General features: G+C 40.1%; 3 protein-coding genes across 5 annotated transcripts; 1 reads left to right on the plus strand and 2 right to left on the minus strand.

The window, feature by feature from the left end:
- Positions 1 to 19,877: 19,877 nt before the first annotated feature.
- Positions 19,878 to 67,292, minus strand: SCD1 (stomatal cytokinesis defective / SCD1 protein (SCD1)). 3 transcript variants are annotated; one of them, XM_028242095.2, is made up of 32 exons: positions 66,877 to 67,292; positions 57,937 to 58,030; positions 51,384 to 51,585; positions 48,434 to 48,575; positions 48,209 to 48,309; positions 46,652 to 46,715; positions 46,303 to 46,416; positions 43,979 to 44,199; positions 43,173 to 43,227; positions 42,997 to 43,080; positions 42,119 to 42,314; positions 41,885 to 41,990; positions 41,676 to 41,739; positions 41,533 to 41,577; positions 39,114 to 39,189; positions 38,901 to 38,974; positions 38,772 to 38,822; positions 38,217 to 38,374; positions 30,996 to 31,043; positions 28,523 to 28,580; positions 28,262 to 28,345; positions 26,425 to 26,686; positions 26,130 to 26,326; positions 25,868 to 25,932; positions 25,591 to 25,714; positions 24,274 to 24,455; positions 24,069 to 24,140; positions 23,819 to 23,979; positions 23,646 to 23,687; positions 22,142 to 22,350; positions 21,141 to 21,246; positions 19,878 to 20,210 (listed from the first exon to the last, which is right to left on the minus strand). In XM_028242095.2, the coding sequence occupies exons 1-31, from the start codon at positions 67,048 to 67,050 to the stop codon at positions 21,151 to 21,153; spliced, it is 3,621 nt and encodes a 1,206-aa protein (XP_028097896.1). In that variant the 5' UTR covers positions 67,051 to 67,292; the 3' UTR covers positions 19,878 to 20,210; positions 21,141 to 21,150. The 3 variants fall into 3 exon arrangements, with proteins under 3 accessions (XP_028097896.1, XP_082765499.1, XP_082765500.1); XM_082909373.1 differs by lacking the exon at positions 19,878 to 20,210 and having other exon boundaries at positions 20,885 to 21,246; positions 51,388 to 51,585; positions 66,877 to 67,289; XM_082909374.1 differs by lacking the exon at positions 19,878 to 20,210 and having other exon boundaries at positions 20,885 to 21,246; positions 51,367 to 51,585; positions 66,877 to 67,146.
- Positions 67,293 to 89,854: 22,562 nt separating this feature from the next.
- Positions 89,855 to 90,703, minus strand: LOC145813294 (uncharacterized). The gene has a single exon (XM_082908585.1). The coding sequence runs from the start codon at positions 90,701 to 90,703 to the stop codon at positions 89,855 to 89,857; it is 849 nt and encodes a 282-aa protein (XP_082764711.1).
- An 11,374-nt stretch (positions 90,704 to 102,077) lies between these two features.
- LOC145813295 (uncharacterized) lies at positions 102,078 to 104,195 on the plus strand. Its single transcript, XM_082908586.1, has 5 exons — positions 102,078 to 102,410; positions 102,520 to 103,302; positions 103,400 to 103,495; positions 103,563 to 103,670; positions 104,142 to 104,195. Exons 1-5 carry the CDS (start codon positions 102,078 to 102,080, stop codon positions 104,193 to 104,195), a joined length of 1,374 nt encoding a protein of 457 aa, XP_082764712.1.
- Positions 104,196 to 144,179: the final 39,984 nt, after the last annotated feature.

Here is a 144,179-nt window from a genome sequence, read left to right on the forward strand (position 1 = left end):
GGGAATGGAAAAGTGTCGCCGGAATCTGGAAATACGACCCTCAGAAAGGAGGTCTTTCAAGTGTTTAGCCATTTTCGCGGGGATTTAAGGTTCCGCCGAAATCAAAATGACAAACAGAAAATAGAATTGCAAAGAAGAGAGAAGAAGACTTACGAGGAGTAAACGGGGCAAGGATAGACGGAGAAGAGTTGTAGAAAATGCGAGTCAAAGAAGCAATACCCGCTGGCGGTCCAAGAGTCTCGAATACTCGACGAAATGTGCACTCGAAAGGACTGAAATTTCAAATCGCAATAAATGCGAGATGCACGAATGAGACGGGAAAGTGTAATGATGACCGAAAATAGGTGCGCATTCTGACATCTGTATCGGGGTACGCGAAGCCGCCTGACCTATTTTGACTTTTCCAATTCAAGACCAAACACGCCGATTAACTACCGTCAATGGGGAGTTCGGGGGGCAATTGTGGGAGCCGAATAATGGCAAAATCAGAAGGTGCGTACCTTAGAAGACTGATATTAATTGGTTGTATCCTACGAGAATGAGAAGCCGAATATAATATATGTGCCGAATAAGGGTAGATCCTTAGAGCCGAATAATAGAAAGGATAAAGATAAAAAACGTAGGCCCTGGCCCCGAGGATCAAAAGGAACAGGTATAAATACAGGAACAATAGATTGAGAAAGGTATGTAACAATCACTTTTTGCTTAACTTAGAAGACAAGCTATTTTGAGTACAAGAACTGACTTGTCCGTCGGAGTGTTAATTCCGGCACCCCCGACCGGAGTGTTTGTGTCTTTTCAGGTGACTAGCTGAGGATCACTAGCGTCTCCTAGGATCTGAAGAGTATTTTCAAAACCACTTCTCCACAGTATTTACATCTGAATGTAGTATATTGAATTAAACCATCGCCAACTAGATGGAAGAATACAATCATCAAAATGCCATGCATAATTTTTTTATTTTATTTTATTTTTTAGAAGAAATTACCAATCAGTACTAATCTTCAAAAATTATAATACATTAATAAAAAAATTATAATTATAATTATTAATATTTATAATATTTATCCCCTTTTGATGATTTTATTTCCTAACTCCACTGAGAAGTTATTTTACCCTTATTTTTTGGCACGTTTGTGCTTTTCTACAAGGATGATGAACAACAATATATGAAACATGGTGGAACTAAAAAAGCAATTGGTTGTTATGTATGTATGTATGTTTTAAAGAAAATTTCAGTATATGTTTAGAAAAATATTTTTAAATTAATAATAAATTTTGTAAATATTAAAAAATAAAATTATAATTTTCTTCATGACTATGTAATTAATTTTTAAAAATTCTACTAACATAGTAATTTTTCCTATGTTTTCAGCAATTATGACAGTGTGCTTCCCATGCTTAACGTTCGGGCAGATCGCAGAAATCGTTGACAATGCCACACCTGTAAGTCCAAATATTTGCTTATCATGTAGATATAGTGTTTTTCCATACTTAAATGGAACATTACGAGGACTTAATTTTTTCTAAGAGAATTACATTAATATGTATTTTTTTAATTACATATAAAGTTTTACACAAATTTAAATTTAACTTAAATTATACTAATTTTATCTATTTTATATGAATTTTATTTGATAAATATTTCTTTTTTTTATTATTTATATTTTTTTATGGTAAATTGAGATAATCCACAAACTCTATACTAATTTTGCATTTCATGTTTTTCTTCTTAATTCTTTTAAGGGTATTAAGATTTTTTTTAATGCTAAATTACTTTTTTTTTCTTCTTATTTTCCCATGTATTATTTTATACCCAAAATCAATTTTATATTATGGATTTATCGTTTAAATCCATAATATAGTGATTCTATATATGGAATTATATTTCATTTCTTACATTATTTTATAAAATCACAATAACAATACTCTTGAGCAACCTTTAAATTTGAATTTACTGATTGAGTTACTTTTTTAGTTATTGAACAGTAAGTTCTTTTATGTTTTAACATAATATTACAAATGATTAATCACTTCATACGCTGAGATGTATTTATCGTTTGGATATTTTCATTATTTTTTCTTTTTGGATTTAGATGTTGTTACGTAATTCTTTCTTGGTTAGTCGTTGTTAAATTTCTTTTATATACCTAATATTTTAATTTAATTAAAAGTGTTTATTTTACAATCTTATAATTATATATATATATATATATCATATAAAATCATTATATGATAATCCAACTACAACATATTTATATTTATTAAGTTTTATATAATTTCTATTTCTACATAATTTTATTTTCCAAATGAATATAAAAGAAAATTAAATAGTTAGAACTATTTTTAATTTTATATTTCTAATTCTTTTTCTAATTTAACTATTATTTTTAATATCAAAATGAATATTTATTTTACTATTTTATAATTTAATATATATCATACAAAATTATTATATGATAATTATACTTTTATAAACAATAGAACCAAAATTATTAAAGTACACAAATAATTTAACTAAAATTAATATATATATATATATATAAATATTCAAGTAACAATTTTATAGAATGATAGTGCAAATATTATCAAAATAAATAATAAAAATCATACTTTAATTTCAATTTTAAATTTAAACTTAAATTATTCTTTTATAACACACATTATACAATTAAATATTTTTTTTAAAAAAATAACATGCATATTGCACGGATGAATCACTAGTTCAACATAATAATAATTATCATATTATATATATATATATATATATATTCAAGGGGAATTCTTTGTAGCCCACTCTCTGGTTGTTGAGGTTCGTAAGGTTTATTATAGGCCTCACTTTAACTTTGAATATTTAATTTTGCAATTTTTTTTTTTGTTTTTTTTGTGAATATTAATTATGAAAAAAAATTAATAGTTATAGTCACATACTTTTATTATTTTGTCACATAAAAATTGATGATTTATATATGTGGAAATTAAAATTATCCCACATATATTAATCGAGAAATCAACGAAATGATGAGTCACACCGCTTCAAATATGTAAAAGAATAAATAGTTAGTGCCTCCTGATTAGTGGTTGCTGGCCGGAGGATATTTGACGATCAAGTTAGATACCATGTATCTAAATGAAACTAAACAAGCAAAAAAGAATGGTTTTGGTATACCTCCCTGGAGTTGAAAATTACATCCATTTATATAGGTTAATATGCCACCAAATTTATCCAATGAAAATAAGCTACATGTATAGCTCAAAACTCATCCGATGCATATATATCAAAGCAACATAAATCATAAGTAAATTCTTATTCCATGTAAGCATCTAGTGACCCCACTTTACATGGATTAATTTTTATCTCTCCGCAATATAATTGTGAAAATAGGTTATATATTTTTTTCGAAGACAAATATGATAAAATCATGTTATTATAATCATCAGATTAATCTAATTTCTTTTTTTTTTTTTAAATGATCTATACATATTATTTAACAGAATAAATAATTTAGATCATTAGAATAAGACCCGTAATAAGTGCCATAAGCGTAACGCCCTCAAAATAATACGCATAAACCCAACATTCATGATATACATAGACAAGAGAATAAAATATATTTCCATTCATCAGAGTATTCTTACAAAAAGTAATACATGTTGACAACAAAAGTAAATGCCCTGTAGGCTTATAACTTTCCAAGTCAACACTTGGTTTCAACAAAATAAGAGTTTTAACTCTTTACACAAAAGCCCTTGGCTTGAATTTACATGTATCACCAAAAATAACAGAATAAACAAAAGTGTCTTCAACTCCCAGAACCTTCCAAGCTATGTCCTTGGAGGTGACATAACACCTGAACCTGAAAATGATATCTCATATAGGGTGAGCCAACGTCCAGTAGAGATATGCTAAACATAATATGAGCAATAACTAAAACACAGGCATTTGATAAATGTTTAACTCGTATAAACAAACATATATCTCTTTCCATTTTATCATCCAAACCAATTCATAGATATGGTTCCTTATTCAGCCAAACAGTTCATGATGAGCCTACAACTCATACTAACGATACTTCAATGATTCAATTTCAGATGAGACTATAACTCACATAGTTAACACATCAACACTTCCATTTCAAATGAGATTACAACTCAAATCATCATCATTCCAATACTTCAATCATCTACGTTATACAAACGTAATTCAAATTTCGGGACTTTCACCCTAGACACTCCGGCCAACTTAGTTATCGCTGGAGTCCATCCCCTATCTCCTCCCAAATCCGGTTTAGGAGTCCATCCCCCATATCCTTCCAAATCGTGGAGTACATCTCCTATCTCCTTCCAAACCGTGGAGTACATCTCTTATCTCCTCCTAAACCGTGGAGTACATCCCCTATCTCCTCCCAAATCCTAGAGTACATCCCCTATCTTCTCCGAAACAACATACATATACAATGTATTTAAACACTTATCATATACAATGACCAAGCAAATCACATATTCAATGTGTTATTCCTTCTGTCATATTCAATGATATACTCAATTGATTAGTTATAATTCACCTAATCATCATGCAGTGTCTACAACAATCAAGACTATCCTCCACCGATAGCCCAAAACATTTATTTATCGACAGGTAATAAATTATCAACAGATAAATTATTCACAATGTCAAAGGTGAGTGATTAATAAATCCAACTCCGCCATTAAATCTCATAATTACCCAATTTCATTATTTCCAACTCAATTTCATGTTTTCATAACTTTTCCAAATTAATTATACAAATTAATTTATAACAACAAATTAGGGCTTTTCTCCCCCTTTTTCTCAACATTGACCCAAAGGTCCAAATATCATCAATAACCTCATTTTAAGACCCAAAATACACATGTATCGGTCAAAAGAACAAAACCCATCTTTATGCATTTTGAAACCCTAACAACCAAAATTACCCAAATTAAACATTTAATCAAAATGACTACAAGTTTATGTCAAAGACCATAAATATGAGTAGTAATCCCTACCTCAAATTTCGAAGCTCAAAGGAGATGATGAAGAAATTCGAAGATGCTCCAAACCCAAAGATTTTCAGATCAAAATGTAGCCCACACCAAGCTCCACACTTTTTACAAAGGGACTAGGGTGGAAGATCACTAAAACTAGGTGATTTCGAAGAGAGAAGGTATATTCTAGAGAGATGAGCTCTCAAATGAGGTCTTTGAAAAGTTAGAGAGAAAGAGAAAGTTGAAAAAGTGATCCAAAAAGCTACATCTCGGGCGGATATAATATACAGTCCGTTCAAGCGTGGAACGCCCCGCTCGAGCGTCAGACACAGACTCACGCTCGAGCGTCAAAAGCGCCGCTCGAGCGTCGAATGCACACTTCCAGAAGTTCTGCAGACGAAGGTCCTTGCTCGAGCGTAAAAGTGGACGCTCGAGCGTCCGATGACCTGCAGGGAAAAATATTGAGAGATGAATAATCCCGCTCGAGCGTCAAACTCTCCGCTCGAGCGGAGGAACAAAAGCAAAGGGCCCGCTCGAGCGTCAAAAGCCCTGCTCGAGCGTGAAGGCCAAAATCTGGGTATCAACTCTTGGTTTCCAAACACAACCAACCTGTTTCAAACCTGCCCAACACAACCCAATACTCAAATACAAAGAGTAAATGATGGAAATGAGAATAAGACAACAACCAACATCCATGGACCCGAGTCCGGAATACAATAAACCAAGAAGGGAAAACCGGGATCGCTATAACCTCCCCCCCTTAAAGAATTTCGTCCCCGAAATTAGATAAATAAGTTTCAAAAACATGATTTCTCAATTCTCAACACATTATAACTCAACTTTCATTAACTTGACCCAATACCGGTCATCCCATCTCTTTTCAACAGGCAATTTACAATATTTTTTCAATATGCATTATTTACATGCTTCTCTTTGAAATTCAATAATTCCCAATGCCATATTCCATCATTCCATAACCTATTCAATGCTAATGATACATTTGCATTTCTATAACGCATTCAACATATACAATGTTAAATTAAATTTCCATCTTCAAGGCATTTTCAACAATACTTCCATAAATCAAAACATTTACAATGTTTTACAATTCAAAACATATACAATGTTTTTAGATTTCATCAAGACATAAAATTTCCAATACATGTTTAAACATTAACAAACAAGTCCAAGTACTTCTCACGGACCTCCAACTCACGTTCCCAAGTGGCTTCCTCTACTCCGTGATGTTTCCACAAAACTTTGATCACGGGTATCGTCTTGCCTCGTAAGACTTGATCTCGCCGATCCAAGACCCGCACTGGTCTCTCCTCATACAAGGCATCCTCATCTACCTCTAAGTCGGTCCAATCCAATACATGTGACGGATCCGGATCGTACTTCCGAAGCATACTAACTGAAACACGTCATGCACTCCGGATAACTGCGGCGGTAAAGCTAAACAGTATGCAACCTCCCTAATCCGCTCAAGGATCTCAAAGGGACCAATAAATCGAGAGGACAACTTTTCACTCTTTCCAAACCTCATCAAACCCCGCCTAGGTGATATTTTCAAAGAGACGTGATCACCTACCTCAAATGCCAACGGCCTCCTCCTACGGTCAGCATAGCTCTTTTGGCGACTCTGGGCTGTAACAAGCCTCTTACGGATAAGTTTAACTTTCTCCGTCGTTTCCTGCACCAACTCCGGGGCCAACAAAGGTGCATCACCCACCTCGGCCCAACACACTGGAGACCTACACGGTCGGTCATACAAGGCCTCAAACGGTACCATGCCAATACTCGATTGGAAACTATTATTGTAGGCAAACTCCACCAAGGGTAAGTGCCTCTCCTACGACCCACTAAAGTCAAGGACACAGCCTCAAAGCATATTGTAGACGTCCCCGAACGCCCCGGGAGGGATGAGTCCTGTTCCGTTCTGTTCATATTGGGCTCACTACTGCTTAGGACTCTCAAATTGTCACGGTTCTCAATCTGAACCAAAGAGTCCAAATCCGGCAAATCGTTTTGAGAAAACTGATTTTTGAAAGAAGTGCCAAACATGGACTGCTTTGCCAGATACAGAGTCGCCACCTACATATTTTATTTTGGGGAAATTTAGGAAACCCTGACTCGTTTGCCTAAGGCCACGTGTCCGTCATCACCAAAGTTGCCTCGGCTCGGGAACTTGGGTACGATTGGGGAAGGTCACTTCGTGAGCACCCCCGCTCGCCCGATCAAAGATCGGCCTCTACTAACCATGATATCTATTTTTGAAAACATTATGCGTTCTTATGCCGGTTATTAGCCTAGATTTACTATGTGATGCGCACAGCATACAAGTATAGACTGGATCGTCTGAATTGGAACAAAACATTTCATGTTTATTTTTGAAAGTGTTTTGATGGTGCTACCCGCAAGTAGGCTAAGACGTGGATTTGCCACCCTCGGGTGGGCTTAGGAAAACATGATTTTGCCACTATCTAGTGGGCTTAAAACTCACAGTCAATGCATTTATTTCAATTCAAATAATCCAACCTTCACCCACAGGCATTCAGGCAGATATATCACATAAGCAATTAGCCTCATGGTAAGCATGCTATCATGGCAGTCACTCACACGCATGCAAGGATGCTAAAGCATAAAACTTACCAAGTACTCCAAGCCAAAACAGAAGCTAATTAGAAATCCATGCATGATCCTAATTATACAGAAATGCCTAATGCGACACATGCAAAAGTGCAACTATAGCAGGCTCGGCTATTCTAGACATGGCATCTGAAATGCTACAGCTAACATGTATTCAACTTGGAATTGAAAATACAATGCAGTTAGTATGATGCGCCAAGCTCGGTGCATGCAAGACAGATGAATGAATGCAAACATGCTGTCATACTGTATGCTAATTGAAACATGCCATAATCTAACCATCATAAGCGGGTAAATAAAAGGGAGAAAGACGTGGGGTTGGAAGACATACATCACACACACGCACACTTATTATAGTTGTGCCCTCGCGCAGAGGGTCCGAATAAGTAATATACAGTCCCAAATGAATAATTAAAGTCCAAATATGTACAAAACCCTAATTAATTAACAAATTAAATTAGGAAAGCAATAAATTGGCATGCAAGCCAGGGACTGCCTCAAATCTGCTCCGGATGATGAATGATGCATGCTCCGGTTGCCTTTGTCAGAAAATCCCTTGTGATGCCCTGGTTTGTCTCTGTTTGCAATTACTCTTAGAATGCGTGCCAAGCTCTGGAAGGCTGCCGATTTCTGATTTGCTGCAACAGAGAGCAACAAAGGGGCATGGCAAAGTATTTTCACATATGTATGCATGACTACTCTTCGGGGAGTGTAGTCCTCGATCCTCATGCCACCAATCACGCATCTCGATGCATGATGGCCGAGGAGTCGAATTGCACGACTCAATATGAAATGAATGCATATATAAACACGACAAGACCTAAACTCCATCATGGATAATCCGGAGTGTCGGTGATTGGGAATTGAGACACGTTCCGTCACTCGAAGTACGAAACGTCCCTCGTTTCCCGTGCTTGGGCTAACTCCTATCCCAAGCACAATGCAATATGCATGACATGCATGAATGTAACTAATATACAACCTAGCATGCACAATGCTATGAGATGGCATACACAATGCACGATGTAACAAGGCATACACAATGCTCTAACATACAACCTAGCATACGCAATGCTATGAATCGAAATGGCATACACAATGCATAATGGACTTACACCAACATGAGTGGACCTCAGCCACACTCACATCAGTAGCCATGAGATAAAAATGAGACACTCGAAATGCGTGCATACATGTACACAAACCGAGGACCGATCCTAAGGCACAAATGCCACTCTAACAAGGCATGGAATATGGCATACAAACATGCAAGTTTCAACACTGAAATGTGATGCAAAATGATCCCGGAACATGGAAACATGGCTCCCGATGTATGGAATGGCCCCGAAACACAAAACTAGGCATACGCATTGGCCTATAGCTATACAAAACATGCATTATTTTATCATGAAGCATGAAGACAGATGCAAGAAAGTCCCAAAACATGCATATTTCCAGTTTATAACAAGCCTCAAAAATGAATGCAAATAGGGCTAATCTATCACGCAAAAATGGCCCTAAAATAGAGATTAAACACAAAGGGACAGCAGTTGGATCCAAATGGCAAAGAGCCCTCAACAAAGTTGGAGAGGGGCTCAAGAAAAGGCACTTTACAGTTTACATCAAGCCACAAAAATAATCACAAATAAGGCCAAACTATCATGCAAGAAAAGGCCTAAAATAGGGATAAAGAGACAAGTGGCAGCTTCTGTTCTCAAACAAAGGAGATCCCTTCAACAATATTGAAGAGGGGCTTAAAACAAGATATTTCACAATTTATGGTAAAGTCCAAAACAGCTCAAAATAGGCCTAAAATACTATGCAAAAATTGGCCTAAAAGAGAGATAAAAAAGCAAGTGATAGTAGGAGGCCTCAAACAGAGGAGAGCCCTTCAACAATGTTGAAGAGGGGCTCAAAAAAAGTTATTTTACAGTTTATGGAAAAGTCCAAAACAACTCAAAAATAGGCCTAAAATACTATGCAAAAATAAGGCCTAAAAGAGAGATAAAGAAGCAAGTGATAGCTGCTGGCCTCAAACAGAGAAATACCCTTAATAAAACATGAAAAGGGGCTCAAAATATGATTATTTACAGTTTGGGTCGGAGCCCAAAAATGCAAGCAAGTATGGCTTAGATACAAAGCAAAAAAAAGACTAGAAAAGAGAAGAAAATGACTCACCCTTGTAGAACCAAACTTCAGCAGCTTTTGAACCAAGGAAAGGTGCTCCTAAACTCTGAAAAACAGCCTCAATTTGCTGGAAGTGGAGTGTGGGTTGATAGGCTATGAGTTGGTGTATAAATGGTGTAGGAGCAAGGGTATTTTGAGGCTTGGAGTAGAGAGAGAGGGGGGTTGAATGCAAGAGCCTTAAAACAATTTTTGTAACCCCTAAAAATGCAGCTGAGGGGCTGGTTATATAGGCAAAGGAATGAAGGAAAAGGGGGGGAAAATCAAATTCAAGTTTCCCCCCCAAAAGACCCCCCCTCGGATACATTATCTGGGGGGAAACAGAGGGTGCAGCTGGAAGGAACAAGGTGTAGGGGTCATGGCCGGCCAGGTTCAGAAGGCTCAGGTGGCCGGCCGGCCACCTCCCCTGGTCGGCCGACCAGGGGTCAAAAGGGTCAATCACAATTACTGGTTGGCCTACCTAGAAAGGTGGCCTCCCATGTGTGCACAACACAACTATGTGGTTGAAACCCAGAAAAAGTGAACCAGGAGAGAGAAAATACCATTTTTTAGAGGGGGTCAAAAGGGGCAGGAACAATTACTGGTCAGCCACCAAATATTGGTGGCTTTCCAGGTGTGTACAACACAAATATGGGGTTTAGGGTTCAAGAAAGTGGCCCTAGGGTGGTCAACATTGGCTTTCAAGTAAGGAAAACGGGCGTCGGAGAGCAATGAAGAAATAAAACTGGTTTTTTGGAACAATTTCTGGCCTCCCACCCTCCTACAAGCTTCTTAACTATGAAAATAAGGTCTCCACCAAAAATGAACCAAAACGGATGCAAAACGGAGGTTTGGGGGACCGAAACACGCGGCCCGAGGCCTCGAAAATAGGCTGTTAAGCACCGGAGGTGGCGTTTGACCACGAAGTTGGTCTCTCGGGCCACAGTGTCCCCCAAAAGGGAGTGAATAAGGTGTGTACCAAAAACCGGAGCAAACGGAGATGGTTAGGCAGTCCCGAACCGAGGCACACGGCCGTCGGCTCCAAAAAATTGAAAACCGGGCTCCAAACGGGAAAAATGGCCTACGACCACGAAATGTAGCCTACGGCCACTGAGAGATGATCTACGGGACCTCTCCCTCCCTTCGGGAAGAGAAAACAGAGAAAACAGAGCCTGGTTCGTAAACCGAGGCAAGGCACGAAAGAGTCCGAAAGTCCGGAGGCAAGGCTTGCAGCTGGGACTTTGAAACTTCTGAACGAGCGCAATATGAAATATCACCAAGCGCTCAACTGGTGACATCTGAGTCTTAAGGTCGGTCAAAAATGGGGTGTCTACACATATCCTCAAGGATCTGAATAGTACGCTGGGACTGCCCGTCCGTCTGAGGATGATAAGCTATGCTAAAGGTCAACCTAGTACCCAAGGCATTTGCAGTGCCCAAGGCATTCTGCAAACTCTGCGATAACCTAGCAGTAAAACGTGGATCTCTATCTGAGACAATCGACACTGGGACTCCGTGCAACCTCACTATGTCCCGAATATACAAGTTGGCAAGATGATCTACCAAATCTCTCACGCGCATGGGAATAAAGTGCACCGACTTAGTTAACCGGTCTACAACCACCCAAATATCATCCCTACCCCGCTGAGTCCTCGGAAGACTTACAACGAAGTCCATCGTGACATGCTCCCACTTCCATTCGGCAATAGGCAAGGGTTGCAACAAACCCACTGGCCTCTGATGCTCAGCCTTCACTTGCTGACAAGTAAGGCACTTAGACACAAACACTGCCACATCTTTCTTCATACCCCGCCACCAAAACTGACGACCCAAATCACGATACATCTTAGTGCCTCCCGGATGCACCGCAAGGCAGGAATAGTGAAACTCTCGGAGTACTTCCTCTCGGCAAGACTCCAGCACAATCAAGCGGTCTCGGTACCTCACATTCAGGTCGGGATACACAGTCAAACCTTTCTCAACCTTCCCACTGGAGATCTTCTCCCGGAGGGATTCTACCTCGAGGTCACTTCTCTGTGCCTCTAACACTCAGTTCACAAGTGTGGGCTGCACAACTACATAAAAAAAGGCCGCACACTCAACAGATTCACCTAGAAGCAAATCAAACTCGCCAAGTGCACCCAACATCTCCTATTCCCGGATGGCTATACAAGCTACATCACTAATGGATTTCCCCACAACATTGGCCTTTCCCGGTGATAGTGCAACTCAAAGTCATAATCCTCAATGAACTTCATCCATCTTCTCTGCCTCAGATTCAAGTCTTTCTGTGTAAACAGATACTTTAGACTCTTATGATCCGAGAACACCTCGAATCTCTCACCATACAGGTAATGCCTCCAAATCTTCAAGGCAAAAATTACGGCTGCTAACTCTAGATCATGTGTAGGATAATTCTTCTCATGTATTTTCAATTGATGTGAGCCATAAGCTACCACTTTCCCTTCTTGCATCCATACACAACCCAAACCTTCTCGTGAGGCATCACAATAGAAAGTATAACCCAGACCCCTTTCCGGAATAATCAAAACTGGAGTGGTGGTAAGTCTAACTTTAAGCTCTTGGAACGACTTTTCACAAGTCTCACTCCACACAAATTTGACCCATTTCTGCGTCAACCTAGTCAACGGCGAAGCTAGTATGGAGAAATCTTTCACAAACCTATGGTAATAACCGGCCAATCCCAGAAAACTACGGATCTCAAAAACACTCTTAGGCTGTGCCCAATCCCGCACTGCATCTACCTTGGATGTATCAATAGACACCCCTTTCTCGGAGACTACATGGCCTAAGAATTTAACCCCTCTTAGCCAGAACTCACACTTCCCGAACTTAGCATATAGCTTATGGGCTCTAACCAACTCAAGCACCACTCTCAAGTGTTCCTCGTGCTCCTCCTCCGAAGGTGAATAAATCAGAATGTCGTCCACGAAAACGACCACAAATCGATCTAAGAATTCCCGAAAAATCCGATTCATCAAGTCCATAAACACTGCCGGTGCATTGGTGAGCCCAAAAGGCATCACCAGAAACTCATAATGGCCATATCGCGTATGGAATGCCGTCTTCGGAATATCTTTCTCTCTGACCCTCAACTGATGGTAACCCGATCTCAAGTCTATCTTAGAGAAACAACGGGACCCTTTCAACTGGTCAAACAGATCATCTATTCGAGGCATAGGGTACTTGCTCTTAACCATAGCCCGATTCAACTTCCGGTAATCAATACAAAGTCTCAAAGCCCCATCTTTCTTTTTAGCAAAGAGGGTTGGTGCTCTCCATGATGAAGTACTCGGGCGGACAAAACCCTTATCTAGCAACTCCTAGAGTTGGATCTTCAACTCACTCAATTCGGCTAGGGCAAAATGATACGGTGCCATAGAAATTGGTGCCGTGCCAGACACTAAGTCAATAGAGAACTCAATCTCTCGATGAGGTGGCAAACTAACAAAATCCTAGGGAAAGACATCCGAGTACTCGCAGACCACTCTTGGCAGCTCGGCCTGGGTCTCACTCCACTCACTATTCATACAACTAGTGAGAAGACAACTAAGCTCACCCCACCCTCGCGGATCATACACTGGTGGCAAAACACTACCAACCCGATCTCCCAAGAAATGGAAACAATCCCTGCTCAAGGTACACACAGTAACCCTCTAGCAGTAGCAATCAATAACAGCTCGGTATGACGATAACCAATCCATACCCAAAATCACATCAAAACCCGACATAGCCATTACAACAAAAGAAAATGGAAGCCGGCGGTCGGTGACCTCTATATCACAACCTCTACACCCCTGTTTTAAAATCAACTCATTCCCAACAGGTGATACAACACAAATAGAAGAAACTAACTGTGCCAACTCCAACCCCAAAACAGATGCAAATGCAGCAGATATAATTGAATGGGATGCACCCGTATCAATCAACACATTAGCAACTGAGTTGCAAAACAAAAAGGTACCTCTCACAACAGATGGAGCCGGTACTAGATCCTGCGCGGTAACAGCATACGCACGCCCTGAAGGCCCCTGATCCTGATCTACCTGCTCACCTCTCGAAGCAAAAGACTGCTGCACAAACTGAGACGATGAGGCCCCCTGATTAGCCCTCGAGGCCTGAACTGACTGAGCTGGCTGAAAACTCTGCCTCGACCCAGATGCACCAGATGTGTCGCCCAACTGCCGACAAAACCTCTTCAGGTACCCCGCCTGACCACACTGGTAACAAGAGAGCGGCTGGCCTCTGCCCTGACTCTGGCTCTGAGGACGAGCCGAAGATGAAGCTGCTCTCTGCCCTCTTCCCTTCTGCGGGCAAGCTGGAGACTTGTGGCCCAGCTGACCACACTCGTAATAGGTAAAAGTCTCCCCGATTGCCCCTCCCAGAGCTTGAACTCGGCACTGGAAAGATGGATCTCGCAAACGCACCCTGGGACTGCTAAGGTTTAGAACCCCTCTGCCTTCTACCATCCCCCTGGCCATCCTGACTCCTCTTGGAGCCCCTCATCCTCTCCTCCTCCTCATGCATAATAATCTCAAGATGGGCCGCAGCATCTACAAGGTGCCCATACTCCCGAGTCATGGACCCTGCAACCCTAGTCTTGAGCCCGTGCCTCAACTTCTTCTCGAACTCAAGACAACGGCGTTCTTCAAACGCCACTAGCTCAGGTGCGAACCTAGACAAGCTGGTAAATGCGGCCTCAAACTCGGCCACTGGTGTATTCAGCTGCTTGAGCTAACAAAACTGATCCCTCAATTTCTCCATAACAGTAGGAGGCAAAAACTTCTCCTAGAAGGCATCAACGAAAGCCTCCCAAGTCCCACAAATACGGCCCCGAACAAACTTCCACCATTGACCGGCGTCTCCCTTTAGCTGGAAAGACGCCAAGGTCACCCTCAAGGCTCCGTCTTCGATGCCTAGCATCTCAAACGTCTTCATCATTTGCTCAAGCCACTCATCAGCCTTAAGTGGCTCTTTCGGATCCCTTAGAAACTCATCCAGATTAGACCGAAAAAACTCACTCTTCAGAAAGAAAGGCCCCGCCTCAGCTATATGGGCCTAGGCTTGATTCTCAGCCCTGAGAATGCCCATAGATTCCCTCAATGCTCCTGCCATCTCGTGGGCTAAGGCGCCCATGGCCTGCTGACCTACTGGCTCGGCCACATTGGTTTGACCAACACCCTCCTGCTGCACCGGAATTGCATCCGGTATAGGCATCTCTTGCCTCCTAGGCCTACCTCGCCTACCACCACGTCCTCGTCCTGACATCCTAATAAAGGTAACGATATTAGAACATTCACAAATGTGCCGAAGCTATATCACTCACGTCCTAATGCAATGGACAACAGTAATTCACTCTACGTAAGCACATAATCACATAAGCACTTATGAATTTCATTTCCGGATAATGACAGTCTCGAGGCGTTGCTAGAGTTCCAGTTAGAAACGACAGTGATCAAGTGCCTTTCCAATAGGACTTCTAGAAACCCAAAGATCCAATCAACATCCTAGAAACTAAATTCCATACCCAAATAGTCACGTAAACATGTTATCAAATAAACACATAACATTACATCTAAGTCTCTAACAAGCGAGACAAACCCATTGTGGTACTAACCACTTCCCACGTACCCAAGTATTCAAACCCGGTACGCTCTAATACCAAGTTGTAACCCCCTCAAAATAATACACATAAACCCAACATTCATGATATACATAGACAAGAGAATAAAATATATTTCCATTCATCAGAGTATTCTTACAAAAAGTAATACATGTTGACAACAAAAGTAAATGCCCTGTAGGCTTACAACTTTCCAAGTCAACACTTGGTTTCAACATAATAAGAGTTTTAACTCTTTACACAAAAGCCTTTGGCTTGAATTTACATGTATCACCAAAAATAACAGAATAAACAAAAGTGTCTTCAACTCCCAGAACCTTCCAAGCTATGTCCTTGGAGGTGACATAACACTTGAACCTGAAAATGATATCTCATATAGGGTGAGCCAACGTCCAGTAGAGATATGCTAAACATAATATGAGCAATAACTAAAACATAGGCATTTGATAAATGTTTAACTTGTATAAAAAAACATATATCTCTTTCCATTATATCATCCAAACCAATTCATAGATATGGTTCCTTATTCAGCCAAATAGTTCATGATGAGCCTACAACTCATACTAACGATACTTCAATGATTCAATTTCAGATGAGACTATAACTCACATAGTTAACACATCAACACTTCCATTTCAAATGAGATTACAACTCAAATCATCATCATTCCAATACTTCAATCATCTATGTTATACAAACGTAATTCAAATTTCGGGACTTTCACCCTGGACACTCCGGCAAACTTAGTTCTCACTGGAGTCCATCCCCTATCTCCTCCCAAATCCGGTTTAGGAGTCCATCCCCCATCTCCTTCCAAACCGTAGAGTACATCCCTTATCTCCTCCCAAATCGTGGAGTGCATCCCCTATCTCCTCCCAAATCTTGGAGTACATCCCCTATCTTCTCCCAAACAACATACATATACAATGTATTTAAACACTTATCATATACAATGATCAAGCAAATCACATATTCAATGTGTTATTCCTTCCGTCATATTCAATGACATACTCAATTGATTAGTTATAATTCACCTAGTCATCATACAATGTCTACAACAATCAAGACTATCCTCCACCGATAGCCCAAAACATTTATTTCTAAACAGGTAATAAATTATCAATAGATAAATTATTCACAATGTCAAATGTGAGTGATTAATAAATCCAACTCCACCATTAAATCTCATAATTACCCAATTTCATTATTTCCAATTCAATTTCATGTTTTCATAACTTTCCCAAATTAATTATACAAATTATTTCATAACAACAAATTAGGGCTTTTCTCTCCATTTTTCTCAACATTGACCCAAAGGTCCAAATATCATCAATAACCTCATTTTAAGACCCAAAATACACATGTATGGGTCAAAAGAACAAAACCCATCTTTATGCATTTTGAAACCCTAGCACCCAAAATTGCCCAAATTAAACATTTAATCAAAATGACTACAAGTTTATGTCAAAGACCATAAATATGAGTAGTAATCCCTACCTCAAATTTCGGAGCTCAAAGGAGATGATGAAGAAATTTGAAGGTGCTCCAAACCCAAAGATTTTCGGATCAAAATGTAGCCCACACCAAGCTCCACACTTTTTACAAAGGGACTAGGGTGGAAGATCACTAAAACTAGATGATTTTGAAGAGAGAATGTAAATTCTAGAGAGAGGAGCTCTCAAATGAGGTCTTTGAAAAGTTAGAGAGAGAGAGAGAGAGAAAAAGTCGAAAAAGTGATCCAAAAAGCTACATCTCGAACTGATATAATATACAATCCGCTCAAGCGTGGAACGCCCCGCTCGGGCGTCAGACACACCGCTCGAGCGTCGAATGCACACTTCCAGAAGTTCTGCAGACGAAAGTCCTCGCTTGAGCGTGAAAGTGGATGCTCGAGCGTCTGATGACCTGCAGGGAAAAATACTGAGAGATGAATAATCCCGCTCGAGCGTTAAACTCCCCGCTCGAGCGGAGGAACAAAAGCAAAGGGCCTGCTCAAGTGTGAAAAGCCCCGCTCGAGTGTGAAGGCCAAAATCTGGGCATCAACTCTTGGTTTCCAAACACAACCGACCTGTTTCAAACCTGCCCAATACAACCCAAGATTCAAATATAAAGAGTAAAGGATGGAAACGAGAATAAGACAACAACTAACATCCACGGACCCAAGTTCGGAATACAATAAACCAAGAAGGGAAAACCAAAATCGCTATAATAAGTCTGAACAATGCCCTCCAATCCTCCTTATTATTTATAGGGTTAAATATATCATGGGGCTATATGCACTTTTTGTTTCATTTTAATTTTTAATAGTAATTGTGTTAATTTATTAGTTATCAATTTATTCAATTTGTGTTTAAATTGTTCTAATACAAATTCCAAAAAAAAAAAAAAAAAAACACCCCTTGTTTTCATTATAAAGTTTGAAGAATGAATCATTTAAATTCAAATTGGATAAGGATGAGTAGGAATCAAATTAATATAATTAAAAAATCAAGATGACTCATACTTTAATCCATATAAAAGAGAGATTTTTTTTTTAATCGATTATAGTCAATTGTTAATTATTAAAAAAAGAGATAATTGATATGAGAAAAATGAAGAATAGTATATTATATACATATATTTTAAAATTTTCATATAATTATATTACGTGAATAAAAAAATATGTGCGAAATAAAAAATATTTCCAAAATTTTAATCTTTTTTTTTTGTCTAATAATGGGGTACAATAATTTTTGATAATCCGAATTTTTATGGCCTGAGTAGTTCGAATGTCTCAAAACGACGTCGTTTTGGGGATAAAAAGACGTCACCTTGATATTTTGAGACATTCGAATCATACAAATTCAAACTACTAAACATTTTTTAATAGAGTATTATTGTTGTTGTTTGTAAATTGTATGTTTGTGTAAATATAGCATGTGCGACAAGTGGGATGTTGTATGGATTAATTGCTTGCGTCATCGGAATGCCACGTCTGATATCATGCGGCTACCGGAGTAAGCTGAGAAGCCGATATGGGCTGGTGGAGTCGCCGGCTCCGGACTGGATAACTCACTTCTTCTGTGAGCATTGTGCTCTTTGTCAAGAATATAGGGAGCTTCAGCATAGGGGTTTGGACCCTTCTATTGGTAAGTCATATATATATATATATATATATATGTATATTTATAATTAATTTTTAAAAATCAGAAAATAAAAAATTTACATATTCTCATAAATTTTAATTTGTCCCTTATTTTTTAAAATTTGAAGTAAAAATATGTTGGTGAAACTTTTTCACAACCATTAATAATAAATCGTTTCATTATAACCATATAATGGAGAGGTTATCTTAGTGAACATATTTGGTAATCTTGTTTGACCCGAAATTTGATACAAAAAATTTGTTTGAGCTCATTAAGCGAAATAAAATTGCTAGAGACAATGAAAAATGTATCACAAAAACAACTCGAAACTATTGCCAAACGACTAAAAAGCTTCTAAATATAGGATAAACTATCAATAGGTCCTAATAGTTGGACTTAATTTCTATCAAGTCCTATTAAAAATAAGTCTTGGCAAAATTGTCGCTAAAAATAATTTTTTTGTGACAATTTTTTTTATATATGTCACTAACAATTGACAATTAGTGACTTTTTTTGTCATGATTTTTATAAATTATCGCTAAAACTTATAATTGATGACATTTTTTTATGACAATTTTTTCTTATGGAACCTATTAGACAATAAATTCACTTATTAAAACCTACACGTACGTACCCCTTAAATATATTGTTGTATGTAACATTGTTGTAAGATTGTTGTAAGAGAAATTATACCCATAAAACATGACAAGAAAACTACCATGAAATTGAAATTGTGTTCAATCAAGAGATTTAAAAGATATATTGTGGAATTTATACACATACATTGATATTTTAAAATAAAATTCTAAATATATGGTATTGCTTTTTCATTTTCTTTTTATAGAATGAATGATACTAATAAGCAAAAAGTTTGAGTTGAATATTATGTTTTGTTTTTATAGCATGGCTTGGAAACGTGGCTAGGCAGCAACAGCAACAGCAGCAGCAGCAGGTTGCAATGGTGGCACCAATGAACCAAACCATGATGGGTTGATCACAAAATTTGATTGAATTGAAAAAGTTGTGCCTTTTTTTCTCATTTGTAATTTATAATTTCCACTTGTGTGTTCTTATATATACATGTGTTTTTTTTTTTTTTTATTTATCGAAGAGGCGCATAAATATGACATAATCTCTATTATGCTAGTATTTAGACTGAGGTGAGGATGTTGGCATCTCACATCGGTTATGGATGATACTCATGATGGATTTATAAGAAGTTGCGTGACATCTCTATTGAGGAGGTGCTTTTTTATTTAGAAATCAAACGAACAAACTTCTAATTTGAGTTAGATCGAATCGGACAATACTAGTATTATATTTTAATGTTGGAAAAGAATTACGTACTTTGATCATATTAAAATATTAAATTCATAAAAAAATAAATAAAATAAATTTATGAAGAAAAAAAATTGTTTCTTTTTTCTTTCCTTTTCTCTTTAACTATTGGAAGTTGCCAAACACCAAAAAACCAATTGTGTGGGTAAGGCGCACGGTCACGGGTTCGATTCTCCACTGGGTGAGTGCTTACAGTAGTTTGAAAGGGGTACACAGCTTCCTCCGGGCTACTTACCCCGCAGGATTAGTCCTGACTTCCCAAAAAACTAGAAGGTTGGGAATACCTGCGTTATCAAAAAAATAAATAAATAAGAGTCAAACAAAGAATACAAAGAAAAACTAGATCTGGAGATAAACAACCACAAAAAACACCAAATGAAACTGGATTCATCAACTGGAGTCATCTGATTGAGCAAGCATGTGAAAGCCACCATCAGAAAACTGGCCATGGTTAAAAATCAATATTTTCATAAATGGGGTTTATTTTCGTCAAACTAATTTTTTTTCCTTTCTTCTTGTTTTTTAACAAAATCTAAAAATTCAACCAAAAACGGCGAATGAGCCCCTAGTATATAAATAGAGGAACAAGCCCCTAGTATATAAAGCGCAGATGAAAGTCCAGTGCAGGTACAAAAGGCAAGATCGCACAAAAAAAAAAAAAAAAAAAAAAAAAAAACTACGGAATCAGAATCCAAACTCGGAATTTTACCCAGAAAATTTATATATGGCCTAGATTTAATTCTCGGGTGGTGGCACCTCCATCTAAAATAATCTCAACCACAGCTTATATTTTCTGGTAAAAATTTTTGGGTTGGCAAAATAAAGAGAGAACCTTATTAGCTTTCCGGCTAAAGAATGTAAACAAAATAATAATAATAATAATAACAACAATAATCCAAAAATGATCAAATTTGGTCCGGTGACAAGCAGATCGACAAGCAAAACAATAGCTCCAGTATCAAGAAAATTTAAAACATTTTTGTTTTGCTCTATTTCCTTAGCAACCGAACAAACCATAATGTTAGGGCAACAATTTGAGTCAAAATCGCAGTGTAGCTTGAGTTTACAACCATAACAACTTTAATGGAAATGAAAGTAAACACAAAAAAATAGAGAGGCCAAACTGCATTCTTCTGATACATTATGGTTTGATATAGAACACGCTATTTGACATGATACAAGATTACAACACCCCAAATACACATAGTACACACCGAGAAAAATTTAGATGTTGATGGTGGCATCCCACAACCTAAGCAGCCCATTACGACCACCGCTACAAATCCTTTTCCTTTCAAGGTCCGAAGCCACACATCGTACCTGAAAGCCATTGAAAAAAACCCATTTATATACACAGAAAAACAACCAACAAATCCTCATAGTTCTTTGTCTCATCACCACTGCAAAGTACGCACAATGTGCAAGCAAATTTTTTATGATTTATAAGAAAATTCGATGGCATTTCCTGTTATATGTGGATAGATCATAAGGTTATATTTTTGATATATTGCAAGTGTAAATGAACAATATGTTATTAAACTATGCAAATTGTTGAGCCTCGGATTATAATTCTATAAGTTGTAGATAATTACAAAGAAATTAGATGGCATTTCTTATGGTTTTATTTTGGAAGCAGTGTAAATAGAGATTTTAAACTAGAGGCTTGACTAATACATGTGAAACCATCCTGACTGAGGGTTTCATACAACTTAAATTAAGATTATCTATTCTTTGAATTGTTGTGTGTTCCCAATGATCAAATCTGGAACAATTATGTATATAGTGAAAGTGTATGCAGATTATGGGTGAGAGTGGGGAGAGAAAGTTGTGTAGTGGATAGCAGCTATTGATTTAGTGATTTTACTTTTTGGTCCTTACAGTAACTGTTAGGCAAGATAAATATTCGGGGAAAATATAATATTGTTGTGGGTTTTTAAAATTTTGTAACAAAATTGTTCAGACCAAGAAAGTTGTGTGTTTTATATAATAGCATAAATGTATGTATATGAGACAGCATATGAGATTGTTCAGGAGGGCTATATTCAAGTTCATATAGGAAAATTATTCATCATGAGCGAAAACATAGAAAATATAGAAAGGATAAGGCAAAAACTAAATTCCGTGGTCAGCTTAGGTGAGAGATGCAATAATGATTATGAAAATTAAGTTGTCTATTGCAGAGTTTTCAATAGCATAAAGAAAATGCATGAAGTACCACTGCAACTGTTTTCTGGGGTGTTCTGTAGAGTTGCCACCCAGCCATCTTTGATCCTGTGTTAGACGCACCACCAAATCTCTCTTGTGGCCGATTGAATAGAGACATTGAATTATCGGCTGCTCCGATACCTAACCAGTGTTCGCCGGCATTGATAGATAATACAGAACCAGTGTGGATAGTTACATTCTTCACACATCTTATACCTCCTGCATAAATAAAAAAGAAGGTTTAGCCACTTTGCAGACCGATTCCACCCTAAAAAAAAAGGGCATCACCCTCATTCCAAGTAGTCAAAATGATGAGACAGTAATCAGTTAATCACTGACAGAATATATTTGTTTAGTTTTGAAACTCACAAACTGTTTTTGATTTTTTTTTTCCTTTGGTGAACTTTTTTCATATTTTAGTCAAATTTTTTACTATTTAAATGCACCTTAAAAGTAAAATTTTAGGCGCATCTAAAAAGTCAAATTTTTAGTCATTTTATTTTTTAAAAACATTTTTGGAGCATCTAGATCAAGTGCATCTAAAAAGTTTAAAAAAAAAGACTAAAATATGAAAAAAATTCACCAAAGACAAAAAATACGAAAAACAAAAATTCAAAAACTAAACTGGATCTGCAATTCAAATCTTATAAAAGCATCCTGTAATTATGCCCAACACAGCATTCATATCACTTGGTAGTGATTTGGTGACATTCCAAGGTCCTCATATCATGAGCAATAACAGTAAAGAGCCATTTATCAACATAATAAGTTAACCAAAGAAAAAATAAAACAAGCTTCACAACGGATGACAATTTTATAAGTAGAGAGGGTTTCAACCTTCAGCCAACTCAGACTACATGTACCAAACCAAAAGTAAGCATAGAAACCATATTAGAAGTTTCTTGAGTCGTTAAGAAGAAAATTTTCAAAATTGTTTGATCTCATGTGAAAGTAAAAAGATAACGAAAATAAAAATGGGAAAAAACACCCCCGAACCATTATAAAGTCTCAGCTTAGAAAGTGGGAAATAATTCCAAAAATCCACAAAAAAGCATCACTGAACATCAGTTAAAGTTGATGCACACTTAAAAGGTCTGGAAAGTTTTAAAAATATATTTTTATGATGTAATAGCAATATTTGAATCTACAGGAGTTTCTTTGATATAAGATTCATCCATAAGAGAATTCACAAAGTAAGAAACGGATCATCCATTAAGAAGCAATTCAAATTACTCGCATTCTAATAACTCTTTGGTATTCATTATAAAACTTGTACAGGACATTCACTTTATTTCTAAAGTGAATTGTTTTGTTAAAATATTGAATGGTAAATCGTCTCAAATCATGAATCGTAACATTCACTTGATTTCTTTGGATTTCTGAGAAGGAACAAAGGGGTATGCTACGCTGATCTGTCCAACATTTTGAGGCATATAATACAGAATTGTGAATATTCTACATAGATCCAACAAGTTTTCTATATATAACAGTTCAAAGATCTTAGTGGCTCTTACCCTCCTCATTTTCCCAAAACCGGATCAAACCATCAGTTGAACCTGAAAAGATGCAATCAGATTTTAGAAACCAATCCTCCTATTTCATAGGATGGCCCTTACCAAAATGAAGTTTCTAAGCTGCAAGAAACATTAACAGACACAATGCAGAAATAAAACAGCAGAGATCCAACCTGTTATTATTCCTTTGTCTGACACTGAGTAATCAACAGACATAATTGAACCAGCATGGCAAGCTAGAACAGCATCACATGTTCCTCGAGAAACAGACCACATTCGTGCCGTCCAATCATCACTGCCAGTAATTAATGTGTCTCCAACCATTCTGATTGACCTGCATATTAACATAAAATCTCCTGAATTTCTAGTGGCCGTAATTACAAAACAAGGAACAAAAAGCATTTCCATGCTCATTTAGCTCACCGGATCCATTTTGTGTGGCCTAAAAGCTTGTGCATCTGCCTGCCAGCACGGATGTCCCAAATATTTGCAACCCTTCAAGTGATAGCATTCTTAGGTTAGGCTCTTGACTAATAAGTTTACAATGTACAGCAGCCATCATGACAAAAAGTTTCAATTCATAAGTGCATCTACACCACTGTAAAATTAGAATTTGAAATTCACATACGCATCTCGACCAGCAGCAGCTAATATTCCTGTGGAGTCATCATATTCTATGCAAAGAACAGCATTTGAGCAACGACCAACAGTTGCGACACAAGTGTCTGTTCTTACATCCCACATTTTCACAGTTCCATCATGAGCAGAAGTAAGGACACGTTCCCCTGATAGCATGCGTACACAGCTGACCTACAAGCATAAATGACAGGAATTATGCTCCATTGGGTCATTTTGTTACAATAGTTATCGCCAAAATTTGCACTCCTTAAAAAAGTGGAGGCATTAGGTTTAATTTGTTTCAGGGATAAAATGGGCAGGATTGAACTAAATATCCCTTATCCATATCGGATATATATATATATATATATAATCAACAACAAAGTAAATTGTATTGAGGAAATGCCAAGGGGACTATTTACAATGCCAAAAAAGTAAACGAAAGAAAACAAACAAAAACAGTAAAAAGATATATCCAAACCTCTAATACATTCAAAGACCTAAAGTGCCAATTCCACAAAAGGAGCTTTCTCAGCTTTCATATCATTCTTCATTTCTCACCACCAACTTTACCAATAGTGGCCAGAGACTTCTCCTTAATCTGCTTCCTAAACTCTTCCATAAAAATGAAATATGCATTAACATGCTTCTTTGGTTTCACTACTACTTTATAATGTGATTGCGCAAAGCTACCCATCCCACAGCCTGTACTAACTCCTCTTCTTTCCTGTCAAAAGGCCAAGAACCCCCAACATTGCCTTCAACCCTATCCTTGCCATTTCTTACCTTTTCCATTTACCATAAATGGAGCTATCTCATTCTCAGTCATAGAATTTCATTTCTTCCCCTAGCCTAGATAACTTTAACCATTGGAATTTGTTCAGATGCTTCTCTTTGTACTGCTCTCTATACTCCTCCATGCACACAACGAAGGCACCTCCTTTGTACTGCTCTCTAAAACAAGGTAACCAAATGCATTAACATTTGGTACTGTAAAGTGATGGTGAGAACCACATCAAGTCTCCCACACGGTGATTTTCACACGTCTCCAAAGAAACTGGAAAATGCTAGGATAAAAGGGCAAGCTCACAGTGAGCATCACAGGACACCCTCCTTTCCCTTCAGGTTGATGGGATACCGTATTTTTGGTACACTAAAATAGATAAAAGTTGTGGTTTTTTCTTTGCCTATTTCACAGGGTTTGGATTTTGATAGATCCCGTGTAAAATATTAGGTTATCTTTCTTTTCTATGCCCATCACAAGGCACCTTTGTAGTTTAACATAATCACGTCAATCTTAGCAAAATTTGTGTTGATAAATGAAAACCTGTGCATCATGGCCCGTCAGCTCTTCTAGAAGCTGAGTAGTTTGCTTATCCCATACTATCACAGACTGATCATCAGATCCTGATACCACCTTCCCTCGGTCCGAACTTACTGCTCGGACAGTTCTGCAAATTGAATAAAACAAAAAAATTTATTTTCAAAGGTGCATTAATTGAAAATCACAGAAGAAACAGTCACTTCGAAAAGGAATTAGAATAACTTCTATAAGTTAAAACAGAAAAAGCAAAAAGATTAAAGAATACAAATTGCAGAAATACCCTGTATGTCCTTTCAAAGTTGCCTTAAGTTCAGAACCACGAAGACTAGGATCCCATATCTTTACCTGTAACATTACAGCAAAAAGGCAAAAACCATCATTGCTTTAGAGAAAAAAAAAGAAGAAAAAAAAATATAACGAAAGAAAAATTGGAGAGTTAGCCACTTGCCCTTGCCAAAAATAACACCAGTTCAAGGTCTCATGTTCATGATTCTCGCAAAATGAAAAGCTTAAAAGAAAAAGTAAGAACTAAGAACGATTACCGAGCAGTCAGTGCTTCCACTGATAAAGAAACCTGCATCTTCACGGTCACCCACCAAATCCCACACCTCTCTTCTTGTTACACAATGTAGAGCAGTGACAGCACCAGTATGACCTCTAAGTAGGCGGACATTGGTTTGTATTTTCTTTTGTCCAGCAGTTGAATCTTGTTTGCGAGGAGTCCCATTCTCATTTGCAGCTGTACTTGAAAAATGAGGCAGCATGTGAGGTCATATAAGCTTAATTGCACAGAGAAATTGGAATGCAAATGCATTGAGTACCAAAAAATATAAACACCTAAATTTCCACTATCTGAAGTCCATTTGCGAACACGACTGAAAGAGTTTGCTCTTAGTGATGTATCCCTGGTAAACATGCTCTGGACCCAGCTCCTTCCCACACCAGAAGCTTCAGCAGGTTGCTGATTGTCATTGTTGGCATCTTGTGGATGCGGGGAGGGCAAACCATAGGGTGAAACAGAATGCACCTTTATGGAATAGATTCCCCAGTAACAACTATATAGTTGCTGGATATGTGACAGGAATCCCCTGATTTTTATCTACAATGAACCGAAGGATGAACAGTATCGGCAGGAATTTCATAATCTCAAGCACAATATTACAATTTTCAAGATTAACATCTAATCAAGATGCTTAGAAAAAATAAAAATAAAAAGACACATAACCAAATAGTTGAGGATATCATGCATAAATAATAGCTTATTGAACCTATGTACTGACTGCAAACCCATCACCTCTCTGCCCCATCCAAAAATAAATACACAAATAAAAAAATAAACATAAAAAAGAGAAAAGAAAACAACAGCCAGAGAGTCACAGGCTTGTGTATAGATAAATAGCAGCCTGAAAAAAAATAGAGAATTTTAGTTTCTTTTCCCAACAGTGGAAGTATGTCCACAAACTCAAATGTCCAGACCTATGTTATTTGGAACATAGATCATTTGAGTATGGGGAACAGGACGGAAACGTGGTACACCACATGCTCTATAGGAAGTTGTGTTGTGTTGGTTAAGCTACTTGCCACAATGCTCATTTTGACAATTATGTCCAAGGGAGGGAAGGAAGGAAGAAGGTCAGAGAGATTTCCAATTCTTATTAATGCCTTCTCAAGCTGGCCCTGTTTATTAAATGCGCAGACACTCTTCTTGTTGTTTCACATTCCTCAGCCTTACTTCGGATATATGTCCTTTGCCAGGCAGTTGGTCTCTTTCCCACAGGATGAGTACTCTACTGTACAAATATGCTGGTCAGAGGTAAAAGGTTTGGAAAATGGAGGTTTATCAAAGCTCTAGCATGAGGTTAAAATTACATGATGAAGGTTGTTGTCTTTGCAGCTGTGGCTATGTAGCCAAGGTTGCAACCTCAACATATTCATGGATGAACCACTTGTGAAGACCACTTTGAGCAAGGAAATGCTAAACCTATTCCTCATCACCTTCATTCAAATCTCAAATTTGAGTTGACATGGCTCGCCTAGCTACTACCCAACTTGAGGAGAAGTTTCTTTTAGTGGGGGAGTATTGATATGGTAGAATAAACACATTAAGGGGTGGTTTGAGATGTTCTAAATAAGTGCACTTTTTGACTTTTTATTAAAAAAAAAAATGTGTAGAAAAGTAAAGAAGGTGATTAGAAAAGTAGAGAGGAGATGTTGATAGATGTTGATTGATGTGATCCAAATAAGTGTATGTCGGTAAAAGAAGTGCACTTTTATAGTTTATCCCAAACACCTACTAAGTTTATGTTAAGTGCCCGATTAGTTGTAACCTATAAATAGGTAATATAACCTCAATTGTTTTTAATTTTTATTTGAAGAATACAAAATTGATTAAGCTAAGTGCCTTGGTTCTCTCTCTAACCCTTAATTGGGGATATTGTTCTCTCTTGATTTAAAATTTGATTGCAACTTTTGTTTGCGTTGGTGAATTGCCTGGAAATTGGTAAGACCATGAATTAAAGGTATTGACTGTTTTGAAGACTATGATTATTTGTGAACAGCATGACATTTTGACTTATGGGAATGACTCTTGTATCTAACCTCTCCCGAAACCCAGGCCACCTAAAGATAGATGAATAAACAAATAAGAACCCCATAAACACATCAATTAACTTACAATTTGCTTGTATCCAATGTTGTTCTTCTCCGCAATTGTTTCAATGGTATACCAAGCATCAGTGTCAGGAAGTCCCAATCCAGCCTTGACAACAATAGTAAACACAAGTTCAATAATCAGAAGTAGAGGGTTGTAAAAGGAGGTTGAAGGGAAAGTACTAAAGAAAGAAAGAACATATATATATATATATGAAAGGAAAGAACAAGGAGGATGAAAGAAAAGGAACCTAAAACTAAATATTAAATAAAATAAAAATACTACCATGTGTGATGCCATTATAATTAGCTGTGTTGTCACCAACATTGCATAGTTGGCTGACCTGACATAAGAACAAATGTCAACAATCATATTTAATAATGAGCCGAATAGATATGCTTTTCACAAATAGAGTTGCATCTATAGTGCTACTTTCTGGGTTTACAGGTTATTTTACCCACTCTACGAATCAAAACTCGGCCAGCTACTTACCAATGAGTTTGGAGGATTGCTTGCATAGAAGGGGAGAGCAGGGAGGGAGGGAGAGAGGTGCTAATATTTCATCAAAAGGTGAGGCTGTTGCACCAGAGGAGGATATTTTGACAAAAGAAAAAAATTCAAAAATGCTAAAGGAACTATCACATAAAATAATTCTGAGGCAAGATTTTAATTGTGGCAAGGAAAGCCAAGTGACTTCTTTTGTTTTGTTCAATGAACTATATGTGGAGCAATTAGGCATATAATTTCAACTATACAAAGAATATATAAAATCTTATGACTTTTACAGGATACTCATCAAGGTTTTCAATAACTTTTTTCTTTCCTAAAAAAAAAATTCATTGCTCCTTAACATAACCGCTTCCGGCACCCACCATACCATGCATGCTTCGGGGCTCGAGTGACATCCGCTCCCTCCTTAGTTTGCGGGATTGTTCTTGCCCACGTGCTATCGATAGTCCTTACTTTCTTCCTTCCTAAGGTCAGTCTTAGATAGGGTTATCTAATCTTTGAATCAAGAAGCGCATCTTCAAGTTCCTCAGCAAGAAAGGTTTCAATGGGGCATTTTTTTTTTTTTAATAAAAAAAATACATATAAATATATAATAATACATTGTTCTCACTTGTCACGAACAGCTGCAAGTTTGTCATTTCCTTTTTTTTCTCTCCAAAAGCATAGTCAGTCAAGTGTGAGAAAGAAATCTAAAAGCAGTAACTTTTTTGGTAATTTTTTCTCAAGTACTCGAATTAGTGTTGAAAGGAGACACCAAGGGGTGCAACTCGTCTACAAGAGAAAAGGAAACGGACAAATATATGCTAAAAGCCTATTTAAAGGTCCCTACAAATTCCAAAATTGAATCGAGGACGGGTTAACCACCCCGAAAAACCAACTATACAGTACAGACAAAAAAAACTCTTGAACCTCAAAATTGATTATTCTCTACCCTAAGCATCCTTTTATTCCTTTATCCCCACAGAAGCCACAAGATTGCCAAAGGGAGAAAACACCAAGCCCTTTGCCTCCTCCTTCCTAACATGAGGACCTTAACAAGAACAAAGAAGTTCCCCCATGTCTAGAGAACACCCAATCCACTCCAAACAAGAAAAGAGTCAAGGACTATAACTCCTGAGCCACCTCGCAATGAATGATAAGATGACACGCATTCTCCTCATCGTGTTTGCATATACAATACCAATTGGCATGCACTTGCCTCCTCAAATAATCAATTGCAAGTATCTTGCCATGAACCGCACACCAAGCAAAAACATAATCACCTTAGACAGGGCCTCAGTACCCTACACCTCTTTCCACAGGATGTAAAACCCTCTAAAGCCCTTAAGGGTTTTACAAAATGACTTCACATTAAAATGTCCAGAAGAGGACCTCATCCATCAAACTGCATCACCTCAATCACCAATGTGAACAACATATAATGATGTAAGTGTGCGAGGAGATAACCAACTCCTCCAACTCCCAATCATTCAACTCTAACACATGGTCACCATCCCTCCTCAAATACCTCCAACTTCTCCTCCCCATACCAATGATGAGCTCAAAACCTCAATTGGTCCCCACAAACTGCCTTGACAAGTGGAGGAATTCCACCAAATCCACCTACTGCAAATACCTTTCCATAACCCACACCATAAGGCAGCAAAACCTCCTCAGTAGTTCGGCCCCCCCGGCACCCCCATATTTTCATTTCACCACCCTCCACTGATACCTCTCCAATTCGCTAGCAAAACTCCACAACGATTTCCCAAGCAAAGCTTGATTAAAGATGGAAAGACTATGAATCCCAAAGCCCCTTCCCTAATCTGAAAGCATATGGTATCCCAATCAGTCAAATGGTATTTAAATGGTGTCCCAATCTCATGGTTCTCTTTCAGAATATGAAGCACAAAAAAATAATTTGGTAATGTTGGTCAGCAACCTTAGTAAAAAACAATCAATCCAAAACATCCCTATCCATGCACACAGTATACAACTACTATACTCAGGGTTCCATTAGGCCATTTTTGGCAAGAGTCAACCCAAGTTCCTAGAACAGAAGAAAAATAGAAGCATGGTTGAAGTCAACATTCAGTGCAATCAACCATAAGAAACATGCCATCAAATGATGGAAGTAAGTAGCACCAAAAAGAAACGGGGGACAAATTCGGTATCCTATGATGTGAGAAAACTGTGTACAGAAATTTCAGTGATGTAAATTAAGCTTCTTATAATATATATATATATATATATATATCAAACTTCTTACTTGCTTGATGAGCGATCCATCAGATAGTCAAAATATCCTTCCCAAAACCTGCAATGGAGGTCACACAAAAATGGGTAGAAACTTAGTCAACTCTGATTCTCAACTAATCAGCCCCTTGGTCTGTAATAAAATCCAGCCGAAACTAGGTATACAAGTGTAAGAAATAATGTATAGAGAAAGAGAGAATAAATTGTATGTATTATTATTGATTGATATATTGATACAAGATTGATAAATTACAATTCCTATACAATCTATATATAGAAGAAAATGTGGTAGTAGGTGTAGTGGAGGTGATAGTGGGTTAGGTGAAGTGGAGTGTGTGGTGAAGTGGAGGTAGGTGAAGTGGAGTGTGTAGTGGAGTAGGTGAAGGTAAAGATGGGAAATTCTAACAGCCCCCCGCAAACTCAAGGAGGAGAGAAACTAACCAACTTGAGTTTGGAGAGAGTAACAAAACAAGAAAAATACATAAAAATAAAAAAGGATAGGAGACACTGTATGGTCGTGTCAGACCGTTGGTGAAGACACTGAATGGTGGTGTCATAACGTTGTAGAGGACACTGTATGGGGGTGTCATAACGTTGTAGAGGACACTGTATGGGGGTGTCATAACGTTTGTAGAGGACACGGTATGGTGGTGTCATAATGGTGTAGAGGACACTGGATGGCGGTGTCAGACCGCTGTAGAAGACAGTTTATGGGGTCATGTCGGACCGTTGTAGAAGACAGTTTATGGGGTCATGTCGGACCGTTGTAGCAGACACTGTTGTGACAGTTGTTGTGACAGTTTACGGAGTCTTGCTGGACCCTTGTAGAAACTAACCGAAATCAATGTCGGGACAGTTTACAGAGTCTTGTCGGACCCATGAAGGAGCTAACCGGAATCAATGTCGGGACAGTTTACAGAGTCTTGTCGGACCCATGAAGGAGCTAACCGGAATCAATGTCGGGACAGTTTACAGAGTCTTGTCGGACCCATGAAGGAGCTAACCGGAATCAATGTCGGGACAGTTTACAGAGTCTTGTCGGACCCTTGTAGAAACTAACCGGAATCTATGTCGGGACAGTTTACAGAGTCTTGTCGGACCCTTGTAGAAACTAACCGGAATCTATGTCGGGACAGTTTACAGAGTCTTGTCGGACCCTTAAAAAGTCGCACACTCAAAAGGTGTGCCCAATTTTGTCAAAAGGCGTGCCATAAAAAGGCGTGCCCAATTCATCAAAAGGCGTGCCGGACATGATGGCGAGGCACGTGGGCGCCTTGGTTTGCGTGCCCGTTTTGTCGTCTAGTGGCAAGAGGCGCGCGATGCGCGGATCGACCCTGGCTATTTAACCAAGGTTGAGGCAGAGGCTGTGCAAACCAGTTTGAAACCTCTGAATTTTGGCAGTCTGAAACACTCTGTAAACCCTGCACTGAAACACTTAGCAACCCAAAACATGGCCTCTTCTTCCCGTCCAGCTACCCAGAACCTGCTCACGCTCTTTGTAGAAATTTAATGTATAAAGAGAAATGATTGTATTATTGATTGATGTATATTGATATCTATTACAATGATTCATGATTCCTATATATAGAAGAGGGTGAGTGTGTAGTAGGTAAGGAGTAGGTGAAGTGGAGGTGGTAGTGGTGTAGTGGGTTAGGTTTAGTGGAGTAGGTTTAAGTGGGTGAAGTAGGTGGAGAGTAGGTGGATTTTAACAGCCCCCCGCAAACTCAAGGAGGATAGAAACTAACCAACTTGAGTTTGAAAAGAGGAACAAAACAAGAAAATACATAAAAATAAAAGAGGATAGGAGACACTGTATGGTCGTGTCAGACCATTGGTTAAGACACTGGATGGTGGTGTCATAACGTTGTAGAGGACACTGTATGGGGGTGTCATTGTAGAGGACACTGTAGGGTGGTGTCATAACGGTGTAGAAGACAGTTTATGGGGTCATGTCGGACCGTTGTAGCAGACAATGTTCTGACAGTTGTTGTGACAGTTTACTGAGTCTTGCTGGACCCTTGTAGAAACTAACCGGAATCAATGTCGGGACAGTTTACAGAGTCTTGTCGGACCCATAAAGGAGCTAACCGGAATCAATGTCGGGACAGTTTACAGAGTCTTGTCGGACCCTTAAAAAGTCGCACCCTCAAAAGGTGTGCCCAATCTTTCAAAAGGCGTGCCATCAAAAGGCGAGCCCAAGTCATAAAAAGATGTGCCGGACATGTTGGCGAGGCACGTGAGTGCCTTGACTGGCGCGCCCGTTTGTCGTCTGGCGTCAAGTGGCGCGCGATACGCGTGGCTGCCTCGCTATTTAACCAAGGTTGATGCTGAGGCTGAGGCAGACAAAAAACAACTTGCGAAGAAAAACTTCTGAAAAACTCTTCGTTGTGCTGAGAGAGAGAGTCTGTAACACTCTGTTGCGAGAGATATTCTGTAACACTCTGTTGCCCAGAAAAATGGCCTCTTCGTCCCGCCCTCTGCTTACTCTCTTTCCCGACCTCAACGAGTCCACAAGAGAGATAACTGGTGCGGTGTCCCGTGAACCTCAACCAAACACTGCCGGTTTTGCGCCGGTGAACTTTCCGATGCGGTCGGTGGAGCAAAAAATGGCTGTGCAGTCGGATGTGGAGGCCAATCAGTATACTTTGAAGTCATGTGTGGAAACCATGACTGCGGTGACAAACTTGTCGAATCGGCTGCAGAGTAGGGCAAATGAGGTGCAGCAGTTAAACTCCCAGCTGGATCTGCTCCAACGCATGTATAAGGATGCGCGAGCAGAGATAAGCGTGCTAAGGGCAGAAAACAAGGAGCTGAAGCGGAAGGCCACCGTGATGTTTCGATTTGGAGGGCCGCCATATGCTGTAGTGGAGGAGCAGGGAGGAGGCAACTTGCTTGGTGGTCTAGGAAGCACGGAGGCAACACCGGCAAGGACCACCCAGGACGGAGGCAAGAAGAAAAGACCGGCGGTTGAGTAGAGAAGAAAAATCCCACTGTGGGTGTGGTAGTTTTGTTTTTGTTTGTGTGGGGTTTTTTTTTTTTTTTTTTTTTTTGATGTAAAAGTGTGATCGGGGTTGATCCCCTGATATGAATAAAATGACAAGGTTGTGGAATGTTGTTGGTGTTATTTTGTGGTGTTGTTTTGTTTAATAAGAAAAATAAAATAAAAGAAAATAATGGATAAAGAAAATAGAGAAAAATATTTGTGGATGGGTGATAAGAAAAACAGCAGTGTGATTTTTTTTTTTTTTTTTTTGGTGGAATATAAAATAAATAATAATAAGAGAATGGAAAACGGGTGATGCTTACTAACAAGGGATAGGGAAAATATATTATAATAAAAAATATATATATATTAAAATAAAAGAAAAGGGTGAAAGAACGTGGATGAAATAAATTAAGAGAAATGAGAGATATGATTAAAGTGGGTTTGAAAGTGGGAAAAGATGAGAGAGAGGGAGATAGAGTGGGTGCATGATGATGATGTTGGGTCCATGGAGAGAGAGAGAGAGGGATGTCCAAGAAGCTTGTGCTTTTGACAGTTACACATTACCCAAGCTGTATGTGAAGATGCATGTTACTGTCTTACACTTCTGCAGGCTTGGTATTCTTTGTGGGGCACTTGCAACACGTGACATTGAAAATTGTATTCGAAAATGATGACATCTCCAACATGAAACGTCTTGGAAGCAGTCCAGGCCTTGTAATCAATATTCCCAATGATGGTTCAACCAGCGGAGTCCCCAACCTTGTACACTGCTGCCATTGAAACCTTCAAGCCAGCAAACATGGCTACCAACAACAGAGCCACAGCTCTACACCCCACACCCAAATCCATGGCTAAGAGAGAGAGAGCAAATCGGGAAAAAAACAGCAGTGACGAGCAGAAAAGCAGCGCCAGAAACGCCAACGACGACGACGAGTAAGAGTACAACCACGGATATGTGAGAGGCGAGGTGAACGGCGATCGAGGCTAGACGATGATGCGGGTGCCGCCGCCGACATAGCGGAGGAGGGGTGTAAGAAAATGTTGAAGAAGTCAAGGTATGTGTAGAAAATAAGCGGAATAGGTTGAGGTCCGGCGGGCGGCCAAGGCGAGGTTGCCGCCCGCCGGTGAAGCGAGAAATACTAAGGTCTTAACCTTGCTCTGATACCATGTAGAAATTTAATGTATAAAGAGAAATGATTGTATTATTGATTGATGTATATTGATATCTATTACAATGATTCATGATTCCTATATATAGAAGAGGGTGAGTGTGTAGTAGGTAAGGAGTAGGTGAAGTGGAGGTGGTAGTGGTGTAGTGGGTTAGGTTTAGTGGAGTAGGTTTAAGTGGGTGAAGTAGGTGGAGAGTAGGTGGATTTTAACACTCTTTCCAGAACTGAACGAGCCCACAAGAGAAATAACTGGTGCGGTGGCCAGTGAACCTCAACCAAACACCTCTGGTTTTGCTCCATTGAACTTTCCGATGCGGTCGGTGGAGCAAAAAATGGCGGTGCAAACTGATATTGAGGCCAATCAGTATACTCTGAAGGCATGTGTGGAAAGCATGACGGCGGTCACAAATTTGTCGAACCGGCTGCAGAGTAGGACAAATGAGGTGCAGCATTTAAACTCCCAGCTGGCTCTGCTCCAACGCATGTATAAGGATGCGCGAGCAGAGATAAGTGTGCTTAAGGCAGAAAATAAGGAGCTGAAGCGGAAGGCCAGTTTTATGTTCCGATTTGGAGGGCCGCCATATGCTGCAGTGGAGGAGCAGGGAGTAGTGATCATGCCCAGTGGAGTGGGAAACACGGAGACAACACCGGCAAGGGCCGCCCAAGACGGTGGCAAGAAGAAAAGACCGGCAGAATAGGCGAGAAGAAAAATCCCACTGTTCCGATTTGTGTTGGTTGTGTTTTGTTTTGTTTTGTGTTTTTTTATTTTTATTTTTTTTTATTTTTATTTTTTTTTATGGTGTAAAATGCTGATCGGGGTTGATCCCCGGCATGAAGAAATGACAAGTTTGTAAAATGTTTTTTTTTTTTTTTTTTTTTTTTTGTTTTTTGTTTTTGTTTTGGGAGTGTTTTGTTGAAAAAATAAAAATAAAATGAAAGAAAACAAGGGAGAAAGAAAATAGATAAAAAATATTTATAGATGGATTATATGAAAAACATCAGTGCGATTGTTTCAAAATAAAGTGGGGTATTTAAAAAATAGGAAAAGTGACTTGGAAAAAATAAATAAAAATAAGTGATTTTTGAAATCAAATGGAGGAGAGAGAGGGACAAACCCATGTGATAAAGTGGAGAGAGAGTCGGTGAGTGGGGTGCAAAAGGTGAAGGAGAAATGATGGATTGAAAATGGTTTGGGTCAAAAGTGGACACTGTTAGTGGGGAACATGAGTGCATTGATTATTTGATATAATAATAATAATAATAAAAATAAAAAGTTAGAACAGTTGGAGAGAATGAGTGGAGTATGGTAAGGGTTTCATCCAAAGCCAAAATTCCTGCAGCGAATCACTTCGCAAATCTTAGCATGAGCTTTTTCTCTTTCCAGGCTTATTCATGAATTTCCTGGTGATTTCAAGAGCCTCTGGTGGCATTGTGGCAGAGAACACCCCAACCTGGATTTTGGGTGGCAGCAACTGAGAACACCCCAACCTGGATTTTGGGTGGCAGCAACTGGAAAATATCATAGATCTGATTTTTAAAAACCTCGTGACAGCATTTCATCAGTTTCATCCAAGACAAACATTTTGATGTAAACAGGGCGAAGTGATTGTCTCCGCAACATGTCAAACACACGACCAGGAGTACCAACAACAACATGAACCCCACTGGAGAGAATGCGCTGATCTTCGCGCACACTAGTCCCTCCAACACAAGCATGAACCTTCACACTTTGCTGGGCAAGTTCAAGAGTGGGTGGAAGAACCAAAGCTTGGCACTCAACCAAGCTATAATCTAGCTGCTGCAGAATTCCAGAGCAGAATGTTGCAGTGTTTCCAGTTCCAGACTATCTCGTCATATGAGGTGAAGAATTCTTCTCCATCAGCCTCACACATGACTACAGTTGCACAAATCTTTGTTGATTTTATCAGCGGAATAGGTTGAGGTCCGGCGGGCGGCTAAGGTGAGGTTGCCGCCCGCCGGGGAAGCGAAAATACTAGGTTTTAAACCAGCTCTGATACCATGTAAGAAATAATGTATAGAGAAAGAGAGAATAAATTGTATGTATTATTATTGATTGATATATTGATACAAGATTGATAAATTACAATTCCTATACAATCTATATATAGAAGAAAATGTGGTAGTAGGTGTAGTGGAGGTGATAGTGGGTTAGGTGAAGTGGAGTGTGTGGTGAAGTGGAGGTAGGTGAAGAGGAGTGTGTAGTGGAGTAGGTGAAGGTAAAGATGGGAAATTCTAACAACAAGAAACATAAAGACACATACGCACATGAGTGCATGCATGCAAAAGAGTAAAAAAGCACAAAAGTAGTAGTGACAACTAGGGGTGTGCATAATACCGCCGAAACCGCTGAAACCGCCAAAACCGCATCGAACCGCACCGCCAAGGCAAATTCGTTATTATTTGTCAATCGAACCGCCGGTTTTTGGTAAGAAAAATGGCAAATTCTAGTGACACTTTCATCAATCCGCCGGTTTCTATTTTTCTTCCAAACCGCACCGACCCGCACCGCTATTAAATCATGTTTTATAGGATTCTAAAAATTCTTTTTTACTTAAGTTTGCTTGTTGTTCTATACCTTAGAACATAGTATTACATTACTACTCGAGGGGAATTTTATGTATTGTATTTAATTATTGTAGCTTCCACAGATGCTTGTAATGAACTGATGGCATAGTCGTTGATATTATCATGTTGTTGCTACACTTGCTGCATCAGAAGAAACCTTCGTAAGATGCTTAACATCATGATATCTCTCGTCTTTTTTTTACTCTTTGATTTAAGTTTTGTAATTTGAATTATATTTTTTATAAACCGCCAATCCGCCCGAACCGCCAAGGCAAATCCGTCATTATTTGCCAACTGAACCGCCGGTTTTTGATAAGGAAAATGGCAAATTCTAGTGACACTTTTATCAATCCGCCACCCGCCATACGGTTTCTATTTTTCTCTCAAACCGCACCGACCCGCACCGCGCACACCCCTAGTGACAACAACAATAATAATAAATAAATAATGTTACCACAAGGAAAGCTACAAAGAATGAATTAAAAACACCCACCGCAACTCCTCCCAGATGGAAAGGGAACGAAGATGGCGTTGAACATAGTCTGAAACATTATTAGTGTCCTTCTTATACATTTCCCCAGACACTTCAAGTGCATCTCTGACAGTTTCCATGTCATTCCGAGAGGTAGCACGACTGATAGCTGTTTTGAGCTGAGATTGAATATATTGAAATACAATAGTGAGAAAGACAATCTCAGCTCAAATATGAAAAAGAAAGACAAACCACCTTTACAGTCAACAATTACAGAAAGAGAAGAAGTTCCATTTGGTGAACCAGACAAGAGTCAGATGAAAAGAAAAAGCCTATCTCATCTTGGTGAAACATTTATATAATTTTTCGTATGAATATAATTACTTACATTAGATAAAAGAAGCGATGTAAAATTGTAAATGATTTCAATTAGGAAGAAGTTCAAAGTAGATGAATAACAAGAAGAAAACAAAATGACTCAAGACTATTTTATACTTTTGCCTTCAAACTTTCAAGAAATAGTGATAATCCTCATCATGAGTAATAAAAAAAACATCAACAAGAAAAAAGTATTACCAATTCTTTCACAGCAATAAACTGCTCCTCAGTCAATTGACAGATCCACCCCTGAGACAGAGTATAAAGTAAGTTTAGTGAAGTGAGCACAAACATTAAAAAAAATAAATGCTTCTTTGAGCTACATACTGTATGTATGTGCTCCCTTATGCATTCAACAAAGCCACTTCCACCAATCCCCTCTGCATCAGACTCAATCAAAGCTGCAAAGCCAATATATATTGATAGTCAATTTGCAAAGACTTTTTGCACATTCAAGAAAACTGTACTTTTATCAATCGCATAAACAATTTCCCTCAAAGCATCTCAGTAAAGGAGGGTGGACCCCTCTTCAAAGCATACCAAGAATTGTTCCATATTCAAAGGATGAAAGAGGATCATCAGTTGTTCCCAATTTCAATAGACGCAACCATAGACCCTGTTCAATAAAGCAACCAGCAAACTTTGAATTATTAATGCCAATAAGATAGGAAATTAAACCAATCGAGAAGTTTCGGCATTGGCAACACAGGTATTACCCACCCAGAACCTTTTTTCCAGAAGATAAATGAAACAAGAAAAAGCATCTGGGTTTCAATAATAATTAGAGTAATCCTTCGAAAATAATAAAAAGAAAAATCATTAAAGCATAATAGATTGTATTACTTGCCATAATCCATTTCCAACCCCACACAAAAAAATATAATAATAATAATTCGCTAAAAGAAACAACTCCTGAAGGGAAAATAATTAAAAAAACAAATGTAGGAACATATTTTCTGAAAATAATTCCTGATCCCAACTAGAGGAGAGCAAAATTGGAGGAGAAGAACATCCTCCAATAATCATGAGGAAGTGAATAAAAAAGGAAGGGAAAAGTCAATAAATTACAAGCTAACTTTTTTTTCACAAATCAAAGATCCAAACACAACATCAAGCTTTACAAAAATTCTCAAAATCCAACTCCATTGAATTGAAGTACATTGATATTTATAAGCTAGTATCTCCTATTCCAACAAGGACTTTTGATCTCTGTTATCAAAATCTTATGATTCACGATTCGATTCGCAATTTTTGCAAAATCGATACAAATCTATGGGTGAATCTATTTTGGAAGTAAATCTCTAGTGAATCACACGATTCACAATTGATTCACGATTTGATTGACTTTTTACGATTTATGCAATTCTTAAAACTATTGTATCCGATATATTTTCGTCTCATTTTTTCTCCATCTTTTTAGTGAAAATGGCATAATACAATTTCTAATAGCGTTTTATACCAAAATAACTAATATAAATACACGATTTGTTGTTATTTTACTGATCATGGAGTTTTTAATAGGATCCAGCCAGACCTAACATGTTTTTAACCTTTCTTCTTAGTTTTTTCCTTAAAAAAATGATAATATATTTTCTAAAGATGTTTAAGATTAAAGTAATTTACACCATGAATTATCTATTACTATTTTATTAAATTAAATATAGTTGAATATTATATGAGTGAGGTTAGTTATACTTTTTATAATGTTTTAGGCTTTAAATAAAATATCCTAAATAATTTTTTCTTATTTTTTGGTCATTGTTAATTGGAAAAGTATATATGCTTATTGTCCAAATATCAATATTGTTGTTAAATTATTGTTACTTTGGAAATTGAGGGTTTATCTTTATTTACTGTTTTTATTAAGAATGGCTGATAAGAAATATATAAAAAAAGGAAGGTAAGATGGTGATCATAGGAACTTTTATTAACTTCTTATCTATTAAACTATGTGATCATCATTCAAAACAGCATATTCGTTGATTTAAGTCTAAATATTTCATATCCATAAAATATATTTAACATCAAGTGTGTAGTTATATTTTCTAAGTGATTTAAAAAAAGGAACTAAATATTTACTATTCACGATTCGATTCGATTCGATTCGCGATTCAATACGAGTCCATTTCGATTCACGATTCGAATCCCGATTTGACAACTATGCTTTTGATCACAAGTAGGAAACAAGAAAATCTTACTAATTAGAAAAGAATAGACCTCCTAAAAACCAAAATTTAACTTGAGCTGTACAACGACCTATTGACCAGAACTACAGCATATGTCCAGAAAAATATAAAATTACATAATTACCCTTGGCTCCTAAAAACAAATAAACATGCATAAAAAAAGACCAGCAAACATACTAATTTATACAATATATAAAAATAAATAGAAGTTTATAAAACAAATGCGTGCACCATGTGAAATTCTACTCCTCTGTATGCATCACTGGTCAAAAGAACAATGTCACAAATCATTATCAGAAGTCACAACACAGGGTTCACAAGGACTAGCTAGGACCAGTTTGTTTAGATTTGGAAGAAAAGTTGATGTCTGAATCCACATTCTTATGGAGACTATTTTTCATGTGGAAATTTAACCTCTTAAGGTGCTCAAATCACCAAGCAGATCCCCATATAAAATTTTAACATTAGTCCCTCCCTCCCTCCCTCTAATGGGAAATGCTGTTGGTATAAGCCGTACATGGCAATTATTTCTTGCTCCCTTTATTCCTGTGTGCCTTTGAAGCTGTGATTTTTGCAGAATGATAGGTAAACTCCAGATTGCTTGTTAGGTGAACCTTAGTCACATCAAAGTTAAAGGGGAAAAAAGACAGTATGCCAATAAATCAACTTAAAGCAAAAATGTCACAAAATGCAAGATTTAACCTGCATAAAAGAACATGCACAATTCAAGAAGTACGGGTAAATCTTGTAAAAGATCAAAAGAAGCCTTGTACCTGCAGCTTCACTTGTATATCCAAAACCATGCGCTCCCGTTCAGCCTATAAAACAAATTTCACAATTTTGTTTGAGAACAATTGCGGAAGCTCAAATACAAGCTACCAGATCATCAAAATAATGATTGGTCCACAGAACTTACAGCCCTCTCCCTTGGACTTAGACTTTGTGCCTTGGATTCCTTACCCACGAGCACTGAAGGTGAACTGGAAAATGTAACAACAAAATTAGGGACGATTTTGAAAGAAATGGTTCTGCATAAACATGTATGACAATCCATCTACAGCTCTGTACAAATCATACAAAGAAGTTGTTATCATAGCACATTGAAGGAATATACTGTCTGAGTACCTGAGAGCTCCACTAGCTGCTGCTAGGATCTGCTTCCTCTTTTCTTCCTGCTCTTCTGTTCTACTGTTTGAAGGAAATCTGTCATAATTATATTTGGCACCTGATCCTGATTGAAAAAGAAAAAAATATCAAATAGCATTCATCCAGTTTTAAATGTGTCAAATAATTTTGAATATTTCTAGAAATTCATCTGCTAAATTAGCAACTGCTAATAAACTTGCAATTCAAAGGTACCTGACATTCCAGCACCAGAATCAGATATAGTTACAATCTCAGGTTCTGCCAAAGGTGAGGGAAGAATTGATAGTGGATTCTGACCTCTTCCCATGGCATCTTGTAACTTATCAAGAAGATTGTTATTGTTTTCATCAGAACCTAGACCCCTCTCTAAATAATCGAAGAATCCTTGAGAGTCTAAAAACTGTGATACCTGTTAAAAATAAAATAAAAAATTATTATCAGTTCAAGGATCATTAAAAGTTCATTCAGAGACGGAAAGAGAATGACATAAATTTCACGAGGAGAAAAAGGGGACAGCATTAACAGGAGTCTATTCTATAAGTTTGAGTTATTCAGTATTTATATTATATGGGAACTTATGTTAAGTCCTAAATCCAATAGATCCTATGATAATTAATGACATCTTTCATCAAACGCTATTAAAAAAACGTCACCAATTGTTAATTTTCAGCGACAGTTTGAAATTTGTCACAAAAAATGTCATTAATTATAGGTTTTAGCAACAATTTGAAAAATTCGTCACAGAAAAATACCACTAACGGTAAATTTTAGCGACAATTTATAAAAACCGTGACAAAAAGGCACTAATTGTCAATTTTTAGCGACATATGTAAAAAATCGTTACAAAAAATTATTTTTAGGACTTATGGGAATTAAGTCCAACTATTAGGACCTATTGGTATTTTATCCTATATTATATGAGAGCAAAAAATTCAACTGTGGAAAGGCAGCCAAAGGAAAGAAAAAAGAAATAGAAGAAAAAAAAAAAAAAAAAGTGAGAAAAGAAAAACATTATAAATTTTATTAACCAAAAAAGAGATTTTATGAGTTATCAACCAAAACCAATGACAACTTGGATGTCATGACATCACCATTGGGTCTGGTGGTTGGTTGGTTGACCGAGCGCGCTTCTTCAAAAATGCTTGAGTGTTGAAGACATGAGTTGCAGTATTTTCCTGAAAAAGATTAATTTCGTCAAGATAATCAAATGTCGTTTCTGTATGACATATTTAAAATACCATAAAAAGTATAAGGTAAGCTTTCATACTATGAAATTGCGGTAGCCGCCTAAAATTGATGCAAAAAACTTTAGAAATATAAACCTGCATAAAAAATTATTCAAAGTATGAGAAATAGTTGCGTCATATTTAATTATATCAACATGGAAATTCTCTATGTGAATATTATCATTTATTTTGACATGTAACAACATCAATACATAAATGAAAGCCACATTTTTCACGTTGAAATTTCTACGAAGAAGCAAAAGTTCTTTAGTTAACTGTTTTTAATTGCAGAACATAATAAAATAGAAAACAAAATTACATTATTTAGAAACATGTATATGCTGTGACTCAATTTATGGCTTCAGAATATAAAACGTAAAAAATGTGTTTGACGGACGCTTGTCCAGATGAAGTCTTATTCTAACAAAGCAGGAGAACAAAGCATAACTCCCAACTACTTAGGGCTAAGTTAAAATAAAGAAATATCAGAGGGAGCAAATTAAAATTACAAGGGAGACGAAATAAGTGCAACAGAAGAAAATCCACGTGAGCAGTACTCAGACGTGACAAAAAATTAATTGAGACTACGTGAAGCGAAATATGGGATAACATTAGAAGAATGGGGCAAAAACTAGCATTTAATTAATATTTTCTTGGTAATTGCACACCTCCACTTCTATCATTTTCAAAGAAAACCAACCACACAGCATTCATCTATGTATTTAAAAACTAGCTTGTAGAAGCAGGAATTCGACAGGATAATTTGATTATTTTAGTCACAATTCAGTTGTAGCAATTGGAAAGAAATGGGTACTTCATAAAGAAACACATGGCATCCAAGTATCACCTAAGTTGAAGGTCGTGATATTCTCCCCAAGGCTTGCTGCTGCCTCTTGGATACTGCTCAGATGAACTCCCAAGGCTTGCCTTCAATTGGTCTATCCCAACAAGATTTGGATACAACAACTTCATTATCTCTGTACGTAATGAACTAAATTCTGGCTCTGGAATAGGAGGAATATCCTCTGATGTGGTGATGCGGTTATGCTCAAGGTCCACAACAACTACCTAAAACAAAACAGAAGCAAGATCTCTATTTTGAACATTATATTAATTCCTTTTCGAAAAAGGAGGTTGGTAGGATAAATGTGTTTATATATATCATTATATATATAGTCATCATCAGGGTATTCAACCAAATAAAGGGTGAATAGGCATTAGAAAGTTATGCAATTAGCAAGCTGCTTTAGCTAAGTATGCAACACAGTTTTTAAGAACAAAGAATACAGTGAAACAAAATAATTGAATAGAAAAGTAAACAAATAAATAAACTGTAACTTGGTTTACTGCCTCACAAGGTTTTTATTTTTTATTTTTATTGGCACTAGGGTGTCCAGATCAAAGTCCGACTAATCCCACAAGGGTGCGCAAGGCCTTCAACAATGGGTTTCCCGCAAGTGCACCACGGTTAATTGAAGGGTTTTTTCCCAGGCCGATGGCCCCAAAGAATTGTTAGCACCTAAGAGGTTTCGATCCTTGAACCTTGGAAGGAGCACACCCCCAAGACCCAAAATAAATCAGAAAAACAAATGCCCGCAAGGGAGACAATCATAAAATTAAAAACCCTCTAACTACACCAAGTAGGATGTCATCAACTATTTCGATCAGTGGCTTGAGAAGATTCTGGCCATAAAATGAGTGGGATTTGATGTTCAGATGTCCTATGAGCACAAAATACATATCCTTCTGTACCTTGCTCGATACTATTATTACTAAATAAATGTCTTGAATTCTCTTCCAATATTAGATCTCCACACCTAAAAAACAAAAAACGAAAAAAGGAAAAAAAAGCATGGGCCTGTATAATCCATCTTATTAGTTTTCATCAGTTTCCTCTGTTCTCCCTCTTAATCCTTGCACACACACAAAGACTTGGCAGTCATAAGTCATATCAACTAGAGGATATGGTAAATGAAAACAAGGAATATGGTTTTCCCACATTAATGAACCCCTCTTATCACTTGATCTTTGATCTAGCATAGCAGATATAATTAGAATTGAACTATGGCATAGTTTTGTCAACTCCAATGAGCTAAAATTGTTACATAGAAAAAGCAATGTCAACAAGACAATAGATTGAAAAATGAAAAGAAAATAAAAGGATTAGACCCATACACTTGACATGATATTTCTTTTCTTTTTCTTTTTTTTTGATGAGTACTATTGAGTGTTTTTAACAAGAGCACTTAAAGGGGCATAACCTTTGTACTTAAGATGTCTACGAAGCACAACTTAAAGTAATAACTAAGCTCTCCTAAAATCAATAAAATTAAGAGGAATCACAAAACTTCCAGAAGAGCCAAAAACGAAAGGTGCAAAGTGCATCACTTTCAATCTATGTATATCCATTTGTAGGTCTTCAAAATGACACAATTTTACCCCCCCCCCCCCAAATGCACCACGTTAAGCGCATTGATTGGAGTGTGTGTAGTTCCTTATGTTACAATGTTAATTATCAAAAAAAAAAAAAAACAAATTTTCTTTTTCTTCTTTTTATCTAAAACTACAGGCTGAGAAATTTGCAAGAAAAAGAGGCATTCAAAAACAAAAATTCTATTGTTCATCCGACCAAAGAATGGCAAGATAAAGTTTTTGAATGACAATCAGAGGAAAGAATCCCCATGTTCCCTCTATCTGTACAGTTCAGTTCATTCCCTCCTTTATGATGGATTTTTGTCATTTCTAGTCAAAATAATAACAATTATACAGAACGAATATATGATTAAGCTAATTGACTATTTGGCCAACTGTTTCTAGGAAGATTAAATAACTTAGAACGATTCTAATGCACATTATAGCAGAAGAGTCCAGATCCATTTCACCAAATCCTTCTAAAGTTCTAATAAAATGTGCCGTCTCAGGCAGTACACAATTTTTAAGAAACTGATAAAAGTGGAGATAAATGAACTGCCAGAACTGCCCAACCAATTATTCTGAAAGACCTAGAAATATGACATACTCAAGACAATACTACAAATTAACAATGATAAATTATAATGAGAAAGGTAATAAACAGAGAAATACTGGACACTCAAGACAATAAAAACTTGTGAGAAAAAGTAAAAGAACAAAAAGAGACTCAAATTAGAAAGGAAAAAAAAAAAAACTTACACCATCCATTGTCAGACCAGTAGTATCAACACCTGAATGGAGACCCATCATATATGGCGTAGGAGCATCAATGTAGTCTACTCCACTGAAAAACAGTAATGGAATGTAGACGTGCTTCAGCAAAACAAAAGGAGAAAAATTAGATGACAATCCTTTCAAAGAATCAAATAATGCATCACTACTAGGTAAGCACATCTAGTATTAACCAAAATTTCTTAGCAGCACTTTCCAGCTGTAATTAACAATCGATGTTGACATCATATTACAAATATGAGCAGCATATATATGACAGAATAAATTTGTCCTTGACCAGTACAAAATAATAGTCTGCAAAAACTCCAATGCTTACCTGCCATCGAAATGGATATATCAAATGGCACATGGCCTCAGAGACTAGTGTTAAAAGAGAATACCTGCAAGAAGCAATAAGAGAATGATTAGGATTGTGAAATCATGGAAATAACCATTTTCCAAAACCCAATAGCTATCCCAGTTTTTTAAAAAAAAAATTTATGGTAAGAGACAAGATCAGAACCTGCATAAAAACAGATAACAATTTAAACTAATTATAAAATTTATATAAAAAAAAAAGATAGAAAAAAGAATTAATTAATTCACAAGGAATGACACCATTCACAATGGTAAAAACATATAATTCATCATAATCACTAAATAAAGGCCAAATCTGGCCAAGAAATATTCTCTCATAACGTCAAGCTAAGGGGGGAAATCTGAGAACAACTCGACAACTCAAGCATTTATTTTCAATCTAAGCATACGAATGAAGTTACATGTGGGATACTGATATATTATGTCTGGTCCGCATAGCACATTTGACCTGAACCAAGCCACTCCTGTTGGGCAGTCATTGGTCTCTACTGCACATGACTAAATCATCTAGGCTGAGTTTCATCTAGTCCCCCCTAGCAATTAATCTGTTCTTCTGATTCTATTGTCTCTTACCTTGCCATTCACAGTCTTTTAGGTTATAAAGCATGGGTAACATGCTAATTATCTGATATAAGTTTTTCCTTTAATTTGATAGGCATTTGTCAATCATAAACTGCTGTAGAAACATATTGCCAATTCATCCATCCATCCAACTTCAAAATTATGAGCAACATCCTTCCATTCTCCCCCTCAGCATTCATTATTGCCCATGATAAGGAAAATTGTCACTACTGAATAATCCCTTAGCAATCGCTTTTCATTATTTCTTCATTTGTCTCCCAAGTTTACTAAATTTATTTCTCTATTCATAATCATAATCATTCCAGACCTTTAACCCTGAACCTTTGGCATGTTCCGGTGAGCAAATTTATATGATTCCAAGACATTGTTCAAACAGTTTTGAATCTTTGAGTTTCCCAGTATTTTTTTTTTATATATAAAATCCTTAAATTTGAGTAGAAATTTTATTTTCATAGTGCTTCCACATTTCTTATACAAAACGAAGTTATTTCATATTCTGACTTAAATCAAAGTTCCCATTCTCTGTTTAAAGACATCTGCAAAAATGACAATTAAAATCTATATGACAGGCAAGAGTGTTTAAATACGACATCAGCAAACTTACAAATAATGTGCAATGAATACACGTACAGTAGAGCAGAGCACATAAACATGGCACAATAAAGCATATATAATCAAAGCCTACCAATGCTAACACAAAATATAACAGATAAATACTGGGAAGCAGCCACAAAGTAAATTTACACAAAGCAGCTAGAATTGCATCCAGCTAATATATTCAAGTAACAAGCAGATCAGTTTTGCCAATAGCAGACAATGACACTAGCTGCAGTTCTTCCCATTGAAGAAGCAAATTTCTTCAAAATAATGAGAACAAAAAATTATGAATAATCTATTAAACCATTTCTCCAACTTTCTGAAGTTAGAAAGATACTTGTTTGATCGGAACAAAACCCTCCGTTCAAGCAACACAGCTGTAAAAAGTTTAAGAAAATTGTCAACATCCAAGCACTGCATCAGTGGTTGAAAAGATATCTGCATCAAGAGAAGAGAACTATTCTCAAATAAAATGGCTAATGTCCAATCAGCACTGAATCACACTGAAAGTAAAAGGCAGAAGCATACAGCCAAGTAAAAACAATGGTATTTGGACACATACATCGGCATGCGGGAGCCCATCCTTTGGCGGAACTTCAACAGCAAGCAGGCTATTTTCAATAGCAAATAGGACACGATCCTTTCCAGGTGTAGGCAGAGGTACACCAGACACCAAATTTGCTATAACATCCCACAATGGCTTGCTGAAATTGTTGCAGAGCTGAGCACATTAAATGCAATAGAAGAGAATAACATAGAAAATTTCCTTTTTACAAAGAAAATATTAGACTTTCTAAATCAGAAATAGACAACAAAACTTATGCTAATTTTTTTTTTTTTTTTTTTGTAAATGCATATTAAATTAGACAGTTAAATTATCCAACTTTTCGTTGCACATAGGAGAGTGGCGTCACGGAAGCGAGGGCACATAGAAGAGTCTAAGTTTGGGAGCATTTATATATTTTATATATAAATATATTGTAAGAAAATTAAGTTGCTTAGTTAGTTGTAATATATATGTTGAAATGTGAATAAATATTGGCGATTAGATATAACTATTATGTAAACATAAAGTATTAGAAAAAAATTTGAGTAAACTTTTTTCTATAATTTAATGGTTGCTACAAATTGAAGGATTTGATTCGGGCTTCATTCCAGCATCAGGTGACGTTCCTGTTGATGGAATCTTTTGTATGTCTTTTTCTTCTTCTTTTTTTAAATAAAATTTCTTTTTTGCTGCTGATCAAAACAGAAAAAGCAGTTTCAAGTCGCAATTTAACTATAAAGTAACCTGATCTGCAGAAAGCAAATACCCAGTTGCCAAAACCTATAATCACTAATTTTCCAAGAGCCTTTTTAAACTGCAAAGTCTTAGGGTTTCACTTTTAGGGTTCATCCTATCAAAAAAATGAGGCCCTAACATTTTTTAGCTGAAACTGTAATTTTTAGATTTGGTAGGCATAAGATCAGTTCGAAACTTGAACCACTAATGGATAGTTGGTTTTTGGATTGTGTGTCATTTTCGGTTCTATGTAAGATTAGATTTTGAGAATGTCAATCATCCTTAGAGGTGACCAATTTCATGGTTAGTTAAGTTCACCCAATGGGAACTGACATTTTGGCTAGATGAGGGGCTACCAATTCAGGAACTTCTATGAGCCACTACTTTCCTCCCTCAATTTTGTCTTGAATCTGTTTGATACAGTGCTTACTGTAAGAAATAATTGTCCTAGAAGCCAAGAGTAGTTAGTAACTTAGTTGTGTTTCTCGACATTCCCCCAGATTATGTGATGAAGTCTCAAGGATCCCTCATCCCTCTTTCTTTTATATTTTACTCTACCTACTTATAAAATTTGGAAGGATAGGCGGTGTGGGGATGTTGTGCTGGAGGTGCGTTTCCCCTTGATTTTTGGGATTGCTTTGGATCAGGAGGTTACTGTTGCCGATTGTTTGGGGAATGGGGAGTTGGTGGTTTGGGATATTCAATTGCGGCGCCAAGTTCAGGATTGGGAGGTTGACCAATTGGAGGAGATGTTCAGTTTCTTATATGGGTTGGGCATCACGGGTAGGGGAGAGGATGTGGTTGTTTGGAATGTTTCGGGTACTAAAGGACAATTTTCTGTTTCGTCCTTTTATCGGAGTTTGGTGGAGGAGGTGAAAGGGGTATTTCCTTGGAGGAGTATTTGGGTGTTGAGTGTTCCGTCTAAGGAGGTTTTCTTTTTGTGAACGGCTGCTTTGGGACAAAATCTTACTATTGACAACTTAGTTCGTCAAGGACAAGTATTAATGAATCAATGTCGTATGTGTTGTGCTAATGCAAAGTCAGTGGATCATTTGTTTCTTCACTGTGTTGTAGCGTCACGGCCTAGGGGCTTATTTGGTCTATGTTTGGGATTGTTTGGGAGCAGCCGAGGGGGGTGTTGGAGCTATTGTGGAGTTGGCGTGGCGCTCGGGTTGGGCATCAACGTCAGCGAATTTGGTTGATGGTGCCTTTTTGTTTGATGTGGTTGGCTTGGTTGGAGAGAAATTGACTTACGTTTCAAGAGATTAACCATTCGGTGTCATGGCTTGAGAATCGTTTGTTAGTTACTTTGTGTAGTTCATTGGAAAAAAGGGTGGATCCGGATTTATTCGTTTTCTTAAATTTTTTGGATAATGGTATTGGCTAGGAGGTTTTAGCTTTCCATTTTTAGGCGTTTTGCATTCTTGGCATCATCTTGATACTTTTTCAATAAAGTATTTTATTTATCAAAAAAAAAAAAATTTCTTTTGCTTCCTCCAAAAAGAAGAAAATGAAGAAGAATACGAGGAGGAACAAAAAGAGGGAGAAAAGCTAAATTTACTAAAAATCAAATACATCTGTGAGATTCAAATTCTACCCAAGATTCGAAGCTGGAAATAGTAGAAATCACATAAAACTGAAAGATCAAGAGAAAAAATATTTGCAGCAGAATCATGCTTGCAACTACCAGGACCTGTATTACTTTGACAGTTGCTCCAGAACAATGCCAAGGTTATTGCAATGTCTTGTGGGTGGGGAGAGAGAGAGAGATCCAGCTCTATGTGGGATGTTAAAGATGGAGTAGTCAAATGAGGAATAAGGCCATTCTTGGCAAGGATGAAACGTCCAAACTAAAAAGCGACTTCCTAATTTAATCTCCATCAATTGGTGGTGCTGGAATGGTCGAACTGGAAACAGACTATTAAACTGTGACCTCTAAAAAAATTTAACTCACTGGTACGGCAACATTACATCAAAATCAAGATTAGTTTCCCCCATCAAGTATAAGGACGTCACCAACATAGTCCAAAAACTATATCAGCTTTCCCCTCCATGTATAATTTAAGATATTTAAATAAGAAAAGAGGAGGATGTAATCAAGTGTTTTAGGAAAGCATTCTTGTTTCCACACTATTTGATGACTGCCAAACAATAATTCCAAACAAATGCATGGATCCACATGATGAATCTATCAAAGAAAATCAATGTTCTACCACTGAAGCAAACTTGCCTACTTCCATCAGGGGAGAAGCAAAGTGCAAATAGTTCCTCCAATGCATCCCGAAGGATACAAAAACTGGGAGAGCGTGAAACAAGACAGATACATTTGTCAGCAAACGAATTTGCTGGGATGCGATAAGCTTCTGCAATATCCTCACAGACCGGATCCCGAAAAGCAATGCAACAAACATAAATTTTAGACCCATCACCCTCTGCAGCAAATATCACATCCAAGAAAGAGGAAACAAGTTTAAACAAAGCACAGCAAATATATATATATATATATATATATATATGTATGTATACAAGTCTGGTAAAAAAAATTGACTTTAAATAGACAACAATGGTAATGCAAATGGCCAAAATAGCTAAATAATCATTAGGATTTAACCCCACTAACCCAACAAATAACTATTTGGTCTTGAAAGAAAATCATGTTATCCAAAATTGTCTGTCAATAACCCAAAAAATTCATGCTACAACTTCTGTAAAAAGTAAACAGAATGGACTAGATGGATATAATATTATTCAAATCTGTCAACATATAATTTACTTCAACAGTGACAAAATGCTATAGCTAAGCAAAAAATAAATAAGATCAGTCATACTACAACTAGTGCAGAACAAAATGCCAACATTGTTCAAGAGGAAACATCTTTTACAACTGAACTTTTCAATCAGTAATCAATTTTCTATACTTTCTGGTGTTCCTTTACCTTTTATTTCTTCAATTTTTTTAGAACATTTCTTTAATACTTTTATTGAATATAATCTTGTTATATTTATTTTTCTTGTCGACAACAAAGAAAATTGAATAGAGAACGTGCTGAGGGGCACAACCCTTGTACAATCAAATGAAAATAAAATAAACAAAAGAAGAAGAAAAAGTACAAAAGAAAGACCACAATCCTTTTTTTTCTAAGCAACAAAGAAATTTGTATTAAAGAATGTGCCAAGTTGGCACAACCCTTATACAATCAAGAATAGAAAAAATGAAGAAAAGAAGAGAGAGAGAGAGAGAGAGATCCAGCACCCTACTACAAACCAAAAAGAAAAGAACAAATCCCCCTACTACAATGCTTCAATATAGGGCCAACTTTGCAAAGGGTTTTTTCTCGGATTTTGACATTGATTTCCATTTAACTACACCAGCTTTACCAATGAGGACAACAGAAATGATTTACGGATGTTCCTCCTTGAACTTCCTCTTAGAATCTTCCATAAACACACACACACACACACACACAAAAAACGAAAACGCAGACTTCTAAGGTAATAAATATTCTCAATTAAACAACCATCCTTATCCTTCACGTTTCTTTGCCCCACTATATGATCTCTCTTCTTATGATCATCATATAGTTCACTGAACATTGAATCTTCCTAAGTTCCCTTTCCTTCTTGGAGAATGATTTTCCCCTTCCCTCCTTGAAACCTTCTTAATCCTACCAATGTCCTCCCTCACAGGTTCAATATCCTTGCTCCACCAACCAACTCTTTCATCTTTGTAACTTGTTCAATCTGATCTGATCATGGCTAAGGCAACCACCTTTATTATTAGTCAAGGAAATTCCTCAAATTTACTATTAATCCTATCTACTTTGTTGAGAATAGCTAAACCATTGGAACCAATATTGAAAGAAAAGTCAACTAAAGAATTCTCCTCAATCCCATTACCAAGTAGACGACATAATTACTTACCCCAAAAAAAAAAGTAGCAACATAATTCCTTAGATGACATCTCCAATCCCACCAAACCCCATCATCCAACCCATCCCCCTTGGCTTTCTTCTCAACTTCCAAAGAGCTTTTCTTATTGCCGGAAAACATATAATAATTTAGAAAAAAGCATCCACACCCAACTACTAAAATACTTCAATATTGCACCACAGAAGGTGTTCTTCAATTTCTGAGGTGCTCCTTCTAATGTGCACTTTTTGTATGGAAAGTAGCGCATGACAAGATCCTTAATGTTGATAACTGAATTAGAAGACAACAAAATCATGTGTCCCAATGTTCGTGACACTAAAGAGTTGGTTTCTTTATTATCTATCATTGATGATGTTTCTTCAGTCATGGATCTATTGATAAAAGACTCTGAACTATTTATTCTAATGGTTCTCTCTCTCTCTCTCTCTCTCTTAGATTTTTCTTTGATAAGATTATTGATTATCCAACTGTAACTTTTTTACTCCTAATTTGATAATTTGGAAAGTTATTGTGCCTATTAAAAGTAAAGTTTTTGCAGAGCCTTCGGTTCACAAGAAACTCAATACTAATGGCATGACTCAGAAAAGGAGGCTTAATGGCCTTTTGACACCGTAATGACCTTTTTTCTTTTCTTTTTTTTATCAATGACAAAAATTTTATTGATTAATGTTAAAACCTATCACCTACTTCACCCACTTAACCCTACTCCACTAAACCTAACCCACTACACCACTACCACCTCACCTACTCCACTAAACCTAACCCACTACACCACTACCACCTTCACTTCACCTACTCCTTACCTACTACACACTCACCCTCTTCTATATATAGGAATCATGAATCATTGTAATAAATACAACATTATATCAATCAATATAAATCAATCAATAATACAATTCTCTATTTCTCTTTATACATTAAATTTCTACATGGTATCAGAGCAAGGTTAAACACTTAGTATTTTTCGTTTCACCGGCGGGCGGCAACCTCGCCTTGGCCGCCCGCCGGACCTCAACCTATTCCGCTTATTTTCTACACATACCTTCCCATCACTGCCTAAATCCTCTCTCTTGAGGCCAATGTGAATTCCTCTTCTTCATAATCTGCACTAACTGTGGCATCTTTTCCTGGGGCAAACTTTGCAACCCAACACTCAATCTATGCTTCTCCTCCATGCTCATTTGCCTCTTGTTAGGATCCTTCGCCTTCGGCTTTGGTTTGGGCTTCGCCACAGCCTTGAGCTTCACTGCAGCTTTCAGCTTCATGGCAGCCTTCGGTTTCACAGCAGCTTTTGGCTTCGCAGCTGGCTTGGCCTTTGCCGCTGGCTTGGGCTTCACAGCGGCTTTAGCTTTTGGCGCAGCAGCTTTTGTCTTAGCCGGAGCCTTCTTTTCCTTTTTCGCTTTTACAGCCTTCGGCTTTGCTTCCCTCTGGTGGCTCCCCAGGTTCCACCTGAGCTGCATGATTCATTTATAGCTGCAATTGATAAGGGAAGTATTAGAACAATGCCCAATAGAAGTATGCCAGCTGCTCCTTACCCTACTCCTGGAGCACTATTAATAGGTGATGCTTTCAACATGCGTCATCCTTTAACTGGTGGAGGAATGACTGGAGCCCTGTATAAGGTGTTTTGTGCATCTCCTGATCAAGCAAGGAAGGAAATGCGTGAAGCATGTTTTGATTATTTGAGCCTTGGAGGTGTGTGTTCAACAGGACCAGTGGCTTTACTCTCTGGTCTAAATCCTAGCCCATTGAGCTTGATACTCCATTTCTTTGCTATAGCCATATATGGTGTTGGCCGTCTCTTGCTACCATTTCCTTCCCCTAAGCGCCTGTGGATAGCAGCTAGATTATTTTTGGGTGCATCGGCTATCATTTTTCCCCTCTTTCTCTCACATGGGCTTGTCCCCTCTCTCTCCTCCGTTTGATTTCAAAATCCATTATTTTTATTTATTTTCTCCAAACCACTTTCCTTATTTCCCCCATCTTTCATTTTGATTTCAAATATATTTTTATTATTTCTTTCTTTATTTTTCTTTCACATTATTTTTTAATCTTTTTCAAATTCCATTCATACCATATAGCTTTGCACACCAAACCATCTTTTATTCATCTCAGGGATCAACCCCGATCACAATTTTAACAAAAAAAAAAAAAAAAAAAAAAAAAAAAAAAAACAACCACAACAACACAAACCACAACACCACAAGATTTGTTTTTCTTTTCTGCAAACGGCCACCCACCGACCTCACTTTTTCGCCTATTCCGCCGGTCTTTTCTTCTTGCCTCCGTCCTGGGTGGTCCTTGCCGGTGTTGCCTCCGTGCTTCCTAGACCACCAAGCAAGTTGCCTCCTCCCTGCTCCTCCATTACAGCATATGGTGGACCTCCAAATCGGAACATCACGGTGGCCTTCCTCTTCAGCTCCTTATTTTCCGCCTTTAGCACACTTAACTCTGCTCGTGCATCCTTATACATGCGTTGGAGCAGAGCCAGTTGGGCGTTTAACTGCTGCACCTCATTTGTCCTACTCTGCAGCCGGTTCGACAAATTTGTAACCGCAGTCATGGTTTCCACACATGACTTCAATGTATACTGATTGGCCTCCACATCCGACTGCACTGCCATTCTTTACTCCACCGACCGCATCGGAAAGTTCAACGGAGCAAAACCAGAGGTGTTTGGTTGAGGTTCACAGGCCTCCGCACCAGTTATCTCTCTTGTTGACTCGTTGAGGTCGGGAAAGAGAGTGAGTAGACCACGGGATGAAGAGGCCATATTCTGGGTGGCTGAACGGGAAGAAGAGGCCATGTTTTTTGGGTTGCTGAGTGTTTCAGCGAAATAGCAATTTCAGACTGATAATGTTCGGAAGGGGAGTGTTTCAAGATTTACAGCTCTTAGAGGCAATCTCTCAGAAAAACGAATATCTCTCTCAGAAAATGAAGAGTTTTTCAGAAGTTTTTTCTCAGGTTTTTTTGTCTTCGCTTCTGCCTCAAGCACAGCCTCCGCATTGGTTTATATCGACACTGACGACGCGGCCGACACGCCACTCTGTCGCTCACGTGCCTTGCCGCGTCTCCGGCTCACCTTTTGATGGCTCGACGCTTTCTGTCGGGCACGACTTTTGATGAAGTGGGCGCGCCTTTTGAGGGCGCAACTTTTGATGGCACGTCTTTTTATGGATTGGGCATGCATTTTGATGGCACGTCTTTTTATGGATTGGGCACGCCTTTTGATGGCACGCCTTTTGAAAGATTGGGCACACCTTTTGAGGGTGCGACTTTTTAGGGGTCCGACAAGACTCTGTAAACTGTCCCGACATTGATTCCGGTTCGTTTCTACAAGGGTCCGACAAGACTCTGTAAACTGTCCCGACATTGATTCCGGTTAGCTCCTTTATGGGTCCGACAAGACTCTGTAAACTGTCCCGACATTGATTCCGGTTAGTTTCTACAAGGGTCCAGCAAGACTCCGTAAACTGTCACCACAACTGTCACAACATTGTCTGCTACAACGGTCCGACATGACCCCATAAACTGTCTTCTACATCGGTCTGACACCGCCATCCAGTGTCCTCTACACCGTTATGACACCACCATACAGTGTCCTCTACAACGTTATGGCACCACCATCCAGTGTCTTCACCAATGGTCTGACACGACCATACAGTGTCTCCTATCCTTTTTTATTTTTATGCATTTTCTTGTTATGTAACTCTCTCCAAACTCAAGTTGGTTAGTTCCTATCCCCCTTGAGTTTGCGGGAGGCTGTTAAAACCTATCACCTACTTCACCCACTTAACCCTACTCCACTAAACCTAACCCACTACACCACTACCACCTCACCTACTCCACTAAACCTAACCCACTACACCACTACCACCTTCACTTCACCTACTCCTTACCTACTACACACTCACCCTCTTCTATATATAGGAATCATGAATCATTGTAATAAATACAACATTATATCAATCAATATAAATCAATCAATAATACAATTCTCTATTTCTCTTTATACATTAAATTTCTACAATTAATCAAGAAAAAAAGAGACGAGGATGCAGCATCCTCGTCAAATAAGAGAAACAAAGAAAAGAAAATACATAACCGACACAAAGACTTCATCCATAATGACGTATTATGTCTAAGAACAACGAGGAAACTATTGAATATTTATTCTTGCATTGCCCTGTAGCTATGGCGTTATGGTACAAGTTATTTCAGTTGGTCAAGATAGATTGGGTGACTCTGGCTTCTTGTATTCAATGTTAATGATTTGGAACTAATAAGAAGGCTCAAGTATTTTGGAGTTGCATATTTGTTCGATGTTTGAGGTGATTTGGTTGGAAAGAAATACAAGAGTTTTTTTAGAGCAAGATTGAAGAGAGTGGAGGGTTGTGGGACAATATTTGTTATTTGTCTTTCTTTTGGGCTTCAATGTCTTCTCCTATCAAGGGGATACCTTTATTTATCCACCAAAAAAAAAAAAAAAAAAAATTCAAGGGGATACCTTTTTTTTTTTATTTCTAGAAATTGGAGGGCTATATGTGACTCGTAATTTTGTTTTTACATTTCATCCACCCCCCAAGGGAGCATCCACTCTACAAAGAACAAAAGAAACAGACCCTCGATGATGTGCTAGAACCTCAAAAAAAGAATATACCTTGCTTTTAAATCAATATTCAATTATCTATTGGATTTTAACTTCTTTAACAGTAGAAAACCAAATTCTACTACATCTAGTCAGCCAACTTGACAAGCAAAAAAACAAATTGCATACTCTCAATGCTAGGAGCAAAAACTTGAATAATTACAAGTAAACATTGCTAGAAATATATACAAGAGTTGCATACCAGTTAAAACAATAGGATAACTCCGTGGAAAGGTTGAGACATCATTAGAATTGAAGCCTGATGTGTAGAACTCCACACCAGCTGGTAGAACACACTGCAATTCAGCAACCCCACTATGTTGGATGAGGATGGTTGAAAGAGAGAACATATAAAATAGCCAAAGTGAAGCAGAGTAATAAAGTAATGGCTTTGCTGACAAAAAGTAGCCAAACTCAGAGAATTATCATTGAATTTGAAAATATTTGAAGCAGAAACGAATAAATCACAATGTAATAACATGATAAAAATGCTAAATCGCCTTGCATTGTGATTTGATGCAAAAGTGATGCCCACATTAATATGGTTTTAAACTTGCACATCTTAATAGAATATCAAATCTCAGCATGAAGTAGAATTGCCTCATTTAATTTTTAAAATCCTCAAACCCTATCAAATACTATGAATTGACCACTAACCTGCTATGAAGCCTAGTTCAAGATAGCCCGCTTGATAAAAAGCTTGGGCAGTCAAAAATGACAATTTGGATTTGAGACTAAAGGAAACAACTTCGCAAAAATAATACCCGAGGTTAGTTCAGTATAATGTACACTGCTCCCAACACTCCACATAGGTGAGACCAACATGAGTGATGTTCCGTTCCTTAGAGATAAATACAAACAGTAAAGAATAATAATCTGTAAGGAATATTGAAAAAAGAAGTTAAATGATTTCCCCATTATTTCTAGCCAATCTCATATTTTGCGAATCCACAAAAGTATTTTGTGATTCTAATACAATCCCCCAAAAACTCTCTTCAGCATCATAGCCAACACTTTAATAAGCAGCTTATTTATCCACCTAACAAGCTGATAGGACAAAAATCTCTTCTTCTACTCCTCTTCTCTTAGGAATGAAAGCAACAAAGAGACATTCAAACTCTTCTCAACCAAATCATGCTCAAAAAGGGATGGCATCAACCCATCATTTCCCCCTAACCACCCCCAACACCAGTGTAAAAGGCTAACATCATCCCATCTGGGCCAACAGCCTTAACCCCATTAAATGTTTTTAAAGTTGCTCCCACATCCTCCTCAATCAGGCCCTTTCCAACCAAGCCTCATCCACAAATGAGATTGAACAAGACTCTATCTCATCTAGTCTTGGACACCTCGCTGGTCTCTAAACACAAAGTTTCAAAAAAATCTACCACACCCTACTGGATCTCCTCTCACCTTGTCAAAACTTTTACCCCCAACATTAATACTAGCAATGATATTATGGCATCGATGAGCATTAGCCATCATGTTAAAAACAATGGGTACTTCAGTCACCATTCTTCAGGCAAAGAGATTTCAACTTCTGCCTCCAAATAATCTCTTCCATCTTAGCTATCCTACCAAACACTCCTCATCCTTCTCTCTATCCTCATCCTCTGCATCTGAAATCAGTCTTGTCTGTTTTAACTTCAAACTCATCAATTCAACGAATCTCCTCCAACACCTTAGCTTTTTGAACCACTAACTTCCCAAATTAAATCTCTCATTTAAGTTTTTTTTTTTTTTTTTTGATAAATAAAAGTAACTTCAATAGAAAAAGCCCTCATCTAAGATGGTTCAATGAAAAGGATTTGAAAGGAAAGGGTACCCCACACCAGTGTTTTAAAAGGCGCGCCTAAGCGCGAGGCGCAATGAGGCGCAGCCTCGCACTTTGAACAGAGCGCAACACGCAAGGCGCAGCTTAGGCGCTGAGGTGAGGGATTTTTTTTGAGGTGAGGCATGGGCTTCATGGGCTTTACCTATTTTTCTACTCCAATTGTTGATTAAGTGCTTTTTTTGTGGACATACCCGCAGGGATTCAAAACTCTTCCATATAAAATGACCAAATGTAGTCAAAAGAGAGCAGAAAGTGATAAAAGACTGAATGTTATGCTTTATACCTTTTGTTGGATATTATATTTCTAACTTTTAGAAGATTGAATGTTATGTTTAGAAATTATCGAAAATGGTTATGATTTTTTAAATATTATATATATATATATATATATATATATATTTGTTATGTTGAAAAATTTGCCTATTTTATAATTTTGCTTTTTTTCTACTATTTGAGCTTCGCTTTTGTGAGGCGCGTGCTTCGCCTCACGCTTAGGCTATAGGAGACCTTATCGCCTCGGTGCGCCTGGAGCATTTTAAAACACTGCCCCACACCAAAATTTCAAAGCCATAGCATACTTGGCAGCCCATAGTTCACAACTATAATCTAAAAAGCATGGACACAGAACAGACAGAGGACGTATATGATATGATACAGATACTCTGACATGGTCACATATACATGAATATAATAAAAAATTATATACATAAATATAATAACACATTTAAAAATACATAATTATATACATGAATATAATAACAAATTCTTTGTTAAAAATACATTAATATTTTATACATCAAAATAGAAAGAAATCGATTTTCAAACTCTTTAAGTTGAAAAGGAAATATAAACAAAAGATCATATAACTATTGTAAGAAGCTCTAAATCCCAATCAAACTAGAAATTTTAGGTTTTTAGGTTCGTAAATTTAAAAGTCTAAAGAAGGAGCTATGTTATATGGAATGTTGATTGCTTGGGTATGTGGAACGAGAACGGAAACGTGGTACGCCACATGCTCTAAAATGTGGTACGATAAGGGTAGACTTCTATATATTACACTTAAGAATTAAAAGTACTTCTACAATAAATTTAAATTTCTTTTAACTATTATGCATCCAATAAAAAAAATATATATATTTTTTTTTCATTTTTGATGTTTTTATCTAGTCAAAACTTAAGTCACCTTAGATTTTAGTTCATTATATTTGATTTTTTTCCTCCTAAGGTAATATTTTAAAAAATATATTGTTAAAAACTTTTGGGATCACTTCGGATCACTAAATTTACCGTTTTGAAATGAGAGTATACCATATTTCGAAACGTGCATACCAATACTTAATTCGCTAGTATATTTGTGTTTTCTGGTAACACAAAGAAGGAGGGATTAATAGATATAACCAATAAGGTTTATTTTTATTTTAATCATTGGTTGTCAAATTATTTTATTCAAAATTATAGGCCTTGTTTGGTTTGCTTTTGAGAAACAAATTTAGGACAAAATTTCCAAAATTGTGTTGGTTTAGTGATTTTGAAAAAATTACTCTCTCTCCTACACATCAATCAATCACTTTTTCTCTCTCTTCTCTCCTTCTCAATCACTTTTTCTCTCACACATATTTAAGCAATTACAACAAAACATCAAATCATTCCAAACTCCCATACTCCAAAATTATTTCCAAAATATATAACCAAACAAACCAAAAAAATTTCTAAACTCTCTCCCCAAAATCTTTTTTGAAAATTTATCTCCCAAAACCAAATCAAACACATGTTTTAATACATGTCAAACCGATAAGCATATATCCCATAAGTGTCCAAAGGGTTACCAATTCTATAATATATATATATATATATAAAATAAAATAAAATAAAATAAAAAAGTAGTTAGACACATTTGAAACAAGCATCTAACACGTTTTGGGAAATGTTAGTGTCAACATCTATAAGAAACACGGCACCTTCTTAGAAGTGTTCGTGGTTCTTAGACTATAATGTCTATTTTGTAGGCCATTGCAAAGGAAAGAACACTAGAATTCTTAAAACAAATATCTAAAGAACATGGACTCTCCAGACCTATCAATATAGCTATTGTCATCAAAGGAAAAAAACTAGAGTTGCATTAGAGCATTTGCCAAGCAAGAATCATGGAGTATATACATTGATGGTAACATGACACTACCTAATTCTTTAGGGTTGGTTAGAGGAAGAGCGACGGGGGATTTAAAGATACAATCACAATAACAATGGGATAACAAGCTAAGCTACATGTCAAAATGTAAGATTTTGTGTATTATTGATTGATATAGAGAAAATAAATTGTATGTATTATTGATAGATATGTTTATTGATCTCTATTACAATGATTCATGATTCCTATATATAGAAGAGGGTGAGTGTGTAGTAGGTAAGGAGTAGGTGAAGTAGAGGTGGTAGTGGTGTAGTGGGTTAGGTTTAGTGGAGTAGGTGAGGTGGTAGTGGTGTAGTGGGTTAGGTTTAGTGGAGTAGGTTTAATTGGGTGAAGTAGGTGATAGATTTTAACAGCCCCCCGCAAACTCAAGGGGGTTAGGAACTAACCAACTTGAGTTTGGAGAGAGTTACAAAACAAGAAAATACATAAAAATAAAAGAGGATAGGTGACACTGTATGGTCGTGTCAGACCATTGGTGAAGACACTGGATGGTGGTATCATAACGTTGTAGAGGACACTGTATGGTGGTGTCATAACGGTGTAGAGGACACTGGATGGCGGTGTCAGACCGATGTAGAAGACAGTTTATGGGGTCATGTCGGACCGTTGTAGCTGACAATGTTGTGACAGTTGTTGTGACAGTTTACAGAGTCTTGCTGGACCCTTGTAGAAACTAACCGGAATCAATGTCGGGACAGTTTACAAAGTCTTGTCGGACCCTTGAAGGAGCTAACCGGAATCAATGTCGGGACAATTTACAGAGTCTTGTCGGACCCTTAAAAAATACACTGTATGATGGTGTATATAGGCTGCCCAAATATATATATATATGGATATATATAGTGAGCCCTCAAAAGGCGCGCCCACTTCATCAAAAGGCGTGCCTGACAGAAAGCGTCGAGCTATCAAAAGGTGAGCCGGAGACGCGGCGAGGCACGTGAGCGACAGAGTGGCGTGTCGGCCTCGGCTATTTAACCAAGGTTGAGGCGGAGGCTGTGCAAACCAGTCTGAAACCGCCGAAAAATCCTTTGAAAAAACTCTTCCGTTTCTGAGAAAGAGATTCTGGAACACTCTGTTGCCATTCTGTAACCAACCTTGTCTGACAGTACCAATCGGTAATCGCTGCTTCTCTGAAACACTTAGCAACCCAAAAACATGGCCTCTTCTTCCCGTCCAGCTACCCAGAACATGGCCTCCTCTTCCCGTGGTCTGCTCACGCTCTTCCCAGACCTGAACGAGTCCACAAGAGAAATAACGGGTGCGGTGGCCAGTGAACCTCAACCAAACACCTCTGGTTTTGCTCCGTTGAACTTTCCGATGCGGTCTGTGGAGCAAAAAATGGCGGTGCAAACTGATATTGAGGCCAATCAGTATACTTTGAAGTCATGTGTGGAGACCATGACGGCGGTCACAAACCTGTCGCACCGGCTGCAGAGTAGGACAAATGAGGTGCAACAGTTAAACTCCCAGCTGGCTCTGCTCCAACGCATGTATAAGGATGCGCGAGCAGAGATAAGTGTGCTAAAGACAGAAAACAAGGAGCTGAAGCGGAAGGCCACCGTGATGTTCCGATTTGGAGGTCCACCATATGCTGTAGTGGAGGAGCAGGGAGGAGGAAACTTGCTTGGTGGTCTAGGAAGCACAGAGGCAACACCGTCAAGGGCCGCTCAGGACGGAGGCAAGAAGAAGAGACCGGCGGCAGAGTAGAGAAGAAAAATCCCGCCTGTGGATGGGTGTTTGTGTTTTGTTTTTTTTTTTTTTTTTTTTTGTGTGGTGTAAAATGGTGATCGGGGTTAAGCCTCAGCATGAAGAAAGGACAAGTTTGTGGAATGTTGTTTTTGATTTTTTTTTTTTTTTATTGTATTTTGTTTTTGTTGTTGTTTTTTTTTTTAAAAAAAAACAAAAAAAAATATTTTTGGATGAGTTATTTGAAAAAGGGATAGTATTGTAGAGTGGGTATTTGAAAGAGATTAAAAGTGGTTTGAAGAAAATAAATAAAAATAATGAATTTTGAAATCAAACGGAGGAGAGAGAGGGGACAAGATCACCAGTGTCACATGACCCTTCTATTTCAAATATGCCTTTGTTGACTGAGATGCCTTCTTAACCCCTCATTTGTGTTTCCATTGCCCGGAACAAGCCCAAAAAATTAAGCCCAATCCGTGTATACAACCAAGCCATGTAAGCAGCCCACGAATTTCAAACAAAACGTGGCCACAACCAGTAACTCCATGCTTCTTAAACTTGTGCCATGGGCCCCACTTATTAGAACCCACACCAATTGTCAAAGCCCACCAAACTCGGCAGTACAAATATTTGTAGCCCTTCAAAAAAAAAAATGGGACAGATGAGGCCCATGATTTGCCTCACCTAACAGCCCACAATAACAATCCCAATACGTATGAGATCCTCTGATACAGCACAACCATGCTTCAGCAAAACTAATCTCCATATAATCGTTAAGTCGGCTTCATCTCGACGAAAGTGATTGGCAACAGCATAGAAGCAATGATTTGAGTCATAAAGTGAATGGTATCTCTTTCTCATCACATGGGCTGTCTCTCTTGCAAGTAGGTGGGATAAAATAAAATAAAAAGAAAGTGGGGTGGTGGAAAAGTAGTGTTAGACAGAGAGAAGGCATGTGGGTTTGAAAGTGAAAAAAAGAGAGAGAACAGCGTGTGTAAATTGGACTTTGTTGTTTGAGAGAGAGAGAGAGAGACCGTGGGTTTGGTCTCACCAAAAATCAGAAATATAGAGAGTGGAGGTGGAGCTAAGACTCCAGGCTGCGCTACTGTAGGAAGAAAATAGCCAGCGAAGTAGTTTGATGAGACATAGGTGTAGGGAATTCCCTCGGCCTCAATAGTTCTCCGGATTTGAACCTTCACTGCAAATGTAGATTTTTCTGGTTCAACTGCATGAAGACGGTCCACATCGCTTCCAAACTCCGAGGGCAAGAATCTCTTGATGTTTCCAGCTTCTTTAATGGCAGCGATGATCTTGGTCTGATCTGCTAACTGCATAGATCCAACCGTTGAAATCACCACATCCACCTGCTTAATCGCCTTCACCAAACTCTCGTGATTGTGCAGATCACCATGGACCAAAGTGAAGGCGGAGTTCTTGAAACCCTCGATGAGTTTGGTGAAGCAGAGTGAAGGTATGTGTAGCAAAATTCTAGCGGACTAGGTTGAGGTCCGGCGGGCGGCCAAGGCGAGGTTGCCGCCCGCCGGTGTCGCGAAAAAAATACTAAATTCTTAACCTGGCTCTGATACCATGTAAGATTTTGTGTATTATTGATTGATATAGAGAAAATAAATTGTATGTATTATTGATAGATATGTTTATTGATCTCTATTACAATGATTCATGATTCCTATATATAGAAGAGGGTGAGTGTGTAGTAGGTAAGGAGTAGGTGAAGTGGAGGTGGTAGTGGTGTAGTGGGTTAGGTTTAGTGGAGTAGGTGAGGTGGTAGTAGTGTAGTGGGTTAGGTTTAGTGGAGTAGGTTTAAGTGGGTGAAGTAGGTGATAGATTTTAACACAAAATGTGACAATTCAATTGAACATTTAAAGTGACTTCAAGGTTGAATGAAAGACACATGCAACCCTCATGTACCTAGATGGCATTTCTATCACCTTGACTTGGCCTGCATGAACATTTTAGCTGGTTTTTGTCTTCTCTCTTTCCCTTTTCTATCTCCTTGCAATCTTATATGGGTATGCCATCTAAAGGAAATATGCCTTATTCTTCCTCTATACTTGCTCTTTCTAATATGCTTCATTTTTCTACTAAAAAGAGGATCTTCAAGCTCCATTTTCATCATTTCCCTCACTTAAAAGAACAAATTATTGAAAAGATAAAAAGGTATAAATCCTCAAACTTCAAGGTTGTTTTCTTTTGTCTTATTTTATATCATTTTAATGCATCATAAAGATGGGTCTTTTCTTGCTGGATTGTCAACATCGCCAGCTCCCTTTAGGGTGGCCCTTTCATGTGGTCCCGTAGTAATACAGTTGGACATTTTGATACTAGGAACAAAGAACTGTCTTCCTTTAGTGTCACGTTCAAACAGGTAAATGAGGGGGTTATAGTCTCAGAACATTCTAGAGTGCTAAGCGGCTTGCACACATTGGCTCGTCTACAAGAAGGAGGTTGGCACCACAAGGGCTATGATTCCCTCTTGTTTTCTCTGTGAAACAATTTTGGAAGCCCATTTAACCATTTGATAAATTTGAAGAAAAAGGGCACATTTATCACTCTATGTTACACATGTGAAGGGCCTAGAAAGTGTTAATCACTTGTCATTGCATTGTGTAGTTTCTTGGGGGATGTGGAGCATTCTTATTGTTCGGAATTCAGTGAATTGTCTTTCCTCCAATAGGGACTAACTTTTATTAGCAGGCCCTTTGAGAGGGTGCCGGCACCCTTGTGCCTTACATAGACCGTTGATATGTACAAATGTTCGGATAGTACTTGGGAGACATGTAGAGCACTCTCATTGTCCGGAATTGTGTGAATTATCTTTCCTCATATAGGGACTAAGTTTTATTAGCAGGCACTTGAGAGGGTGTTGCAGCTGCTCCCTTGTGCGTTATGTAGACCTTTGATATGTATAATTGGGTTGTGGGGTGCACTATGGTTATTCTCCATCTTGAGCATGTTAGCTGACTCTTCTATATCTTGTGTACATGTGTGTATCACCAATTTTTCTACAACTTTTAAATACAGCCCATCCTAAACATTGACAATTATTATGGTCACAAAGGGGAGGGGATATTCCTAATCATCATAATTCTTGTGAAAGCTAAATGGACGACCTCCCTACCCCTTCTCCATGTTGTCATACTCAAAGCCGCTTTGGGAGCAGCCGAGAATATATTCGATTGCCTAACAATTCAATAATTTTGTGCAGATTTTTGTGGGAGTGGGGCTCTTTCTTTCAGCATTTTGTAACTACTAACTACCATTCAGACATGCATATAAAATCACATATATTTCTTTAAGAAATCCCAAACAAAAGCAGAAAATCCCAGTACAATCAGAGTTCCAATAACCCATTATTCAACCATCATAAAATCAAATAATAATAAAATAAAAGGCTATTGAATTGAATTGCTTACAGTGGGAAGCTGGGGAGGTGGAGGAGGGTAGAGAGTATGATTAGAAGGAGGGTACTGATCAAGGAGAGAAGGCAAGTACATAACCAGTGTTCCATGAAACCCTCTGTTCCCATCTAACGTTCGAATCTCCGGACCCAGTCCGCACACAACGAAGTACTCGAAGATCCGAGCCATTCTCGATCCTGTCCCTCTCTCACAACTTTGCAACAGTTAGAGAGAGAGAGAGAGAAATTGGGTGTACTGATGTATGATAATAAGGATTCGCCTCAGATCTGAGTTTGATCAGTTTTGATCTCTACCTGTGACTCTCTGATCAAAATGCTTGTGAATTGATCAACATTTCTGATTGAGGTTCTGAAATATTGAAGGGGAGAGAGAGAGAGGGAGAGATGGTTTGATGTTTCTATGCTTTTGAGTTTTTGGGTGAGCCATTTTCCATGTTCAAAAGGTCGCCATGGAGTTCGGGTCGGGTCGGTCGGGACAAACACGGGCATGGTTCGGGCAAGAGGAATTGGCCTGCTATGTTAGATTGTGTTTGGTTTTAGATTTTTTTTAATTTAAATTAATGAATATTAATAATTATAATTATAATTATAATTTTTTTTACACATGTAATAATTTTTTTTCAAATCCCACTTATAGGTAATTTTTCCATTATATTTTTAGTGGTGCTACATACATCAATTAATACACACACTAGTGTATGAGGCCCAAATATCCGTCGTTGTCCGTACTCCTGGTGTCCAAGCTGTGCTTCACTCCGATCGACCTGAGAACACAATGATTGTGAGCTACTCGGCGGTGCACTGCCAGAAAACCCTCTGACGATCAAGTTAGCACACAAGGATAGAGGGAAAAAAGAGTAGGCAAAGTGGTAAGTGAGTTGCGATCATAAGATGTTTCAGACCTGAGTATAGGGGTGCAGCATCGTTTATATACCTTCTGCGCACACCTCTACGTCCATTTTCCTATGGACGCGTGGACCTACTCTCTTCTCCCATTTTCCCACATGTCAGCGCAAATACCGCTAAACACCACCTGACAAAACCACCAAACGACATTGGCGCGAACTAACAGCACGACGCCACTCCATCACTCCACGACCGTGCTACTTATGAGATATGCAATGCTCTAAACCAAGCTACGCCTAGCACGGCGCCACATCGTCACACCACGACCGTGCTAATTGTCTGGTTTCATTAAAGAATCTCACTGCGGCTTAACCGTCCTTAGTTATAACCTAGCTCCTGCTTGGTCGGATTGATCTGCGGAATACATACCCCGTCTAACTCAACGAGCAAATAAAGTTAACCGGGCTGACAGTCCGATTTTACCCCGGCTAAATCAGACCGGGGCCTTGACCGAGCGCATCCCCACTTGCTTGGCCCAATTTAGCTCAGTCATTATCTCAGCTCGATGCCAATTTAGGAAATCTCCCTCTCAATTGCCCTTTAATTCCATTCGTGTCAGCGTGACCGGGATTACCTTCTCCAGTCGAGATAATTAATCTACTCGGTTGTTATCTTCAACTTATTTGCCGTGCTAACTCCCTTGCTCGGCTACATCACTTGCTCGATCGATATTTCAACTTTTCTGCTTGTCCCTTCAGTACTAACACCGGTCTTGTCATAGATACGTGTCCTCTGCTCATTGGACTTGTACAAACAACCCAGCCGTCACACGCTGTCGTCTCAAATTCGAATTTTTGGCGCCTCTTCTCCCTTTATAAGCACATCGCTCGCCCCTTTTGTGTTTCTTCCCACTGTTCATCTTCTTCTCCAGCGATCCAGTGATCCATAGCACCCAACTTTCGTCTCTCACTCACTTTATTGAGATTAGAGCATTCCCGCAGGCCTATTCTGCTCTGTCGCCGTTGCTGGGGCCCTATCTCACGGATTCGAACCACAATCCGTGTCTTAACCTGTAAGTCTTCAACCCTTCATTGTTCTTCATCTGTTATTCTTGTTTTTCTTGTGTACTTGAACTGTGACTGCCATAGTTGAATCTAGGGCATGATGACAGTAGGTTTTAGGGCTTTGAATGAAGTTAGTCTAGGGTGTGATCACAAAAAGTAGTTTTTGCCCTTTCGTCCTTAACACTATTCATCATCTTCTGTGATGGACACTCGAGGATCTGGGACTAACTAGGCTATAAATCATCGTTTGATCCAAAATCATAAGTGAACCGAGCTAGTTCCAAGTTTATAGAACTTAGGTGAAAATCGAGTTAAGAAAGCGCTGGTGTAAACGTCCCCGAACGCCCCGGGAGGACAAGTCCCCCCCCCCAGTTCTGTTCGTTTTGGGTTCACTACAGTTCAGGACTCTCAGATAGTCGCAGTTCTTAATCTGAACCAAAGAGTCCAAATCCGGCAAATCGTTTTGAGAAATAGATTTTTGAAAAGAAGTGCCAAACATGGACTGCTTTGCCAGATACAGAGTCGCCACCTAAATATTTTTTATGGGGGAATTTAGAAAACCCTGACTCGGTGCTAAAGGCCACGTGTCCATCATCACCAAAGTTGCCTCGGCTCGGGAGCTTGGGTATGATTGGGGAAGGTCAGCTATGAGCACCCCCTCTCGCCCGATCTGAAGATCGGCCTCTACTAACCGTGATATCCGTTTTTGAAAACGTTATGTGTTCTTATTCCGGTTATTAGCCTGGAATTACTATGCTATGCGCACAGCAAACAAGTATAGACCAAATCGCCTAAATTGGAACAAAACATTTCATGCTTGTTTTGAAAATGGTTTGCTACTCGCAAGTAGGCTGAAATGTAGATTTTGCCACCCTCAAGTGGGCTTTAGAAAAGATGGTTTTGCCACTAACTAGTGGGCTTAAAATTCACAGTTTTAATGCATTATTCCAATTTAGGTAATTCGACCTCCACCCACAGGCACTCAAGCAGTTTATATCACATAAGCAGCTAGCCTCATGGTAATCATGTTATTATTTTAACGTTCACACTCATGTGAGATGCTAAAGCATAAAGAGCTCACCTAGTACTCCAAGCCAAAACAGAAACTAGTTAGTAATCATATGCATGACCCTAGTTTAAGATGGCTAATGCAACGTATACGGAATGTCACTAGAGTAGGCTCGGCTAGTCTATAAATGACATGTGAAAATGCACAAGTAGCACATATTCAAGTTAAATTTAAAATACTTATGCAGTTAGTATGATGCGCCAAGCCTGGTGCATGTAAGACTAATGAATGATGCACGCATGCATAACATAAAGTATGCTAAAGTAAACATGTCCTAATACTAACCATCAAAGCAGGTAAGTAAAAGGGAGAAAAAAGTGGGGGTTGGAAGACATGCACACACGCACCCACACTTATTACAAATTCACCCTCACTCGGAGGGACCAAAAGAATAATACAAATTAATTAACCTACAAGCTAATTAATTATTACAGACCACCTAATTAATTAAGCAAATTAACTAAGCTAAGAAAGCAGTAAAGGCCTCGGGAAGAGGATCCAATGCGCACGTGCTCGGGTTTGCTCAGAAATCCAACGCAATGCACAAGTTTGCCTCTGCTTTGACTGTTCTGCTTCTCTAAAAATTGCACAACTCCCAAGGTTGCTTCTCTGAGTGTTGTGGAACACTACCGGTTGAGTAAGAACACCACCGGCCATGGAGAATGGTCACCGGCCACAAACTTATGTCCTCGGCCAAACCTGTTTTGCCGGTCGGCACCCAACACTGCCGACCGGCCGATTCTTCCTGCTGAAACCTGTTTGACAGCAGCAGAGGGCAGGCAAGGCATGGCAATGTATTTCAAGCAAATGTATGCACCAGCATATCCCCTATCATGTTTATGACTCAAAGGGACACGGTTCTCGATTCTCGGACCATCAATCGCGCATTTCAATGCATGATGGCCCAAGAAACCAAGTATGCACTTTGATTTTAAATGAAATGCAATGCAAATAAGCAAACAAAGGGACTTTCAGCCTCTATCATGGCTTGATCAAGAGGTGAAAGATGCATGCAAATGCAATGCAACCTAAGTATGTTAACTAGGCATGCAACATGAGCATATGGGAAGCATACAAGGCATATAACAAGCATGCAAGTTCAATGAGCATACAAGGCACAATGTCAACACACAAGTATGCAAAACATATGGCATGTTAAGCAACCAAAACAAAGAGGAGAATACATGCCAAATGCAACATCATTTCAACATGCAACAACATGTCATAAGCTAGGCATGCAACAACATGCCAAAGGGTGGACTTAAACTAAATTAGGCAGCCCTTAAACAAGCCTAAAACAGTGGCTAATGCTATGGAAATGAGAGCCAACACACACACACATGTACATGTTGATAGGTCAACACTTAAGCATCAAATAAGCAACCTTTAAGCACACTTAAAGGAGGACAAACATGGGCATATGGCATGCATCATAAGCTCTGAAATTGCATGAAAGAGAGGTGCCAAACCAAGTAATCAAAATAAGCAAAGCATGCAATAATGGTCCAAGTACTTGAGGCAAGCTAAGGAGGTATTGAACTACCCTTAGCAAAACCAAACATGGCATGAATTAAATGATCAAAACAGAGTTTTAACATATTAAAACAAAGCCTAAAGACCACTTAGATGGCATCTAAATGACTTAAATTCAAGGGCATGCACAATGACCAAACATGGAGCACAAGGCACAACCTCATAAGGCATCAAAGAGGCATCAAAGGCAAGGATACAAGCATGTTATAAGGACTGAAATAACATGGTAAGTGGTTCCAAACCACTGAAACAATGCAAGTAATGCATGCTAGAGAGGCCAAAGCTTAAGGCATTCAAGAGGGATTGCATGGTAGCTGTACAAAACAAGACATGAATGACTCAAATGACCTAAAACAGTCCCTTAGCACATCAAAATATGCATGTAAGCTTCACAAAGCTAAGCCTAAATCATGCTAGAACAAGGGTCTACACCTAAAGCATGTTAAGGCAAAAATGTGGCATTACAAGACATGTATGCAAGGCATGCAAGGTGTGTCTAAACCAACTGAAAACAGAGCTAAATTATGACATAATAAGCACAAAAATCAGTTAAAGCATGGCCAACATACACTTAAACAAGATGCTCCCTCAAGAGGCAAAAATGGCCATTTTCAAGGACAACAAGGAGAGGGGATGGCCCTCTCCTTCTTAGGACCTCAAGGCACCATCCTCATCACTGAAATCCCTCAAGATTTCAGTGGTGAGGAGGCCCAAAGACAAAGGTCACGGAGCTCAACCGAAATGGCACAAAACAAGGGCCAAACAAGCCTTAAGAGGGGTCAAACAACCCCAAAGCTTAAAACACCCTTAAGAAACTATTTAGGGTAGATAAAAACAAGACTTTTCTATGTTATATGTTAAGCTCAAAAACAGTTGCAAGTATGGCAAAACAAGCTATAAAAACAAGGCTTAAAAGTGGTAAAAGCTCACCCTTGAAGCACAGCAGCAAATCAGCAACTTTTGGACCAAAAAAGGGCTTCAAATCACCCCAAAAATCACCTCCAAGGACCTTAGCTCAATAAAGGGAGTAGAGAACTAGGTGTTTGTCTGTAAAAGTGCAAAGAAAATGCACTTTTGAGCACAAACAAGCCCTAAACCTTAGAGAGAGGGGCAGAAAATGTAGAGAGAGAGAGAGAGAGAGATTTTTTTGCTCAAAATTGTATATCTCTTTCTTGTATGTTAGAGAGCTTGATTGATATAGAAATATATCAATCTGCAGCTCCTCAGAACTCCCACGTCCAGTTATGGGCTGGGGTATGGCCTAAAATGACAGCTGCTAACTGTCTACAGAGATATCTGTTGAAAACCACACTTGGCCGGCCGGCCATAAAAGTGGTCGACCGGCAGTCAAACTGGCCGGCCGGCCATCACATTTGGCCGATTGAAAATCAAGGTGGCCGGTGGGCAGGAGACTTGGTCGACAAGCTACCCCCTTCCCTCAGGAACACATTCACAAGCTCTTGGTGCAACCAAACACAAAACAGAGAAGTTAAGAGATTCTAAGGCAAGGCGCGCAGCCAAGACTTTTCGAAACTCAAAACAAACACAAGCATGGATAATCATCGCGTGTTCAAACGATGACGTCCAAGCCTTGAGGACGGTTAAAAATTGGGTGTCTACAGTTGCCCCTCTTTGACAGAACTCGAAAGTCATAACAATGACGGAAGTGAATGTTAAAGCCCAGAGACGACCCATTTTTGACAAGACCGAAGACTTAGACAAACATGCAAGACAAGCAAAGATATGCGCCCGAAGGCAGGGGCAAAATGCAACTGACAATGCAAGGAACCGAACATAACTTATGATCATGCAAAGAAAGCTGTAACGAAGCATAACATGTGACAGTTTTAAGCTAGCATACACCAAACTACACTACAATACAGGAAGGATGTAAGAGAATTATGCAATTCTCGATACGTCTCACTCGGAGAATACAATACCTGTGCGGTTCGTCTGGTTGCACCAACCTCAAATGAACCGTACATACAATATCGTGCCTGAAAAGAAAGCAAACTTAACAGGTACAATATCGTTAGCAACATACATAACATGCAAAATGATATGCAATATATACAAAACTATATATAAACAATGCAAATGAAAATGCAATGCTATTGAATCATGATCAAATCCTGAGCGGTTCAAAACCACACAAATGTCAAATAGATTGATGGAGATGCAAAGTCCGTCTACCATAGAAAAGGTGCTGTAGACGCGCCCGTGGGGCCCTCGCTACAGTTCTGACTCGATTTGTGTCACGGTTCTTAGTCTGAACCAAAGAGTCCAAATCTGGCAAATCGTTTTGAGAAACAGATTTTTGAAAAGAAGTGCCAAACATGGACTGCTTTGCCAGATACAGAGTCGCCACCTAAATATTTTAAAATGGGGAAATTTAGGAAACCCTGACTCGGTGCCAAAGGCCACGTGTCCGTCATCACCAAAGTTGCCTTGGCTCGGGAGCTTGGGTACGATCGGGGAAGGTCAGCTATGAGCACCCCCTCTCGCCCGATCTGAAGATCGGCCTCTACTAACCGTGATATCCGTTTTTGAAAACATTATGTGTTCTTAATCCAGTTATTAGCCTAGAATTACTATGTTATGCGCACAACAAACAAGTATAGACTAGATTGCCTAATTTGAAAATAAGCATTGCATATCCGTTTGTTTTGGGAAAATGTTTTGGAATTTGCTACCCGCAAGTAGGCTAAAACACGAATTTTCAACGAGTGTTTTCAACTCAGACAACCCAACCTTCACCCACAGGCATTCAAACAGTTTATCACATAAGCATCTAGCCACATGGTAAACATGCTGTTATGATAGCATTCACACGCATGCGATATGCTAAAACATGAAAATACTTACATCGTACTCTATGCCAAAACAATAAACTCGTTAGTAAACAATGCATGATCCAAGTCCATGTTTGAATGTCTAATGCAACACATACAGGATGCAATTAGAGTAGGCTCGGCTAACCTAAACATGGGATGTGAAATGCAATCAATTGATGCACGTATTCAATTTGGAATTGAAATACAAATGCAGTTAGCATGATGTACCGAGCCCGGTGCATGCAAGACAAATGTATGGATGCACGCATGCATAGCATAAGGTATGCTAATTTAAATATGCCCTAGTCTACCATCATAAGCAGGTAAGTAAAAGGGAGAAAGAAGTGGGGGTTGGAAGACATGCACACACTCACCCACACTTATTACAAGTTTACCCTCGCTCGGAGGGATCGAAAGAATAATACAAATAATTAACCTACAAGCTAATTAATTATTACAAATTACCTAATTAGTTAACAAATTAACTAAGCTAGGAAAGAAAAACAGTAAACCGCCTCGGGAAGAGAGCTCGATGCAATGCATGCTCGGTCTTGCTCGGGAATTCACTGCCATGCGCAATCTGCCTCTGTTTTCCCTGCTCCGCTCCTCTGAAGACTGTCAAAGTCTCAGAGTTGCTTCTCTGGACATTGGGAGACACCACCGGCTGAGTAGAATGGTCACCGACAGTGGTCTGGTGGTCATCGGCACATAATGAATCCATCGGCTGCCAGTTTATTGCCGGTCGGCACTGTGTGAAGTCGATCGGCAGAGAATGCCTGCAGAACCTGTTTGACAGCAGCAGAGGACAGGACTTTGCATGGCAATACAATTCAAGCCAATATATGCACCAATCATGTTCCTTATCATGTGAGTGAGTCAAAGGGACATGCTCCTTGGTTCTCGGACCACCAATCGCGCATTTCCATGTGTGATGGCCCAAGGAACCAAGTGTGCACATTTTGATGTCAAATGCAATGCAAACTAACAAACCAAAGCCCAATTCCTATCACTAGATCAAGGAACAAGACATGCATGCTAGATGCAATGCAACCTAGGCATGCAAGCTAAGGATGCAACATGGAGATGCAAGATGTGCATGCAAGCATACAAACAACATGCAAGGTAAGCATGCAAGCAAGCAAATAATGGACTTAAACATGATTTGGGCAGCTCTAATTAGGCCCAAAACAGTGGCCAAAATGCCCAAAATGAAGGATCAATGGCATGCAAGCATGCATGTATACAAGGACCAATACTCAAGCACAAAAGGGCGACTCTCAAGCACACTTGAAAGAGGCATAACATGGACTAATGGCATGCAAGGTAAGCATTGAAAATCATGTTACAAAAGGTGCTAAGCCAATTTAAACAAGACAAACATTAGCATGCAAACAAAGCCAAAATCCAAGACAAGCCAAGAGGCTTAAACCAAGTCTAAATCAACCAAGCCTCACAAGGCTAAGAGGACTTAAAATAGATCTAAGGCAGGCCTAAACAACACCCAAGGGACACCTAGATGGCATCTAAGTGGCTCAAATTCAAAGGCATGCACATTGACCAAAACATGGAGCATGCAAGACAAGCTTTCAAAGCTTCAAAGAGGCATCCAAGGCAAGCATATAAGCATGTTAAAGGGACTGAAATAAAATGGCAAATGGTCCCAACCCACTAAATTAAGGCATGGATGCATGCTATACATTCACACACTTAAGGCCAACAAACCAAAAATGCAAAGGGGCCATACTAAGTATGCCAAGGTCGACCCAAACAACCTAGGACAGACCTTAAACATGGCAAGATAAGCACAAAAGCTTCACAAGGCTAAGCCTAAAACATGCTAGAACAAGGGTTTACAACCTAAGGCATGTTAAGGCAACAAAGTGGCATTACAAGGTAGGTATGCTAAGCATGCATGGTGTACCAAAACCAACAAAAAACAGAGGCATATTATGGCATAATAGGCACAAAAAACAGCCAAGGCATGTTCAACATGAAGCTTAGCTAGGTGCTCCCTCAAGAGGCCAAAAATGGTCCATTTCAAGGACAACAAGGAGAGAGGGTGGCCCTCTCCTTCTTGGGACTTCAAGGCACCATCTTTACCACTGAAATCCCTCAAGATTTCAGTGGTGAGGAGGCCCAAACACCAAAGTCTCGGAGCTTACACAAAACAGCCTAAAATGGGGCCTCTCAAGGCCTAAGAGGGGTCAAACACCTCCAAACCACAAAACACTCTAAACAAACTATTTAGAGGGCCTAAAAAAAGAAATTTTTTGTATTATACACTAAGCTCAAAAACAGTTCTAAGATAGGCAAAAATAGTATGCAAAAATGGGGAATAAAGGGACAACTTCTTACCCTTGAAGACCCTCTTCACCAATGAAGCTCCAGCAGCTTCTTTATGCTCAAAACAGCCCAAGAACCTCAAGAACAACCTCTGGTCCTTCAAGAAACCAAGGAAAGGTGTAACACTATGTGTTTGTGTGCAATAGTAAGACACAAACACACTTATACACACACAAAGGCCAAATGAGAGAGAGGTATAGAGATAGAATATGTATGGAACCCTAAACCTAAAACCAGAGCTCTCACACAAACTTTTCTCTCCAAAATGTCTAACCTAGAGCCAAGAGGGGAGGGCTCCTCTTATAGAGGAGCCAATCTTGTAAAGCTTACAAGGTAAGCTAACAAGAAGTCCATCCCTCCATACACGTGTATGGAGGGGAACAAAATGCCATACAGCTGTATTAAAATATCTGCAAAAGCAGATGAACAGTAATTGGCTGCTCAAAAATGCCATTTTGTCAAAATGGAGTGCCGACCGGCAACAAAGAATGTCGACCGGCAATATACATTGCCGATGGCATCAAAACACTAGCCGGTGGCCTCTGGCCATGGCCGGTGATGTGTGGGGATGCCTCACAAGGCATTCCCTGCCCCTCCAAGGCAAAACACAAGTGTTTGGTGCAAAACCAGACACTAAACGGTCGAGTCAAGAGATCCTGAGGCAAGGCGCGCAAGCCGAGACCTCCGGGAACTCAAGACGAACACAAACAAGGATGATCACCGAGTGTTCAAACGATGACGTCCAAGTCTTGAGGTCGGTCAAAAATGGGGTGTCTACAGGTGCCGTAACCCTCAAACCAACATACCAACGTGGAATAGGTGCGTACACATGCAGAACTATGAGTGATGTAGACAGACACAAGAACAAGTAATTGGGTGGAATGACATAAGTGGGGAAATGACCCGCTGAAGAAAGACCAATGATCCTAATGCTGGATGCAAAAATTACACTACAATGTAATATATACAATGGATATGGCAAGCGGCCAAACCAAATCCTAGGAAAGGCATGGACACACACAAACCACCTCTAACATAGAACGGTCATACAGAACTATGAGTGTATAGACGTGAGGGGTTTGAGATACCATCAGCAGCGCGGTCATGGCGCCGACACAAACCACCTCTTTGATGGTACACACACAAACCACCTCTTCGAGGGGTTTGAGATACCCTCTTTCCATCAAGACTTTTAGTGCGCTCGTCAGGCTCATATAGAGAGGGGTGAAAGTTCTGCCCTGAGCTCGGGCTGGGCCGATGGTTTGTAGGCTTGGATTGGCAAAAGGGTCGGCTATGGCGACTGTATTGATTTCGGTGGGTTTGGGAATAGTGCTACTACCAGCGTTGGTGCTTCCTGCAATCGCCCTCCTTGTCAGTTCACTTGTTCTGGGAATGATCCCGCTGTTGAACGCATTCTCGACTTGAACCCCCAGTTCATGCAAACTTTTGAAAGTGAATAGTGGAGCGACTATCAACTTTTGCAACATATCATGCTCGAGGTTTCGCACCATCATCTGCACTTGATTCCTCTCGGAAGGCCGATCTGTCATCTGTGCTGCCTTTGCTCTCCATCTTGCAACAAATTCCACAAAAGGCTCTGTTGGGTTCTGGTGGGTTGTTTCAAGCTCTTGCACGGTCATTTCAACTTGGGTATTGTAGGAATACTAATCGACAAAGGCCTCAGCCAGTTCTTCCCAGTTTTGCTTCACTTTATCTTCCAACTTAGCGTACCAAGTGGCTGCTACACCTGACAGGGTTCTTCCATACAGAGAGAGTTTCTGTGGCTTAGTTAGACCCATCGACTTCAGGACATCCAAGAAAAGTCGGATATGTACCATTGGATCTCCAGACCCGTCGAAACGGTCGATATATGGCATTTTGAATCTGTCTAGGAGCCGAACGGCAGCCTTGGTGTGCCCATCCTCAATGTCGGGAATGGAGTTAAGGACCTATGCCTTTTTGATTTGCTTCTCAAGGTTCGCAATCTTCACTGTAGTCGGATTGAGCTCATTAACATCAAGGGAATAAAGCCTCTCATTAGGCTGCACCAGGGGTCTGAGCACCTGAGCTTGAGTCAACCTTTCTCGAGGATTCGGAAACTGCAAATCTTCAACTGGCGGAAGTGGGTCAAAGTTTGGCTGGGGTCCCAAAGCTGGATGTGAGGCAGATGCTCCAGATGGACGCTGCATTTCAATACTGGTCTCAACCTGCATGGCAGTTCCCTGATTTAACGCTGCTATCACGGCCACAAATTCTTCAGAACCCTGTGCCATCATGGTCTGCTGAGTCTGAACAAAGGTGATGTGACTGGCGACTGACGGATTAGATGGATCAGTGAGCCCTAACTGGCCTTTCTTTGCCTTACCTCAGCGAAAGAACACTGGTTGCCCTTGAATTGAATTCCTGACCTAACAAAGTCTATCAGCACTAGTCCAATGTACCCGGGGGATATCGGAGCTTTCTGAAGCTATGGTTCCCAGACTACCTAGCAAAAGAGAAAACAGACAGCATCTCAGCCTGATTTCGCCAAAACAGATTTGAATCTTTACTGAATTCTGCCCCAAATTCTGCCTGTAAACCGATACCCTCAGGTAAAACTGATTGCCCCAAAATACTGATGCCGCCAGGCCTGATACTCAGACTTGCAAACTGATACACACAACCTGTAGAGACACACTCTGACAGCACATAACAAGCAAGTAAGAGCCAAAACACCCCTATGTTGGAGTAGGGTTTCCCTGTCCTATTTTGTCAGGAGCTAGGGTTTCACTACGCACGCAGCGGTTTCAAACAACCTATAATCGGGTAAGCAACCTGTCCTAGCTTGGAATGGTCACTATGGTTTCCGAATATGCACTAGGTCGAATGGTCGAAAAGGGTGCCCTAGTAAAGCCGGGGTTTGTGTTCCCATACTGTCAGAGTCCTTAACTGGTCAGCCTTATGGCATGCTTTGACAAAGTCAACCCTCCAGCAAATCGTTCAGGAATGACAGATGGCAAACACGGTGTCCTAGGCGCACCAATGCACATGCAATGCAAAGAGACACATAAATAAAATCAAAACAGGATATCACGAGTTTGAGTCGAGCTCTCTAAATCCCCAGCGGAGTCGCCAGAAACTGTAGACGTCCCCGAACACCCCGGGAGGACGAGTTCCCCCCCGGTTCTGTTCGTTTTGGGTTCACTACAATTCAGGACTCTCAGATAGTCATGGTTCTTAATCTGAACCAAAGAGTCCAAATCCGGCAAATCATTTTGAGAAACAGATTTTTGAAAAGAAGTGCCAAACATGGACTGCTTTGCTAGATACAGAGTCACCACCTAAATATTTTTTATGGGAGAATTTAGGAAACCCTGACTCGGTGCCAAAGGCCACGTGTCCGTCATCACCAAAGTTGCCTCGGCTCGGGAGCTTGGGTACGATTGGGGAAGGTCAGCTATGAGCACCCCCTCTCGCCCGATCCGAAGATCGGCCTCTACTAACCGTGATATCCGTTTTTGAAAACGTTATGTGTTCTTATTCCGGTTATTAGCCTAGAATTACTATGTTATGAGCACAGCAAACAAGTATAGACCAAATCGCCTAAATTGGAACAAAACATTTCATGCTTGTTTTGAAAATGGTTTGCTACTCGCAAGTAGGCTGAAATGTGGATTTTGCCACCCTCAAGTGGGCTGTAGAAAAGATGGTTTTGCCACTATCTAGTGGGCTTAAAACTCACAGTTTTAATGCATTATGCCAATTTAGGTAATTCGACCTCCACCCACAGGCATTCAAGCAGTTTATATCACATAAGCAGCTAACCTCATGGTAATCATGTTATTATTTTAACGTTCACACTCATGTGAGATGCTAAAGCATAAAGAGCTCACTTAGTACTCCAGGCCAAAACAGAAACTAGTTAGTAATCATATGCATGACCCTAGTTTAAGATGGCTAATGCAACGCATACGGAATGTCACTAGAGTAGGCTCGGCTAGTCTATAAATGACATGTGAAAATGCACAAGTAGCACGTATTCAAGTTAGATTTGAAATGCTTATGCAGTTAGTATGATGCGCCGAGCCTGGTGCATGCAAGACTAATGAATGATGCACGCATGCATAGCATAAAGTATGCTAAAGTAAACATGTCCTAATACTAACCATCAAAGCAGGTAAGTAAAAGGGAGAAAGAAGTGGGGGTTGGAAGACATGCACACATGCACCCACACTTATTACAAATTCACCATCGTTCGGAGGGACCAAAAGAATAATACAAATTAATTAACCTACAAGCTAATTAATTATTACAGACCACCTAATTAATTAAGCAAATTAACTAAGCTAAGAAAGCAGTAAAGGCCTCGGGAAGAGGATCCAATGCGCGCGTGCTCGGGTTTGCTCGGAAATCCAACGCCACGCACAAGTTTGCCTCTGCTTTGACTGTTCTGCTTCTCTGAAAATTGCACAACTCCCAAGGTTGCTTCTCTGAGTGTTGTGGAACACTACCGGCTGAGTGAGAACACCACCGGCCATGGAGAATGGTCACCAGCCACAAACTTATGCCCTCGGCCAAACCTATTTTGCCTGTCGGCACCCAACACTGCTAGTCGGCCGATTCTTCTTGCTGAAACTTGTTTGACAGCAGCAGAGGGCAGGCAAGGCATGGCAATGTATTTCAAACAAATGTATGCACCAGCATATCCCCTATCATGTTTATGACTCAAAGGGACACGGTTCTCGATTCTCAGACCATCAATCGCGCATTTCAATGCATGATGGCCCAAGAAACCAAGTATGCACTTTGATTTTAAATGAAATGTAATGCAAATAAGCAAACAAAGGGACTTTCAGCCTCTATCATGGCTTGATCAAGAGGCGAAAGATGCATGTAAATGCAATGCAACCAAAGTATGTTAACTAGGCATGCAACATGAGCATATGGGAAGCATGCAAGGCATATAACAAGCATGCAAGTTAAATGAGCATACAACGCCGAATGTCAACACACAAGAATGCAAAACATATGGCATGTTAAGCAACCAAAACAAAGAGGAGAATACGTGCCAAATGCAACATCATTTCAACATGCAACAACATGTCATAAGCTAGGCATGCAACAACATGCCAAAGGGTGGACTTAAACTAAATTAGGGAGCCCTTAAACAAGCCTAAAACAGTGGCTAATGCTATGGAAATGAGAGCCAACACACACACACATGTACATGTTGATGGGTCAACACTTAAGTATCAAATAAGAAACCTTTAAGCACACTTAAAGGAGGACAAACATGGGCATATGGCATGTATCATAAGCTCTGAAATTGCATGAAAGAGAGGTGCCAAACCAAGTAATCAAAACAAGCAAAGCATGCAATAATGGTCCAAGTACTTGAGGCAAGCTAAGGAGGTATTGAACTACCCTTAGCAAAACCAAACATGGCATGAATTAAATGATCAAAACAGAGTTTTAACATATTAAAACAAAGCCTAAAGACCACTTAGATGGCATCTAAATGACTTAAATTCAAGGGCATGCACAATGACCAAACATGGAGCACAAGGCACAACCTCATAAGGCATCAAAGAGGCATCAAAGGCAAGGATACAAGCATGTTATAAGGACTGAAATAACATGGTAAGTGGTTCCAAACCACTGAAACAATGCAAGTAATGCATGCTAGAGAGGCCAAAGCTTAAGGTATTCAAGAGGGATTGCATGGTAGCTATACAAAGCAAGACTTGAATGACTCAAATGACCTAAAACAGTCCTTTAGCACATCAAAATATGCATGTAAGCTTCACAAAGCTAAGCCTAAATCATGCTAGAACAAGGGTCTACACCTAAAGCATGTTAAGGCAAAAATGTGGCATTACAAGACATGTATGCAAGGCATGCAAGGTGTGTCCAAAACAACTGAAAACAGAGCTATATTCTGACATAATAAGCACAAAAATCAGTTAAAGCATGGCCAACATACACTTAAACAAGATGCTCCATCAAGAGGCAAAAATGGCCCTTTTCAAGGACAACACAGAGAGGGGGTGGCCCTCTCCTTCTTAGGACCTCAAGGCACCATCCTCATCAGTAAACTCCCTCAAGATTTCAGTGTGAGGAGGCCCAAACACAAAGGTCTCGGAGCATAACCGAAATGGCACAAAACAAGGGTCAAACAAGCCTTAAGAGGGGTCAAACAACCCCAAAGCTTAAAACACCCTTAAGAAACTATTTAGGGTAGATAAAAACAAGACTTTTCTATGTCATATGTTAAGCTCAAAAATAGTTGCAAGTATGGAAAAACAAGCTATGAAAACAAGGCTTAAAAGAGGTAAAAGCTCACCCTTGAAGCACAGCAGCAAATCAGCAACTTTTGAACCAAAAAAGGGCTTCAAATCACCTCAAAATCACCTCCAAGGACCTTAGCTCAATAAAGGGAGTAGAGAACTAGGTGTTTGTATGCAAAAGTGCAAAGAAAATGCACTTTTAAGCACAAACAAGCCCTAAACCTTAGAGAGAGAGGTAGAAAATGTAGAGAGAGAGAGAGAGAGAGAGATTTTTTTGCTCAAAATTGTATATCTCTTTCTTGTATGTTAGAGAGCTTGATTGATATAGAAATATATCAATCTGCAGCTCCTCAGAACTCCCACGTCCAGGTATGGGCTGGGGTATGGCCTAAAATGACAGCTGCCAGCTGTCTACAGAGATATCTGTTGAAAACCACACTTGGCCGGCCGGCCATAAAAGTGGTTGACCAGCAGTCAAACTGGCCGACCGGCCATCACATTTGGCCGATTGAAAATCAAGGTGGCCGGTGGACAGGAGACTTGGTCGACAGGCTACCCCCTTCCCTCTGGAACACATCCACAAGCTCTTGGTGCAACCAAGCACAAAATAGAGAAGTTAAGAGATTCTAAGGCAAGGCGCGCAGCCAAGACTTTTCGAAACTCAAAACAAGCACAAGCATGGATAATCATCGCGTGTTCAAACGATGACGTCCAAGCCTTGAGGACGGTCAAAAATGGGGTGTCTACAGCTGGGCCGCTCGACCGGGTTAATATCTGGTCCGCTTCGAGCGACTGAGCTGTTGAGTTCACCCAATTAGGCTGAGGTGCTGTTGCGCCTAAAGTGACCGGGTGAAGTCAAGCTTGTTTGCGCGACCGCGCTATCACTTACACTTGGCTTTTAACTACAGAGTCCTAGGGGACTAAACACCAACACAAGGGCTCTCAAAGACTGAGTAGCCGCTGTGCAAAATTTAATCAAACCAATTCTACCGAGCTGAACAAGCCGGTCCTTCATGGAGTGCTACCGCTTCCTTGTAGACACGTCGGGCGCCCTTGCCGCGTTCCGCAAGGAGTACAGCATCCCCTTCGACGTAGACTTGGAGCTCGATGAAGAGCACATTAATCTGTGGGGCAGATTAGAATCTTGCCCCTTCACTGTATTAAGCATGATCGAGGGAGGGTTACGCTTCCCGGTGTAGCCCCTCATGTGCGAATTCTTAAGACGTACCAGGCTAGCTCCCACGTAAGTATCTACCAACACCTTTATAATCATAAACGGCGTGACCGAGTTGAACAACCGGCTCGGTTTAAGTCTGGGCCTAACTGAGATCTTGAGTCAATACACGTTCGGTCAAACAAAAGACAGCTTCAACTATTACCTGAAAATAAGGCCGGGTAGGAAACGATTAGTGATGGGCACGCCGGACAAGGACATGAACGATGACCGGTAACTACAAAACAGCTGATGTTCCCGGTTAGTACATCAGCAAGAACTTTGGTTCATCTTGTAAGCCCATCTTCCCAACTGATCTCTTTTACTAAAATTGTTCGTGCCGAGCTAATTACTTCTTTTTTGTTTTGCAGCTATTGAAGAATTGCAAGCCAACTACCAGTATCCCAACGATGAGGCAATTAGGGCCGTGCTGAGATACCGTCACCAAGATTGGCACGATCTCCTCGGTTACGTCCCCTCCTATCGTTATTCAGCACCGCGTAGGAGCAAGGTCACAGACTTTCTCCGGGCTTTTTCTCCTCCGCCTGACCCAAGTTTGCCAGACGTGCCACTTATACGACTAACCGAGGAAAAAGAAATGGCGAAGAGGAGAAAGATTAAGAATCTGGTTACCGCTACTTCCACCGAGCTACCGAGCATGCCAGCTCCTGTCCCCTTCGTCAGCCAGAGCTCGGGGACCGTGATCGCCCTGGCTTCCACGACTATCCTTCATGAGTCCCACCGCGCTGGGAGTGAGCCCAGTCAGCCGACCCCTCAGCCAAGCTTGTGGCCGAGCTAAGCACTGACCAAACAGCGCAGGAAGCCGAGCCAGCTACACCGTGGAAGCCAGAGCTCAAACACCGGGGCAAAGAGATCCCGACCACTGCGTCTGTCAATGGGGACAAGGAGCACCTCTTGGCCTTCGACTTATCGAAGGCACTGTTGTTGCTGAGCGACGTGACCGGGAGCGATCATGTTCCTGACACTTGGCTCGTGAAATCAACGGTCAAGTCCATGACGAGGGTACGTTTCAAAATCTTACCAAGTCCCTGCTCGGTTAATCTTCCTATTTCGGCTAACACCCTTCCTTTTACAGGCCATCCACAAACAGCACATGCTCATGGACCGCATTGTCAACCTACGCCACAAGGTTACCGAGCTAAATAATGCCGGTAAAAATGTCTCTGCTGAGCTTGGTCGGGCTAAGTCTTCTCTTGAAATTGCCAGCGCTGACAATGCCAGACTCCTTGGCCAGCTTGGTAGGGCCGAGCAAGAGAGGGGCGCACTGAAGGCCGAACTAGAAGCTGAAAAGCAAGCAAAGAAGGCCGCCATGGATGAGGCCAACAATCTCGGTTTCAAAGAGGCTGAAGACAGTTACATCAAGCAAGTCGAAGCCACCAAGGACATCTACTTCAAGTTCGATTGGAAGGCTACTTGTGAAAATCTCGGCCAAGGATCTGAGACCGAGGTGTTTGCCTCTTCTCCTCATGCCTTCCTGTTGGCCTATTTGATACCTTATGCCAACAAAGTCTTAAACTCTTTACAAAAAAAGGAGGAAAAAAAGGCCGAGGATGAGGCCGTCCAGAAGGAGCCTGTGCGAGAAAGAAAAGGCTGCGGTTGTCAACCTGGAAGCCGTGACGGAGGGGGCCGGGGACGAGTTTGCCGACCTCTCCCCATTAGTGTAGCTTTTTGATTTAAATTTTTGTAACCAGGCTATAAGCCCCACTTTATGCACTAAAATTCTCCATCAATGAAAAATTGTTCGCATTTCGCTTGCATTCTTGTAATGTATGTTGTTTTTTATTTTGTAATCGCGCTATGCGTGCCCGGCATGTTACATATTGATTGAACCGAGAAAATTATCTCGGTCTTAAAAGACTGGAACAAAACATCCACTCCTCACTGACTCGTAACCAAGCAAAATCGTCTTGGCTAAGATCCCAAAGTTAAATAATTTGTTAACTTCTTCGGCCGAGCAAAATCATCTCAGCTAAAAACGCAGAGTTGAACAATTCATCAGCTCAATTAGCCGGGGTAAAGCATTTCGGCTAAATCCCAGAGTTGAGCAAATCATTAACTCTTCTAGCCGGGATAAAACATCTCGGCTAAAATCTCAGAGTTGAACAAATCATCAACGCTTTTAGTTGGGGTAAAACATCACAGCTAAAATCCTAGAGTTGAACAAATCATCAACGCTTTTAGCCGGGGTAAAACATCTCGGCTAAAATCCTAGAGTTGAACAAATCATCATCTCTTTTAACCGAGATAAAACATCTCGGCTAAATCTCAAAGTTGAACAAATCATCAACTCTTTTAGCTGGGATAAAGCATCTCGGCTAAAATCCTAGAGTTGAACAAATCATCAATGCTTTTAGCTGAGGTAAAACATCTCGGCTAAAATCCTAGAGTTGAACAAATCATCATCTCTTTTAGCCGGGATAAAACATCTCGGCTAAATCTCAGAATTGAACAAATCATCAACTCTTCTAGCCGGGATAAAACATCTCGGCTAAATCTCAGAGTTGAACAAATCATCATCTCTTCTAGTCGGGATAAAACATCTCGGCTAAAATCTCAGAGTTGAACAATTCATTATCTCTTTTAGTCGGGGTAAAACATTTTGGCTTTAGAGGCAGTTGCCTCTAGTGCACTACATTTCTTCAATCACAACAAACTTCCTATGTAAAATACTTCATTTCTATTACATATTGCATTCGTGAATTCACATAATGACTGAGAGGATTACATTGGTAAATGGAGGGGAAACTTGTCCCTTTACAAAAAATTACATTAAAAAAATAGAGACTAAAAATAATACAGCTTGAGATTGGCCGTGTTCCATAGCCGGGGTACATTTTTGCCATCCAAGTCCTCTAGGTGGTATGCCCCCTTGCTTGCCAGTCCGATTATCCTGTAAGGCCCTTCCCAGTTTGCCCCTAGCTTTCCATCGCCCAGCACCAGAGTGTTGCCCACCACCTTTCTTAAAACCTAGTTCCCGACTTAAAACGGTCTGGGGTGCACTATTTTATTGTATTTTCTAGACAATTCTTGTTGATATACGGCCACGTGGATTAATGCCTTGTCGCGAGGCTCGTCAGCTAGGTTCAATTCCAGGGCGATGGCGTCAGCATTCAAATCGGGCTCAAAATTTTCACTACAGAGAGTAGGCATGCCGATCTCCAATGGGATGACTGCCTCCATGCCATATGCCAAGGCAAAAGGAATTTCCCCGGTCGAGCGTCTCGAAGTTGTCCGGTACGCCCAGAGGATACTAGGAAGTTCCTCAGCCCACTTGCCTTTGGCTTTCTCTAGCCTTTTCTTCAATTCATCTAAAATGGTCTTGTTCGACGCTTCGGCTTGGCCGTTGGACTGAGGGTAGGCCGGGGTGGAATTGTAGAATTATATCTTCAATTCCTCACAAAATCCTCTGAACTACTGTCCGTCAAATTGGGTGCCATTGTCAGAGATCAAAGCCTTGGGGACGCTAAACCGCGTAATCATGTTCTGTCAAACAAACTTCTTGACATCCTTTTTTTTGATAGTCGCCAAGGGCTCGGCTTCAACCCATTTGGTGAAGTAGTCTGTTGCCACAATGAAAAACTTGCAGTTGCCCGACGCTGTCGGGAGTAGTCCAACTATGTCAAGCCCCCACATTAAGAAAGGCCAAGGACTCGTGAGGGAGAGGAGTTCCCTAGCCGGCTGGTGAATTTGGTGGGCAAACTTCTGGTATTTCTCGCATTTTCTAACATATTTCTGCACATCTGCCTGTATGTATGGCCACCAGTATCCCTGCGAAATAGCACAGTAGGCTAAAGATCTCCCTCCGATATGACTTCCGCACATGCCTTCGTGGATCTCGTAAAGGAAAGCCTTAACGCTGTTTGGATGAACACACTTAAGGTATGGACCGGTGAATGACTTCTTATACAAAGCGCCAGATGGAGAGAGCCAAAACTGCTCAGACTTCACCCAGACTTTGTGTGCTTCCTTTTTGTCGGTCAACAGCATCCATTCTTTAAGGAAAAAGATGATGAGGTCCATCCAAGAAGGACCATGCTCAGTGCAGAATGCTTCTATCTGCTCTGAGTCTTCAATGCTGGGTCTTAGAAGAAATTCAATCAAGAGAGGGCTGGGAGTTGGTTTATTGACTATGGAAGCTAGGTCGGCCAACTCATCTGCTCGGCCGTTATCTTCACGGTCAATTTGTTGGACTCTTATTGCTTGGAATTTCTTGATGTGTTCTCTCACTAAGGCTTGGTATTTGGCCATTCTGTCATCTTTGGCTTCATATTCTCCAGACACTTGGTTTACAACGAGTTGAAAGTCGCTGTAGACCATCAGCTCAGATACGTGCAATTGGAGTATGCTTTTCAGTCCGGCTAGCAGTGCTTCGTACTCAGCTTCGTTGTTTGATGCTGGGAACCTGAGCATGATAGAATGTTTGATGGTTAGTCCGTCTGGTGAGATCAAAACTATGCCTAACCCGGCTCTGTGCCGGTTTGAGGCGCCATCTACAAAAAGTTTCCACATTTCGCCAATGAAAAGTTTCCAGCATTTTGAGGGATCTTGGGATGCTTGAAGGTTGAGGTGATCGTGGTTGCTCGACTGCTCGGCTATTTCTGCTATAAGCTCGCCGTTGACGATTGCAACAGACGTGCTTTCATCCCCCCTCGGCGGTGCGGCACTAGATCCAACAGGTTGACCTGTTATTCCCAAATCCAACATCGCATTGCCAGGCTGAAGTAAACCTTCAAGTGATGAGTTTGTAGACAGGCACGCAACTTCTGCGTCGCCATCATCATTCGGTTGTGCAATTTTCGCGGTGCTTACTCCCTTTAGCCCGACTGCCTCGGTGAGATCCACCGGGTATATCGGGTGAATTCCTGGCGAGAATTCGGCAACAAAATCGGCCAATGCTTAGGCTTTGATGGCGGTTCGGGGTTGGAACTTGACGTCGAATTGCCCCAATTTGATTGCCCACTTCAGAATTCAGCCGGAGAAATCTAGCCGATTAAATAAGGCTTTCAAGGGGAATTCGGTCAACACCACGATTGTGTGAGCATGAAAGTAGTGCGCCAATTTCCTGGAGGCCATCATTAGTGCCAAAGCAAGTTTTTCCAGCGTTAAGTATCTTGACTCTGCCAGTAGCAAGGTTTTGCTCATGTAGAAGGTTGGGAGATGTTGGATGCCTTCTACTCGAACGGGTACCGCGTTGACAGCATGTTGAGAAATAGCCAGATAAAGGTAAAGGTTCTTGCCATGCTTCAGCGTGACCAAGAGTGGAGCGGAAGATAGATATGTCTTTAGCTCGGCCAGGCTCTGTCATAGTCTTCGTCCTAGGAAAACTTGGATTTCAGGGTTTAGAAAAAAGGATGGCAATGATCTAATGACCGACTTATATATTGGTTAAGCGTGGCTGCCATATCGGTAAGATGTTACACGTCCTTTACCGAGTTGGGCTACTTCAATTCCCGTATGGCTTTGATATGGGTAGGGTCCGCCTCAATGCCGCGGTTGGTACTAAAAAGCCCAGGAATTTTCCAGATCCCACATCGAAGGCACATTTTGACGCATTCAGATGTAACTCGTGTTGTTTAAGAATGGTGAACATCTCTACCGAGTCAGCCATGTGGTCGGCCTCGTGTTTGCTTTTGACCACCATGTCATCGATGTAAGCCTCCATCGTGCGACCGAGTAGTGGGGCGAACATTTTGGTCACCATTCTTTGGAAAGTCGCCCTTACAAGCCAAAAGGCATGACTCTATAGCAGAACAATCCCTTTGGTGTTGTGAAAGAGGTAATCTCCTAGTTAGGCTCATGCATGGCGATCTGGTGATAACCGCGATATGCATCCAAGAAACTGAGTCGGTTGTGTCCGGCTGTAAGGTCCACAAGCTGGTCGATTCTAGGCAAAGGAAAACTGTCTTTAGGACAAGCTCGGTTGACCGTCTTGTAGTCAACGCACACTCGCCATTTCCTATTCTTCTTGGATACCACGACTATGTTAGAAACCCATCGAGGGCAGTGCATTTCCTGGATTGCCCTAGCTTCGAGCAAGTTTTTGACCTCCTCTGCCACTACCTCGGCGTGATGAAGGGCTAATCTCCGCGTTCTTTGAATGACAGGCCGAGCGTCTGGGAAGACATTGAGTTGGTGGCAAATAAAGCTTGGATCGAAGCCTGGCATGCCGTAAGGCATCCATTCAAATACTTCAATATTCGCCACCAAGAACTCCACCATCTCCAGCCGTTCTTGTGCGGTCAAGCTGGATCCTAACAGGAAGGACTTGTCTGGATTGTCTTTGCTGATCTGGACCTCCACCAGATCTTCAATGGCCTTTTCTTCGGCCCTAGTGCCCACATCATCCAGGACACTTTGATCTTTCGAGCCTTCGATCATTTGCACGAAACCTTTGGCAGCTCGACTCCCATTAACTGCTACGAAACACTGTTTAGCCATGACCTGATCGCCCCAAATCTCTTTAATCACCCCCGCAGCAGAGGGGAACCGCATAACTTGGTGGTAGGTCGACGCCACAGCCTGCATGGCGTGAAGCCATCCCCTGCCCAGGATCAGATTGTATGTGGAAGGTACCTTTAACACCAAGAACTCCACCTGCTTGACCACAGATCCGGCTTTGACCGGTAGGATCATCTTTTCGAAGGGCCACTCCGGTTGTGAGTTGAAACCAACCAGTGATGAAGTTGCCGGAGCCAAATCTGTATCTTTGAGTTTGAGCTGCTTAAAGGCGTCGTAGTACATGATCTCGACCGAGCTACCTTGGTCGATCAAAATGCGCTTAGCATGAAAGTCCCTGACGCGGAGGGTGACCACCAGAGCGCCATTATACGGCATTTGAATGCGCTCAAGATCCCTGCTTGAGAAGCTGAGCACATTTTTCTCCTCAGTCTTGTCTCTTTTGACCGTAGGTTGGACTGACAGGACTTCCCTCATATGTTCTGCTTTTTTGATCATCCCTCGGAGCTCGCATACCCGCACTGGCTCAACGATACCATGGATCACATTGACCACTCCTTGGGGGGTGCTTCTAGGGCGGCCAAACCACTTGGCTCAGCCGGAGCATGGTGCGCGGCTTTGACGCCCCTATCGATGTAACGGTCCAAGTGACCAGCAGCAACCAACTTCTCCAAGTGTTGTTTCAAGGGCAAACAGTCCTCTATACGGTGCCCTCGCTCACTATGAAAGGTGCAACGATACCGCGGATTGAAGCCCTTCTGCGCATTGCCCAACTTGGCTAGAAATTGGACGTAAACCTCATCACGGATTTAGATAAGAATGCGGTAAATTGGGATTTTAAAAACCGTGGTGATGCTTGTTCAGACATTCAACTTTCTATTCGCATCTGCCGTGGTATCGCGTGGATAATCAGCTCGGTCTTGCGGCAACCTTTGCCCTAGTTTCTACGATCCGAACCATGGCCTGATTCTCTTACGCGGTCACTTGGACGGTTTGTCTCCTATCTGACCGTGTGGACTTTTCCAGCCACCCTTTTGTCCTTTGCCACCAGATTCGTCTTCGCGGTGGCCGTGGTCGCATCATCCTTTACTCGGATGTGCTTGTTGATGCGTTACATCAACAGCTCCATAGAAGTTAGTTGATTCATCGTAAGCGAGTCCCTCAGTTTATGTTTGACCGGGAGACTGTGCTTATATTGAGTGATTGCCAGGTTGGTCGGGCAATCAAGGATCTTGTTGAAAGTTTTCTAATACTTGGCGTTGTATGCTTTGAGAGAGTCGCCTGGCTCCATCTTGACACTCAGAAGGTGGTCAACCTCCTTTGGCGTTTTGGTGTTGGTTTTGAATCGAGTCACGAATGCTTCCGCCATTTGCGGCCACCTTTCGATGCTTTCCTCCAATAGCCTCTCAAACCATTTCAGGCCTAACTCGTCCAAACTCGACAGGGGAAAATAAGGCACATGAGAGTGTCGTTACACCTATATTCAGTTATGACCTGTTGGAAGTGGCTTACGTACATGTACGGATTGGTTTTTCCGTCATAGAGCGTAAACTTGGGCTGGTGGAAGCCCTTGGGGAGCGGCCTGGTCTCTATCTCAAGAGAGAAGGGGGTGGCGCTCAGCCTTGCCAAAACCTTGTCTAAAAGGACATGTACAACTGGACGGGGTGGCGACGTCACGACTTTTTCACTAGTGTGACCTCCGTAGGATAACCACTGCAACGCCGGCACCCTTTACTCCTCCCGTCTGCACGCTCGCTTTTCTAAGACATCCCTCAAGTCCTCCGAACAGGCGGAGTAAGAATATCTCGACGTCGTCAGTGGACGTGAGGGACGGTAACTGTTGTCTTGCGCGCAAGACTTCTCTACTGGCAGGTCAGAGTCTCCAACCCCATAACTTCTGGTGATGGGGAGTGAGGGCGTGTGACACTGGTTCTGGCTACCCGAGCGACGGGGTTGGGTGCGCTCACTGTGGTTACCCACTCCAGCAACCCTTTCCTTTTGACCTGCCGCTTTAGTGTCTCCATCTCCGCCGTCATCCTTCAAATGATGGTGTCTTGATCTCTTAGCTTATGCTCCAGGCACTGAGCGTGTGACTCTTTTCGCCGCCGGTGCCCGTCAAGGCTACGTGAGCAGTCTGTGCTCCTTGTGTGCTTGTCTCGCGCATCTCTAGGGTGCTCTCCAAGAGAGGTCTCCATACTAGCCATGCTAGAGATGGAGGGAAGACCCTCTTTTCTACGAACGGACTCCGGTGTGATGTCGTCGATGGCGGATAGCGGAATGTCGTCGTTATTCGCCATGAAGGGTGATCGGACGAGGTTAGAGGACAAGGTTGTCTGTCAAAGCTCCCCATAGACGGTGCCAATTTTACAGGGGCCAAATATCCATCGCTGTCTGTACTCCTTGTGTCCAAGCTGCGCTTCACTCTGATCGACCTGAGAACACAATGATGGTGAGCTACCGTAGACACCCCATTTTTGACCGCCCTTAAGACTTGGGCGTTACTGATGGTTTACTTGGTGGAGAAAGGTGTGCAGGGCAAAAGTTCAGTTTCTTCGGCAAGGAGAGAGCCAAATCTCAACTTCACACCCCATTTTGGACCAAAGCTATTTTGGATGGTTTTTAGACTTTAAAACCCTCTCTTTCAAAACATTTTTGAAATAAAATTCCTACGATGCTCTAAGACTCACATTTTGTCAAATAATATGCTTTTTGATAAACCGAGCAAGGACAAAGTGGAAATTAATGAAAGAGAGATGAAATCTTTGAAAAATCTTTCAAAACACCTTACTTAGGGGTTTGAAGTTGAAGAAAAGAGGAGAAGAGGGGAGAAAACAAGTTGGAGAAGAAGTTCGGCAAGGATCCGGGTAGAAGAGAGTCGAGCGACCCTCGCTGAATCAGGCTTATTCATCTGCATACTTGGATTTTAGCTATGAGGCCACCACCGTTGGAAAGCTTACTTCCGGGGTTTCATTTTGCACTCAAGAATCTCCTAAAGCCAAGTCTGGGTGGGGGAGATATGGTTGGTTGAAGTTGGGCATCATCCCGGTTGGATCGAATCTGCGTGGCTTCACCAAAAAGGGCATAACTTTTTGCACAGGAGGAATTTTAATGCAAGGTTTGCGGCATTGGAAAGCTAACTTCCGGAGTTTCAATTTGGACACCCACCAGCCATTTTTTGACCTTGGAAGCATCTATCGGCAATCTATTTAGCCGACTGGCAATTTATTGTGCCGACCGGCCATTCATTTTGGCCGACGACCTCCTTTTTTGGCCGGTTTGACCTTTTTGCACCTTCCAGGCATGGTGCATGCCAGCTGTGCCAGCTAGGATGCACAAACCTGTCCCCCCATACACATAGGTGGTTGTTTTGAGCCATTGACCCCTTTTTTTTGCACCCTTTGCTCAAGGCTTCTTGAGGAAGCCTTGACCCCTTATCTTGGCTTCCTCAAGAAGCTTACCACCTGTCCTAGCTTCTGTGAGAAGCCTTGGCCCTCTTGTCCCCCTTGACCCTTTCTCTTAAGCTTGTCTTATAAGCTTAGAGCCATTTCCTTTGCCTATTTAAGGGCCTCTCCTCCTCCATTGTTAGAGGTTGGTGGTTTCGAAAGAAAAACCAGAGCTTATACATATATATCTGATATATACACCCTCTCTCTCTATATTTTACTCTCTCTCCTCCCTTGTGTGTGTTTTGTGGCCTAAAAGTGCATTTTTACCTTAGTTTTGCACTAAGACACACACTACCACACCTTGCTTCGAGTTTGAGAGACATTGAGGGTTGATTCTCAAGGTTTTGGACTGATTTTGGTCAGAAAAGAGTGGCTGGACCAACTGTTCTTGAAGTGTTCTTCAAGGGTGAGTTTCTTGCTTTATTTTCCCCAATCTCGCATTGACTTTTAGCCTGTCTTTCTTTCTGTTTTGAGCTTAGTGTATAACTGAAAAAAGTCTTGTTTTTATGTCCTTTTCAAGTTTGTTTAAGAACACTTTTGTGTTTGGGGTTGTCTACCCCCTCTTAGGCCTTGTTTGGCCTCATTTTTATGCATTTTTTGTGAGCTCCGGGACCACCTTGTTTAGGCCTCCTCACCACTGAAATCTTAAGGGATTTCAGTGGTGAGGAGGGTGTCTTAAGGTCCTAAGAAGGAGAGGGCCATCCCCTCTCCTTATTGTCTTCATTACTTGCATTTTTGGCCTTACAAAGGGGCCTATGTTTGCACACTTCTTGGGCTCGGTTCAGGCATTTTTCAGTGGGTTTTAGGACCCTCAGAAGTCATTTTTAGAGTTGATTTGGTCTTGCTAAATGTCTATCTTGCATGTGCTTAATAACTCCTTGCATGGCCCTCTAAAGTAACTCATCATTTTTGCATGCCATGGTTGCATATCAGTGGTTATTTGGGCCTATTTTCACATGTTTTATTCACTGATTTTTGATGGTTTGGTGAGATTCCATGTGCATCATATACTTGCCATACAACCCATGTTTGCTAGTCAAAGTTGCATGCTATTTTAGTCCATCTTGCTAACATCTTTTGGCCATGCTTTGAATTGGAAATATGCATGTTTTGGGACTATCTTGCATCTGTCTTCATGCTTCATGATCAAATAATGCATGCTTTGTATAGCTATAGGCCAATGCGTATGCCTAGTTTTGTGTTTCGGGGCCATTCCATGCATCGGGTGACATGTTTCCATGATTCGGGGCTGTTTTGTATCACATTTCAGTGCTGGAATTACATGCTTGTATGCCATATTCCATGCCTTGCCATGCTTTGGTAGAGTGGCATTTGATGCCTTAGGTTCGGTCCTCGATTTGCGTGCATGCGTGCACGCATTTCGAGTGTCTCATTTTCATCTAATGGCCACTGATTTTGGCATGCTTGCGAGCTATCCATGTTAGTTTAAGTCCATCATCACATGTTGTTGCATGCCATGTTTGCTTACATGTTTAGGTTGCGCCCCTAGTATACATTGCTCATTTGCATGTTCATGTTGCATACTTAGCCTCCATGCCTAGGTTGCATTTCATTGAGCATGCATCCCTTGCCTCTTGATCAATCATGATAGGGGTTGGGGCCCTTTGATGTGTTTTGTGCTTGCATTTCATTTGATATCGAAGTTGCAAAACTTGGCCTCTTAGGCCATCATGCATAATTGATGGCCCGAGGGTCGAGGGTCATGCTCCCTTGAGTCCCTTGCATGATAGGGAGTGTGCCCGCGCATACATTTGCTTGAAATTCCATGCCATACACTGTCTGTCCTTGTTGCTGTCAAAAACCAGTTTCTGCAGGGAGTTTTTGCCGACCGGCACTGTACAGTGCCGACCGGCCATGGATTGGTGGCCGATAATATGAAACCCCAGCTGATGGATAAGTCCAATGGCCGGTGGGTATTCCCTTCAGCCGATGGTGTCCTATAGGGTTCAGGGAACCTGTCCTAGGATTTTGGCAGTTTTCAGAGAAGCAGGGCAGTGTAAACAGAGGCAACAGTGGTATGGTACGGGCTTTCGGGGGAAGATAAATCCAAGCATACATCATTCACGCATCCCGAGGCGGGGGCTGCGGCCATCTTCTCTTTGCATTTAATTTGTTAATTAGATTAGAAATTTTGTAATAATTAATTTAGTATTATTTATTCGGACTGTAATATTTATTTGGACCCTCCGAGTGAGGGCAATTGTGTAATAAGTGTGCGTGAGTGTGTGCATGTCTTCCAATCCCCACTTCTTTCTCCTTTTTACTTATCTGCTTTCGATGGTTAGTGTTAGGGCATATTTAATTTAGCATACCTTGTGCTATGCATGCGTGCATCCATACATTTGTCTTGCATGTATCGGGCTCGGCGCATCATACTAACTGCATTGTACTTCAATTCCAAGTTGAATACATGTTAGTTGTATCATCATCATATGCCATCTTAGAATAGCTGAGCCTGTCTAGATTGCATCTTTGCATGTGTTGCACTAGCCATTTTTAACATGAACTAGGATCATGCATGTGATTACTAACTAGTTTTTGTTTTGGCATGGAGTACGATGTAAGTATTTATGCTTTAGCATCCTTGCATGCGTGTGAGTGTTGCCATGATAGCATGATTACCATGAGGCTAGCTGTTTATGTGATATAACTGCTTGAATGCCTGTGGGTGAAGGTTGGATTGTCTGAGTTGGGATGACTCATTGAAATCCGTGTTTTAGCCTACTTGCGAGTAGCAAATTCCAAAACATTTTTCCAAAACAATCGGATATGCAATGCTTATTCCCAAATTAGGCAATCTAGTCTATACTTGTTTGCTGTGCGCATAACATAGTAATTCTAGGCTAATAACCGGAATAAGAACACATAACGTTTTCAAAAACGGATATCATGGTTAGTAGAGGCCGATCTTCGGATCGGGCGAGAGGGGGTGCTCATAGCTGACCTTCCCCAATCGTACCCAAGTTCCCGAGCCGAGGCAACTTTGGTGATGATGGACACGTGGCCTTTGGCATCGAGTCAGGGTTTCCTAAATTCTCCCAAAAATAAAATATTTAGGTGGCGACTCTGTATCTGGCAAAGCAGTCCATATTTGGCACTTCTTTTCAAAAATTTGTTTCTCAAAACGATTTGCCAGATTTAGACTCTTTGGTTCAGATTAAGAACCGTGACACAAATCGAGTCCGAACTGTAGTGAGGTCCCTCGCGGACGTGCTACAGCTAGTTGGTGGTGTACTGTCGAAAAACCCTCCGACAATCAAGTTAGCACACAGGGAAAGAGGGAAAAGAGAGTAGGCAAAGTGATAGGTGAGTTGCGATCATAAGATGTTTCAGACCTGAGTATGGGGGCGCAACACTGTTTATATACCTTCTACGCGCACCTCTGTGTCCATTCGCCTTTGGACGCGTGGACCCGCTCTCCTTTCCCATTTTCCCACATGTTAGTGCAAATACTACTAAACACCACCTAACAAAACCGCCAAATAACATTGGCGCGAACGGACAGCACGACACTACTCCATCACTCCACGACCGTGCTACTTCTAAGATGTGCAATGCTCTAAACTGAGCTACGCCTAGCACAGCGCCACATTGTCACACCACGACCGTGCTAATTGTCCGGTTTCATTAAAGAATCTCACTGCGGCTTAGCCGACCTCAGTTATGACCTAGCTCCTGCTCGGTCGGACTGATTAGCGGAAGACCTAACCCGTCTAACTCAATGAGCAAATAAAGTTAACCGAGCTGACAGTCTGATGTTACCTCGGCTAAATCGGACTGGGGCCTTGACCGAGCGCTTCCCCACTTGCTTGGCCCAACTCAGCTTGGCCCAAGCTCGCTTGGTCCAATTTAGCTCGGTCATTATCTCGGCCCAATGCCAATTTAGGAAATCTCCCTCTCAACTAGTATACCAACTAGTGTCATGTCATTATTATGGATTCCACTTATTATACAAATTACAAATATCCAAAATCTATAAAATTATGTCACATCATCTGTTAATATACTAGTTAGTACATTAATTGGTACATATAACATTATTCTTATACTTTTGGTGACAATAAGACATGGGTTGGTATCGTTTGGGAAATTGACTATTTTAGTTTTTGCTTTTTAGTAGGCTAAAATATTTGTGTTTTAGAATATTGTTGTAGTTTTTGTAATTAGATGTGATATTTCAATATTTGTGATATAAAAAGTGAAATGGTTATGAATTTGATGTTTTATTAACTATTTTAACTTTTTATTTTTATTTTTTTTAATGAATTTTAGCTAAAAAATCAATTTTTGTGAGTCATCAAGTTTTGACTAGATGGACTATGATATTTTCGAAATCTAGAGTGGCAATGAGAGGTGTTTGTATATATTTTATATAAAAAATGTAATTAGAAGATTATGTATTTTCAATCATTTCAAATTAAATAAACAATGAAATGAAACATGTCACTAAAAAATAAAAATAAAAAAACAAACAAAACAATGAACATGTCATCACACTGACAAAAAAAAAAAAATTGTATAATCATTAAACAAATATTTAATTAAGCAAAAGCATGATGAACTCGTATTCATTAATGAAGTATCTTGAAACTCCATGTTTATATTACAAATATGGGACTTTCTATCATAGTTTAATAAATAATACAAAACAAAAAAATAAAATAAAAATAAAAACACAGAAAACACCAATAATAGGCAAATGTAGGAGTATAAAAATGGCCCGTGGCTTGGGGTAGGCCCAACCGTTTGGGTCGGGCCTGGGCCCGATCCGAGACCCTATGTCCGGACCATTATTTTGAAGCCCGATTCGTGGCCCGGCCCATCGGCCCGCTTAAGGTCTGCTTGACCCGCCCAAGGCCCTCTATCTTTTTTAGTGAAAAATAATAAAATTTTAATAGAAAAAAAATTGTTTAGGTCCGGCCCAAGCTCAAGTCCAAGCCCATTGGCTCCGCCTGAGCTCAGCCCACCAGCCCGTCCAAGGCCCGAATATCCCTGGAATTGGGCATGGACCTAATTTTCTAGCCCGTGATCCAGCCCAACCCGAATTATAGCGGGAGCCCGCAAGGCCCAACATGAGCCGGGCCAGGCCAGGCCAAATATACACTCTTAGGCAAATGTTTGGTTTGTTTTTAAAATATAGATATGGGCTTCAAAGTTTGGACCTTTTAAATTTTTCATTTTTATTTGGTGGCCTTTTTAAATTAAGATTAGGTCATTTTATAAGGAACTTTTTAAACTTCTCAAATATATTTTTATATACAATAATACAGAGGTAACAAAATTTTTAGGCCCTTTTTAAAAATAATTTTTTTTAAGTCCAAAGCGGTCATTTTGTGGACTTTGCCCCAAAATTTGGTCTACCTGGCTTCTGGCCTGCCAAGGTTGGCATATGCCTTGATGAAGATTAGGGCAAAAATTTGGTGGAAGGTTTTTCTATATTTAAAATAAATATAAATAATGTTATTATTTTATATTATAATTTAGGGAAAATTTTACTTTTCCCCCCTATGGTTTAGGCCATGTGCAGATTGCTCTCCTCACTTTCAAATATAACCACATAACCCCCATGTGGTTGATGAAGTAATGTGCACTGTTAACACCGTGAATGGCAGACATAAAAAGACCAATTTGCCCTTGTATAAATATATCGAAGCTTGCTTACCAGTTTCACTTTCAAAAGTCATGCATCTGAGAAGAGGAAAGTGAAGAGAACTAGGGTTGTTTGATTGAACAGATTAGGGTTTCAATCGAACGAAATAGTGTATAGATTTGAGAAAGTAGGGCTTCGATTGTTCGATTGTCACTGATTTGGAGATTTACGAAGCAAACAAAGCCTAAAAGTTCATGAAGAATAAGTTGTAAGGTATTTTTTCGATCATTCCTTTTTATTTTGTGTTACATTCGGTTCGATTTGCTAATATATATATATATATATGTATATAAAATGTTAGTTGATGTACTTTTTGTTCCTGTATACTGTGGTCCCGTATGTTTTGTATATTAGGGTTTGTGTGCCTCCCTTTTTCGTACCATTAGTGGTTAACTTTTTGTCATGGCACTGTGTGCGATGCAGTTGTTCATATCCTGTTGCTATGGTGGTTTTTTGTATATATAAAGTTCATATACTATGGTCCCCTATGGTTGTTTGTTTATTTGTAGTGAATGATGTGAGTGTATTACTTTGTTTGTTTATTGTCATTGTGTTTTGTGTGGGGTATGCACTGAAAAGGTGAAGTTTATCCTTAATCCTCATTGTATTACTTTGTTTGTTTCCTTCTTCAATTAACTTTTAACTTTATGCTTGAAGAATAGGTTTTTTTAATTCTATTACTTTATGCTTTTATGTTCTGTGTGATCTGTTTGAGGATTATGGATTATTTATTATTTTAGTTTATGTTGGTTACATGCAGACTATATCTTTGTTTAGGGTTGTGGGTTGTGGTCCCAAAATGTATTGATGAAAGTCTTTTCTACTTTAGGAGTGAATGCTGAAAATGTCAGACAAATTCATAACTGTTCAAATGCACCATGGGGGCCATTTTGTCTTTCATCCACATGTTGTTTATGAGGGTGGTAGGGTGAATGAAATAATTAATTGTGACCTTAACAAAATGTCTATGTTTGAGTTAATAGACCTTTTTTATGACCTAGTTGGTGGAAAATGAGTAAACATAGATATGTACTATACATGGCCTGGTTATAGTTTAGATGTTGGGTTGAAAGCAATGTACAGTAATGCTGATGTGATGAAAATGCTTGAGGCTTATAAGGGTTTGGATTATGTAGTAGTTTATGTAGAGAAGGGTGTAGATCCTATTATGGTTTTGTCATCCATTGGTGAGTTGTTGTCAGATCCCAATGGTGCAGAACATGGTGGTAATGCCATAGGTGGTGGTGACACAGAATATGGTGGTAATGCCATATGTGGTGGTGACACAGAACATGGTGGTAATGCCATATGTGGTACTGACATAGACATTATTGATATAAACTTGTCTGATATTGACATCATAGTTGATGACATTGGGAATGACTCAGATGATAGTGCAGAGGTAGCTGAGGGTGAGGATGTGGGTAAGGGATGTGAGGGTAGTGATACACAACATGAGGGTAATGATACACAACATGAGGAGGGGTTGCAGCATACTACTGACACTGAGTCTGTAGAAGGTAATGAGGCTGATGAGAGTGACAGTGCACAGATTGAGACTAAATTTTTGGTTGATGAAAATAGAACTGGTAGTGATGATTCTGAGGACTTGGACTACATAGTTAGTGAAGAATATAGTGATACTGAGACTTCTGAGGATAGTGTAGAGGAAAGTGATGACCAAGGTTGGTTGTATGAAGACCTAGAGGGTCCAAATGATGACATTTTTTATGAAACCTCACACAGAAGAACTGAAGGACCACCACCTAAAGTTAATCTACAAGGTGATGTTGGTTGGTATTCAAATGTTGATGATGATGATGAATTGAATAGTCTTAAAGGGTCATCCGATGAGGCAGAGGATGCTGGATACCTAGAATACAAAGAATGTATGATGAAGAATCCCAAACTTATAGTTGAAATGAAATTTCCCAATCCCCAAGTTTTCAGAGAGTATTTGAGGGAGTTTAATGTGGTGCATGGTTATGATATAAGGTACATCAGAAATGAGAATGCTAGGATCACTGTTGTTTGTAAGCATGGTTGTACTTAGAGAATACATGCCTCTCCATTTGGGGGAACCCTAACCTTTCAGATCAAAACTCTAGAGGGGAAACACACATGTGGGAGGAATTATAGCAACAAACAAGCCACCTCTAAGTACTTGGGGAAGAAGTTTGTAGATGAGGTGAGAGATGACCCCTTCATCAACATAGCATATTTCATGAAAAAAATTAGAAAAGAGATAATGGTGGATGCGAGTAGGTTTCAAATATAAAGGGCAAAGAGAAAGGCAAGGGAGATAATTGTAGGGGATTTGGCAGAGCAATATCATAGGATTAGGGATTATGCAGCTACAGTTGTTAGGAAAAATCTAACCTCACACATTTCAACAACAACTAATCCTAAAAAGACAGAACCTACATTTGAAAGAATGTATTTCAGACTTGGTGCACAGAAAGATGGATTTCTAGCAGGGTGTAGACCAATAATAGGACTAGATGGTTGTCATTTGAAAGGGATTTTTGGAGGGCAGCTACTCAGTGCTATTGGTAGAGATGGAAATGATAAAATGTATCCTATTGCAGTGGCTTTGGTTGAGATAGAATGTAAAGCCTCTTGGTCTTGGTTTCTTCAGGAATTGATGAGTGATATTGGGAGTGTTGAGGAGATGGGGTGGACATTTATATCAGATAGACAGAAGGGGTTAGTTGAAACATTTGCAGAATTATACCCTACTGCAGATCATAGATACTGCTTGAGACATGTATATAGTAACTTCAAGACAAAATACAGTGGTTGTGTGTTGAAAGACCTGTTTTAGAAAGTTGCATCAATTGGAAATGTGCATGAATTCAATTATTGGATGAAAAAAGATTGAAGAAGCTGATCCTAAGACTGGAAATAGGAAGACAACTGTGGAGTGGTTGAGGGAGACTGACCCTACTTTGTGGGCAAGGTCATATTTTTCTCCAAAGAGCAAGTGTGACATCCTTGTGAACAATTTGAGTGAGTCATTCAATTCTTACATTCTAGAAGCTAGGGAGCTACCAATAATCTCCATGTTTGAATGGACCAGAAGGAAATTGATGCAAAGGATTCAAGTTAAAAAGGATGGAATGACAAAATACAGTGGTGAAATTTGTCCCAATATTCATGACAAACTTAAGAAGTTGAAGGTGGAATCAAGGAACTGCTTTGCAACCTGGTGTGGACAATTGGAATTTGAGGTTGATCATTTTCAGAGGAGGTACATAATGGACCTAAGTACTAGGACATGCAGTTGCAAGAGATGGGATTTGTCTGGTTTGCCTTGTAGTCATGCCATCAGTGCAATTCAAATCAATCATGAGAAGCCAGAAGCCTATGTGCATGAGTATTACAGCAAGTCTAGGTACTTGGATACTTATGCATTCATGATACACCCAGTTCTAGACATGCATGAGTATGAAGAAGGTGTCCAGAAATTGAATCCACCAGAAGCAAAGAAATTAGTAGGCAGACCAAAGAAGTTAAGAAACAAACAAGCAGATGAGCCAAGAAATCCACACAAGGCATTAAGGAAGAACATCAATGTCACATGTGCTAAGTGCCTGCAGAAGGGGCACAAACAGAGGTCATGCAAGAACAAGCTGCATCCTAAGTCCAAATTGGTGAAGGTTAGTGTATCGTTATGCATTCATTTATTGTACACATGTTGTTATTTGTTTGTTGTATACTTAATTTATTGTATACTTCATTTGTTTGTTGTAGCAGAGATGTACTACTGGGCAATCATCTCAACTTGCATCAACTCCTACTCTTGTTCCTACTCCTACTCCTACTCCATCAACAAACATCCCATCAAATGAGGTAACCAACTTTTAATGTTGACTTGTAACTTCAAGTATGAACCTAACTGGAATTTTTTTTGCCTCAGATGTCCAGTAACATCCAAACTAGAAGAGGAGGCCAAGCAGCATCTCAGCCACCAATGAGTACTGCTTCTTTTGGACTGAAGATGAGGAGTACTAGGTCATCCACTCAGGTAACTCACTTGTTTATATAACCAACTTTTTAGTTTTGTAACTTTTTAGTTTGTTAATTAAAAATGTTGTTGCAACCCACAAAACTACCAACCCATGGTGGAAAAGCATCAAGTGGTCTTGGCAAAGGACTTGAAATCACAGTTGGTGGGAGGGTTAGAGGTAGAGGACCAATTAATGCATCTGCATCTAGAGTCAATGTTGGAAGAACTGGAGTGAATGCTAATGTCAGAGGGCATGCTGTTTCAGTAACTTCTGTACTAGAGACAACCAAAGCAAGGATACTGCACAAAGAACTGGCAATTGGGTCAAAGTAGACTATACTTATAGTTATGGTTTTTGTAATTGAACAATACTTATAGTTATGGTTTTTGTATGTAGAGTTATGTTTTGTATTTAGAGTTATGGTTTTTGTATTTAAGCTATGGTTTGTATTTAGAGTTATGGTTTTTGAGAATGGTTTTCAAATGCAGCATACTTCTGTAAATGGATTGGTATTGAATGGCATTGTCAGCATACTTCTGTAAGTAGATTGGTATTGAATAGCATTGTGAATCTCAGTTTTTTTTTTTTTTTTTGGTATTGAATAGCATTGTTTGTGTTGAAAATGTTGGTTGTATATTTTGCATTGGAATGCCGTAAAAGAAATTAAGCTCAGTAGGGTTGAATAGCATTGTCAACATACTTTTGTTTGTTGATTTTTTTCCAATTAAACTCAGCAGGGTTGATTTTTTTCCAATTAAGAATTTGTAAGAATTTTTTTCCAGTAAAACAAATTATGAATTTGTTGGAATAATTTCCAAAGTTGCAGTAAAAAAATTCATACAAAAATCATGTTGCAGTAAAAAAAAATACAAAAATCACAAATTTCATAAACATAATTTCATTTCTTTCAAACATACATCAAGTACATAAAGCACCTTACAAATTCTTACAAATTCATTTCATATTGAACATTAACATGGTGGAAATGAAACACACAAGCAAAACCACCATCAATGTCTTCATCATCATGGTCAGTGCCTACATCTTTATCTCCAGCTTCATCAGTCTTCCATTAAACTGCACACTTTCCTCAACTCTTGGCTTCTCATCATCAATCTCATCTCTTCCATAGATGGGAGCATATCTAACTGGGTTGCACCAAGCCCAGAAATCACAACCCCTTAAACCCACATTTTCACAAACATAGTACAACTTACCTTTTGAAGGCTTCTCAGACTCCACGATTCTAATGGTTGCTTTTCTCCTACAACGACATTTCTTGCTCACGAACCTCAACATTTGTCCTTTTCCACCTCCAATGCTTGAAGATGACATTTTTTCTAGGTAGACTAACTGCAACTCAACATATAAAGCAACGAAGCAATATAAAAAGCAAGGTAAGCTTTTATGTTTAACCCTAGGGGCAATTTCATCTTTTCATTGCGAGGGAACATCATCAGTTCATGCCCACTCACACCACTCTCGCGTGCACTACACAGCCGGTTAGAAAACACGGAAAAGCTAACGGTGCACATTACTCCATCAACCACATGGGGGTTATGTGGTTATATTGGAAAGTGAGGGGGGTAATTCGCACATGACCTAAACCATAGGGGGGAAAAGTGAAGTTTGCCCTATAATTTATTATGTTAAATTCAGTTTTATATTTCTTGTGACTAAAATTTGAGAGTTATTTAAAGTCTTGCTATGAAATGAAAATAAAAAATAATAAGTTATTTAATAAATGGAAAATTACCATTCAAGAGAAGTCTTTAAAATTTATTACACATTAGTTAAAAAAATAAGATTTTAATTATTAATATTTATATTATTTATCACTCTTTTATAAATATTTTTTATGACCCCAACGATGTGTAAATATATTTTATTATAGATTCAAATCAAGACTATACTGTATGAAAAATAAATAATAATAAAAAAAACCAGAAGATGAAACCCAAACTTGTAAAGTTTATTCTAAATTAATGGAGGGTGAGTGCTTTTGAGAAATATATACCGAATCACTGACGGAGGCTTTTTTTTTTTTGCTTTCCAAATTTGTAGGACATGTATTAGCTCTAGAGTGAGTTTTTTTTTTTTTTTTTTTTTTTTTTTTTTTTTTTTTTTGCATGTGTTGAATAATTTTATAAAGTGGACCTTCTGAAGGTTAATAATGTAATTTCAAGAGTGCCAGCAAGGATCAATTAGTACTTACAGAATATTAATTACCAACTAATTATCAGGAATTGTATTTTAGTTCTCTCAGCCTCAATAAAGAGGACTTTGACTGGTGGCTTGTTTAGGAGAATTTAATAAATAACAAGTGAAGAATAATTTTAGAATCTGAATTTCATTAAGTGAATGAAAACTTATAATGATCTGACCCAGCCTCGTAGAGGTTTACATCAACAAGCTATTTGAAAACTACTCCTAGGAGATGAAGTGCAGTACAGGAATTGAACTGCTGAAATATAAAGAATTGTAAAAACTGGAAGGAAAAACGAAGTAAATAAACTGGTTTTTTGATCTGAGTTTGGATCTTTCATTTTGGGGCCTTCTCTGCTATTTATACTTTTCAATGATAACCGTCGAAGTGGGCTTCCAACTGTCGAAATGTCCTCCCATGATTGTTGAACATGTTCTCTCACAGTCAACCCCACTACGTCACTATTGCAGTTAGGCTTCCCTCATAATTTTGAATTTAAACTTTGTGAGTAACTATTAAGCCACATCACCTTGTATCCCTCGATTGTTCCAGTGCTACGCAGATCCATTATTACCAATATGGACTAACACGTGCCTGACGTTGGTTGGCAACTTGTATTAACTCCCTAAATTGCCCTTTTTGTGCCACGTGTTGAATTGTGATTGGCTTTTACAAATTATATAGCCAACATTACCCCTCACACTAATATACCCAATACTTGGTGATATTAGTGGATCAAGGCACTTTACCCACATCCTAGGACGTGCATGGGCTTTGCATCCTCATAGAAATGTAACCGACGTCCATCATTGCAGTATTTGTACTGCATTATATTCTCTTCTATGCCTTGAACATCTCTCACTATCTGAGCATTCGAAAAGGCTGATATAGTTCTCATAGCCAAGAAAACCTTTTTTTACATAGATCAAGCATATGAAGAGTTGTTAGATAATGATGTTCGTCCTCCAAAAGAAATTTCATGCATTTATTAGCCACACATATCCACCTCCATTTATTCAAGTCATGGAAGCTTTTGCAAATCATCGACCTTTGGACCAAGAACCTACTGTTCACCATTTTCTAGACCAAGATTTTGCAACAATGGATATTGGAAGCTCTCCTTCTGCCGCAAAACCTTCTGCATGGGATGAGGCTGCTGCTTCTTCTTCTGAAGCTTCTGGCTGGGGAGCTTGGCCTACTCCTACTCAACCTCAGACGAGGGAGTGCATTCATCATCGATTTCCTGAATTCAATGACCCTCTTGCAGTCCACCCTTCCATGAGTAGCTCTGTAGTGTACCCATACATTCCCTTCAACTGTCTATGCAGCCTTGAGGATAACTTGCTTTCAGCATGGTACACTTTTACTTTGCCGTCTCGAATGGTGCGAAGGACTCCACACTGTAGACTCGACTTTCTTCGCGCCCCCTTTCGGAGAGCTCGAATTACTCCTACAGTTCGGACTCCTGTCACGATTCTGAATCTAATCTCATAAAGTGCAATGTGAGACTAATAAACACCAAAGAGTCCAATCCGGCAAATCATTTTGGAAAATTGAGTTTGAATCACATAATGCCAAAACTGGACTACTTTGCCAGATAACAGAGTCACCACCTAAATATTCTGTCCCCAGTCCTCATCAGTATGGATAAGATGCAAATCATTGTCTTCCCACCACATTTCCTCGGTAACCGACAAACAACTGTCTGGTTCCATTGTAGTTGTTCCCGTGCTCATGACACATTTTGTCCCCGCAGGACCCTTGGCTTTTTTAGCCCTTTGGTCAATCTCAATTCTCTTTTAGTCAAACAGCTTCAGCGTAGCCTCCCGTTCTGTATCAGCTACACATAAACTGCCCAATTCCCGAGCAAAATTCTCTGCACCGGTGCTCTCCGGCATCTTCACTTTGTTGTCGACCGTTTCGACCATTGCAGACGTTCCAGTTTCTGACTGTCCCTATTTCGGCTGAGACCCCTCATTAATATCTGGCTCATCACTAAGCCACCCTACATTATTTGTTGATCCATTTAGGTCAAACCAGTTGATGTGCACATCCCCCGGATCCTGTTCGTCAAAAAATTGTAGATTTGCGATGTCCCCCTCAAGTTCTGCTAAATCATCCAACCCCTTACTTGGCCCGTCTTCCTGGACTACATTTACCTCTGTTCTCTCGGGCAGCTCCACCCTCAGCTTGGCCTGATCAATTGGCGCAATGAAGCGGCAAGGGTTGTATACTTCCGCAGTTAAGCTTACAGAGCCCTCGGGCATGCCTTCTTCTATCATAGCCACCACCGTGGGTTCAGGTTGGGATATTGACGTGCTCATCATGTACAAGTCTGTGCTTTCTAGAATGAACAACATCGGCATAGGCAGGTGCGAGAGGGTGATGTATATGCTGGGGTCGTATGGGACGGCCATTGTTTGGATCAGGTTTACTTGCCTGGGTAGAGGAGGGGGTTGTTGATTATGTGGTGGGAGAGGGTTTGTAGTGACATTTGGCTTGTTAGGAGGTGCTATAACTTTGTTGTTGATGAGATCTTGAATCTCATGACGTAATCTAAAGCACCGGTCAGTATCATGCCCGTGTTGCTGATGGAAGGCACAATACTTGGCTGGGTTATGTGTAGAAGGGAGGGGATTTGGCAATGAGCGTGGTTCTAGGGGCTTCAGATGCCCTTTTTTGATTAGGACCCTCAAGGCCGCTAATAGAGACATATAAAGTGGGGTGAAGGTCCTCTGGCCCCTGGGTGGGTACTTTGCAGGTGGTGGAGTGACTCCAGATGTGCCGGTAAAAGGGTGTGGCTATTTTTGGTGCAGTGGTGACCATTCCGACGTTAGAAGCCCTTGCGGCTGCATACTTGTAGCTGCATTCGAACCGCGTGTAAATGCCCTCTTAGGCTGCTCCTTCTCTTGGTCAATCAGACCTTGTTTCATAACATCCTCAATCTGTACCCCAATCTCATGAAGATCAGCAAAGGTGGGGAGGGGTAAGACAATCATCTTCTGTATCAGTTTCGGTTGTAGATTCCGGACGACCATCCTTATCTGATCTTTCTCAGCTGGCCTGGTTGACATCATGGAGGCTTTAGCTCTCCACCGAGTAACAAAGTCAGAGAAGCCCTCCTTCGGCTCTTGTTTAATCACCTCGAGATCATGAGTTGTGACCTCGATTTGAGTATTGCAAGAATATTGGGCTACAAAGGCTTCAACAATCTCTTCCCAACTTCTCTTCATGGAATCCTCCAGTTTGGTGTACCAGATGGTCGCAATACCTGATAGGGTCCGACCAAAGAGGGATAATTTCTGGAGTCTAGTCAGGCCCATTGGTCTAGAATATCAGAGAAGAACCTCAAATGGACCATAGGGTCGCCTAAACCGTCGAAGCGGTCTATGTGAGGCATTTTAAATTTGTCCGGCAATGTCACCGCCGAATCTGTGTAGCCATCCTCTATGTCTGGGATCGAGTTAACTCCCTGAGCATGCTTAAACAACTTTTCAAGCTTACTAACTTTCAAGGCTGTAGGATCGACCTCAAATTCGAACGGTGTATCTGTTGGATAGGCCGGTGCCTTGGAGGTCTGAGGCGGGACTGGCCCTGCTGCCTGAGGTGGGACTGGTCCTGTTGGAATGTTCGTATTCTCCTAGACAGTACCTGTATTCTCGGGTATTGGAACCCTAGGTGGGGGTGGGTGTGAAGCAGAAGCCGCTGTTTGCGGTTGCTGATGCTGATGCTGATGCTGATGCTGATGCTGATGCTGTTGCTGTTGAAGCCTAGCAACTACCTCAGCCTGCTGGGCTATAGCTTCTGTTTGACAAGTGGTAACCTTCGCTTGGCGAGTAGCATCCCGCTACATAGCCTCGATAGTTTGTTGGAGCTGACGCATCATTTCCTCCATACTGACTGCCATACTGACTGAGGGGTATTGATCTGTCTGATCCGGTGTAGGCTCTATTTCTGAGGTAGAAACAGAAAACTGGTCCCCACTGAGCACAGGTGACTGATGGACCGGTGAATTATGCTGAACTCTTCTTCGTCTGGTAACCGGGGGGAGTGAAGCAAACGCTGGTTGTCCTCTCACAAGATCCCCAGATTGATATAGCTTTCTTACTCTGGTCCAGAGTGCTTGGGGGGTAACTGCCTCGTCAGAAGCAATGATGAACTACTACCTTGCAAAAAAAAAAAAAAATAAAGCAAAAAGGAAACAACAATAAGAAAAACGCACAGTACCTCGGCTTAGATAAAGACAACACACAGTTGAAATCATAAGCTGGACAATCTGTACTCAAATACTGATTTCTGCTCCCAAAGTTTCTGCCTCAACACTGATGCCCCCAAACTGGTACCCAGACTTGCAACTGATACATGCATTCCTATATAGACACACCCTAAAAGCACATATCAAGCAAGAGAGAACAAAAACACCCCTATGGTGGGGTAGGATTTCCCTGTCGTAGTTTCGTCAGGAACTAGGGATTCACTACGCACGCATGCGGTTTCAAACAATCCTGCATTCGGGTGAGCAACCTGTCCTAGTGTGGAACAGTCTCTAAGGTTTCTGATATGCATCTAGGTCAAATGGTCAAAAGGGTGCCTCAGCAAGACCACCTAATATACCTCTCGCACCTAACACCGAGAAGTGAAATGTGGATTAAATGGTACGATGGTGATCCAGATCCAACGTTTGTGTTCCCATCATGGCAGAGCCCGCAACTGGCCAGCCTTATGGCACGTTTTTCCAAATGAGTCTCCAGCAAACCATTCAGGAATAGCAGGTGGCAAACACTGTGACTTAGGTGCACCAATGCAAATGCAAATGCAAAGAAACACATAAGTGTAGATAAAACAACATATCACGAGTTCGAGTCAAGTTCTCTAAATCCCCAGCAGAGTCGCCAAAAACTGTAGACTCGACTTTCTTCGCGCCTCCTTTCGGAGAGCTCGAATTGGTCCTACAATTCGGACTCCTGTCACGGTTCTGAATCTAATCTCATAAAGTGCAATGTGAGACTGATAAATACCAAAGAGTTCAATCCGGCAAATCATTTTGAAAAATTGAGTTTGACTCACATAATGCCAAAACTGGATTACTTTGCCAGATTACAGATTCGCCACCGAAATATCTTGTTTTTGGGAAATTTAGGAAATCCTGAATCGTGCCAAAGGCCACGTGTCCGTCATCACTAAAGTTGCCTTGGCTCGGGAACTTAGGTACGAGAGGGGAAGGTCCTGAAATGAGCACCCCCGCTCGCCCGATCAAAAGATCGGCCTCTACTAACATGATATGTTGTTTCATAAACACATGTGTTCTTATTCTGGTTATTAGCTAATATTACTATGTGATGCGCACAGCATACAAGTATAGACTAAATCGCGAGAATTAGAACAAAACAATTCATGTTTGTTTTTGAAAATGGTTTGAAATTGCCACTCGCAAGTGGGCTAAAGCGCGGATTTGCCATCCTCGGGTGGGCTTAAAAATATGATTTGCCACTTCGCAAAGTGGGCTTAAAACATTCAATCATCGAATTGTCCCAATTCAAGCAACAAAGCCATCATCCACAGGCATTCATGTGGTTAATCAAGTAAGCAAATAGCCTCATGGCAAGCATGCTATCATGGAAACACTCACACGCATGCAAGTATGCTAAAGCGTAACACTTACAGTGTACTCTGAGCCAAAAGAGAAAACAAAGTTAGAAAAATGCATGATTCCTAACTATGTTAAGATGCCTAATGCAACACATGCAATGATACGACTAAATAGGCTCGGCTACCTAATCATGGTATTTGCAACACTTTGATAACATGTTTTTAAACACGTATTCAAATAAGAGTATTGAAATTGATAATGCAGTTTGAATGACGCGCCGAGCCCGGGGCATGCAAGACAAATGAATGATGCAAACATGCAAGCATAAGGTATGCTAATCAAAACGTGACCCTAAACTAACCATCGAAAGCGGTTAAGTAAAAGGGAGAAAAACATGGGGTTGGAAGACATTCACACACATACGCACACTTATTACAACATTGCGCCCTCTCGAAGGAGGGTCTGAATAAATAAGCTAAGCTACACTAAGCTAAGCTAATTATTACAAACCAACTAATTAACTATTCTAGCTAATTAATTACAACACAATTAAATTTGAATAACTAGTTATACAAACTAATTAAAATATTACAACACTTGAATAATCAGCTATTCTAACTAATTAAAGCAATAAAGCAGAGCAAGTAACGGCCTTAGAGGCGAGGGAGACATGTAGGCTCGGTTGGCTTCGTTCCGAAAAATCCATTTCTATGCCAGTGGTTGCCTCTGTTTGCACTCTCCTTGATTTCTGAACATTGAACCAACCTCCAGACTGCTTCTACGTCAAAATAGAAACATTTGGCACAAACATGGACTGGTGGCCGGTCAGCCACAAAAAGTGGCTGCCGGCCACCTCAACTGGCCGGCCGGTTAGTGAAGGTGGTCAGTCGGCTACCTGACTTCTGTTTTTGCTGCAATAGAGAACAACAGAGGCACAACAATGTATTTGCAAGGAAATGTGTGTACTACCACACTCCTCATCATTTCTTAAGCTCAAAGGAGTGTGGTACTTGGCTCTCGAGCCACCAATCAAGAATTTCTATGCATGATGGCCCAAGAACCAAGCTTGTACAAGCTTGGTGAATGCGCACATAAGACTCAAAAGGTCGCCACCCTATCATGCATGATCAAGGATGACAACGACCAAGAAACGCGACACATTTCATCACTTTGAGTATGAAACGTCCCGCATTTTTTGTGTTTGGATTAACGTCCGATCCAAACACATGCAATGTAACATGAATACTTATCTTGTTCATGTTTTACTTTGCTCAATTCTTGTTTACACATTTTAAGTTACCAAACTATTCTTTAATTGATTTGTCCAGATGTAAAAGTCCTCTAATGAGAAAGATGGCCTAAGCCGCAAGTGCCTTGAGCATGAAAGAGGTCTCATGCTGTTGACTAGTAGAAACCCTCAAAAGAGGATTAAAGCCATTAGGCATGAGAACCTCAAATTCATACTCAAGCCAACAAGGGCACAAGACCACTTTCAAAACAAATTGAAAAGTGAAGAAGAGAGGGAGGTGGCAGGCTTTTCAATGTTGAAATGGCATGCTAAAGACACTAAATCATGCAAGGAAAACATGCAAGACATGTTCAAAAAAGCCATAATCATCAAGACTAGTGAAGATCACTACACTAGAGGCAGGCAATATCAAGCACAAAGGACCACACCAACTTTGGACATACCTCAAACATGCAAAAATAGAGGCCAAAACATGCTGAAATGGCAGCCTAGAAAGCAAGAAATTCATGCTCATATATTGGCTCATAAACAAGGCTTAAAGTACAACTCTCAAAAGCTATGAAAGAGTGAAATATGTGAGAGTGTGACTAAACTATATGCACTAAAGTCACATGCTAAATGATGCCAAAACATGCAATCATCACATGCACAACATGTTAGAGGCCTTAAAACTCAAAGCTAGCAAAGGTCTTTACATTATAGCTATACAAAGCATGAGCCATATGACCAAGACCACTCAAAACAGAGTTAAAGCATGTCAAAACATGAGCAAAAACATGCTGAGATAGAGCTAACACAAGTTAAAATGATAGGCTAACTCATTAGGCATACTAAGCTAGTAAGCATGATTACACTAGAGGTGTAAGAAGCAAGCAACAAGTGACCCAACCAGCCAAAAATAGAGCTAAAGTAGGTCAAAAAAGTCATAAAAACATGCTGAGATCAAGCCATGAGATGGTAGAAAAACATGCTCAAAGATTAGGCCATCAACACTTGCAAAGAAAACACAAGGAGAGAAGACCACCCCCTCCCATTTTGGACCTCAAAACCAAGTTTTCACCACTAAAAATCCCTGGATTTTAGTGGTTAAAAGGCCAAAAAAAGGTTGTTTGAAAAGCTTTAAAAGGTAGCACAACTCTTAGCAAACAAGCAACAAAAGAAGGTCGACTACCCCTAACTCCAAAGGGGCCTTAAACCACCATTTTTAAACCTTAAAAAGAGAGGTTTTTGTAGTTGAAAACTTAGCCAAAAATAGCATGCAAAGGTGGCCAAACAAGTAAATGAAATAAAGCTTTAAAAGGGGTAAGGCCTTACCCTTGAATAACAACAAAAACCAGCAAATATTCTGAGCCCAAACCAAGTTTAATACCTTAAACCAAGCTTCAAGGTACCCCAACTCCAAGCTAAGGGTTTCTTTGCAAAATTGTAGAGAAAGCTCACTTTAAAGAACAATATATATATATATATATATATAGAGAGAGAGAGAGAGAGAGAGAGAAATCTAGAGAGAGAGTGAAATTTTGACTCCAAAATTTCTGAACCCTCAAAATGGAGGAGGGACCTCCCCTTATATAGAAGGTCAAGCCAAAAGCTTGGCTTCAATCCCTCCATATGTATGGAGGATGCATTTAGTGCTCACCAGCTGGCTCAAAAGATCTGAAAATATCTGAAAAAGGAGAAAATTGGCGGCCGGCCACCTCCCTTAGCCGACCAACCACTTCAAGTGGCCGGCAGAAAGGAAAAGTGGCCGACAATAGCCAAAAGAGGCTGGCAAGGCCCTTCTCCCCCCCAGGCAAGAGGCACCAAGGTTTGGCCCAAAAACAAGGCCAAAACACAGAGGGTTTAGAGGTCCAGAGACAAGGCACTCAGCCGAGAACTCGGGCACTCAAAACGAGCACAAACATGCACAATCATCGCGCACACAAACGATGACGTCTGAGTCTTCAGGTTGGTCAAAAATGGGGTGTCTACACACACCCTGATGAAGCCTTAGGAATCAGTCTTGCACTCCTTGCCAAAAAAGCAAAACTTTGCTCCTCTGATTGGCTTAAGTGTGTGAACAAACCAGAATTCCCATATTTATTCAAAGAGGCTCCCACTGCTCCTTTGCTGCCCTCCAATCCAAATTGGATTGAGGAATTGAGACTCACTCTCTTCGAGAGTCAACATTTCGCCCTTTATCAAGCTCCAGTTCCTCCAATTGCTTACCAGCAATATAGGGCTTAGACCCTGCTTGTTGCTTTCTCCCATTTGTCTTTTGAAGTCCTACGAGATGCTATTCCTCACAAGAACTTGTTATGGGCTTGTGACATTATTTCTCGCAACCATCTTCTCAACCCTGTAGCCCATGCAGAACTCTATGCTTTCTTAGATCAACTTCTTCCCCTACTCAATTGGCACATCAATGCTTCTATTACCAATGAAGTACTGAATGAAACCGTTGCTGCTCGAATACGAGGCAGAGAATCTCCTTGAAGAATATGAGAACTTCAAAAACCAAGACTTAGAGTATGAAGAAGATGTTGTTATGGGCTAAGTACATGAGGAAGAGGAGATGGATGAGACAGAGAAGGCTCTTAAGCAAATAGAATTTGAAATGAAAGCCCAACAACTCTTCTTCCCATTAAGGGCTCATCAATTAGATAAACCAAATTTGGATAGGATAGAAGATAGATTAATAAAAGAGTATACGTTTATTGAGTTATGCTAGAATAAGTTTCATGATCTTGTAACTTTGTCCATCCCTTATTTTTACGAAATTGAGAATGTAGCCAAATGAGTCTTCCCAATGTAAATATTATTTATCAATAAAACTGGGCTTATCGACTTTCATCCGTCGTGATCTAATTTTATATTATAATTGTATGGTCAATTGTATGGTTGATGTGACTTAACTCCTTATTATGTTTAAAGAAGCTTTGAATCAACCAATTTTGCTCTGAAGCCTAACTCAAATACTTCCAAAGTGTGGAATTTTCTTTTAAGAAGGGCAACCTTTGCTTTACATTCCAATTATATGGTTAACATAATTTGTTCTTGTTTAACTAACAGCTTCAAATTAACCAACTTTACTTCGAAACACAATCTACGTGGTTCGAAGTATAAAATTTTCCTTACCCCGCTTACTCAGTAAATTTCTTTTGAGTTTCTTCACTACTTGACCAAATACTGGTTTTGTAATGTTTGTTTACTTCGAAGTTCAAAATATCAAGCATGAACCATGTTCTTACAAAAGGCTCCTTCGAAGGGCTTCATCCTTCATTGAAAACCTAAAAGCATGCTTTTGAGTCCTTCGAACCAAATTAATCCCAATTACTCTTGAATTTAGGACGTGATACTTGTTTCGAAGTCAATTGCTTGCTCCTGAAGTCTTAGCTGACTGTTTGACAATCAGGCTTTGAAGCCAACCTCTTATCTATAGAGACTTCGAAGCCAACTACACGTTGCCAAGCTGGATACTCAACATATTTTTCCCTCCAGAAACTCTCTTCATTTTAAATTTGGGACCCTCCATATTTTAAAAAAAGGGTTTTAATTTCACATGGACCCAAACCATGAAATAATCATTTCGGATCCACCTAACCCATTTGTAGACACCCAATTTTTGATGGCCCTTCAAGACTTGGATATTCTTGTAGGTACATCCAATGATGAGTCTGATTGCTCGCCTAACGCTTGAAGTCCTCAGTGGAACGCCACAGGTTTGAGCCTTTCAATTCCTGCATCCGTTTTGTCTCATTTTTGGACCATGTCTTGGTCTTTCCCTCCTGCAGTCTCTGGCGGCCTGCCGGCCATCTATGAAGGCTGCCGGCCAGAGCTTCTAGTCTGCCGGCCACTGATGTGCCTTGCTGGCCATCAATGATGCCTTGTCGGCCATCACTGATGGCCGGCTGGCTAACCACCAGTGTTTTCTGCAGATATTTTATGCCAACTAGTTGCACAGATGCATGCATCTATCCACACGTAGAGGGCTGGGTCTGCTTGTATAGAATTCATATTTTCTATATATAGGGAGTCCCTCTCTCAAGTTTTGAGGTTAGAAGATTTCAAACTCAAAAATTCTCTCTCTCTCTCTCTCTATATATATATTTCTCTCTCTCTTGAAATTTTGTGCTTAGTTACTAGATATACTGTACTTTTGCATATCAACCCTTAACCCAAATTGATCACCTTTGAGCTGAGGTCCCTTGAGGTCTTGTTGGAGCTCTTGAAGATGGTTTTGGCTTGCATTTGTGCCTAAAGTTGTGCTTGGCTTTAAGAGGTATAACACTTGTCTATTAACTTGTTTTAGTATACTTGTTTCTCTATTTCTTCCCACTATTTTTGGGCCATTTTTGAGCTGTAAAAATCTCTGTTTTAATGGGCTGAAATTTGTGTTTTAAGTTGTTTAAGGTTAGGGGGGGTGTCTCACCCTTCTTTATTTCTTGCTTCTAAGGCTTTTGCACCTTTGTTTCCCATTTTCAAATAATCTTATTTGGGGCTTTTAACCACTGAATTTCAGAGTATTTTCAGTGGCAAAAATCATTTTTTGAATTCTAAAATTGGAGGGGTTAGCCTCCCCTCCTTGTGTTTTGTTTGCTAGCCTAGTTAGTTCTATATGTTAGTATGATTTTCTAGATTTTTGTAGCCCTATTCCAGTATATTTTTGCCTTTGTTTTAAACTGCTTTGGCTCTGTTTTGGGCTGTTTGAGTCAACTGAGTCCTGTTTTGCATGGTTGTAGTGTAATAGTCCTCACAAGTTTAGTGTTTTAGGCCATTAGGCACCTCTTGTTTGAGTTGATTGCAGTCTTTAGTGTTGTTTTGCACTTCATTTCAGCACTAATCACCTCTGCAACCTCACTTTTTGGACTTAATTGGATTAAGGAATGGTTGGTAAGTTAAAATGAGAAACTAACAACTTGGGACTAAAATTGAACAAGATAATAACTTGTGTGTTGTGTGTTCAATCGGACGTTAATTGAACACAAGCAAAATTAGGACATTTCATACTCAAAGTGATGAAATGTCTCAAGTTTCCTAGGTCTCCATTGCCCTTGATCATGCATGATAGGGTGATGGTTCTTGAGTGTCTTATTTTGCATTCATTTAGCTTGCACACCTTGAATCACAAGCCATCATGCAATGAAATTGCTTAGATTGGTGGTTTGTGGCTTTAATTCACAACTCCTTGGATTTTCATGAAAATAAGAGGTGAATTGTGTAGACAATCCTTGAAAAAACCCTCTTTTTACTCTGTTTGTACTCTACTGCAGCATGGTGATCCAGTGCATCAGTGGCCAACAGGTCACCATCCATGGCCGGCAGTGCACTATAGATGGCCGGCAGTGCACTATAGATGGCCAGCAGGCCACCTCCATGGTTGGCAGATGGCCGACAACATTCATCCATGGCCGGTTGGCCACTGATATAAAATTTAGCAAAATGTTGGTAAGGTGGAGCAGAATGATTCTGGAAATGTTCAGATCTGCAAACAGAGGCTTTCGAGAGCAAAACAGAGGTCTTTTTGGGCGGAAACTGAGTATGTGCATCTTCCATTTCCTAAGAAGGAGTAGTGGCAGCGTAGTTAGAAATATTAATTGCTTAGTTTACTTATATTTGTGTTGTAAATTAGTTAGTTAGCTTACTAGTGAATTCATTCAAGTGTTGTAATAATTGGTTAATTAGTTTAGCTTTTTATTTCATTTGGTTTGTAATAATTAGCTTAAATTAGATTAGCTGAATTAGTTTAGCCCTAATTAGTTGCTAGTTAGTTTTGCTTTATTCATTCGGACTCTCCTTCGTGAGAGCAAAATGTAATAATGTGCATGTTTTCCAACCCCACGTCCTTCTTCCTTTTACTTAACCGCTTTTGATGGTTAGATTAGGGTCATGTTTCAATTAGCATACCTCATGCTTTCATACATTTATCTTGTCTTGCATGCACCGAGGCTCGGTGCATCATTCAAACTGCATTGTTATTTCAATACCTTATTTGAATACGTGTTTAACCGCATGTTATCAAATCGAATCATATGCCATATTAGTAGCCGAGCCTATTAATTGCATTCTTTGCATGTGTTGCATTAGACATTTTGCATAGTTAAGAATTATGCATATTTTTCTAACTCATGTTTTCTTAGCTTGGAGTACTAGGTGAGTTTTTAATGCTTTAGCATATTTGCATGATTGTGAATGTTGCCATGTCTGGCATGCTCACCATGAGGCTAAATGCTTATTTGATAAACTGCTTGAATGCCTGTGGATGAAGGCTTGTTGTTTGAATTAGAACGATTCAATAAATGTGCGTTTTAAGCCCACGTTGTTGGGTGGAAAACCAGCTTTAAGCCCACTTTGTTGAGTGACAAATCCGCAAACTTTAAGCCCACTTGAGGTGGCAAATTCAAACCCTTTTCCAAAACAAACATGAAGTTGAATTGTTCCAACTCTGGCAAACTAGTCTATACTTGCTTGTGCATCGCATAGTAATGCTAGTTTAATAACCGGAACAAAAGCACATAATGTTTATAAAAATCATATCATGATTAGTAGAGGCCGATCTTTGATCGAGCGAGCGGGGGTGGTCAATTCATGACCTTCCCCTCTCGTACCTAAGTTCCCGAGTCGAGACAACTTTGGTGATGATGAACACGTGGCCTTTGGCATGAGTCATGGGTTTCCTAAATTTCCCCAACATAAAAATATTTAGATAGGGACTCTGTATCTGGCAAACCAGTCCAATTTTAGCATTTTTGATTCAAAATCAAATTTTGAAATGATTTGCTGGATTTGGACTCTTTGGTGTTTATCAGTTTCACATTGCACTTGTGAGATTAGATTCAGAACCATGGGAATCAGAACTGTAGGGCTATCTTTCAAGTTTCCGAAAGGGGGTGCGAAAAAGTCGAGCTACTATTTCTGGTGTCTCTACAGGGCATTTTAGAGAACTTGACTCGAACTCATGATATGACATTTTATTTACACTTATGTGTTTCTTTGCATTTGCATTTGCATTAGTGCACCTAAGTCACTGTGTTTGCCATCTGCTATTCTTGAACGGTTTGCCGGAGGCTTACTTGGAAAAGCTTACCAAAAAGCTGACCGGTTGTGGGCTCTACCACGCTGGGAACACAACCCTTGGATCTGGACTACCATTGTACCATTTGATCATCCTTTCACTTCTCGATGTTAGGTGTGAGAGGTATATTAGGTTGTCTTGCTGAGGTACCCTTTTTGACCAATCGACCTAGTTGTATATTGAAAGCCATAGAGACTATTCCAAACTAGGATAGGTTGCTTACCCGAATGCAGGATTGTGTGAAACCACTTGTTGTGTATAGTGAACCCCTAACTCCTGACAAAACTAGGACAGGGCAACCCTATCCCCTCATAGGGGTGTTTTGGCTCTCACTTAACTGGTGCGTGCTTTTAGAATGAAACTCTACAAGAATGTATGTATCAATTGCAAGTTTGGGCATCAGTTTTTGGGGGCAGAAATCAGTGTTGAGTGCAGTTCTATAGCTTATGATTACAACCATTTCTTATGTGCTGTGCGGTTTTTGATTTTCGTCTTCTTTTTGCTTTATTTTTTTTTGCAAGGTAGTTTTTTTCACAATTGCTTCGGACGATTCTGTTACCTCCCAAGCATTCTGGACCTGTTTAAGACGACTTTACAGATCCGGGGATCTTGTTAGGGGACAACCAATGTTTACTTTGCTCCCACCGGTTACGAGACGGAGGAGGGTTAGGCATAATTCACTAGTCTAGTAGTCACCTTTTACTTCACCTGCGACTAGCCATGCTCAGTCTTCTACTTCTACTCTAGTGAGAGAGTATTCGCCTGTCCTGATGGCTCAACACCCCTTGGTTAGCATGGAAGACATACTTCGTCAGCTCCAGTAGACCATAGAAACTATGCTGCTAGATGGTGCCCGCCATGCTGAGGTCACAACCCACCAAGCGGAAGTGATAAATAGGCTGCAGCACCAGCAACCACAACCGACAGTAGCCTCTGCATCCCATGCACCTCCAGCAGGTATTCCAGCACCCAGAGTCACTGTCAATGTCCAAGAGAATCTAGGTAACGCTAAAGACTTCATCCCCCAACAAACCTCCAAGGCACCAGTATACCGGACTGAGGTGCTATTTGAATTCGAGGTCAACCCCACTGCACTAAAAGTCAACAAGCTAGAAAAGCTCTTCAAGCGAGCACAGGGCGTAAATTCAATCCCTAACATAGAGGATGGATACATAGACTCCGCAGCAACTTTTCTAGATAGATTCAAGATGCCACACATAGACCGGTTCGACGGTTTCGGGGATCCCACGGTTTATTTGCGGTTATTCTCTGATATTCTGTGACCAATGGGTCTTACTAGACTTCAGAAGCTGTCGCTTTTTGGTCGGACCCTGTTGGGCATAATAGCCATCTGGTATGCAAAACTCGAGGACTCTGTGAAAAGAAGTTAGAAGGAAATGACTGAGGCCTTCATCGCACAGTACTTCTACAATATCTAGATCGAGGTCACAACCCGTGATCTTGAAGCCATTCGTCAAGAGCCAAAGGAGGGCTTCTCAGATTTTGTGACGAGATGGGGGGCCAAGGCTTCTATGATGACTATCAGGCCATCTGAAAAGGACCAAATCAAAATGGTGGTTCGTAACCTGCATGGGAGATTATTACAGAAGATGATAGTCTTGCCTTTGTTTACATTTGCTGAGCTCCATGAGATAGGGGTGCAGATTGAAGATGCGATGAAACAGGGGTTGATCGCTGATGAGAAGGAATAGCCCAAGAGGCCCTTTACACGCAGTTCTAATGCAACCACGAGTGGTAGCACCTCTACACGACCTTCGGATGTGAGTATGGTCACCGCCACACCCAAAGCTGCCAACCCTTTCACCAATACATCTAACACAACACCACAAACCTCAACCAACCAGGCCCAATTTGAAAGGGTCTTTACCCCACTCTACATGTCTTTACCCAAAGCCCTAGGGGTCTTGATCAAAAAGGGGCATCTTAAGCCACTAGAGCCTCGCCCTCTACCCGATCTTCTCTCCCCGAAACACAACCCGACCAAATACTGTGCTTTTCACTAGTAGCACGGTCATGACACTGATCAATGCTATAGGCTGCGTCATGAGATTCAAGATCTCATCGATGATAAGGTGATAGCACCTCCCCAAAAACCCAATGTCACTACAAATCCTCTCCCACCACATAATCAAGTCCCTCCACCCTGGCATATAAACCTCATCCACACACTGGTCGTCCCTTATGACCCCAATATATATATCACCCCTTTCCACCTACCTAAACCGGCATTGTTCACCCCTAAGAGCATGAATTTGTGCATGATGAACACGTCTATACTCCAACCTGAACCCATGGTGGTGCCAGTGGTAGAAGAAGGGAGGTTGGCTTTAGTGGAGAATGTCAGTCTGTTGCCTGAGGGCTCTAAGGACTTATCTGAAGGGGGCTACAACCCGTACTGCAATATTGTGCCAATCAATCAAGCTAAATCGGAAGTGGTGTTGCCGGCTGGGATGAAGGTCAGTGTAGTTCGAGAGGATAGCCCAAGTCAGGGATTAGATGATCTGGCCGACCTAGAGGAGGACATAGATAATTTGCAGTTCTTTGAGGAGCAAGATCAATGGGATATGCATATTGATTGGTTTGATCTGAACGAGTTGTCAGACAATTCTGGGTGGCTAAGTGATGAACCCGATATAGATGAGGGAATTGAATTGAAGTCAGAAGAACAGAAATCGGGAACTGCTGCAATGGCCGGGATAGCCGATGGGAAGAGTAAATTGCTGAAAAACACTGGCGTAGAACAATTGGCTCAGGACCTGAGCATTATTAGTACTGTACATATAGAGCAAGAACTCGCACTAAAGCGTTTTGAGCAAGAAATGGGTAAAAACAACCAGAGAGCGGGAAAAGCCTAACACCCTGCGGGGGAGATTTATGACGAGAAGATAATTCGAACAGAGCTGGACAAATGCTTGTCGGCTGTCGAAGGAATCTGGTGGGATGACGACGACCTACACTTGGCTCATACCGATGAGGACTGGGGTGAAGACCTTCCTGACAACACTTGGTATGTGGAAGAGGTCGACCATATGACAAGAAGTGGCCGATATTTCAAACCACCACATCTGGACCAACTCGAGGCGTCCGGGAAGGATAAAGAAGTAGAGAAACATAAAGAAAAACTATTGAAAGAAGAGGCTATGTTGAAACAGTGGAAGAAGATTCAAGATGATATATCTATCTGTGGTCTGCTTATAGCTTCGGGAGTGTACAGACAGGCTGTACTGTCGGCAATGGATAAAGCTAAGTTGTCCATCGACACCACCCTAGAACAACTGGTGGGATTAGTCTTCTCGGGAGGCGCTGCGCCAACTCAAATCTTTTTAGATAAGGAACTGCCGCCAGAATGCTCTGCACACAACAAGCCTTTTTACATATCAGTGGAGTGCTGAGAAAAGTGGGTACCAGTGGTATTGGTTGATACTGGGTCAGCAATCAACGTTTATCCTTGTCGCATAGCTTATGTTATTGGCCTGAAACCGGTGGATTTCGTGCCTACAACCTAGGTGATTCGGGCGTATGATAATACAAGCAGAGAGGTGATGGGAACAGTGCAGATCAGAGTTCAAGTGGGCCCAACTCAACAGGATATTGAGTTCCATGTCCTGGATGTCCCGGCCACTTTCAACTTGCTACTTGGGCAACCCTAGCAGCACCAAGTGAAAGCTGTCTCTTCCACCCTCCACCAAATACTGAAGTACCCCCATGGGAAAGGGATGGCCATAGTCTTCGGGAATTCATCTATACATCCTCCGCCAGAGGTCACTACACCTGTATTGGAGATTGTGTATGGTGAAGAGGATGTTTTCCTTTTGGGATTTACCTTGGCTGAGGCCCGGGTAGTGTAAAATATCTTGGCTGTTGATGAGGGCTTGTATGTTAGCCCCAATCTGTATACTTCGTGAATAAACTCCAACACATGCCAGGAATGGGGCTAGGAAGGAGGGGTCGGAAAGGCGTTACTGCATTGGCTGATGTGCCACACAACCCGCATGTCTTTGGTCTTGGCTATACGCCCACCAAAGAAGACTGGGTTAGGAAAGGAAAAGAAATGGCCAGCAGAGCTAGAGCTAAGCAGACTGGTAAGCACTATGAACTTGTGCATAGACCAATCCGGGGAACCTTGAATGGTTATTTTGTTTGGGAGGGTGAAGACTTCCTATTCTGTGGTTTCCCCGGGCACTGGTTCAACTCTGAGAGGTAGCGAGTTCCTGGTTTTGAAATCTTCTTTGACTTATAGCTACAAGACAGTGATACAGAGGAAAGGGCTGAGCCAATTACTGTTGAAACTACACAGTACAGAAAATGATTCCAACAATAGCAAGCTTGAAGTAGGAGTAGCATTGGCATGTCTCGTTTCAGATCCTCCGATCGACTTAGAGAGCTTGGGGGATAACCTGACTGTTTCCATGATCGGGGACCAACCGGGTGTGAACCCTTCTAACAGCATATTGGATGCATCTGACACACCATCCCTCGTTTGGTAACTGGAAGAGGGCTACGTGTCTAGTAGTTCTGAGTCGGATAGTAAACCAGAATCTGATTCCACAGAGTCTGTGAAGTTGGAATCAGATTGCGGTGTCTCTGAGTCTGGGTCCGGTATTCACGGATGCCGAGGATTTGTCTAGGTCATCCTTTTTTTTTGAGTCGGTTGTAACCAAGGAATTGGATGAGCTTTACCTTGTGAATGAGAATGCCACTGCAAATTCTGAGTATTTCTCTGTGCTTCTTGTTTATTGCATTGACTATGATTTTTAAAATTTTGATGAAAACGAAGAAGAAGGAATTCCTTTGGTTTTGAAAATTTTGATTAATCGAGAGGAGAGGTTTGAAAACCCCTTGCTGATGAAATCATTGCTATTAATGTGGGTACCGAGAAGGATCTGTGTCTGGTCCAGATCGGGTCCACGTCGTCTTCAGAGGAGCGCGAGCGCTTAGTCGCTTTGTTAAAAGATTTCAAAGATGTTTTCGCGTGGTCCTACGAAGACATGCCTGGAATCGATCCTGAGATTGTATAGTATCGGATCCCTTTCGACCCCGAGGCCTGACCCGTCAAACAGAAATTGCAGAAAATACGCCCGGATTGGGCTTTGAAGATTAAGGAGGAGGTCACCAAGCAGATAGATGCAGGTTTCTTGCTAGTAGCTGAGTATCTGACTTGGTTGGCCAACATCGTTCCAGTGCCGAAGAAAGATGGCAGAATTCGAGTGTGTGTGGACTTTAGAGATCTGAACAGAACCAGTCTGAAGAACGACTTTCCTCTACCGCACATCGATGAATTGGTGGACTTCACAGCGGGCCATGCGTTGCTTTCCTTCATGGATGGATTTTCCGGGTATAACCAGATTCTGATGGCACCAGAGGACAAAGAGAAAACCGCCTTCACTATGCCGTGGGGAATCTATCGCTATAGGGTGACGCCGTTTGGGTTGAAGAATGCTGGGGCTACCTATCAAAGGGCTACAACCATAATTCTGCATGATATGATCCATAAAAAGGTTGAGGTGTACGTGGACGACATGATTGTCAAGTCCAAAGAAAGAGAGGGCCACTACACCACCTTGAAGAAATTCTTTCAACGAATCAGAGAATACAGACTCAGGTTGAATCCATAGAAGTGCACTTTCGGCGTAACAACAGGAAAAATGCTGGGTTTCTTGATCACACAGAGGGGCATCGAGGTGGATCCTTCCAAAATCAAGGCCATCCTAGAAATGCCACCACCAAGGACTGAAAAGGAGGTGCGAGGCTTTCTGAGTAAAGTGTAATTCATAAGACGGTTTATTTCAAAATTAACCTTGACTTGTGAACCACTTTTTGGTCTCCTGAAGAAAGGAAAGAAGTTCCGATGGGATGATCGATGTCAATTTGCTTTTGAGCAGATCAAGCAATATCTTCAGAATCCGCCTGTGTTGTCGCCACCAGAGTTGGGGAAGCCTCTGATTTTGTATCTGTCAGTAACAGACACAACAATGGGATGCATACTTGCTTAGGAATCTGAGGATAGGGTGGAGAAAGGCATTTACTATTTGAGCAAGCAAATGCTAGATTTTGAGACCCGTTACACCCCGCTAGAGAAAGCTTGCTTAGCCTTGGTATGGGCTACCAGGACGTTAAGGCACTACCTGTTAGCTAACTCCGTAATTCTGGCTTCGAGATTAGATCCCATCAAATATCTCTTTGAGAAACCAGTGCTTACGGGTAGGCTAGCCCGTTGGTTGCTTATTCTTTTCGAATTTGATCTGAAGTATGTTACTCGTAAGTTTGTCAAGGGGAGAGTGGTAGCAGAGTTCCTGGTAGATCACCCAGTAGAAGCAGGTGAAGCGGTAGAATACCTATTCCCAGATGAAGTTATTCTGCAAGTCGAGGAAGAGATTTGGACAATGTACTTTGACGGAGCGTCTAATCAATACGGTTATAGGATAGGGGTGTTGCTGATAGCACCCGACAATTCCCATATACCATTAGCTTCAAACTCCGGTTCAAAGTATCCAATAACGAAGTAGAATATGAGGCGTGTATCGCTGGTTTGGAAGCTGCCCTGGAACTATGGGCAAAACGGTTGGACATCATCGAGGACTCGAACCTAGCTGTGTCTCAAGCAAAAGGAGACTGGAAGGTTAAAGAAGAAAAGATGAATATTATAACTTTACATGACGTGCTAATGAATGTCGTGAAAACTTGCACAAAAAAAAAATAAAAATTGTAATATGATTTTTTTATGACATGCAAAAGTATGCCGTAAAAAATATATATTTTCACGGCATACAAAAATATGTTATAAAATATTTGACATACATTTCATGTCGTAAAATATTAAATTTTATATTTTTTTGAATTTAGTGATTTTTTTAAAAAATTTAAAAATATTTTCTTTCTAAGTATATGTAAATTATTTGAATTTAAAAAGTAAAAAAACAAATATTTTGAAAACTTACGCCACTCCCTCTCATTCTAGATCCATACTTATTTTTGTCCCAAACCGTCTCATTGTCTAGAGAAATTATATTTTAATTATAAATAATAATAAAAAAATTCTAGACGTTCTTAAATATTTATAGATTTCTAGTAGATATGACAAATTTTTATTTTTTTTCCAATAAATTAGATATTCTAGTTATAATCTAGATTTTTTTAATACAAAAATAATTTATAAACTTATACATAAATCTTTTTTCTAAAATTTTCTACTCCAAATTTTTTTTATTTATTAATATTGTTAAAATTACACATTCTTTGCATCCCAGATTTTTTTTTTATAAATATTGTCATTTATTTTTTTTAACAGATTTATTAGCAATCAATTTTAAAATAACAGTTTTTTTTAACAGATTTATTAGCAATCTGTTAGCTCACACATTTTTAGTTTCTTCTCTCTCATCTCTATGAAATAGCTGCGAAACAAACAAACAAACAACAACGAACCACTCTCTCTCTCTCTCTCCTTTGCGTTCGATTCGAACCCCAGGCACATTGAATCAATCATTCAAAGTCTCTCTCGGATTTTCAATCAATGGCATCTTGATCTGGTAATCCATATCGTGCTTTTTATTTCTTTCTTGATTTTTCACATGTTTGGTTGCTGAGAAAAAAAAAAAATGAAAGAATCGTTCTAATTGTGATCAACTCATTGTTAAAGAAGGCAAGTGCAGTGTTAGACTCACTTCGGGTCTCGACTCATGATGAATCTGACATTCGAATTCTTGATCCTTTTATTTCTTTTGTTTCTTTGCAACCAAACTGAACGCTAGGGTTTGTTTCATTTGTCTCCAATTATGTGTTTGTTTGGGAAAGATCATTGGAGTTCTATCACGATTTGAGATAATCTGAGTGTGCGCTTATGAGTTTTTATCATCGCTTTGAATCGGAGGGATGCGAGGGAAATTTGAATGTTCTTTTGGCTTCATGGTTTTGATTTTTTATGCTTAATGTCGGTGTTGTGTTGCAGAGACATTTTATGGATAGTATTTTTGGGGAGCTAGTGAATCATGTGATGTACTTACTCGGTTTTGTAAGTGTTCATTCAAATGTACAGTTGTTGCATTTTCTTATTGGTGACGAATTTTTTGGCGGATTGATCAAGGTTAGTTCCTTGGTGGATTGAACAGGATGCATTTCTTCGGTCGCTTGGTTTCTTCTTCTTTTTTTTTTTGGTTGATTCTCCTCTCTCTTTCTTTGATTTTGATTTTGATTAAGGTGTTAGGAACTCTCCCAAAAGATATGCATTGGCTCAGTTGTTCCTTTTTTTTGTGACTGGTCAATAATTAATCAATTCTGAAAGGATTTTTTTTCTCTAAATGTCATTAATGGTGAAGCAGCTTGTATAGAAACTCGTCTTACCTCTGCATTCTTTTGAACTGATGTCGTCCAACTACTTGATCTTGATGTGGTTTTATCACATTTTGTGTTGCAGTGATCATTTAGCTTTCTTTCTAGTTTCTACTTCTTTTGTAGTACAAGAAGAGCCTGCTTTATGAGTTCATGGTCATTGACTACAGTCCTTTATTGGACTTCATCCATTCTATATAAAATAGATTTCCAGATCGTTTTGTGTGTGAATCTGGGTTGAGCTCTAAGAATACAAACGGAGGTCCTTTTTCTTTTTTTTGTTTGAGCAAGTTCTTGGTTTATAAAGTTTCTAACTGTTTCCTATCAAAATCTCCAAATTTTAGTCTTTTGGTTTTAAAGGCTTAGTCATATGTTAAAAGTTTTATTGATATATATGCTCTTTGTTGGTTGCGCTCCTATTTCTTAACTGTTTACTATCTTGCTCACAATTATTTACTATCTGAAAATTATTGTAATGATGAAGAATCTTAAAAATATACTACTTAAGGTCTTTTAATTTTTTTTCTTAAATTTTACTTGCAAGTATACTCGAACACTCCTGCAGATTTTGATTTCAAACATATACTTTCTTCTTAAATTTTACTTGCAGTTATACTCAAACACTCCTGCTGATTTTGATTTTGATTTTGATTTTGATTTGATTTCTATTCAATTAAGCTAAAATTTTCTCCCTTGCAGTTTCAATTCAACTTTATGATCTCAAGCAGCAGGGATTCATAGAGAGACAGGAGCTTATGAGGTATTTTGAATTGTGTTGTGTTTATAGCTCTTAAATGAAAATTTCTATTGATTTGGTTATGTAACATGTTTTGATGGTTTGAATGTCTCTGTTCTTACAGAAATTGTTTCCAATTGCTAGTTGAATTTTGCTTTGTTCTGAATTTTGATGGAGATATTAGTTGCTTAGTTAGTATTATTAAATTGAACTTGCAAGAAAGATATACTTGAAGTAGAAATAGAGATTAGTCTACATATTTCAAAACAATGAATCTGAACTAGGGTTTAGGGTTTATATTTGTGGGCTCGTCTTTTGTCACGCCCTCAAAATAATACATAAAAACCCATATCCTTGACATGCATTGACATAAGAGAATAAAGCATATTTCTATTCATCAGAGTGTTTAGTACAAAAGTATTACATGTTGACAACAAAAGTAAATGCCCTACGGGCTTACAAATTTCCAAGTCAACACTTGGGTTCAACAAAGAAGAGTTCTAACTCTTTATACAAATAAGCCCTTGGCTTGAATTTACATATAATACACAAAAATATAACAACAAAAGTTCTTCTGCCTCTAAACCTCCCAAGCTATGTCCTTGGAGGTGGCATATCACCTGAACCTGAAAATGATGTCCCATATAGGGTGAGCCAAAGCCCAGTAGAGATATACTAAACCAGATATGAGCAATAACTAAGACATTAGCATATGATAAATGGCTAACACTTGTGAACCAGCCTACAACCCTATATAGTTCTATGACAATTATGTACATGTTTCAGTCCACTATCCTTTACGTAACTAATTCAATTCATAAACATGGCTCAGAACCTGGCCAAATAATTAGATGAGATAACAACTCATATAACAACACTTCCAATAACCACAATTCAATGAGACTACGACTCATATAAAAACACTTCAATACTTCCATTAATACATATATTCGCTGTATTAATGAAGTCCATCCCCTATCTCCTCCCAAACAGGTTTGAGAGTCCATCCCCTATCTCCTCTCAAACCATGGAGTACATCCCCTATCTCCTCCCAAACAATATACATATACAATGTATTTAAACACTCATCATATACAATGATCAATCAATACACATATTCGATGTATTATTCCAACCGTCATATTCAATGACATATTCCAGATGATTAGTTTCAGTTTTCCCTAATCAACATACAGTGTCTACAACAATCAAGACTATCCTCTACCGATAGCCCAAAGCAGTTATTTCTAAACAGATAATAAATGCATCAACATATATGATATCAACATTTTCATAGGTGAGTGATTAATTAATCCAACTACACCATTCAATCTCATAATTCCCCAATTTCATGAATTTCAACTCAATTTCATATTTCCACAAATTAATTATTCAAATTAATTATTCAACACAATTAGGGCATTTTCCCCATTTTCTCAAATGTTGATCCTAAGACCAAATTCCCCTAATTTGACTCACAAACTCATATTCCCAAAGTCTTATATGCACATGGAGTTTCAAAATACAAAACCCCTCTTTATATAATTACGAATCAAACCCTAACTTTCCCAAAATTACCAAACAACACCACTTAATTAAAATGACTAAAATTTATGTCAAAACTCATAAGATGGAGTAGGGTATCCCTACCTCGAAATGAAGAGACCAAATGGAGAAGATGAAGAAAACCCAAAGTGCTCAAAGTCCTCCACTTTTCAGATTAAAGTGACGCCCTCGCGACCCTCTATCTTTCTTACAAAAGAGATTAGGGTAGAAACACTCTAGAGGTAGATGAAACCCTAGAGAGAAGGTGTGTGTAGAGAGAGAGAGGGAGCCGAATCTAGGGTTTGAACCAAAAGAGATGGAGAAAAAATGAAGAAGGAGAAGTTGCTGCGAATTGAAATATACGAGGCTCGCTCGAGCAAAGGAGTGGTCGCTTGAGCGACCAGACACAAAGGATCCTTGCTCGAGCGTAGAAAGCCTCGCTCGAGCCAACAATTCGAAAAATCAATTTTGCAACCCAGAAGCACGCTCGAGTGAAGAAAAGCTCGCTCGAGTGAAGAAACCCAAAACATAGTCCTTGCTCGCTCGAGCGAAGGAAAGCTCGCTCGAGCCAAGAAATGCAAACTTCAGGTAAAAAAGAGACGCAAACGCAAGCTCGAGCGCAAGACTTCTCGTTCGAGCCACCAAACACAAAACTCAACTCTCGCTCGAGCGAAGGAACCCTGGTTCGAGCGAAGGAATTAAAACACAGATCTCGCTCGAGCGACAAAAGTCTCGCTCGAGTGAAGACACCAAAATCTGGGCAGCAACCATTTGCTCCCAATCACAACCAACCTGTAACACACCTGCCCAACACATGCCAAAATTCGAATACAAGGACTAGAAGAACGGAAACAAGATATAAACAAAGCCAACACCACGGAACCTAAGTCCGGAATAAAATAAACAATGGAAGGAAAACTGGGATCGCTATACCTTTTTCTACGCCCCCGCCTTTCGGGAAGGGTTTGAAAAGAAAGGCCCTCATAGTTCAGACTCTACCTGTGGTTTTGAATCTAGTCTCACAAGTGCAATGTGAAACTGATAAACACCAAAGAGTCCAATTCGACAAATCATTTTGGGAAATCGATTTTAAATCAAATAATGCCAAAACTGGACTGCTTTGCCAGATTACAAAGTCACCACCTAAATATTTTGTTTTTGGGAAATTTAGGAAACCCTGACTCGTGCTAAAGGCTACGTGTCCGTCATCACCAAAGTTGCCTCGGCTCGGGAACTTGGGTACGAGAGGGAAAGGTCCTGAAATGAGCACCTCTGCTTGCCCGATCAAAGATCGGTCTCTACTAATCATGATATGTTGTTTTAAAACCTCATGTGTTCGTATTCCGGTTATTAGCTAACTTTACTATGTGACGCACACAAGCAAGTATAGACCACATCGCAAGAATTAGAACATTTTAACTCATGTTTGTTTTCTAAAATGGTTTGAATTTGCCACCCTCAAATGGGCTAAAACGCGGATTTGCCATCAAACATAATGGGCTTTAAAACATGATTTGCCACTTCATAAAGTGGGCTTAAAACTTACATTTGTTGAACTATTCCAATTCAAACAATAAAGTCTTCATCCACAGGCATTCATGCAGTTAATCATCTAAGCAAATAGCCTCATGGCAAGCATGCGAAACATGGCAATATGGCAATCACACTCATGCAAGTATGCTAAAGCGTAAAAGCTTACCGAGTACTCCAAGCCAAAACAGAAACTAGTTAGAAACAATGCATGATTCTAACTATATAAGATGCCTAATGCAACACATGCAATAATGCAATTAATAGGCTCGGCTACTAATATGGCATACAAAGCAACTTGAACAACATGCTTTTAAACACGTATGCAAAGAAGTATATTGAAATTACAATGCAGTTTGAATGATGCGCTGAGCCTCGGTGCATGCAAGACAAATGAATGGATGCAAACATGCAAGCATAAGGTATGCTAATTGAAAATGCCCCTAATCTAACCATCAAAAGGGAGAAAGACGTGGGGTTGGAAGACATGCACACACACATGTACACTTATTACAACATTATGCCCTCGCGAAGGAGGGTCCGAATGAATAAGAGCTAAGCTAATCAAACTAATCTAATTAAACTAATTAGACTAATTATTACAAATCAATCGAACAACTAGCAAACTGATAATTATTACAAATCAATCGAACAACTAGCAAACTAATTACTAATTATTACAACACTTTAACTAATTAGCAAGCTAGTTAATTAAGACAAATGTACAATAACTAAACATGCAAGGCTTTAAACTATGCTGCCACTGCTCTGCTTCAGGAAGTGGAGGATGCATGCACTCGGTTTTCACCTCGAAAAGCCACCATTTGCTCTTGAGAGGCTCTGTTTGCAAGGTTGAACATTTTCCAGAAACTTTCTGCTCCAACTTACCAAATCAATGTTGAGAATTACACTAGTGGCCTGCCGACCATGGGTGGTTGCTGCCGGCCCCCTGCCGGCTAAAAATGTGCCTTGCTGGCCAAGAGTGAGCCACTGCCGGCCACCAATAAGCCACTGCCGGCCACTGATGCTCTGAGTCATCACATTGCAACAGAGCACAAACAGAGCAAAAGAAAGGTTTTTCCAAGGGTATGTTTGTACTGTGCCCCTCCTTATCATCTCAAAACCTCAAAGGAGTGACACACTTGGATCCAAAACCACCAACCAAGCATTTTCAATGCATGATGGCCAAGGAATCAAGGAGTACAATTTCATTGTATGCAAAAAAAGAAAAAGAAAAAAAAGACTCAAGACCACTACCTTATCATGAATGATCAAAGGCAATGGAGACAAAGGAGATTGGCTTATTTCATCACTTTGAGTATGACATGCTCCAATCTTCCTTGTGTTCAATATAACGTCCGATTGAACACATGCAATGCAACACGACATGCTTATCTTGCTCAAGTTTTACTTGTCACTTTTGTTTACTCATTTTAGTTACCGATCCATTCTTTAGTTGATTTAGTCCAAGGGGAGTGTCCTCTAATGAGAGAGGTGTCAACCAAGGGATGATTTATGGCATGAGAGAGACCATGCCGTTGGTTTGTAGAAACCCTCAAAAGAGGATTAAAACCACTAAGCACAAATCTCAATCTCAAGCTTAAACACAACCCCAAGGCTAACCAACCCTCAAAGCAAATGAAAAAATAAAGAAATGAGGAAGGTTGCAGATATTATATGTGCTGAAATTTCATGAAAAACAACACTACAACATGTAAGCAACTCATGCAAATCATGTTTAAAAGCCGGAAACACCAAACTAGTGAAGATCACTACACTATAGGTATGCAATACAAAGCTCAAAAGGTACAAACACTTCAAAATAGTCCTAAAATAGCCTAAGAGGAGTCCTGAAACATGTTTGAAGTAAGCCAAAAATAGCTAGAATAAGAGGCCAAAACATAGCACAAGCTAAACTATTAAGCACAATTGCACTATAAGCATACAAAGCAAGCCTCAAGTGCTCAAAGCAGCCCAAGACAAAGTTGAAACATGCCAAAATAAAACCTAAAACATGCTTGAATTAAGCTAAGTTAAGCTAGAAAATCATGCTAACATATGAAGCAACCTAGGCATGGAAACAAGACGCAAGGAGGGGAGGCCAACCCCTCCAATTTTGGACTTCAAAACATGGTTTTTACCACTGAAAATCCTCTAAAATTCAGTGCTTAAAAGGGCCAAAAAGGTTGATTTAAAAGCTTTGAAAGATGGCACAACAACTTAATAATCAAGCAACAAAAAGGGTGGACTACCCCTAACTCCAATCAAACCTCAAACCACCATTTTTAGACCATGAAAACAGAGATTTTCAGAGGTCAAAACCAGCCTAAAAAAAGTATGTAAAGATGGCAAAACAAGTATTTAAAATAAGCTTAAAACACAAGTATTCTACCTCTTGAAGACAAGATGCACTTTAGGCACCAAAACCAAGCCAAACCAAGCCAATATCCCCTTCTAAAGCTCAAAGAGGGACTCAAGTAACCTCAATTCAATGGTGATCAAGTTTGATCAAGGGCTTATATGCAAAAGTGTAGAGAATTTAGGCTATAAGGCACAAAATATCAAGAGAGAGAGAATTCTAGAGAGAGAGAGAGAGAGAATTTTTTTGTCTTCAAAATTTTCTAACCCCTCTATATGTAAGGGGATTCTATATATAGAGAATGCAAAATTCCCTCAAAAAGATCCCGCCATACACGTGTTGGAAGATGCCTCAATCTGTGCAAACAGCTGGCACAAAATATCAGAAAATATCTATTGATGCACTGGTGGCCGACCGGCAGTGATGGCCGGTCGGCCAAGATCCATGGCGACAATGCCCAAATATAGCCAGCAGGCCATAAACAACAACATGTTGAAAGGACCTAAACATGGTCCGAAAATGAGACAGAATGGATGTAGGGTTTGGAAAACTCAAACCCGTGGCGTTCCGCTGTGGACTTTCAGTGCTTGATGAGCAACCAAACTCATCATCGGATGTACCTACAAGACCATCCAAGTCTTGAGGACGATAAAAAATGGGGTGTCTACAATATTCAGCTGAGAATTGGCCTCCTGCTAATGCACGATAAAACCTATCTTTGTGGTAGACTGGCCTTCCATCAGCAGCTTCAGCAGCAGCTGCTGCTAGATCATTATCAGACTTCACCTCCACCGGTAAATTTAGCAGCTCATCTTTTCTATATATTTACATAGACATAGAAATGGCAAAATAAAAGTAATATCAGTATATCTAAGCTGTAGATTTGGAAACTAAATCTATTTAAATACCTTATATTGTTTTTTTATTGATCTTTGAAGCTGAAACATTGAATGGAATCCTCTACTAGGGTAGCAAAGATAAATAACACTGCTAAAACTAGTAATGCCCCTGTTCCGACTAGTATTTGTTTCAGCAATTTAATACCTGGTTTGACTAGGATGAATAAAGAGTCTTAAGCAATTTATGTTCTCTGTTTGTGTGTATTGCAATGTATTGTTGCAACCAATTGGTATGTAATCTATTCTCTACTAAGAGATATAGTATCAGTTTATTTGTTGATTCGCAATATTACAAATTTGATGAATCTTGTTGATCTACTATAAAAATTGCCAAATTAGATTAGAATTTTGAGATGGACAACCTTTCAATGTTGCTTGAGCCTTGTTACCTATACCAGTTTGGCTATTTCTGGTTTGTTGAGAGAGTTCAACTGAATTTTGAGATAGATAACCTTTCAATGTTGCTTGAGCCTTGTTAAGCCCATCGGGAATCATGGTTTCTGCTAAACCCCAAATGCTCTTGATGTTAAGCCTTTTATGAGACACAATTCCCCAAATAGTGGGTTTATTCAATATTGCCACTAATTACAAGTGTGAACCCTATGAATAATAATATAGTACAGAGATAGGAAAGGGGTAATACCAGGAAGGAGGTGAAGACATCAAAGAAGGCCCCAAATCCAAGAATAACAGAGTACCCAACACCTTGATTTAAAATTGTTTTCCCTCCAAATAAACTGCTTTGTCTCACACAACTGTCCCCCGTGCTTGAGTAATACTTGGTGGTGAACTCAAACGGCAGACAATTTGGTAGAGAAGAAGTTTTAAAGCCACTGCTCTTCTCCAACTTCAACTATCAAAGTCTGGAACTCTGTTTGTGTGGGAATTTATATACACATACAGGAACTGAATTGCTTTATTGTGACGGTATACACAATATGGTTCTAGTCGAACTATGAAAGTTTCTGTCTCATTGCTTGCTATGAGAGGCATGTCTTGGATGGCACTGATGCTTTCAATGGTCGCTCTCTTGGCTTTGAATTATATATATATATATATATGTATATATCTGAGAATGTAGCTAAAATTGATCATGAAGTTCACTTATTTTGATCATGTCTGAGAATGTAACTAAAATTGCTAGTGCTGCAACGTCCATGTCTTTTGCTCTATCTGATTTAAAGGTATTTAATCTCAACTTTGATAAGCATGCAATGTCTCTGTCCATATCCTAGCCATAAAAGCGGACTGCCAACAAGCTGGTCCTTTTCTCTCTTTAATTTAAGCTGCTTATTAGTCACCATGTTGATTGAGTTTGATTTTTCAAGATCCTTCCATTGTGGACTTCCATGCTACGAAGTCCTTGAGTTTCATTGAAATCTATACACTTGGTTGGAACATGAAACATTCAGGAAAAAGTGTTTTGTGGTTGTGTGTGTGTGTGTAGAAAGCACAGTAGTTTCGTCTGCATCAAATTTCTATTAGATTTTTTTTTTGGGTGGGGGGGTTCTAATGCTTTATTTCTAGAATGCTGTTCTGGTTTTGGATTCTTCAGCCCCGGACATTGATCAAGTAGAAAATCTCATTAAATTTTTTCCTACAAAAGAAGAAATGACAATGCTGAAGGTGCACTCCTATACCTCTCTCTCCCCCTCTCTCTCTCTCTCTCTCTCTCAATTTGTTAGGTTTTAGAGTGCATTGAACCAAGGCACTGCTTGAGGTATTATTCTGTGAGATTGAAGTATGGTATGATCTGTAATATTTTGTTTGGTGGAAAGCTTTTGGCATTGATGTCCTCCTTTGTATTTCAGGATCTGCCACAGGATTCAAATTGATGTCCTCCTTTACAAGGAACAATAAATTGAAATTGATATATTAGTGTCCCAAGTATGTCAGTTGCTTTCCTATCTTCATTAGCTAATTGCAGAGAAGATGCCAGAGTTGCTCATTTGGAAGCAGCCTCTAAGGTTTGCATTTTTCTTAATGTAATATGTGAATAGGGTGTCTTTAGTTGATTTGTACAATTTATTGCTCGTTCTATCTGCGTGTCAAATCACCAGATCCAATTGAAGTCTTTAGCTGAAGAAGTGCGAGCTGTGAGTAAAGGTCTTGAAAAGGTTGAGCAGGAACTCACTGCTTCAGAGAATGACGGTGCCATCTTTGCAGGCTTCCAAAAGATAGGGGACATACTTGGGACACTAGGTTACTTATTTTATTTTTTATTTTTTCAGATTTATGTTGGATCTTCATAGATGTACATAATTCTAGTTTCATGACAAAATTGGTATATGTTTGTTGACAGTGATGCTGAGATATAAAATAAAGGGGATTTGCCAATACTGAAATTTTAATCTTAGTGGAAAATTTAGCAGTAAATTTGGTTTGATTTTTCTTTTGTTAAAATTTGCTAGTTCTTGCTTAGTTAAGTATACTGACACATTTATCTTGCAAGGAATAAGCACAGATTCATTGTCTCAGTATTTTAAAGAGGTATCTGTATGTTGGTTAGATTAGATGATGGAAGTGAAAATGCTAACATATTTCATTTCATGAGTCTAGCTAACTTGGTTAAGAGCCAAATTTAATTGAAATATTTCTAACAGTGTTACCAAAAAATGCTAATGCCTTAGAGATTTAGGGCTTTAAGTTTATAAGCTATTGCTTGGTTTGTTCACAAGTTGCCGCACTTTATAAGCTACTGCCTTTGTTTGGATGTGCATACGGCTAGGCAAGGTTATGTTCTTGTGCGTGTGTATATATATATATATTAAAAATAACTTTCTACAGCATGCAAAATTATGCCGTGAAAAGTGTAATGATTTATGACATGTAAGAAAATGTCGTAAAAGATTATATACGGCATACAAAGTATGTCATAAATATATTAAAAATGAGCTTCTACGGCATACAAAATTATGTCGTGAAAAGTGTGATGATTTACGATATGCAAGAAAATGCCGTAAAATATTATATACAACATACAAAGTATGCAATAAATATATTAAAAATAATCTTCTATGACATGCAAAATTATGCCATGAAAAGTATAATTATTTATGGCATAACCAAAATGTCATAAAAATTTATATGCAACATACAAAGTATGTCATTAATGTTTAATTTAGTACTTTTTACAACTTTACCTACATGCCGTAAATGACGTTCAACTTTCCACGACATGCCATATAATGACATTTGTGTGCATGTCGTGAAAGAGTTTTTGCGCATGCATTGCAAGCCGTAAAAATTCAATTTTGTTGTAGTGTACGAAACTATCACCGCAATTGATAAAGTGCAAGATCAAAACCCTTGGTTCTATGATATCTAGAACTTCTTAGAAAAGGAGGTTTATCCACCAAGGGCAAATGCCAAAGATAAAAGGGCAATGTGGTAGATGGCCGTTCAATTTATCATCTGCGGGGGGTAAACTGTACAAGAGGGGTCATCTGGGAATGCACAAGTTGTGTGTCGACGCAGAGGAATCAAAGTGCCTGATGGAGGCCATCTATGGAGGAGAGTGCGGAGCGCACATGAACGGAGTAATGTTAGCCCGGAAGATTCTCAAGCAAGGCTATTACTAGTCTACTATGGAGGAAGATTGTATCGGTTTTGTTCGGCGATGCCACAAATGCCAAATTCATGCTAATCGTTTGAATATCCCACCGTCAAAGCTGTACAACATGACTTCACCATGGCCTTTCTCGGTTTGGGAAATCGATGTCATCGGCGCAGTCACACTGAAAGGGTCAAATGGGCATGAATACATTCTGGTGGCAATTGATTACTTCACAAAATGGGTGGAAGCTTAGTCTTATGCAGTGTTGAAAGCAGCGTATGTGGCTAAGTTCATCCGAAACAACATCATTTGCTGATATGGAGTCCCAAACGAGATCATTTTAGATAATGGCTCCCATTTCAAGAAAGAAGTGATCGACTTGTTAGAGAAATACAACGTGGCTTTTCATACGTCATCTACATACCGGCCGCAAACCAACAGAGCTATTGAGGCCGCCAACAAGAACGTTAAGCATATTCTGCAGAAGATGGTTGAGACCTACAGGGACTGGCCAGACAAATTGCCATTTGCACTCTACGGCTATAGGACTTCAATCCGAACGTCTACTGGGGCAACTCCCTACTCTCTTGTCTACGATATGGAGGCTGTTCTGCCAATTGAAATAGAAATGCCGTCACTGCGAGTTATGGTTGAGTGTCAGATAGCAGAGGCGGATTGGCAGTAGAGCAGGTTCGAAGAACTCATGTTGTTTGATGAGAGAAGGCTGAAAGTATTGTACCATGTTCAGGATTATCAATGCATGATTGCCAGGGTTTTTAACAAGAAAGTTAAGTCCTGGAATCTCAAAAAAGGAGATCTGGTGCTGAAAGCCAACTGAGCTCCCATTCATGACCATAGGGGCAAGTTCAGACCCAATTGGACTAGTCCTTACATCATCAAAATTATCTGATCAGGTGGAGCTGTTGTTCTCATGGACCTGGATGGCCTAGAATTTTCCCAATCGATCAACATGGACAAGTTGAAGAAGTACTATCCCTGAGAGGCTCGCTAGGCAAAAAACCCGAAAGGGCGACCTAGGCAAAATTTAGAGCACAAAAAATTAGAAATAAAAGAAAAACTGAGCTCGCAAGGTTAAAAACCCTAAAGGGTGGCCTTGGCAAAAGTTAAAGGAGAGCGTTAATACTCAAATGAACCCGAACCGAACTACGTAAGGCCTAATTCCCATCTTTGGGATACGTAGGCAACTTCATCCTGAAGTTTGGCCGTAAACACCTCTAACTCAACTATCCTGTCCATGTGTTGATCAGGTCATCTTTGTTCGTTCTTTATCTGAGAGTTCGGTTGTGATCTTTATTCTAAGAACTGGTTACATTGCTGAGCAGTACTATTCAGTCAAGGGGCAATTTGTGATCTTTGGATTCGGGGTTGTATATCTCAAAGATAGATTCCATGCGTGTCAAGTTGTGATCCTTATCGAAAATGGTTTTGAAAAGTTTTGATAAAAGTTGATTTTTGTTCAAATTTTACCTTTTACAACTTAGACCATTTTTGAACCAAAAGAAAAATTTTCAGTACCCACCACTTTAATTTCATTAATTTCAATACAAAGTTCTCCAACTCTCGATACAAATCAAAACTACTTTTATTACATGCATAAAACTTGAAAAGTAAGATCAAAGTAATAAATTAGGGGCATAGATGAGTCAAGTGCTCCTGTGTCCCCCGCTCGTGCTTATGGAAGCTTCTGATGCTAAGGTGGGCCCGATTTGTGCCTTATTCTCGAGCCAAGTTAGGCACTCGCCAAAAAGTGCACAACTGCAACTGGGGACAGGGGCCAGAAGCTCTCTCGTCCTCCAAGCAGTGAGGTATCTAGCCAAATGTGAACCTCGGATGGGGAATGAAACCGGTATTCTACCCCCATTCTCTGGGCAAATCTGATTATGTCCAAGCTGATGTCTGAATCAGAACGGAAAGTAGAATACACAGTGTGTCAAGCTAATCAGCTGAATACTAGGTTACCAAGTCATGCTGTAGCTCATTTCGGTCAGATTAAGCCAGGGGCAACGCCAAGTAATGTCAGCAGCAGACCTGTTGCACATCTAGTGGCACCATAACCCTTCATTCGAGAAATCCACTAGCTGTTGGCGAAAAAGTACGATCGTGTTGAGTATGCGGGGTAAGAATCCACTACTTTCAGCTTGTCCATTAGCCATATTTGGGAAGGGATGAAAGAAAAGAGCGATTAAAGAATAGAGAGATGTATGTTGAGAGAAAAGTGAGAAAAGGGCTTTGAGAGAAAAATAGAGCACGAGTGACGAGAGATGTAAGAAACACATATTAGAAAGGGTGGGAAACATTACGTGAAGAAGTAGTGGACTCCTCGCGAATTTGTTTGTCTCTTGCCGATGGAAGGCGTCTAAGCCTATCAAAGTCTTGGCTAACACTAAGCCAATGCAACTCTTGCCCTCTTTCAAACCTTGGGCCACTTCGATGAGTCGAATGCTAGACCCTCCGAAACTAGGGGCAAGAAGGAAATGAGCCAACATGCATAAGCAAAGGGCATGTTGCCGAAAACCCCACCAAAGAAGATTACCTTGGTCACCGACTTCAAAAAATCAATGGATCAGGCTGGGAATATCCAGCTTTCCATTGTGAATAAAGGATCGAGCCTCATGTAAAGTAAGTTCGCACATCCTTCCCAAAACTTAGATGTGGCCAAAATGAGGTTAAGGTATGATGTCCTCATCGCACCGGGATTCCATTAGTGCTTGAAATTCTTCGATTATCGGGCATATCTCTTGTCCCCCAAAGCTAAAGATGTGTGTAATCGGGTTCCAGCATCTAGCTACGGCATGAAGAAACGGAAAACAAAGCGGAGAATGACTCAACGGGAATAGTGTATTTATGTCGAAACCACTGAAATTCACCTTTTCCGAGCCATCCAAAGTCTCAACCCAATTCAAAAGTTTTTTGGCAAAAAATGGCTCCATTTGTGAAGAATTTGCAGCTGAAATGAAAAAACTACGAAGTCCAACCTTTTGTAGAAGATAAAACAGTGAGTAGAAGCTAGGTGTCAACAATTTGGAGGTCCTATACATCGATGGCCGGCAAGGCTCATTGATGGCCAGCAAGAGATATTGGTGGCTGGCAGGCCACCTCACATGGCTGGCACATGGCCGGCAATCACCGCTCTTGGCCGGCAGTCCCTCATTCTAACCTGCTGTCCTTCTTCGTGCTGGAAAGTGCTGAAAGCATGTGTTGTGTTTTGTTATGTTCTTTGTGTGTTTTAGAGTCTTGTTTTAAGTCCTTTTGGGCTTTAGCATGTTTGTTGAGTTCTATTCGTTTTGTTTTGCTTATCGAGTTGTATTTGTGTTGTTTTTGTTTATCGAGTTGTTGTTGTGTTGTTTATTGAGTTGTATATTGCTTTTCCTTTCAGTTGTTAGTCGGTTCATTACCTGATTAAGACTGTTGTGCCAATACATGTATTCTGTTTTCATTATCAAATTCAATCTCATTTCCATGCTAAGTGGTGCTCATGATGCAAAATGCAACGTTTTTTTTTTATAAAAAATTGGTTTTCATTCCGATCATGGTTGTTTTTACAAAAGTGCGGTATAAGTTTTTAAAGCAAATAAAACCTGTCTGAAACTGTGCAATGTGCTAAAACTATAAACAAAAAGAAACTAATCAAAAATACAAAAAAAAATCAGCGCTGGTCGCCTTAGGCCCGAGAAGCCCTTTTTGACTTCTTCCTCGGAGGAGAGGACTTTAGGGCACTGTCTCCGTCGGCACCACTGTCTGAATCTGGATCAGAGTCTGAACCGGAGCCATCTCCGCTCTTTACCTCGGAACTCGCCTCAGCATCGCCCCCACTCTCGGAACCTGAGCCAGCGTCATCATCTCCACTCTTAGATGACTCTGAATGCTGACTCGCTACCTTCTCAGAGTCGCTCGTCTCAGCTTCATTATCACTTAGAATGGGCTTTGAAGGGCCGCTCCCATCTCGGGTGCCTCTAGTTCTGCTTCAACCACGTGCCAGAATCTGTCTCTCTCTCCTCCCTGTTGCTGGAAGAGGTACTACTGGTGTAGGTGTTGCAACTCCCGCTGGCGCCATCGGCATAGGTGGGATCTGAAAAGACAGTTGTTGCGTATCAGTTACAACATGTGTATCAGATGCAAGCATAACATGCAAAATGAGTATATGCAGAAGTCAGATACAGTGTGTGAATACAATGTACAAGCGCAGTGTGTCAGATGTGGTCTATCAATGCAATGTATTAGTGTAGTTTGGGAAGTTTTCAAAGTTAGTGTCAGTGTGTTAGTAGAAAGTTGATGCCTGGAATGGAAAACTGAATAAACTACCTGAACACCGTAGAGGCTGAGCAGCGTTTCTCTCTCCTCTGTATCATCCCCATCAGCGAGGCTATCAGCTCTTGAGGGCACCTCCCGTATACTCAATCGATGCCCGTAAGTGTAGTTTGAATGATCAGTATCTGAAATGAAATATGGAGTGCAAGTGCTAAGGTGTGGTTCATACCATAGTCGGGCCTCGGACCGCTCATGACCGGCCATTGTAGGCTTAATCGGGACCTGGTAGGCCTCCCCTGTGTGTCGCCAGCAAGTTAGCGTGGTGGGGAGCTCTGGCCAATCAGCCCGCTGCCTTGCTTGGGAAGCCCCTCTGCTACAGACCCATTTCGCCTTGGTCACTCTGCGCCTCGCATTCACGGTAGGAGCCCCTGCCTCCTCATCTCCACGAACACCCATTAGGGATGGCATCAGGTGTGTCTGGATGAAAGCCACATAGTCGCCCTCTTCTCGGAAGAAGTCGACGTCGAGGCCCACCATGAACTGGATGACCTCCTCAGCGGATAGGCTCTCTGTGGACCGCATGGACTCTGGTGGAGCCATCAGGACGACTGGGTCTGGCACACCCATAATCTAGCGCAGGAAGCGCTCACCCAAGAACTAGGCCCGGCAGACTAGACCCTCAAGCAGAATGTGGTAACGGGAGACGGCCTAGGCGCCAGCAAACTGGTCCCGCACCCCCTTGGCAACAAGGCCCATGGCTGCCACGTGATCTGTAAACAGAAGTTGTACATATTATTAGTTGCTGTCAGTTGCTAAGTGAACAGTATCAAAGCAAAAATGAAATGACTATGTTTCGAATTACCTCATGGGTGGCTACCGTGTCGAAGTACCGCCTGAAGAATGTGAAAAGGCTCGCGGGTCCTGCAGCAAAGCTGACCGTTGTATATCCGCGAATAGGGTACTGTCAACGAAAGCTCCACTACAAGCTCTGGGGCGAGAGTTGGGAAGTATGCGTATACCCATAGCTGCAGGGAAAATGCAGCAGTATGTGATCAGTACAGTATCAAGCAGATGCAAAAAGTGCAAAATAAAAAGCATAATGTATGAACAGTGTTTGAGTAGATACATAAATGCGAAGCAGAAAGTATGTGTTGAAATAGATGTAAAGCAGAAACTTTAAAGAA

This window comes from Camellia sinensis, chromosome 15, assembly GCF_055761805.1.
Source record: "Camellia sinensis isolate YWXY chromosome 15, ASM5576180v1, whole genome shotgun sequence".
In the NCBI taxonomy this organism is placed as follows: Eukaryota; Viridiplantae; Streptophyta; class Magnoliopsida; order Ericales; family Theaceae; genus Camellia; species Camellia sinensis.

What these genes read in the sequence shown, in the direction of transcription:
- LOC145813294 (XM_082908585.1), bottom strand. Translation starts at nt 90,703, where the DNA reads ATGATCCTACCGGTCAAAGCCGGATCTGTGGTCAAGCAGGTGGAGTTC.
- LOC145813295 (XM_082908586.1), top strand. Translation starts at nt 102,078, where the DNA reads ATGTATTTCAGACTTGGTGCACAGAAAGATGGATTTCTAGCAGGGTGT. An exon ending in ATAGATACTGCTTGAGACAT is followed by an intron (nt 102,411 to 102,519) that starts GTATATAGTAAC and finishes GGATGAAAAAAG; the next exon opens with ATTGAAGAAGCTGATCCTAA. An exon ending in CTAAGTCCAAATTGGTGAAG is followed by an intron (nt 103,303 to 103,399) that starts GTTAGTGTATCG and finishes TTGTTGTAGCAG; the next exon opens with AGATGTACTACTGGGCAATC.
- SCD1 (XM_028242095.2), bottom strand. Translation starts at nt 67,050, where the DNA reads ATGGCTCGGATCTTCGAGTACTTCGTTGTGTGCGGACTGGGTCCGGAG. An exon ending in ATGGATCGCTCATCAAGCAA is followed by an intron (nt 28,581 to 30,995) that starts GTAAGAAGTTTG and finishes TTCTTATGTCAG; the next exon opens with GTCAGCCAACTATGCAATGT. An exon ending in ACATTGGATACAAGCAAATT is followed by an intron (nt 26,687 to 28,261) that starts GTAAGTTAATTG and finishes GGTTCATTGTAG; the next exon opens with ATAAAAATCAGGGGATTCCT.